The sequence below is a fragment of the Ooceraea biroi genome, chromosome 1, assembly GCF_003672135.1.
Source record: "Ooceraea biroi isolate clonal line C1 chromosome 1, Obir_v5.4, whole genome shotgun sequence".
In the NCBI taxonomy this organism is placed as follows: domain Eukaryota; kingdom Metazoa; phylum Arthropoda; class Insecta; order Hymenoptera; family Formicidae; genus Ooceraea; species Ooceraea biroi.
The window spans coordinates 337,402-457,365 of record NC_039506.1 but is presented as its reverse complement, the minus strand read 5'-3'; the positions used below and the strand labels follow the sequence as shown (position 1 = coordinate 457,365).

At 40.9% G+C, this 119,964-nt stretch overlaps 6 protein-coding genes and 1 pseudogene across 6 annotated transcripts; 6 read left to right on the top strand and 1 right to left on the bottom strand.

Moving 5' to 3' along the window:
* Window positions 1–6,505: 6,505 nt before the first annotated feature.
* On the top strand, window positions 6,506–44,573 carry LOC105285468. Its single transcript, XM_020033661.2, has 8 exons — window positions 6,506–6,725; window positions 40,050–40,216; window positions 40,504–40,761; window positions 41,067–41,251; window positions 41,329–41,568; window positions 41,634–43,664; window positions 43,748–44,035; window positions 44,178–44,573. Exons 1-8 carry the CDS (start codon window positions 6,639–6,641, stop codon window positions 44,504–44,506), a joined length of 3,585 nt encoding a protein of 1,194 aa, XP_019889220.1. The 5' UTR covers window positions 6,506–6,638; the 3' UTR covers window positions 44,507–44,573.
* A 3,122-nt stretch (window positions 44,574–47,695) lies between these two features.
* Window positions 47,696–52,985, top strand: LOC113563206. The gene is made up of 4 exons (XM_026974544.1): window positions 47,696–47,734; window positions 47,824–48,027; window positions 48,548–48,800; window positions 50,017–52,985. Exons 1-4 carry the CDS (start codon window positions 47,696–47,698, stop codon window positions 52,191–52,193), a joined length of 2,673 nt encoding a protein of 890 aa, XP_026830345.1. The 3' UTR covers window positions 52,194–52,985.
* Window positions 52,986–64,690: 11,705 nt separating this feature from the next.
* On the top strand, window positions 64,691–80,033 carry LOC113561722 (annotated as a pseudogene).
* Window positions 80,034–80,223: 190 nt separating this feature from the next.
* On the bottom strand, window positions 80,224–87,169 carry LOC105285439. Its single transcript, XM_011349644.3, has 2 exons — window positions 84,896–87,169; window positions 80,224–83,123 (listed from the first exon to the last, which is right to left on the bottom strand). The coding sequence occupies exon 2, from the start codon at window positions 82,859–82,861 to the stop codon at window positions 81,728–81,730; it is 1,134 nt and encodes a 377-aa protein (XP_011347946.1). The 5' UTR covers window positions 82,862–83,123; window positions 84,896–87,169; the 3' UTR covers window positions 80,224–81,727.
* An 866-nt stretch (window positions 87,170–88,035) lies between these two features.
* LOC105285437 lies at window positions 88,036–92,570 on the top strand. Its single transcript, XM_011349642.3, has 5 exons — window positions 88,036–90,118; window positions 90,303–90,548; window positions 90,763–91,136; window positions 91,233–91,387; window positions 91,591–92,570. Exons 1-5 carry the CDS (start codon window positions 89,488–89,490, stop codon window positions 91,895–91,897), a joined length of 1,713 nt encoding a protein of 570 aa, XP_011347944.1. The 5' UTR covers window positions 88,036–89,487; the 3' UTR covers window positions 91,898–92,570.
* A 196-nt stretch (window positions 92,571–92,766) lies between these two features.
* LOC105285568 (receptor-type tyrosine-protein phosphatase S) lies at window positions 92,767–104,844 on the top strand. Its single transcript, XM_026970669.1, has 31 exons — window positions 92,767–93,674; window positions 93,784–93,942; window positions 94,051–94,322; window positions 94,586–94,817; window positions 94,961–95,302; window positions 95,449–95,589; window positions 95,717–95,869; window positions 95,966–96,133; window positions 96,261–96,385; window positions 96,529–96,724; window positions 96,867–96,931; window positions 97,032–97,230; window positions 97,341–97,459; window positions 97,931–98,123; window positions 98,500–98,799; window positions 98,873–99,117; window positions 99,266–99,341; window positions 99,685–100,235; window positions 100,427–100,704; window positions 100,861–101,152; window positions 101,373–101,460; window positions 101,538–101,614; window positions 101,859–101,993; window positions 102,178–102,318; window positions 102,392–102,589; window positions 102,744–103,047; window positions 103,327–103,541; window positions 103,788–103,916; window positions 103,995–104,149; window positions 104,416–104,551; window positions 104,695–104,844. Exons 1-31 carry the CDS (start codon window positions 93,422–93,424, stop codon window positions 104,767–104,769), a joined length of 6,012 nt encoding a protein of 2,003 aa, XP_026826470.1. The 5' UTR covers window positions 92,767–93,421; the 3' UTR covers window positions 104,770–104,844.
* Window positions 104,845–106,274: 1,430 nt separating this feature from the next.
* On the top strand, window positions 106,275–119,656 carry LOC105287298 (receptor-type tyrosine-protein phosphatase S). Its single transcript, XM_026974539.1, is given in 39 exon segments — window positions 106,275–107,447; window positions 107,557–107,715; window positions 107,824–108,095; window positions 108,359–108,590; window positions 108,734–109,075; window positions 109,220–109,360; window positions 109,490–109,645; window positions 109,738–109,905; window positions 110,033–110,157; window positions 110,299–110,494; window positions 110,637–110,701; window positions 110,801–110,999; window positions 111,110–111,228; window positions 111,557–111,749; window positions 112,469–112,610; window positions 112,686–112,696; window positions 112,751–112,768; window positions 112,841–113,085; window positions 113,234–113,309; window positions 113,650–114,200; window positions 114,392–114,511; window positions 114,514–114,544; window positions 114,547–114,655; window positions 115,462–115,723; window positions 115,943–116,030; window positions 116,117–116,193; window positions 116,387–116,518; window positions 116,709–116,849; window positions 116,925–117,122; window positions 117,190–117,386; window positions 117,476–117,582; window positions 117,802–117,939; window positions 117,942–117,968; window positions 117,971–118,014; window positions 118,224–118,352; window positions 118,428–118,542; window positions 118,545–118,578; window positions 118,783–118,918; window positions 119,094–119,656. Coding segments are annotated over 39 exon segments (5,775 nt in total). The 5' UTR covers window positions 106,275–107,242; the 3' UTR covers window positions 119,169–119,656.
* The last annotated feature ends 308 nt before the right edge of the window (window positions 119,657–119,964 follow it).

The following is a 119,964-nucleotide window of genomic DNA, read 5'->3' as shown; positions in this document are numbered from 1 at the left end:
GTTATGTAATTTAAATTGGTCTCTCTCTCTCTCTCTGTTTATTTAAAAAATGCTACCACGAGCTGCGGATGAATATCATGATGGAATTAACAATAAAGCTGCATAGTTAGCGTGGTTTACGTATTAATTAATTACATATTTATGAGGCTTGTATTGACCCAATGTATAGATTCTTTTCAACGGTATATGGGCGGAGCGGTTTCGAATTAAACAATATCAACAAAGGAATATCGCGTGTCATTGTTACAAGTTGATTATGCAACATAAAAATGAACAATTATGAGGGAATCAATATTAGCGAGCCATTCTTTTACCAATCAGATATAAATATTTTCCGCTTGTAATCTCATTCATCATTGACGCATCCTCCGCGTGTCTGTAATAATAAGATTGGATACGCCGCATAAAACTATATTGTGCGCGCGTAAAGCACCGATCGAAAGCTGCAGATCCTTTTATTTCTATTTCAGAATAACTTGGTGTTCAGGAAACTGCGGCAAAGCACAGCCACCCCCGCAACGTGGCGTTACAACTTTTCGATTAGCGGCGATGTGTTCGCGAGGCGCGTGTAATGACGCCGTCAACCCCGGGGCCGTTCCCCATTTTTTCGCCGTTTCACCGGCGATTCCGCGACCTTACGCTCTTTACGCGAAGATTCGTATCGCGCGACGGGCTCTTCAGCCGGTCGGAGGAAAAATAGATACCGACGAAACAAATTCCGGTTAACTCACGGTCGTTTAAGCCGGAGTGCGGAAGCTTTATCGCGATCTCGGACGACATTATACTAGGATAAGAGGGTTTTTAACGTTGTCGTAACCCCATTACGCGCCGCGCCATCCCCAGTCCTGTTATTCCCCTTCGACCTCCGCGCCCTTCACCCTTCAGCCCCCTGACACATGCAGAGCGCGCACGGAGCGGCATCAAGAAAGATAAAGATACAAACGCACCCCAATCTGGCATTCCTGCCCCCGTGCTCTCTTCGTGTTACGCGACATGATGTATTACGAAGATCGTGAAGTAAATTGATTGATATACGCGCTGGTGACGCCACGCGAGCTGGATATTAAAAATTGTCGGTGGGGGAGAGAGGAAATCAGGGAATTATTTAACTTGAGTGCTCGAGTAAAATAGACGTCGTTGCAGCGTGTTTAAGTGCGCGAAACGATCGAAACACCGTAACTTACACTCTGATGTTTTAATGCTGCGAGTGCAACTCGATTGTCAAATTATTTTATACTTGATTCATGACACTATCGAGAGAATATTACAACGTCCGCAAGATTAATCTAATCGACCTTTCAGTGGCAACTGCGCTCTTGGTCAGTTTCCTTTCAAACATCTGCAAGTGATAATCGCATTCTTTCGTTTCTACACAATTGATAGAAAACAATGAACGCTAGTAACGGACCTTTCTGATCAGACTTGCTCTAATGATGTTAGTAGTAAATGGCACTTTTGATCAGATCATCCTTGTGAGCGAATGAATGGAATTCCTTCTTGTGGTCGCACACAGACATTGTCCGTGACGTTGAACGCCTCCCTAACAGCTCGTAGGAGAATAATCCTTATATTTCCCGCTAGTATTGCAGCGGTCCTGTGCGGAGATACAATTATTGCCGTGTCCGGCCGAGACGCACTTCGATCACGCGAGTACTCGACTTGAGGCACAACCCTCGGGCACGCACCAACTAACGAAGAGCTCAATAATATATGGCTCCTTTTCTCACGGTACTGTCATTTCGATTATCCAATTGCCGAAATTGGAGGCTTGGAGCACCAAAAGTCGCGTGCCAGCAGGATTCGACAGGGACGAATTTCACCTTAAAATTCGTGAGCATCCCTTTGTACAGGGAGGACCTACAGTCGATAACGGGCGCAATCATCCTCATATTACTGTCGATAAGCTTCCGGCAATTGTAAAACATTTTTTTCATAAACATTGCACACACACATATTCCTCGAATGACGTATAAAATGTAACTTGGCTTTTTCATTAACGATAATGCGGATTGCAATTTAAAACTTTACGCCTTTTAATGTTCAATATAAAGCATTTGAGAGCAAAAGAAGTTCTTAAATAAAATTTGTATAAATTAAAAGTCACCTAAAATTAATTGAGAATCGATTTTACATGCGACTATTGTTTTTGGTCGTTAATTTCTTAACATTCTTTAATTTTTAACATTGCGCAGTTCGTAATTAAGTTCTCCGTTGTACTTTTTACTGTTCAGGAAGAATTAATTCCAGATTCATTAAAGAGCCTATAATTAACAGGAAACGCATGGCATTGCGGTGACGGCGAATTCTATAAAATCTCGTGATCATCATCATCGATCCTCTCCCCCCCCCCTTATCTCACTGCTTGCGACAGCGTAATTACTAATTAACGAGTTTTTCTCCGCTTTCGTTTCTCGAATACCGGCGAAATCGAAATGCCCGATCGAGAGATCAACAGCCAGCCGCGAGCGCATCCTCGATGTGCGCGCACCTTTATAGCGCGCGACGACTTTATTCGCCCGCTCGTAACGGGCTATCGCGGCATTGGATTTTTTCAGGTCCTTTGCTAATTAAAAAATTCCATGCAAAGTCAGATTTCCTACCGCTGCGCCGCAGCGCGTACATACGCCTGTACGAACGAATCCAATACTGCAACTCACCCTGCCACCCCAACCTTTAGTCTCTTTTTTTCTCTCTTTCTTCCTTTCTCTCTCGCTCTCGCTCGCCTTCGCAACGGGTATTTAATTCGTCGCGCGGAGTGGGAAGCATTAGCGGTCTACCACAAGCAGAAGCATCGTCATGGCGTACTAAAATATTTGTTGTGGAAACCGCGATCCATCAACCATGCATACTATGCAGTCTTCTTTTTTGATATTAGGTACTCTTGGAAAAGACATTTGTTTCTGGAGGTGCAAAATTATTTTACGGGATGTCCCACTTTTAGTGCGCTCGACTGCGGAAACCTACATTCCTCCTCTCCTCGATTTAAACGAAAGAAAACTGAATGGGCTCGCATTGACCTATCGGAATACTTTGGTCCGGCGTTCCGGTCACTCTTTCCTCCCCCTTTACGTAATAAAAACGCGCGTTCGGAATTTTTAGGCCGGGGTTCGTTCCGTTTAGCAGAGGCAGGCACGCGCGGAACGCTTCTCGAAGAAACTGTTGCACTCGTCCGATCGCGCGTCATTCTTTGTTGCGTAACATGCGCGATGCACACGTTTCTTCAGGCTCTGCTGTTTCCAGATGGCGTTCTCGTTACATCACGCGAGCATTAACGCGATCCTTAATTCCGCGCGCGCGTGGTCCGGAGGGTGCGCGGAGCGGTTTTTATCTTTATTCCGACATAATAGCCCAACGGCACGTCAAGGAAATTAACCGCAGAATGCTGCCGCGGAAGATATTTACGCGGTTCTAGTAGCGAGGGAGAGTAGCGGCACTTGTTAAACATTTTTTAATTAAATCCAAATCGATCGCTCTGTCCGATGCATGCCTGTGCTCGGTGGCAGAACGTGCGGTAAAAAGAAGAAGGGAGAGAGAGAAAAAAAGAGAGAACGAGAGGGGCAGGACACAGGGGTGCAAGCGTTTCGGGATCTTCCTTTTTTGGCAGACCATTCGATATTCGCCTGAAAATACTGGCGATCAATGGAAACCGTATTTGTTAAAGCAAATTTTTTTCTCGAGAAAATTGATAACAAAACAATTTCACGTTGTATCATACATGCAGTTTATTAAAGCAGCTTGTTGGTGCACGAGCTGATCAATTAATAAAAATGTTTCTTCTTTAATTCTCTGCTATCTTAAATTTATTAATATAAACATCAAAAGCATTAGAGTTCAAGATGACCAAAAAGTAATAAAATATTTATTCTTTCAATGTTTTTTTCATAAATAGAAGGATAAATATTATTTGGAAAAGTAAAGTTTCTCTCGAGGTGTATTTATTATTGACACTTGCAGTCTTTCTCGCGTCTGTTGCTCAATATTTTAACCAAGCCAGCCACTTCGAGGGCATATTCGTCACGGTGGAGGTAGGCAATACTCGACACGACCGCGCCTTTTCTACTTACTCTTTTACCCCGTAAATAGGGATGAAAGGGAGTAATTTCCAATCGAGACCGACTACGAGGGCTGTGCACCCCCGCGAGTCTCCGGCTCTCTATCGCCCATCCCGCGAACGCCACGAGAGGCTGTTTGAAATGTGCGACGTGAACAACGAGGATGAAGAGAGTGGCGAGAGCGCTCTCTTGTTGCCAATGAAAATCGGTCAGGTAATATCGATACTTCGATGCCACGACATGCGGTAGGTCCGGTGTGGTGCGTGTACGCGTAAACAAGCAATAGGGTTTGCGTACGTGAAGTCAAGCGTGAGAGAATTGAGGACGCGCCGAGTAAATGAGACGGCGCGATTTTATTGTTCCGTGGTAAAATTAAATTATCGTGAACTCGTCAAGAGACAAGGCGAATATTCGAACATTTGAGACAATCATCGGAAAAGTGTACAATTATTAATATTACGATTAGAAAATTTATGTTATGTGTATCTGACCCTATCGAACATTTGAAACAATCATCGGAAAAGTGTACAATTATTAATATTACGATTAGAAAATTTATGTTATGTGTATCTGAATGGCGCGTTTTTTTTATAAATTTCATTCCTCCTACAGATCTGTTTTTGAGATTTTTCCCGTTTTCTGGAGTCGCATGATACGTTTAGGTTTATTCGTACAGATTTGATTCCGCGATATTGATAATTTTGCGGATTGTGTGTAGCTGACGTATCCCGCAGCGGATGATTGGTCATCGCGAAAACGAGGCCACGCTCGAAATTTCATTAACGCGACGTTCTAATTTAAAGTTACACCGATCTAGGTAAACCACTTCGAGGTCCGTCTAAATTACTAGCCGCCGTATCAGCATTGTTCGCAGACAATCGTGTTATCTTAATCGCCTAGTGGTGTCCTTTGCTTCCGCGTAGAAGAGTTAAAATGATCACTTCCATTCACGATCATTATTTGAGAATTATTTGTAAATGAAGATATCGTTGAAGATACAACGTTCACAAATTTTTATATCAGTTTTTAATTTTCTGCGAGAAATTGTGAAATAAATTTATACGAATGTGCGATCTTGTCAGGTGTAGACGACACTGAATGCTCAGAATTTAATTGCGCACCGAGATCTTTCGGGTGGCCGAGGCACTCGACTTTTCGCAAGTTCGCGTTAATTTCCGAGTGGAGAGGTAGACTCCGCGCGAATGTAGTGCGCTTCAGCGCCGAATCAATTATAACAATCAAACCTGCCCGGGAACGAAATGAGAGAAATATATTCACCTAGCTCTCTTCGTTCTTTTTAATAGTTTTTTTTGTTTAATCACTATTCACGTTTTGCGTCACAAACTAGCAGCAGCGTTGCGCTTCAAAGTGTGCTATTAACGCAGTCAAATTTATTCTCGCCTAAACGCACGCAGCGCAGGAAACGCGGGGGATGAACAGTTGACGTCACAATTAAATCCATCGGTGAGCAGTACCGACGCAATCCACGAAGGCTCAAAGCGGAGTGTACACCAAATCAATGCAAAGCGCGTGAGAACAATCGGCTAACTGAATAATTCACTTAAGACTTCGCTCTTTGGCGCATAAATAAAGTCGGTCGACCCGCCGCGTCGGGGAGGACGTGGAGAACCGCGTTCATCGAGTTCACCGCATAAATACATTCGCGAGGTGCGCATTGATAGCCGAACTTGGCGCGGGAAGTTTCGCTCGCGCGCCACCCTCGAGCACAATGTATCCCCGAAATACAATATCCCGCGACACTTAGCGTCAGCCGTCGTAAACGTTGCACAATAATGTCGCGATACGCGTCGTGCGATGTTGCAAGCATGATTAGATCTTCGTTCTGGCGCCGGCAGGAAACGACCTCGAGAAGTTGCCGAAACGTACGGACCGGTTTGCAAACCGTCGTTTCTGTGCTGCGTGAAGAAACTTATCGCGACACGTGTCGACTTCCGGAGAACCGTAGAACTGCATGCTCGTCTCTTTTGTATCGCCATTGTCTGATCTAAAAATAATTGCTGGTTTGCTAAAGGGAGATGTATGTCATTACACATACATATTAATTTTATTTAGAGTTAAATTAAAGAGTTTTATGCTCTATATATATTTTATGTCACATTTACGTCCATTGTTTAACTTAGCGGAGAACGCAGTAGCAATTCTATGTCGCGTTTTGTTACATCTTTGCGCAATTACAATGTTACTTTGATAGTTTACTTAAAGAGACAGACTATCGCCGTCCAAACAACTAGAGAAATCGAGGGTGTTCTGTAAACGTCGAGGGATGAATATTTGACTCTTATCGGTTTATGTCGAGTCTCTCCTTTATCGCGGATCGATCGGAAAGACAGGACTCGCCGACAATCAGATCGAGGCCATCACTATGCACGCGGCAGAGCGATGATGACGGCGCTGGCCGTCGGTGCCGGCAATGTCGGTGGTGGTAGTGGTGCACTGTCAGTGGTGCAGGCCTATTGTTCGTCAGACACAAAACAGTCGGCGTACAAAGTGGCTGCTGCGTTCGCTGCGGAGAAGGCGAAGCCGAGGCGAGTCGGTGGGCGACGAGGTGGAGGACGGGGATGGGGAATGGTGCACCGTGATAGAGGGAAGGAGGCAGAGAGATTGGGGGCGAGGAAGACGGAGGGAACGAGAGAATCACAGTGGTATCAGAGGGTGGGTATTGTCTACACAGAGCTAATCAAAACCAGCCCTTTCAACACACCCTTCCCCTTAGCCCGGTCGCGCACCAACACACGTACAAACACGCGCGTCGCGGAAGCGTACGCACACGCGGCATACGCGCGCGATTCCGCCTAAATATAGAGTGGTGAACGGAGGTAAGTTCGCGAGCGCAAGCGATGCGACGCAAACTCAAATGCGTCATCGCAAACTCTATTTTTCGATAATGCGAATCGAACTAGCAAATGCAACAGTATCTTTTTGCAGAACATTGCAGTTGATTATTGAAACTTTTTTTTAAGTTTTTTGATGTTGCAAATAATAAATTTTGTCTTTATTAATAAATCAAATCTGTTTTTACTTTGAAAACTTTGCAGTGAAGTTGTTTTGTCCGTAAAACACTGTGTACTAATTTTAAACTTTATTTATTAATATCGAATTAAGAAAATTGACAATATCTTCTTTGTGCTTTTATTCAGATATATAAATGAAAGAAAAGTTATCTTTACCCACGAGGGTAATCGCATGGAAGAGCAATCATATAATAATTTTATACATTTAGAGAGAGTAGTTCAATTGATCGTATTTTTGCTTGTATGGCTCTGTCTGTCTTGGTGTTCGTAAATATTTTATATCAGGGCACGGCAGACTTTTAAGTCGCGAGCTTAGAAGAGTGTGCGCGCTCGCGTTTCTCGCAAAATACACGATAAACTTCACGTGCAAGAATATCCACGATACGAGTGTAAACGATATTTGCACGCTTGCAACTTATCCCAATGCGCACGCTATGCTTATTGCTTATAGTTATAGCTTAGTAAGTTACCAAGTATATATTTACAGTTAAAATTGAGCATGTTATGTATACGTATGAACTTCGAGCAGTAAATTTTGTAATACCTTCCAACTTAAAGTAGTATAAATCTCTTTTTAGGAACAAGATTATAATATTATATATAAAAAATAATTTAATTAATTAACATTATGATGTCTTAATGTAAATTATTTTTAGAGAGCAGATAATTATTTCTCTCTAATTTTAAGTAAAATTACAACGGATTAAATTACAAAAATATTTAGCTGTTCTAGTCTCGGAAACGGAAAAAGGTTCGCCATCAGACGACCCTGGGAATATTCAGAAATTGTCAACATCTTCGGGAATTATAGACACTTGGAAGCGTTTAACCAAGCGACAATAACAGTTTCGCCAAATGAAGGTTCATCGGTCGATTGCGTGACAGTTTAGCGCCGTTAATAGAACACACGAGCCTCCGCAAGTACGAGTGCGACACTCGTAAAGCTTCGTCCGCGCTCGCGGCGATGGTTATGAGGAGAACGATAGGACTGGATGAGAAGCCAGATAACGTTTCTAATTTCCGAAACGAACCACCACGCCGTAGCCGCAAAACACTTGCCCGCGATGTCGAATTCGTACGATCGAACGTGCTTCCTACCTACGGCCGTTTACTACAACGCGCCATTTCCCGCGCGCGTCGCTGAAACCACCCCTCGATTACACATCAATGAGCAATAATAAATCATTGCAAATTCAAAACAATCAATCTAAATTTCTAATACAAAAACAAGTCAGAAATATACATTTGGAAATCTATAGCTAAGAATGCATATTTTAAAGGGGTAGCGTTTCCGACATTCCTCGTACTGTGTAGATCGCCATCAAGTCACGACAAATCCGCGAATCCTGATGCGAACTGGATGGCATCTGCGGACGATCTTCGCGAGATCGACTATGGCCTCGCAGTAAGTCTCGGGGCGAGTAGACAATCCGCGTTGTCCACGGGGGTGTGTGTTTCATAGAGTTAGACGCGCCATTCGTATTTGCCGAGGGTGGCGGTGGCAGCGGCACGCCAGAGTGCGGGTTGTATCTCTAACTCTCGAGCGCCTATAACATTCATATCTATATCCCACGTACCGGGTGTCCAATAAATCTATTACCCGCTCCCGTGGGGTTGAAGGCGACGGGCGCCATACAAACGGACACGCACACATACGCATGCGCGTGTACCGTCCATATGGAGACCGTATGAAGGATCGCTTGGTCGCGCGTCTATCTCCGTTATGACTTCCAAGCCGAGAGGGCACATCGCAAAAGAAGCGATCGCGTCTTCGTTGCCTTTCACCCCCCCCCCCCCCCCGAACTTCCCTCCCGACGCCTCTCGAGCGGTATTCATATTCGTTTTCGCGACGGCTTGCGTATGGAAGTTTCTGTTTTCGTACCTGACCATTCCTACTGTCTGGAAGACGGGTCTCTATTACCCGCGTCGTCTCCTAATACTGAGTTAGTGATGTGAGATGCCAGAGGCGAAACATAACTCAAAAGAGTCGAAGAAACTGCAGGAATTAATATAAAGTATTATTTGTACAGAAGTATCAGTATCATGAATTACAACACGCTTTTCAATTATTAAAGTTTTCCGTGCGTTCATGTATTCGTTAGGGAAAAAACCCTAAAAAAATTAAGTGCCGAATTTTTATATGGTGTATGTAAAATGTATGTACATGATACTGCAATAGCATACTTGTGATGCAATTTTTGATGCCGCTAATTTCACATTTATTATATGAACGTTTTCAAGCGCTCGCGCTCGCGCATGCACCGGATATCAGTCGCGCGATTATCGGGTGGCCGTTGCGGTGGTGGAAGTTACTTTGCCGGTATTTTTCGCGGAGGCGATTCAGCTTTCGAGGGCGGCGATAATCGCGTAGCGAACGCGTAGTTGCTCGCGGACTCGCGAGGCGAACGAAGAAGCGATCCGGTAGCGAGCTGCAGGGGAGAATCGCTGAAGAGCAAGGCGATCTCACCGTGGGGTGGAAGAGCACGGTAATACTCACGACGGAAACTGGGCCGGAAGGGGAAGGGGGGCGACCGCCCGGCTCGCTCCGGAGAATAAAACCCGAGAGATTGTCATTGCGCTGAAGAGGTCCGGGCGTACAGCAATGACAGCGGCTGACGCAGCGCGCCGCGGCTACAGATCATCCCTGGATATTAAAAAGTCGGACCGCGCGACTCTCTTCGTCTTCATTCAGCGGCGACCACCCGCGGCCACCCTCTTGTCTCACTTTCGCTCTCTCTCTCTCTCTTTTTCTCTCTTTCTGTATGAGCGTGGAGAACCGATATCGCGAGGGTTGCGGTGGCCCGTCCCCGCCTTCTGTCTTCTGCTCTTGTGAAAACAATGGCGAGCACTTGACGATTTCGTGTCATCGACTCCCGGGAAATCGTCGTTTCCCCCGCGTCGTAGCGAGGTAGGCGGTTGCGACCACCGATAGGGTGGAAGAGGATGTAATTTCGATGAACTTGGATTTCGACAACGTAGACAAGCGGAGAGTGATCTCTGGACTTATGATGACGAAAGCACAAGGATCAGCGTCGAGTTTGAGTGTGCGGCTAATTAAATCGTTGTTCCTTTAATCGTTTAATTGAAGATGGAGAATCTTTATCAAAAAGATATATCTGAAAATACTATTTTTTGAGACCGTGATTATACATGTAGTTACTTTTTTGTTTTTCATTCTATCATAAACGAAATAATAATTTAAAAATGAATGAGGAGACGTATCAAATCAAGATTATTTAATTCGAACTTGAGCAACTAGTATAGTTGTCAAAGAGATTCTGATTAGATTTTCCAGATGATCTCAACGTGAACAACATGTCGGCAGAAACTGATCGCATACTCGAGGGTTGCATTGATATTCGAACACCATGGCAGCTTAGAATCGTCTTTGTTAATGAACATATAATAGTACTGATAATGAGGATTTGATCTGCAACGTATCATGATCGTTGTTAACAATGATAATGCGCGCTTATTGTGTGCAATAAGGAAACACGTGCATGATGGACATGGGAATGGCTGAGTGAAATTTCTATGCTTTATATCTCTTTCTTCCTCTGAAATTGTAAATAATATTATTTATAATATAAGTGCACTATTTATATAAAATACTATGTACTATTAGAGATCTAAAAGAGATTATAATATTTACTTTATATATACTAAAATATTTTAAGTCGTACCCACTTGTATGATAATATCTTAGATTATTATATATAAATCTTTCGGTATATTTGAGATTTAGTATCAAGATAGAAATTCGACTTATGCCAGTTGAACAGAAAATTCTCCAAAACAGCCCGGACGCAAAGTTCCATCACGGGGGAAATTATTTTCGATTTCATTAACGCCATTTCCTCGAACGCATCGTTTCACATGCCTGTCGCAAACCCGCTGCTGGATGAAGCGACTGCGGTGGTTCTCTCGAGAGAAATGAAATATTTCCATCGGATCCGTCGCGATAATCCATCCAGTGTACGCGCGCGCCCGTGCATCGTTCCCGATTGCCTCTGATGCAGGAATTCATCAGGACGCTACTCGTGAAGTATTCAGGGACACATTGAATTAATACCGATTAGCTCGGCAACGTTCCGACAATACTGTTAATGGCGTCTGAACGGCGAACATCGCGCTGTTCTGACGCCCGTCGCATCCGAGTTATTTACCTTTACGAATCATTATTGCAAAATATTCCAAAAATAGCCGACGACAAATTAATTACGTAGAGAAAAGATCAGGAGAAAATTTCTCCTGAAAACACATAAAACTCGTATTACTCTTGGCGTTAACAAATATTCCTACCATCTCTGTGCCTCCAACTTACGCATTATAAATTTAACGTGCCGTTGACATACGTACTAGAATATCTCGGGGGTTGCGGGGATGCGGCATACCTGCCGCGGGTAAATGCAAGGGTTGCAATTCGGCGTGCTTGCAACCCTTAGTCGACCTTTAGCCGCGCTTTATCGCTCGTTTCAAGGGAAACTGGCCGCGCGCGCGCGAGGATGTGTCGCGGGTATGACGACGAGCAGGGTAATCGCATTGGAACATTGGAGGGTTGTCGAAAATCTGGTGTCAGTGCGGGGCCACTCGACGGGCCCCCGGGGCGGCTCGCGAGAGACGGATCGCACTGCGTCACGTCCGCATCCGTGTTGCAACCGCGCGCAATCCGTTGTTCGCGCGCGAGCGCGCTCGAGCGGACGCGATGTTCGTATACGCGGAATCATGCAAATGTATGACACGTATATGATGCTCGTGTGGCCCGTGACGTCTAGTGCCCTGCCAATGACGTTTACTGCAACCACGCCCTGTCCGTGCTCGTCCGGCGTCCATCCTGGACAGGCATCGACCTCCTTAATTACCAAGGATTCGGCTAACGATCCGGCCAATTACATCTTTCGAACGAAAACAGTGGCGGCTTGTAATCGACAATCGGACGATGGATCGAAATGACTGTTTTCGCGTAATCCATGCCAGTTGCGACGATCACGCTCACATGGAAAACGCACATTTGTGTATCTCTGAGTAAGTTACGTAAATGGAACGATTTTTATTTATGATGTACATGTTCCTGCATGTATTTTGCGATTAATCTAGCTAAAATATTTTCTTAAATATAAATGATAAATGATTATGAATTTTAAATTGTATCCATTTGCTGGGAATATAACTTAATAAATAATTTAAGTATTTTTAATAAACAGTTAAAAGTATTCTTAATAAACAATTCAGTATTCTTAATAAACAATTGAATAAATTTCGGGAGAAAGGTATAATAATTGTGAGATTGAGGTGCTACATTAATGATGTATATCTACTATTGATTCGTATATTCGATAGCGTAATGGCGAGATTTGTTGTTGCGAAACATCAGTGTTAATGCACACATAAATGAAGGAATGGCGAATAATCAATAAACAGCAGATTAATGCATCTGTTTATTTGACATGCTCGTTTCATACAATTACGATGGATATAAATCTATCGTGTAATCACCAAGTCTGTATCTTACAGTTTCCGATTCCGGAAGCTGTAAGATATAGACTGATACAAAAAAAGGAAAAGATTCGCCGCGAATTGAGCGATCCGTTTGCAGGTAGCTTTCTTCGTGAATTAATATCTGATGAGATTTTTGTACGGCGACAACTGTTTGTGAACCATTCCATGGTGATGCAGAGTGCTAATAAATTTTTCACGCTGTGGCGGGACAAGAACAAGAAAAGAAGAAAAATGAGCGGTATAATTCAATTTCCTCTCCGTGGGTCGCGGATCTCTTAAAATACACACGCGAAGCGCTTCTGGTTTCATTAAACCCCGGAAATTTTGTAATCACTATTCGCAAATTTAGCTCGCAAGATTATCATTGAAGCTACAAGATATTCGTGTATTTGCGGTCGTTGCATCAAGTATTCCGCGCGTTTTCCTGTAAGCGATACATTGCTCTTCTTCATATTTCTAACATCTAACAAATTAAAAATTCTGATTAAAATTAAAAATTAAAAATTCTAATATATAATTTCACAATTTACATATGTAAACATGTATATGTAAATAATATATATAATGTAATTTACAGTAAATTTTGTGCGATCGGACGGATTGCTAAACGAAACGCGAAGGGAACAAGACAGTATTCACATTTTCAGGAATTATCGGGACATGCATCTTGCTCGACGAGAGAATTTTCCGAAAGCGGTTGAACGTGGTCCACGACGTTCTCGCAGACACTCTTAAATTTGCGAGCCATTGTCGTGCACGACGAAAGGAAGACGGAAGCCGCTCACTTGGCAGAAGTAGCGATACCGTGTATTATGGCGGGCAATGGGTGCGAGATAGAACTCGAAAGGAAAAGGGTGGAAAGAACGTGTCCGCGATGCACACGCGGGGCAGAGCATCGCATATGCCTCAGGGAGAGACTCCTGACTTCGGTTGGGACCAGAAACCGGCCATTGTTCGTTACGAGTGGCTATCTCGCCGGACATTTCCGTACCCGAGTACGTGCATACGCTCCGCTACACGCTCTCCCGCCAGATATTTTGCGAGGCTGGAAATTTTCATCGGGTGTATCGTCTCGATACACGTGGCCCGATTCATGAGATTACACGCGCGTAAAACGCGCACTCGCTCGAAAAAATGGAGGAATCGATGCGCGATTCGATACGCGGAAGAATGTACAATCATTCTCGCGCGGTGTACGTTGCGAAAGCACCGTCTACGAATAATGTTCAACGCTTAAATGTTGATTGTACGTGTTTTCTTTATAAAACAAGACCGATAAGGAACTTTTCACTGTAGGAAAAAATACAAGTTGCACTAGGGCAAAGGGCGAAATAACTATGAAGCGCGGGTGTGGAATTTACGAACACGCGCATTTATTCGCGCGAGACGATCGTTTATCCAGAGACGTCGAAGGTGAAATGGTACCGAGCGTTGCACGCCTTTTTCACCAGTGAGCCGCTGGTTCATGCTGGGTCTTGCTTTTACAAGAAGTTATGAGAGAGATCGTACGAACGTATCGCGTTAATCTACGCCATTTTTCGCGATGCTGGCTGCCGCTGGACAGCGGTCGGATGGCCCGGATGGATACCGGGATTTCCTTGAGCTTCCGCCGTTTTCAAAATCCCCTCAAAAAATTGTTTTGCAGATAATAAAATATGTGCCAGTCCTCTGGTTCTCTCCAGTTAACATATATATGTACATTGTGACTCAGAGATATCTTATTTTTATGTGCAGAATGGGCAACTGATTTTTTTGTGATGAAGCTAGTAAAAATCCGATATGCAATTTCGTGAGACGAGGAGATTAGAAGAAGGGAATGTACGTTTACATACGAAAAGATACATGGAGGAGGGAGATGGGGAAGCAGAGCAATTTAATCTCATTAAAGGATGAGTTTTTCCGCTCCCCTTTTGATGCACTTCTGAAGATTAACGTACGCTAATGATCCACGGAATTCACGATTCGCTCATAACTGCGAGAGCGTGAAGGGAGAGCGAACTTTTGTCAATTTAAACAAAGAAAGCTTTCAATAAAAATGGAAACCTAATACATGATTTATTGACAAGAGCATTTATTTGAAATAGATTGATATTGCGTATTTGCTTGTGCACGGTCTCTTTCCTTCCCTAAAAAAGAATTAGCTTGTGTATTGAAAAAAACACGTGCACACGGTGCAGTGCACATGGTGTACGTGCTATCCGAGGGAGGGAAGGAACGAAGATTGCGGGTCTACACGGAGGACAATCTGTTAAAATCCACTACTCGTAGAAATGCGATTGATTATGATTTATGGCGAGGTGTTGTCGGACGAACGACTACGGTGCGTCTTGTGATTCGGAAAATTTAATTTGTATAGGTCAGGGGGAAAGTTGACGAGAGAGGGCGAAAAACCCGCAGCGTTCATGGGAGTTCGGCTCCTTCGAGGGAAGGTCTTGGCTCTTTCGTTCCGAATATTACTTAGCTTTTTCTTGATTTCATATGAAAAATTTTCCGAGATTCAACAGAGCGATCTTACCGAGTTGATCTTGCGGAATTATTGTGCGCGCAGTACATCGCGAAATTTCGCGGGGGTCTTCTAATAAAGTGTCTTCGAATCGGATTACGGCGGCGACATAATGTTTCTGAATTCATATACAAAATGACTATAACGCGTACACATTGACATATTTATCGCGCACGAGGGTTGCCCTAGCGTAGGGCTAACGCTCAGACATTAATTAGAAAGGCGGAACTAATTACTCGATCCCTCGAATATTATGAATTAGCCTTACCGCGTGTAATTCACCGACTAAATGCTGCGCGCGAATAAAGTGTCGCAGGGATATTAATATTTCATTTCGGTCGACTCGTTAAAAGTGCTCCATTTTCTTTAATTATTCAGGCGATTTATTTTGCGTACGCTAAGTGATACGTTCAGAAAGCAACAGCCGTTAAAGGAAATAACGAGTCGTTAAAAATTACGTAAAAATGATTTAGCGCACATAGTTTTAGAATATGAAAATCTCGTTATATAAAATAAATCAAGAGACACAGTGAAAAAGTTATTTTGTATTTATATCTGTACTCTCACAAATTCTTTTGCTTTTTAAGGTGAATTTTGCTTCATTCAACGACATAAGTCGTAGATTATTTCGCTAGTGAAAAGTCATTTGCAGTGGTCCCCCACGTTTTTCAATTCAGCTCGCAAAATCGAATCTTCCCCGGAATTACTCGCCGCGACCGCCAGTATTTCGCCTGTGCCCGGCCAGCGCAGAAAACGAGGTCGATCTTATTCAATATTAAGAACTCACTACCACCACAGTCTGCACAATGCGTCTCACTATCGCAGCTGTCGACCTAGACGAGCACGCCAATTGATACCCCGAAGGACTCGCGAATAGTCCCCTTGGGTCTTGCACTCCCGGCCTGCTCTGTGTGTCCTTTCCACGATCCCACCGAATTAATTCCACACAGAACGCTTGCGCCCCTTCAAGTATGTTTCCCGCCATTACAAATATCGTATTTGTATTGTGATAAACTCTATTTTTGCAACATTAGAAACAATAAGTCTATGTACATATTACATAGATTAAACAGATTTCATTTTATTGTAATATATAATGACGCAATATTGCATAACTATAAATATGACAAGAGAATTTGTAATACTTGAAATCTAATACAGTAAGATGTAATAATGTAACATATAAATGAAAATCTAATACTAAAGTAAAATAAAATGTAAATTAAATATACAGTAAAATAAATCTGATATGAAATTAATTAACAATTTGCCTAGAAATTATTTTAAAGACTTGGTAATTCTCATAACTGCATCAGTCTATTGCACAGTATAGGTTTGTGGATACCGCACAAGTTTTTTTGGGGTGAGTTAAGATTAAGATACCATAGGATACCTTGAGATATCCTGGTGAGCGTATAACTGAAGGAAGGAAATGACCGCTTTATTAGCGGCTGAATGAACAGCGGTTAATTTAACAGCTTGAACGTTTAATGATCGATTCGCTGGTTTCACGCACTGGCGTCCCTTCAGCGAAAGCTTAGCTATAACTCGCGCGCGCACTAACTCTAACGTCGAATTAAACGAACCGCTCGCACTTAATCCAGCGATTAATGGCTAGCCGACACGATCTATTAGCTTCACCGCATTCTACAGCTACGACATTACGACTCGCTCGTACCGTACGACGAAACACAACATCGTAATCGTAAGCATAATCATCGCACGATAAGATTGAGAGAAGAGCATGAGATATGTGGCAGATCTCTTATTACTTTTTAACGATTAAAATAATTCTTGCTATCCAGCAAGCCGAGAAACCAAGAAATCGGTTATAACTTCTTGAAGAAGGCAGAATAGTCTTTACTAGCTTTTACTATTTTGTTTTCTACTGATTAGAAGAGAAGTCCTTTATTTCAAACAGCTTTTTCAGGAAACCAGTAAGAAAGAGATAATTACTTAAGAAAGGTTGTTAGTAATAAAGATGAAAAAATTAACAATACCGTGACCTCCGATGCCGTGACGTTGCGGAACGCCTGCGTTGCGACGCCACGTGCAGATCGGCTCGCGGGAGCGACGTATAAATCGCTCGGGCAGAAATTCAGGGCGGCCTCGCTGAGAGAAATGTATATCGGCCCGTAGGTAGATACACCACCGGCGAGCACATCACGCGCCAAGATGGACGATAATCGTCATCTTGCCGGTAAGGGGCACTCAGCCCGCCACAAATGCATGCAAAGAGACCCGATGCACTCTCCATAAAATCCCGTGTTATACGAGATCACTTAGGGCAAGCCCTGCCTAACGAGCGGCTCGTTACCTTACAGCCTTGCTTAATCGCGCTCCTACCAAAGCGGCGAAACTTCGTGGCCGCTTCTTTATGCGCATTTTCGCCACCCTGTCGCAGCTCGTGACTCGAGCGATTCATATTTGGACTTCGACTGGTGCAAAGTCACTATCGCGCAGCTCACGGAGAGATGTAAGTATTAATAAGGCAACGATGTACGTGTTGTAATATCGATTGAAATCAACGGGACGCGTTATTAATGCACACGAGTCGTGTGGCGTGCTGCTCGTTCCTCGTCCTGATTGACTCTGTAATATTAAACGCAATCCAAGTTGGCAGACGGTTAACCCGGCGATGACGAGATTCTATCGAGGTAAACGACTCGTCGAAGGACCGCCAGGTAGATTAAACTTAAGCAATTTTGGAGATTTCGTTGGCGATTAATGCGAGAGATTGACCGATTATTAATTGCTGATTAATTTCGGATCGAGCGCATTCCACCGCAAACGCGGGCGCTGGGAATTACAAGCGCGGCTGTACGTGACGCATCACATTAATCTTTAACAAGATGTGATTTATACCCGAATCTGTCTAAGAAAATAGCTTCTACTAACTAATAAGTAGTTGGGACAATCTTTGTCAACAAGAATCGTCATTAAATGATATATAACGTGATTATTTCTTCAATAATGTAACAATTACTAAAGAATTCTTGTCACGTTACTAAAAGAATGACAATAATTTTTTATTAAAAACTGACGGCAACACTGAGAAATCAGCATAACTTATTAATATTTAGCAAGCAGTTGGTTTCAGTAATTAATAAAATTTTATATATACTGATTAGTACATTGACAATGCTCAGTAATTACGCCTTTGTATTAATTTAATTATAGTCTCACGATATCTTATTGCTTCGGCTTTATATGCCATTTTTTCCGGCGACGCGACGTACTTGGCGTGTCGCGCGACTCGAAATTTGTTTGCCTTGTTTTACGACGGGGACAGGTTGCATCGGCTGTCTTATTGGATTCCGACACAATCACGGAGAATGAGATACACATGTGCGCGAAAAAGTAGATCTGTCGCGCGTATATGTCACGGTACCCTATGCCCGTCCACATCGCCTTCACATCTGGTTTTGTATTTCTGTACTTGCGCCTCCACAGCAGGATGCAGACTGCTAGGCTAATAATAATAACGACAAATAATTTTTTCAGATGTAGTTCTCGTTCTTTTTTTCGTTATTACAATTACTGTGCAACGCGACTACTATTCATGTAAATCATTATGTAATATTAATAATATTGTGTTTTGATCATAATTATTGTCCATACAGTTAGACATCAACTGATCAGTCAAGCCATTTCTTCATCCACCTGAAGCATCACTTCGGTACTTTCGAGTCCCATCTTTCTCAGCGTTATCACGAGCACGACTACTCATCCCCCGTCAATTTCGCCAGAGGAAAATACAATCGTATGGGGACAGAAGAGTGGCAGGAGGTAAAAGGAAGGTGAGGTAACGGCGGGAAAGCGGAGGTAGGAGGTAGCGCAGGACGAATAGCAAGCAGCGTCTCGTGGGAGTGTGCACCAGGTGCCGGGTTAACCCCTGCGGCTTAGATGTCTTTAGGCGGGCGCGTTACCCTGTCGCGCCGTAACCAGAAGGTGGTAACCAATCGGTTCGTAAGGTCGAGCTAGGGTCGGCTAAGAAATTCGAAGGCGGCGGAACGAACGAAGACGGCGAGAAACCGTCTAGACAGACGAGAGCGTGTGTCCCTACGTGACCGGGCAGAGTCATTCTTCTTCGGGGGGTGCGTTGTGCGAGATGATCCGCGACTCTGCGACGCGAGGTAGCACTTCAAGTGATTCCTCCAGCGGTTGGATTCCTCCCGCAATTTTACGAAATCAGATCGAGTTGGTCTTGTTTAACAGGACTAATATTACGTTTTTAAGACCTCCGGTAATTATCGTGTTTGGAATTTCAAGTTTTATTAAGGAGAAAAGTTTTTGACAAAATTGAAAGAAGTACATCGGCGAATGTTCTCGAAACGAAGATGCTGTTAGAGCGAGATAGAGAAAGGAGTTCGGAACACGTTCGCACAGCAGTGAATTTTTCAGGGAACACCGTACGTCATGAATTATCCGCAGAGTCATCGTTGCGAGGTTCAAAGCCTCGCGCAGTAAAACAGCGCATCCTCGCCGATGAATTCTTCAGTGAAATTCCATTTCCGCGACCGTTAAGTCTTCACAGTGCGCTCCCACGTGACCCTTAAAAACGGCGAATAAAGTGGTGCTTCTGGACATTAAAAAAAAGGCGAATGCAACAAGGGCGAAAGGTAAACGGCGACTGCTTGCGGCTACGTGAACGGAATGGAAACCGCGGCGTAATGGTTAATAATCTCGACGGCTTGTTTATGACGTCTACTCGCCGACTCTCTCTTGTTTACTCTCTTTCGATAAATTCTCGTTGCGCCTGCGATTATCGCGCTTTCTTCATCAATTATATCGTGATGGCAATTACACTTTTGATTTCGCCGGAATCCTTTAATCTTTTCAGTTTTTTATTGCGTAATAATCGCCAGCGTATCCTGGAAGCAAATCGTTCGTCTATTACCAAACTCTATCTTCTAGCAAAATATTTATCATCTATCGCGAAGTAATATTATAACGTGGCAGGCGTGAGGCAAGCATGTAGGCAATCCCGCGGCTAACGGAATCTCGCGGCATTTCCCAAGGAAACATATGGAAAATTGAATAGTGCATCGCGGGATTAAGGAATAATGTCATCCGGTTTCGCCGGCTGCAGGATGAAGGAGCCGCGCCCGTGGTGGTAAGGTCGGACGGGGTCTCCGCGCGCGCGGACCGACTGGGAAGGGTTGGCTGACGCGGGGGCTGAATCCCCCGATGAGCGCGGAGGGTGCATCGTGCAGCAACGTCGCGCGCGCGAATTCGGCATCGACGGCCCCGTAGCTTTCACCTGCATTTTCCACCTGTCCTACCGGGGCGTCACTCTTCCTGGCTCCACCTACAACCCTCCTAGCAACCAGCGCACCCCGTCCAACGACGTCACGGGCTCTCGCAGACTCCCATTGGCCGCGTCGTATCGACGCGGCCGCGAACCCGCCACCGTCGCCGCCGTTGTATTTTATTATTTTACTTACCTACCCTACGAGAGACGACGAGACGGCGACGGCGGTGGCGGCGATGCATGCGCTCCTTTTCCGTACTCCTTTTTGCGACGCCCTGACGATGTTGCACGCGAACCACCCGGCCAGGAGGGAGGTCGCCTCGCTCGTATCTCCGCCACGAAAATGCAACCCCGACCATCTTTCTTTTATTCCGTCGCCGCCGCTGCCACCGCGCTCCCCGCTTACTTGGGGAAGACAGCGGGTGAACCTCGCCTCTCTTCTTCGTCCTGGCTCGTAGCTCTCGCCCCCGCCTGGTAGCCTTGAGCCGCAAGAGCGTCCCACGGATCTCCGATAACATGCGGGAGCTGCACGAGATCCCGGGCAGGATCGATAGTTCCTGTTCCAATTTTCTTGCGGCCCTAATGTGGCCTCTCGATGCGGAATCGAGTCGGGGTCGCAATTTCTCCCTTCTGGCGAAACAGTCCAGCTCCGAGGAGTCAAGTCCGCCATTTTTCCCCTTCCTGCGGTTCTTCGCTCGTTTCGATAAACGAGATGGACTGAAGTAGCGAGGAAAAATGGTACGTAAGAGAGTCCTGATGAGCTCGCTCTTCGGAGACGCAGCTACCTGGGACGAGAGAACGCATCGATTCGATCGTCCCAAGGTCGCTCGTCCGGGATCAAAAATTCATCGACTCGCGGGGAATTCCTGCCGTGTCGACCTCATTCACTCGCAATGATGATGAACACAGGGGAGAACATCGTAGCTCATCGCTCGGATTTCGCGGAGTCGACGCAGCGATCAAAGGTCAACCTCGCTCGACCTCGTCTTCGTCCTTGGAGTCGCTCGTATTCCACGTAGGAGACCGGGATATGGAGGCACGTACATCCGTATTTCGTCGAGGAAATGCCACCGCCGCCACCACCGTCGGATCTTCTTCCCTCCTTCCGTCCTTTTCGAGTTTGCGGCAGGAAGAGTTGCGGGGTAGGCGAAAGGGCGAGGTCGAGGGTGGAGAAAGGGGGGCGGCAGGATTAAGGGGCCTGAAAGACAGCGGGTGGAGAGGCGATAGAAGAAGTTCGCCGTCGTTGGTTGGCGGTGTTGGTACCGCAGTGTCGTGTGCACACACATACACACGTACCCACGTACACACATACCCATACACACACGCACACGTACACAGTAGCGGCAGTAACACACGCGCGCGCTTTTAGCACATATGGGCGTATCAACGAAGGCGCGCTGCAACTTTCATGCCGTGCGAGACGGTCGGAAGATGGCTGCCGGGTAACAGCCAGCCGCGAATAAACCGGCAAATGCTTTCGTTCGCCGCCGCTTGAAGCTACCAGCTACCAGCACCGCTACACACACCGAGCCGGGAAAATCCATTTTCGATTTGTTCGCTGCCGCCGTCGCCGCCACCCCCGTCGTTGCCGCTGCTGCACGTCTACCATGGGGTATTTCTTCCGCGATGGCGGACGCGCTAGTAGTTTCCGGCGGTAGAGCGGTGCTCACTTTTATTTTAAGAAAAATTTTAAGATACGTCATAAGAAACACACCACGCAAATTCGCCCGGGTCCCGTTTCATAAAACTACAAGGCTTGTAACTCTGGGTGAACAGAGAAAGAGAGGGACGTGCGGGCTGCTGTACGCGTGTTGTGCAATTTTGCGCAACGTTACGTAATACGTGCCGTTCGTTGCGTTTTATTGCTCGGTTTTAAAGAAATATGTTGATGAGGTTCTCCGAGAGTAATAAGTTACTCTGGAATATGAAACAATTATTCTTATGTTGATAGAGTAGCTTCAAAGATGATTAAAATGGTCGTTTATGATCATGTTTGGAATGTTTGGAAATAAATTAAAATTTATATACGAAAAGATGTGTTCTTACCTTTCTTTTGCAATGGCTCTTCAAATATCTAGTTGTGCAGTTAATTACGTTTGTGTGGCGGTTGGTTCAATGGCGGTGGATTACTTTCCTTCCCCGTCGAATTAAGATCCGCGATAAGCCAACAATCAATAAGGCACGTACACACAATTCTTCCGGGATTAAAACTCGTCTTGCCGTCTATCGAAAATTGAATCTTTCGCTAAGGACTCAGGCGGATGGAAGTCGTAACCACTCTTCCAGCACGGGTTTAAAATCTCAAAGATCACGTTGTATCCCTTAGCAACTCAACTATTAATACGAGCACGAAATATATCTTACTCCGTTATCTTTCCTTCGCATGACATTTCCTCTACAGGTATCAATATCGTAATCAAGACTGCAATCAAAACCGTAAAGAGAAACGTCACATGCAGGGTGAAATGCGGTAACATTTCAGTAAATTTTAAGCTATAATAAATAAAGTTTCTAAATATGCACAAAGTTAATGAAACTATATAATACATCAATCTCTACAATGAAACTTGCATTTATAATTTAGATAATAATTATTCTTTTAGTCAATTAGAAAGTCACCATCTATTATCATTTTCTGAAATAATATTTTACAGAATAGATCAAATCGAGCGAATAATGCGGTTAAAATCTCACTATGTAGAAGCTCGCGCGAGTACGTAGAATGGTTCAAGTTTAATCGGCCAGCCTTTTTTCCAGAAATTTGCGTGGCGCGTCTGCAACATGCGCGAAAACTTGCGGCGTAATTTTCTCGGGACAGAGGAGGGACTTCACGTTCGTGAAAGTCTATAGTCTTACGGGGACTTAGCGGCGCGGGAAAAGCTAGTCGCGCGCGAGTGCACGCCATTATTTATTTTCTTCAATAAATTCCGCGAGTTGGACACTTTAATCCACAGGGAATCTCCAAGTGCCTGTCAGTTAGGCTCGCGTACTTATTACTACTTAAGCGTTTTAATGGACAAGTTATTATTCTGATATATTGGCTTTTAAGCTCCCTGTAGGTTTCATTCGCAACGACTCGCAGGAATAACACCGAAGTATTATTCGTCAACCTCTTCTACTCACGCTAATTAATATCGATGCATCGATGCACATCACGACATGCCACCATTTTTCATGGTCTGTAAATGCTAATTAGAAATGTCGGATCCCATCTGACACTTTCATTAAGCCCTTTTTCTGACATTTTTGAGTCGGAATTAATAACAACAAAGTTATATTATTAGTAGGAAAAACAAACTTTCGAATTATATTTAAATTACTGAATTTATATAGTACGTGGAACGTTCATGAAAGTTTCTCTAAGAACCTATCTTTTTGAATGCTTGATTTCTAAAATCGTAATTTTCAAGGAAGGTCAAACAGATTTTTTAAATCAATGTAGAAATATTAACTTGATAAAATGACGTCATAATAAAATAAAATTAGAAAGAAAACTTGTAGATTAACAGTAGATACCATACTATAAAGACTGGGAATGTGTCACTTTTCACAAGGACGTTCTATCCATACGATTTCGCATTCTCTTCGCGACGTTGATGCGCTTGTGCTATAAATGGTGATTTCAAGAGCGAATAATTTCGAATGCGAGCATGGGTAGCGGCACGTATTTGCGACAGCTGAAAATGTGTCCTCCGCGCGACGTGAGTACGCGTACACTAGCGAACGGCATTGGTCGTGCTCCCTTTTTCAAGTTTCGCGCACCGCGGGACTCGATTTTGCATGAAATTCACCGCTACGTGTGCAATCGCAAATGGGCGTCTCTCGACGAAAAAGGCGAGGATGAAACTCTTAACGTCGGCCTACGAGACTTGTTGGAGACTGATAACGATTGAAAATGTCGAGCTGAAGTACCGTAGGAAATCTTTCCCTGAATCCCGAACTTGTTGTCTTCTTTCGTTAAAATATTTCAATATTATTTTACTAAAAGTTGCATACTTGTAGGCAACATTCGACAATGTAAAAGCAAAAGAAAAAGAAATCAAGAAGCGTACAAATCTCCAAAGAAGACAACAGAAAGAACAAAACAATCGTTACCATTAAAACACATGAAACTTTCAATCAAAGCAGCAATAAACAATAATAAACAGCAACAAGCAACTTCCTCCGATACTTTCTCGGCGATCCAACTCTTTGACGCGAGTGCGACTCCCGTAAAAACCTCGTCGCGGGAAGGGTGGACGCGCCACTGGGGGGATGAAGTATCCATCGGGGATCGGGGAACAATCCCATCCAGCGGCGGATTGCTTGTTCCGCTATTTAAAAGTGTCCTCGGTTAGCGGCGACGGGGTAAGTTAAGGCCCGAGTCGGCATGGCGACCGGGCCTCGAGCCGATCGACAATAGCGGCGCGGCCGCTTTCGTCGTCTCGGCGAAAGTGGCGCTGTTTAATATTAATAAGCCGGGGCGGCTCTGCCCCTGGCAGGCACGTAGATGCATATCAGACCCGGCATTACGAGAAGACGGCACCCACGTCGCGTCGGGGTGGCCTGGACCGCCGCGCGAGACTTCTTCGGTCCCGCGATTTGAATACTCGCTCGCGCTCGCGCTCGCGCCCGCGCCGCGCGTCAGCTTGCACCCCCGCAAAGATATCTGTATTCGAGCTTACGTATACGCTAGCTGCTGATCCTCCATTGATTACTGTGAAATGTTGTACTTTTTGTACGTTACTCGCAGTTACTCGCGACCGAAAGTTTGGGTATTCATGTAACTTTGCAGAGAATTCAGTGTAGAAGCTATTTTAATTTAATATTGTTTAAATTACATTTGCCTTCTGATGTCTGATTAGTATTTTTTACATTTAAGTCTTACTCGTACTCGTCACGATGTGTGAATTATTGAATAAACTTTTGCTATCATATATTAGCAGTTTTATATTGCAATAAATAGAAAAACATTTTCTATCTAAAAGAGAATGATTTCTTATTTTATAATATTTTATGGTACGGTAACTCTTGAATTATAGATATGCATGATTTTCCGTTAGTACTGACTCAAATTCATTGTAACTTTATTGAAAATCTATGTGAATTGTAACAATTGAATATTTAATTACACTGCTCACGATATTCTCGGCTGCCATGAAGAAGACAGCGACGATGGGGAAAAATAAGGCATCGAGTTGGATGCATAGTACCTCCCAACGGCACCGCCGTCGTTGTAGCTTTGTGGAAAAGCCTCATAAAACGCTAACCGCATCGTGAGCATGTACGAGCGCGAATGCATTAGAGGGTGGGCCCCTTTTAACCAGCCGCGAGCGATTGATCGAGCAATTATCGGTGGGGGCGTACTTATTGGCACAATTTCTTTTATCGCGACGATCCCAGGTGCATTCTTTAGTCGCGGAGATGGACCCTACGTCTCGCGAGAGGGCCGTCGAAAAGATAGAGAAAGAAAGTACCGTAAAATGGAGACGAAAGAGGAGCGAAGCACGAGAGGGACAACGCAAAGAACAGAGAGATAGAGGTTTCGAGGAAGATAGGAAAAGAGAAAGACCTCGTACAAGAGAGATGGCGAGAAAGAAAGAGGGAGAGCGAGGTGCAACAGAGTTTGTAACCAAGGCTCAAGAATGAGAGAGGAGAACCAGCATCAGGATTGCGTAGCGGGGTGGAAGAGCTAATGGGAGCGAGCGAGAGAGAGATATTGAGAGCGACAGAGAAAGAGGGAATGAGTGAGGGAGCGAGAGGAGACAATGAACGGGGGAGTTATCTGTAATGGAATAAGTTGGCAACAATAGCGCATTGTTTGGCGGGACGGTCGCATCGTCGTCTGTTGACGGACATTATCGCCGGACGTTGCGTTTCCGGCGCAACCGGGAACGTCCTCGTCCCGTCAGAAGACGACGTGTCAACCGGCATGATTCCGCGCGTTCGGAATGTATGCCACGCGTACCGCTGCCACCGTCGCCGTTGCCGTTGCCGTCGTCACAGCATCGCGCATAGCACCTACTACTACCTGATGAGAGAGAGAGCCGACCATTCAAATTCGCGCGAAGCGCACCAAGCTATCGAACTATTACATGCTGCGAATAGAAACACGGCCGCTGCCTGCTTAAAACGAGCGCGAGACCCTTCGCCGATTGTCGAGGCCTGCCTTTCGGGCTTTCCGCGGCGAGTCAGCGTGAAAGGGCTGCAGCAATCTTATCGCGATTCGTTGAGCGAATTGTACATTTTGATTTTTAATCTTTATTCTTCTTTCTTTTTATTTCTGAAAAGATGATTGGAATTAGTGAGTTCGAATAAAGTTTGAGAAATAGGTATTGATGGAAATATTGCCTGATGACACGTTCCTGAATTTTGGAAGCTTTGTAGCAAATAGATGTTAAATATTTTTGAGGAGAGGCTCCTTGTATTTTCTCATGGACATAATAATAAAAGATTTTGCGATAACAGATCTGGGAAGGCAAGATAAGTTACAAGTAAGTTTCGTTCCAAAGCTCTTTCATGGAGTAGAAGAAGTTAATATTTACAATCAACTTTACAACTGAAATATCCTATTGAAATATTCGGAAAACATGCAAGCGTTACTTTTATTCTGTGAATACAAAACACGATATTTTACATACGACTTTTCCACTGTGCAAAGCGCGTCGATTAAATTCACAGGACGTGCTTTGTTATTGCGCGCAGAATTAATTCGCTATGGCGGAAGCTAAGCGAGAATAATTTAAGTAAATCAAGAACAGCTGTCAAGATCGCGGTGAATCCGAAACCGTTCGCGGATGCGTAATACAACTGCGGAACGGCCGAGTTTGCGAGGGTGTGGGATATAGCCGCGTCTTGGAGATTCATCCCTTAACGCGGTAATACCACAAACAGACATCCGGGACGGATTAAGGCGGCAACCCCTTTGCTTGCAATCTTTACTTAGCAGTCAGCCTTCCGCGTGTAACGACGTGCCGGCTAAAATCCCTTTAAAGACCGTCAGTAAGATTCGATGGCGGGATTTTCTCCGAACTTACCTGTCTTTACAAACCACCTAAAATCGCCTGGAATCGCGAAAGCGAGAAGTCACCTTTCATTAAGTTCGCCCGGTGACAGCATTTCCGGTTACGATTTATTGGATGTGGATACTTACTCGCAGACGTTCGCGACATGCTTGAAACATGTACGCATCACGGACTCCGGTCTCGCGTATTTCGCGATCGATCATAAAGCGATTTTTATATGGAACGGGTAATCGTCCGCAAAACCTATTATGCTCTCGCGACTGATAAATCAGGACAAAGACCGCGGCGATACGCGAGAAGCGCGCCGGGAAAATTATCCGGCACGTTCTACAAATGGCTTTCCAATTCACGCATGCAGATTTTATATTCACAGAATCCATTCGCGACCTAAATTGCTACATAAAAAGACTGGAGAGAGACAGATGTCCGCGTTTTCCGAGTGTATCTGTCGTGATACGATTCCGTCGTTGATAGACAGAAATGAATAGCAAAATTGCCGCGTACGTCACCCTGCAACCGTTCGCCGTTATCGTCGTCGTCGTCGTGCAACTTGCAGCCCGCTTCAAGCTTGCGATCTTTTCGCGGCTCGACGGGGATGAACGGGGCGAGGAAATGAACGGAAAGTAGAGTGGAGCATGTCGCCGGCATTACCCGGCCTCTTGATGTGTATAGGTGCAAAGCGGATTATAAAGGAGTTAAAAGTATTAAAATCACGATGTATTTTAGCTCGCGCGATGTCTGTGTTCCGGAGCGGAGCGTTTCCCCGTTTCTCTCCTCTGAGAATGAGAGACCACCAGGCGGGGGAGAGAGGACGAAAGACGAGGAAGTCGAGTGCGACGCGAAGTAAAGGGACAGAGGGATGCCGCGGGGCTGGAACGCCGAGAGGCAAAAAGGGAGTTCCGAAGGAGAGTAGGTGCAGGAATGGTGGCGGGAGAGGGAACGAAACCGAGAGGGTACGGAGTGTATAAGTGCTCCGCCTGCAGAGACGCGAGAGATGAAAGGCGCAGCGCGCGCTCGAGGACACAGATACATTTGCCGGCGAGAATGCTGAAAAATAATGAAAAAAAGTGACGCCAAGGCTGGATAGCGGGAGGAGGAGTGGAGGCTTACCAATCGGGAAGGGGGAAATGTCTACGGAATTTTCCACGTGACGACGATGAGCGGGGAAAAGAAGGGCGGAAAGGGCAGACCGCGTTTTCCCGATGCGCCGACCTGGAAAATCGCCGCCACTCGAGCGCTATCGGACACTAATTATGAGGTTTCGAGTGTGTCGAGTAACGAGGGATACTTCGGAGGAAAGATGATCGATCGCTTCGCGAACTTGGAATACCATCCTTGCGAAAAACAAGGACCGAGATACGTTGAAATAAATGAGATTTCTGTATGAATAGTCATGCACTGCGTATGAGCGGAATCTTTTTCCAAGATGCTTCTATGGAGCTTTGCTTCAAAAAGAGTATCCGAATTTCCTTGAAAAAAATCGCATGTACTGAAAGGCAAGGAAACTCGCGTCAATCTCATCAAATTAGAACAAGACGGATAAATTTCTATTCGTAGATTTGTAAATTGAACGTTTAAAAAAGACATGCTGACTATACATTTTATTTTTTTTAATTTAAGTAACTGTAAACAATAAAGGGAAGATCCAAATCGAGAGTCTTATTTGACTTTCTATTGTCGCTAACGCAAACTTTTCTATTTTCTTGTCCTCGGTCATCGCACCGAGACGCGTAAAGATCGCAGATCCAATACCATTAGGGCCCATGCGAGCGACATATCCGCATACGGTGAACGCACGGGACTAAACTGCGACGGGCGAGTTATGGGGTTGTGCTCGTAGGACGGCGGATGTGCCGTGGGATCACCATAAGACGGGATATTTCGTGAGGCCGTCTACGCGGCTGACGCCGCCTGCGACTGTATAGGAGTGCTCGTTCTGCCCGTTGGGAATTTCGACGAATCACCCGTTATATATCCGGGGTGGGTTACCGGGCGAACGACTGGAAAATAATTTGCCCTTCCCCCGCACTCTCTCGTGGGGAAAATGACCAGAGAGGCGCGCGAGAATATACGCTCGCGAGTTGCCCCCTTTTTGCTCTCCCGATGATTCTGGTAACTCCCCTGTTTGTTACCCCCGTATTTTTCCCGCGCCTGCCATTCACAATCTGTACTCTTACAGAAACATAAAATTTTAATGGACATGAGTAACGCATTATTATGGACGCGTGTATTCGCGTTTTATACTCTAACATTATTATGAGTTAATTTAATTTAATTTAACTTGCTTTGTTAATGACATATGATTTAAAATGTATCTTTATTGTACCTACACAGACGTGTATGTGAGAGTGTCTCACGTGAAGGTTCGTACTATTTGCTCGTAGCTGGGAATAATTAAAGCCAGGTATACTCGAAGGGTCTTGTAACACGTGCATGATAGCGCGTCGCCGTCGCGATACCGACGCGCGAGTTGTATGTAATCAGCGGTATTAGCTCCTGTCGTGATACGGTAATTTCCTGAATTGTCAAACACGCTGACAGTTTGATACTGTTGCATGCGCGTAACGCGTAGATAATCGAATGCGCACAATACCGAGTAATGGAAAAAACATCGCCGTCACAAAACTGCGACTCGCATAATCGCCGCGGTAATAACAGTCTCATACACAGTTTCACTTGTACGATCAATATGTTATTCCAATTTCACTACAGTTTTAATATGAAAATTTCTAATTACCAAGAATAGTAATTTTGTACATTTAAACATAAGAAAATCTTTTTTACATAATTAAATAATAGCTAAGTAAAGCCGCATGATTTCCTATGGCTATATATTTTGTACATAAAATAATATAACAACATGCACAATGTACGTTAAAACATAATGCACAAAACAATGTGATTGTAGGTGTGCGAGTGTGTTAGTGACATGGAAAACCGTATGATCTTAAGTTTTACGATAGAAGGCAGGAAAGAATCGTATAAGGCGATCAGGCATCGAGATATCACGACATCCGTTTAATATCGGAAGAGCGAGGGGCGGATACGAGCTGCTATAGCAGGCAGATTTTAATCCTTGTCGTACCAAAGAAGGGAAAGGAACGACGCTGAAGTGACTTGAAGTCTCTTCAGGCGAGATGCTTAATTCCACCCCGTTCTTCTGTAACCACCCTTCGGTGCCTTTCCCCTATTTTGCGCTCTCCGAGGGATAATCCTGTGTTCTTTAATTCTGACTTGTCGAATGGAGCGAATATTGTCTCTAAACGTTACGCATCGCGGTGGACCGATGATATGTCGACGAATGGAACAATTGAAACTAATCGATGAGGATCAACTAGTGACTGCAGAATTTTCCGGTTTTTATCAAATCTCACACTTTAGGGAAATAAAATGTTTAACTAGTTAATATTTTTTAGATTTTTTCTTTCCATTTTCTACCACCCGTGTTAGGTATGCATTTGTTCGATATCTAAAAAGAAGAGGGAAATTTTATAGAAAAATATAATAATAATAATTCCACGGATGACCAAATATTTCGAAGTTGCTATAGCCATTTCTCCTGATTATCTATAGCATTCTATAAAACATGGCGGGCACGAGGAAACTTGTATGAAAACTATACGACGTTAACTGCAAGCCAAAAGTTCTAAGTAAATCTAAAATTTTAGTTTCTGTCAGTTCAAGCTAAATATATCTGATATTTATGCGGAACTGATAACTTATGAACAAATTTTCAGCAGTAAAGTTTAAAATGGAAATATTGTCACAATTATGTTGTTAAACTTCCTATTACAAATACAACTAAAGCTCATCATAGACTGATAACACAGCTTTGCGGCCAGTAACGAAATTGGAGCAATCGATCATCTCTCCCATGTAGCCATCTATCCCAGAATTATTCTAATTATTTCTCAATTTTACATTTGAGCAATAAACGTCAATAATTGCTGGAGATAAGTAAAAGTGAAATCAGACAATTACTACGCTGCAATTATGTGATTCGATACATACACATTGTGACAGAAATATGGATTTGTAATCGTGTTTGCATGAGTTAGAAATGAGAGTGCGCGCGCAAGTAATTCCGAAAGTAAATTCTGGGCAGAATGGATTGAAGACGATGCGTGATACGAAGAGCAAGCGCGAGGAATATCCCGAAGGAATCAAGCGGGATTTTGTCGTCTCGAAATCGTAAATCATTTCGACCGCGACGCAGGCGTACCGTCGTATAGCATTCTGGCGATAAGTATCGCCGGCTGCCGGTTTATCCCCCGTCTAATTACGCGAGCATCACGCAAACCACCGAACGAAAACGGATCATTAGCGTGAACATCGATATTTTAATCCGCGATTGTTTCCAATTACGCGGAAGATCCCTGTTATTAAAAGCGGTCGCGCCTGCGTATGTTTCAATTGCTGTCACAACAAAATTAATTACACGCCGACTTAACCGCGAGAGTCGCGAACGCGTTACCGTTTACATTCCATTACGCGATAATCAAGTCAGAATATATCGATTACTGCACATTCAACGTATTTTCGCTCGCCAAACGCGCGTACAATGCGTGATACAATAATTCATGCATAGAGGCTGTCAATACGCACGCTGATCAATTTCCTGGCACGCGGAAGCACGTACCTTTTTTTTAAAAAACAAATATTCATGATTGTATGCAGCTCAGGAATAACTAGGAACAAAACAAAACTCTGGAACGGTCGATTCAAAGTATAGAAAAATTTATAAGCGAACAGTAATTAACTTTCCTATCGTATTACTCTTTTTACTTTAGTAGATCAGTTAAGTTCTGCATAGCACGATATTAAAACGCAGAAAAAGGAAAAAAATTTTTCTTTAAATATCCGATACGTATACATGTATTAAATGAAAGGACCATCAATAAATTTATCTTTTTTACTTTGAAGAGTAACTAATTGCACGTCGAGAATTATCGGGTAGATATTTCGAACAGCATCGTTCACCAACCATCGCGTCTCTGGTTTTGCATCAACGCGAGAGGACCGAAGCGACTCCGCAGTGACAAGAATCGAATGATATCGAGTCGCGCGGATGCGGGAAACGCAGAAACATTCGGCGACTAAACGTTTATAGGCACTTAGGGCAACTTTTCCGCGCGCAACGCTATATGAATAAGTGATAAAGCCGCGGTAGGACGAGGGGGCGAGGTCCGTAGTATAAATTCCAGGAGGTTGTCCTGGTCCCGGGCTCTCCCCAGGGTACACCACACCCTCAAAGCAACGGCATAAGGGTTATGCTTGATAGATACGGCCCGGCTAAGTGCTTATCGTATTTCGTTTAGACGCCGCCACACTCGGAGTTACTGCGATCGTCCTTGTGAACGCACCCTTAAGAGCATCGCGCGCTTAAAGCACGAGCCGCCCGGACCTCTCCCATGTAAAATTTCAAGCGAATGGAAAATAAAAATTCGTGCCACGACGCAACTCCCTCGGATGCAAAATGTCAAGCGGAGAACGTTCTACTTGCTTACAATAGCGAATAAAGTCAGCGTAAACGGCGCATTAGTCCGGCAAACTTGCTGGTAGTGCACAGCGACAAAATCTTCATATTCAACTACATTTATTTCAATTTTATGAGAGAAACTTCAATCTGACATCAAGTCTCCTTCTCTAGCATTTCTTCCTTATTTTTTCACCAAAATTTTATCTTCATTAATCGCCATCGCAATTGCCTTGCTGATTATTACATTTCATGCATCACGCAATAGATCGGATAATTTTGATAATTCGGACGATAATTCTGTAATCAAGCATTGAGAAATAACCATCGATTCATCGAGAATAAGGACAGCGAAGCTACCCGGGAGAGTCGTCGTGGAAATCGAAGACCGTCTGAAAGCTTGTTAAATACGAGGCGGCGTCGCCTACAAATTTATTTCGGATTTGGCAGCGCGGCAGACAAAAACGAAGGAAAAATAAAACGAGAGGCAAGCCCGGAGCAGATCAAGAGTCGGGCGTAAGGTCTCATCCGAAATCGAAGGCACGTTATGGCGTATACCCCCTTCGACGGTCGTACGGCGGCCTTAAGGGGATAAGGCTTCTTCACCTTCGTTCGGAAAGAGAGTCGCGTCTTTACGTGCGCGCGTTAGTTTCGTGTCCTGCTTACGGCCCACTGGGGGCCCCATTAAAATGCCTCGAATTGTTTACCGCCCGGTCCCGTGAGCGCCTCGCCTTGTAACATTCGCTGTAAACTACTCGAATTGTTTACCGAATGACACCCGCGTGCGAATATTTGCGAAATTAGGGACTCCTCGCGCGGTATCTCGCGTATTCCGCGCGACTCTCGCGCATATAAAGCGATTTCTGTTGCGGTGCCGTTAATAAAGACTGCTTGAATTATTCCGTTGGACGAGCGCGACACATCGGACGCGAAAAATTCACGGCAATTTTGCGCATAGATCGGCATCGACCGCCTCCATTAACGCGGCCCAAGGATGCATTTACGCGAATCCCCTTTGCGCTCTACTTAAATCCGCGAGCGAATTCTATCAATTCTCGCTCGCGACGGACCGCTGGTAATGGCCGAAAGAGCTTATCGGTTATTAATGAAGCGAATAACGTTGCGTATCGCCACGAACGAGGGGGTAGGAGGACGGGCCCGTTTAATGGCTCGTTAGTCAACGAACGAAATTTGTGTCTGCTTTTCAGCGTGCGATGACTCTCCGATCGCGTTGCGAAACTCCGGCGATCAAATTTCTGGAAGAAAAAATATCACTTCCAAGTTTTCCTAAAATCTTGTGAGGCAAATCTTGCGATGACAGCGCGCTCTATGTACAGATGAGCAAATAAATTGCAAGAAAAATTTAACGCGATTCTGCGGGAGAGTCAGAACAGTATAATGTCTCTTTAGCCGCCGTGATTCACTTCCGCGTTTTGATTTTCCGGTCTGAGCCCGCTCGCTGAAAATCAGAGAGCCGAAGCCGTCATCGCCTCCTTTCCCGCCTCGTCTTTTCCGCTTGGGCTGATCGCGTATACACGCATGGTGGCTCGCTTTTGCTCAGGTTAACGCAAATGCGACGGGAACAAACAAACGGGGAATACAAATCTAGAGTGAAATGAACAATACCCGGGAGAGTTACTGCCTCCTAATTGAAACCAACCCCGCGTACCATCCCGCACCCCCACGCGCGCTGAGCGTTTCCTCTTTCCTCTTTCTCCTGCCTCGCTTGCTCTGTCCTTTCCATCCACTTCCCGTATCACCCTTCCTCTCCTCTCCGGTCCCTCCGAAGCTTCCGCCCTTTTCACTCCCGCCTAATCGCCCCGCACAGATGCGCGTGCCGCATTTTCTCTCTATCCGCGTATAAAGCGTATAGTTTACGACAAAAGTTCGGCCTCGAGTTTAACAAAACGCCCATTGGCCCATTACGGTGCACGAGCCAATGCGTTTACATGTGCCGAATGAACCGAGGGGTATCGATCACGCGGATGTTGCGATCATCCGACGTCCGCCTCCGTACCTGCGTCATCGTCGTTGTCGTCAAAAGGACGCGGCTACATTGCGCTAATGGGCATTGCGATTGCTCGCCGGGGAGAGCTTGGTGGTTACGCGATTCGTATTGTACTACACATCGACGGTCTCGTGCTGCATTATTGACGTAACGACGTGGTAAAACACAAAGCCGAGAGCTTTAATTTGGCTAAACGGCTAAATGATTCCGCCAATGGCTGCCATTATATAAGAGTACCGTGATGATATTACTGATACTAATAGTGTTATTAATATTGCAATGCCAGTATACGACCGTTTATTAATAATTCATGCATTATTAACTATAATTATTACCGAGCCAATAGTAGTTGACTGCGAATAGTAATTCTGAATCTTTTCACTGGAAGATTATCTCGATTTACTTGTCGACCGAAATAGTATACATTTTAAAAATCTGTTGTTTGATGCTGAAGTCTTTTTTCTCAATATTATGGCATACGTTCTTCTCAGATGAGAATAAATTTACATCTGTATATAATTTAACTGAGGTTTACCTTTGCTTTGCAATTACCAACGAGGCGCTGTGCTATAAGGCGGATCGTATGAATCGACTTTCACCTAATCTAGATCGTTGTTCCTTATTTGAGCCTCGTATGTGCGAGAATTAACTCGTGACCCTTATTCTACGCGCTCGCGGGACTCGCTCGCATGGATTTCGGTTATTTCCTGCGAGGGCTGCAAACCTCGTAACGAAATTTCCTCTACGCAAGAAGTTTGCGTAAAACAAACTGCACTTCGTCCCGCTGTAAGAGACGCCGTGCGTGTGCACTGCCTTTCGCAGGTGCGTTTTAATCCACATTTCTCGAGGCAGTTCGGGTTTACTGTTACACTTGAAGTCGCTCGATTAAGTCTCGATTAATAATCGAGACGATCGATCTGCACGAAGGAGATTAATGGCTGATGGAAAGTGAAGTCATGCAAGAAAGATTGGAAAGAAGTGGATTACACGACGAATTGATGCGACATCCATCGCTAACGAAGACGCTCTCACGGAAAAAATAGCATGCTTTTCAATTTAGTACTTAGCAATTTGATTGGAATTGTGAGTTACTCGATATGAATGATTCGGGATGACCTACTTGCCAGTTCAATGATTAATCGTGCACTTGCGCGAACATTCTCAAATATGTATGTAATTATTGGATTTAACGAATGTTATATCGGCTGGTGAGCGATAAAAATGGGTACGCGAGCCGCGAGAAGATATACGCGCTTTTTTCATCAAAATCGATAATCGACGCGAAACAATCGGTGCTCGATCGAAATTTGTTACGCGAGACGTCGACGGGTGCAATTCAATTCAGCTGGCACGGAGTGACGTGGATCGTTTTCGCGAACGTTATCACCGATGATGACATGTGCATGAGCGCGCGTGCAAAAACGAGTTGCTAATCCGGCGCTCGTAGCCGCAAAAGAGTACCAGGTAAATTTAAGAAAAATACTAGTTGTAATCGTGATCAAACAATGACATGTTGATCTCTACATATGTATCATTTTTCCTTATTTTTCTGTTTTCATCAAACATTTTAAAGTGCGACTGAAAATCGCTTCAATCTGAATATTCCATCTGCAAATTGAATATTGAACATTGTAATAAGTTGCAACTCAAGTAAGTTTAAATAAAAATATCAAAAGCTAACCAAATGTTCGTACAAAATTTATTTGTATATTTCAAACACATAGATACATGCAGCCGATCGCTGAGCCAATGACGACCAAGTCCGATCAAGTTCAATTTTTTTATATACATTGAATATCACCTGTACATCGCGCATACACAAGCATGCATCTTTATTCTTCGTTTGAACTTTCTCTTCTTTACTCTCTCGTGAGAGGAAACCAAAGATCAGCGAGACTAATTCCGCAAGAAGGAATATTGTTTCCCCTCCGTGGAAAATCGCACGAGCATTACGCCCGAAGAGATCAAGACGTCTTTGCGTTGCGACGTCTTCGCAAACACACAGTGACGAATAAACGAACGAACGAACGAAAGGAAGGAAGGAACGAAGGAACAAACGAATGGGAACAACCCCGTCATCACAGAAAGAGACGAGTCGAGATTACCAACGTGCTTCGTTTTCCCTTCCTTCGCCCGAGCCCCCACATTCAAATGTGAAGTTATCAGGGCTAATTTTCCGCCTTTGTCGCACCCCTCGGTGGCCACCAGCCGGTTCATTATTCGCATCTAGCGACCACTGTTTTTAATAACCTAATGGCTCTTACGCGGTACATTATATCGCCATGCTCTCCTCCTTTCGGTCTCTCCACCCCCGGCTGCCTCTTGTCCACGACGCCGCCCTCTCTGTTGCCTTTTCGTAGCCCGCGATCCTTTATGTTCACGATCCTCAACGAAACAAAAATATCCGACTCGCTCATGCCACTCGCTCTGACGATACTCTCGCGATGTCGGTGGTCCTCTCGGACTCGCTCGTTCGGGGGAGATCATGACGAGCGAGCAACCCTCCTGGATATCTTTCTCCGACTTCTCCCTCGCGTGATCGCTGAAGGACGAAACGATCACTTGAGTCTTTATCCTTTGCGCTTTCACTGAATAGCGATTCCCTGTGGTTTTTGTTTCGGATGATGGAGAAAGAGTGGCAAGCAGGGGTAGGACTCGTAAACGGAGATATTGGATGCAAGAGCGGGGAAGAAAGATCCTTCGAGCATATCGTCGACCGCGCGCGCGATTGGCGTTGCTCCGTGGAATAATTGACGTTAAAGAGAAACCACGAGGATCACATGTGTTTCCGTGAGAAAAGAAAAAGTTAGATGCATCTCTACAATACACTCCCCCGTCGAATTTTCCAGTTCCAGCCCGCGCAAAGGAATCGAACAAGACGCGAAGCGCTCGCCGGCGAGTAATACGGCTGATTACGATTCAGAACGCGGGGGCGAGATGATATTTCATCTCTTTTTCGAGGCTTTACGATCGGACGTTTTTAATTTCCCGCCGCGCGCTCCGGGGAAAGGCCCAGGCCGAATGCAAATTGTGACAGGAAAGTTATGCGCGGCCGTGAAATTAATGTCTTCCCGAGATCGGGACTTAATAGCCCGTTATATACTTCGCGCGCCACATACATATACGCGTGCGCAATTCCGCGAGCGGATTTATGAAGTGACGAACTCTCCCTCGCCTTCTCTCTCCTTCTCTTTCTTGCGCGCGTGCTTGCCAGCTAAATTGAATCGACTTGTTCCATTTCTTCGATTCGTGTTAATCGCCGCTCATCGAAAAATCGATTGCCTGTGTTTTTCAATGCATGTTACTTTTTTTTACATTCATGAATCTTGCTGCATAGAAAGTAACGCGTTTGAAGATAATCTTATAATATAATCAATATTGTGTAATATTTTGTAGGATGAAGAGAGTAATCAGATCGTCCGTCGTTTTAATATTCAGCCTTCGAGCGTGTTCTCTGGTTTACCTCACGCTCGCTATTTTTGCATTCGGCTCGGCGGAAATTGATAAACACGGTGCAAGCAAAACGACGAAGGTGGGATTCGACTCAATTAAGAACCCGAAGAAATCGGCACTTTTCCTGCAACAGCATGGAAAGGTATAAAATTTATTCATGTAATCAATACTGTTGCGTTTGTTAATTCAGAGTCGCGCTTTTTTTGTTAGAACCGTTCTTGGTGCAAAGGCTGTGAAAGAGCGAGTGTATCATCTTGCGTGATTGATAGCAGGAGCGATATCGAGCGCGAACGATCGAGAAAGACGCGCGATGACAAACTTCCGTTCTCGAGCGCGTTTTAATATCTCAAGCGTTAATTTCTTTCGGCGAGAAAGACGTATACGGGTACCGCAACGACATCACTCTCACCAGCACTCGCTGCTCTCGTCCTTACGAGCCGGATGACAAAATGACAAAGGGTTGGTCGCTCCGGGCCAGCGATATTACCGTTTCCGTTTCGGAACTATGCGAACTGTCGTCTACCGCCCCTCTCTATTGCGGCCGAAAACGCCACGTGATTGATTATGCCCGTCGCACTTTTGGTACCCGACTGCCGCAAAAGGCCGATTGATGGAGAAAAGGAGCAACTCGCGTTCTCTCGCAAACGGAATCGGGACGCCCTTAATGTATCCTACAGGAATTCGGCGCGATTAAAACGGAACTCGAGGGAGCGCCGGCTATATGACACAATAATGAGACGGAATGATCTTTTTCCATCGTAAGACGCCACAGTGACCCTCTTAAAGATATTTGCCCGTGCCGATACGACGAATTGCCTGATGCACCCGCAGCGATAGTACTTGCGCGTTACTTTAGTGAAATTAGATGTCTCCTTCAAGCGACAAAGGCAGTCCATTACCGCAGGCAGTCTAATAAAAAAATTTTAGGTTCCATACCCCTCGAGCCGCGTTAGGGTCGAGAGGGTAACCGACGCATCCGTGCGGGGGATACTCGAGCGGCGAGTCTTTATTTAGTTAAACGTCGCGTGTAATTGGGTGTAAGATTTTTTTGTTCGGCGAACCGGCCGCGCGACGCTTTGCCCCATCGCGAAACTGCGTTCCGCGTCGCGACGCTTCGACGACGAGCAAGAGAAAGAGCAAGAAAAAAAGAGATAGAGAGAGAGTGAGAAGGAACAAGAGAGAGGAAAAGAGCCTTCCACCCTTTTCCGTCGCGCGGCTGCCAGCCACCTGATGGCACAAGGGCCCACCGGGAATGAGATGCAGATTGCCAGAGGCCACTTCAGCCGCTGGGCCGGAGTGAGAGCGGAGGACGGGACAGAAGGAGGGGTAGGGGTGGGCGAGGGGGAGGAAGGGAGTGAATTTTTAATAACACCGCACCCCGTGCCCGGCGGCTCCCGGATGTAGAATCCCATTGTCTTGGCCGCGCGCGCCTCGGAAAAAGGACGACACGAAATGGTACGTGCGGGATGCGTTACGGGAACGCGTCCGCCCGGCATTATTATAACGCGCCAACGTGCCGGCGGGCGGGCAGGAAGGGATTGTCAGCGACAGGACATTCCCGTCCGTCTTTGCGACGACCGGGATGCCGCTGGAGGACGTTCTTTTTAAATCCTTACGCAGTACTCGCGATTCACTCGCGCGAGTGTTAATTTTCTCGCATTCTTGCGATTACATTCTCGGTTCCCCAATATATGATTCTCCACGCTCGGCGGAAGCGACACAGGATCACATCGATGGGTCCATTAAAGCGAAATCGTTTCACACACAGGTCGAGGGTGATCGAAACCAGTCCGCGAGCGGATCCGCAGTGATCGGCGACGAGGGGAATAGCGCGGCCCTAAACAGATTTTTGGAGCATGTCCTGCGAGTGCAGAATAATTTGAAGTGGATGGATCATGCCACGCGTCACGTTAATCGCGGACCTCACCTAGACGAGTAAGAGACTCTCGATCAGTCCGTCACTTTAATGAGAAAAGGAAGGAAAAAAGGAGGGAAGAGTAAAACAAATTTGATGTAAATTATTCATAGACTTAATATTGATCAATTATCCATAAAGTTACTCTGGTATGCATAAATTTTAATTATCACGTCCTACTTCGATTCAATCGTCCGCCTCAATCGGAGAAAGTTTCCAACAACCTCGATACATATTTCCACTCGACGGCGATTTAGAAACGCGCCGATTTCTATTGAGCGATTTAATAAGAATGTTTCCGATGCAGTCCGTATACAGAACAGCACTCTGCGGTATCTGCCAACACGGGAGATGTCCTAGAACAGGCTGATATTGGTTATGGAAGTGGGTTACGCGGCAAGAGGGGCTTCGATCGGAATTATGAAGCGATGTGGATGCCGCAGAAGAAGAAATATGAGAGAGAGAGTGCTCGCGATGTCCCACAGAGAGTCTACCTGGATAACGAAATTTTCAAGAGAGATGCCGAAGACGCTGATTTTCGCGTTCCTTATCGATTCCCTGACATGTAAGCGACGGAAAAATATATCGTCGGTGGCATTAAACGTTACTGCTCTGCAAATTACATTCATTAAGAAATTAGTATATCCCTTTAAAAATTCTTATAATTGATAACGTCAGAATCATCATATCTTCTCTTTAAATCGGCATGTCTTCAATCATCATAAGTAGAAAATAAATATTTTGTAGCGATATTTGTGTGATTAATTGACAAATTAAATTAATCGATTAAATACATCGCCGTGTTCAACAAATCTTCTAAAAGCTAGCGCGTGCGAAGTAGATAGAAAGAAATTCATTCCACCATCGTAGGTTAGATAGAGCCGTCTACGAGGGAGGAATGATGGCCGATCAACCACTGAAAGATTGGACCAGAAAAAGGGATCTCCATTCCTCGGGCGACTGGTCGAATTCTAATGAGAATCTCGAAGTGACTAACGGCGAGGATCTCTGGCTTCGTGATTACAAGCCCGCTCGTGAAACTCTCGTCAATTCTGGTATTATTGAAATAATTCAGATCAGCGTTAAGCTCACTAGTCTCATTTCAAACAGCTTATAAAAGACGATCTCTTAGATTCGAACACGGAGGAAAGGAACTCACTCGACGTTGACACGCGAAATCAACCGGAAATCGTGTCATTGTACAATCCAGCGTATGCAGATAATGTTATCGCTTTGCGGGAATCGCCAGTTGCGATTAGAAACGGAAAACCCCAAGCTAAACCGTCAATGCTGGATTCTTTGAAGAAAACTGTACTGAAACTACGAAATAACTTGATGCTGAGTAATAAGAAGAAGAATATGATTTCGAAAGGTGATGATTATTATTATCACGATATTATAATTATTGTATAGCTATTATCACGATCAATTTTTCAGGACAATCCGATTGGTGGGACGATTCGAGATCGACAGCTGAGATATTTGATTCTGGAAGACATAATTTTGATAATAATCTGGATAAAGAAGCAATATGGAGAATAAAGAGAGCAGAAAATACAGGAGATGAAGATAAAAGAAATTCGAAAATTGTTTACGGAGCAGAACTTGAAGAGCGAGATTTGAAAGAATTGCACGATCGCAGCAAACGCAGCAGAAGGAGTTTTGTCGCAGATTTGAATTACACAAATAACCAACAAAATATCCTTGAGAACAAAGATTATCAAGAAACTCAGATAACGGAAGACGCGCTTGCAAATGCAACAAAAATATCAAAACCTGCAGAAATCATCGTAAAATCGTATTCTAATAATGCCAATGAGAACGAGAGAAATTTCTTGAATGTTTTAAACAAGACAAACGTTTCCAAACCGCGATATTCTGTAGAGGAAGAATTTTTCCTGCACGACCACTTTATTAACTTAACGATTATCCCATCAGTAAGCAACAAAACAAATATCTCTGGACTGAGATATTCTTTAAGCGCAGAATCTTACCTAAACGGGTATTCTGTCAACAACAAATCATTGTTTCGCATAAATAACGATCTCCACGGGCATCTTTTTAAATATACCACTGAAAATCAAATTCCAATAATGAGCTCGAAGATAATCAGTAGTCAAGTATCCACAACTGAAAGGCTATCGAAGAGTGTCGATCACATAACGAAGGATCGCGCTAATTCACTTAATCTTGAAGAGAATTCTCTCGTGTGGAGCACGTCTACAAATCCGATATATCTTTCAGCGAATGACGTCGACGAGGACTCTCGAAGGCGATTGGAAGATCGAAGAAGCAACACTGAGAAATTAGGAGTTGCGGCGCGGAAAATACCGCGAGTCGGCGCGGATGACGGACAATCGAAGCGAGAGAAGGATACGGGGTTGGAGCTTCCCCGAGGAAATACGGCACGCGGTTTCGGTGCGGTCGCAAATGAATCGCGATGCCGCGTCGTCGAAACAACCACGATCGTGGGAAAGGGAGTGCTCGGGGTGAACGGGACTCGAAAGGAGAGCCGCGAACCGATATCCGGTATGATCAAGGTCTTTGAGCCTCGAGGGCGTCCGTATCAAAAGCAGGGGGTGGAGGCGACGGTGAGATTGTCCCAGCTAATGGGGGAGGATGGAACGTTCACGGGGTGGATGAGAACATCGAGCGACGTCGATGTCGGCGAGTCAAGAAATGCAAATGGGGAAGACTCCTCGAATCTGCCTGCGATTGATCCTGTAGCCGTTGCGACAGCGAGACCAAAAGCGGCGAGTGCAATGACACCGAAGGATTTCGCCCAGATGATCGTAGACAACGATTCGCGGGGGCAGCAACAGATGGTCCTGCCTCTAAGTGGCGGGAACAGGAGCGCAAATAAATCGAATGGAAATTCGGACACCGATGGAATCGATATTCGCGCCTTCGGGTCGAACGGAAATGAGACTATGAATGTAAAGGAAGCGGCTCGACCTATAGCGCGGCCTCGTGAGTCCGGTAATAATTTACGGAGGAAATTATTATGGATTTCCAGGATTTCTGCCGATGTCGATGCTGAGGATTCAACAATAGAGAACGCAAGATCGATCCCTAATATAATGGAGCGTCGTCATATTGAGAATGTAATCAAGAACGATCGAGGAAAAAATAAAACAATGATAGTTACTTCATCAGATTTTAGTAAAATGTCTTCTGCGTTGCAAACCAGAATCAAACGTGAAGATAACGCTGCGGAAAGTTTTATACCGCAAAGCGCTTTAAAATCTCGGGATTCCGATGCAAATTATCACACTCGTCACAAACGATCTATGCATTCCTCTGAAAATCTTGCGCGCAATAATGCAGCGAATCCTGAAAATGCAGCAACTGCGGAAAAAGTGGCGATGAATCACGACGAGAAACAAGAAAGTGATGAAGAATACTTAAATCAAAGTGCCGAAGAACTCAAGGAGGACTATAATGACAGAGAAGAGGACGCAGTCGAAGGTATAACGTAATATTTTGACGTATTTGAAATAGTATTTGAAATCTTCACGTATTTTACGCAAAATAATGCGACGTATTCACAGAAAATGACAAAATAGTTGAAGACGAAAGGGACGAATCTTCATCCAGTCGAAAATTTGATCCTATAAAGGCGAGAGTCAATATGTTGATTAAACAGAAGCTTGAGAAGAAGAGTAAAAACAAAGACAGCGATAGTTATAAGAGAAGGAAGCGTGATATGTTGAATATGATCGAGTATTACAATTACGATGGCGACGAGGAGCAAGAGCGCAATGCGCCGGTAAACGAGCAGGAGAGTAAAATTAAAGACGATGAATTTTCAAACAAGGATAACGCAAAAATAAAGCGCGGTAAGCGCAATATAGAGATTAAACAGTATCCGCGATAAATGTAACAGAAAGATTAATAAGTTTGTTAAACTGTTTGAGTATTGATATGTGATGCGCATATATATTTTTCCGTATAATATATATATGAATATATCTCATGCAGATAGCAAAACGAAATCCTACAAACGTGAGTTAGGCAAAAAGAAAAATGAGAACAAGGAGGAGATGCTGAAAAAGGAACGCGAAAAGGAGCGAAGAAAACATAAAGAGCCGAAGGAACAAATCATCGTCGATCTTGGTGAGCGCAAGAATAAGACTGTGAAAAATGATCTTGACAAGAAACCTTCCGGATCCTTAGAGTCGAGCTTCGAAAATGTATTTAACGAGAAAGGACAAGTATCGACAAAGGAGAACATGAAGAAGCTGCTTCAAAGTGAAGACTCTGTGAATGATATTGTTCAAGACTCAGGAAATGTAAAATCGAAATGGTAAATCGAGTTACATTGAATGTTAATGTCAGTAAATACGTTTGATTAAGGATTCCGTCAATAAAATAACTAACGTTTTGATAAAATGTTATTAGTATTTATATCTTCTTTTAACTATAAATTTAGTTAATATTTAATGCAAATGACCAAAAAATAGATGTCCGGTAGGTCAGATAAGTCACTCGAGAACGGAATGACATTATCAAAGAATTCGGAATCGATGTCAGACAATGACGATAGGGGAAAAATCACTTCCGATGAAATCAACGCACACGTAGATGTAAATCCTGATATAATGGAAAATATTTTGCTAGATATCGAGCCTATCAAAATTCTAAAATCGAGTGCAGGGTTGGAAAGCTCTAAAGACTTGCACGAGGAATTTGAAGACAAACGGTATCACTATTTGCGTTTACTTTTTTAAGAATTAGTTTGCCCTCATAATTGTTATAATTTTAATGTAACATAAATATTTAATGTAATATAAATAATATTCATATTATTTGTATTATATTAACTCACTTCATATCGTTCGTATTAAATTAGTGTATAATGATTACATACTTCTTATTTGAGATTTATTAAAGAAACACTGTCACTAAATTGGCCACAGAAGAAAACTGTAGAAATTATTCATTAAGACTCCGTATAATTGCGATCCTCAAGACTGTCTAGATCTAACAGGAGACCAGAAGATCGTTATTATTATCAAGAGAGCAATCGGAATCGTCCAAACGATGTTGAATCTATGTATGAAGAGTTGAAGAATGTGTACGATTGGTCCGACGGTGAATTAAAGAGCGGGCCCCGACTCAGAGGCGATCAAAGACTGCGCTATGAATCGGATAATAAAATTGATACGAATTTTCCTCAATTACAACCATTGAGCGATAGATCTTCAAGTCAAAACGACGATGCACAGAGGAGCTACCACTCCAGTGCATCTTGGGAGAGTAAATACTGAATGCAATTAACTCTTACTTAGCTTTATCTTAATCGAATCGTGGGACTCGTGAATAACTTTACATTAATTTTTGTTTCACTAACAAATTTATTTCTTTATTTTTTTCATAAATATTAATTTTTTTCATAGATTCCTGTACATATTTGTTGTATATTAATTGTAAATTAATATGTTGTTTCTGTAACGCTTGAGTAATAGTAATAATTCGTGATAATTTTATAAAATATTTGCTTCATCAACAGCTGCGAGTTCGATCAGCACACCAGCGAGCGATTACTTCGCGCTTAAAGTCCTGAATGATATGTTTAAAGGCGGCCTTGAGCAGAATAATTCCGCAGGAGACAATTTGTCGAATGCGGTTTCCAGCACAATCGTCCAATCAGGAATATCCAAAGTACGTAATTGTTCTTAATTAATTAATTAACTTTATTGCTCTAGTGGCAATGTAAAGTAATATATTTTATATTAAAGATCGCTGAAGAGAAGAGGAATCCATCTTTAGAAGCTTTAAATGCTCCACAGCGATCAGCGGTAAACACAGATTCTGGTTCCCCGTACGAAAATCGCGAGTACGTTGAATCGAAGACGCGTGAGGTATTGAAGCGAAACATAAACTCGCGCAATCAAGCGGCGATCAGTTCGCAAGACTTGCATGAGTCTTTCGTGGAGCCTCTGGACTGGCACGATGACTTCGATGATAACGTAAAGGTCAGATTTGGTCGAGGACTGAAGTCCGTGAACGACTTCGTAATCCCTGATGTGAATAAAACTTACGATCACGTTTACGAGTCGGATATGGCAAATGCGGCTAGCGTAAATTCTTACCTGCACGATTTTCCACAAACATTTCGCGAAAACTCATCGATCTCGCAAGACTGCTATGCCAATGCAACTACGAACTTGGACTTCTTTAATATTCGTCGTGATACGGCTAATAACGATGAAGATCTCGAAGCAGCCGAACAAAAGTACATAAACCGCCGGACGCCGAGAGTCAGAAGGGCGGCTACTTCGTACCGCACCTTTTACGACGACATGAGCCAGAATCAACACGATTCCGATGAAGCGGATAAGAGTCTGAGTAGCCGTTCTCAATTGCCGAACATCCTTGAGGATCAAGAATCCGACGGAATATACAGCGAACGCGCTCCAAATTGGAGCAACGACATGCGAGATCTCAATCGGTACTTGAGGATCCCTCAGAACTCTAGAAAAAAGGAGAAGCTCAGGAAGAAGGGTAAGAAGACCAAGCACACCACGGAGAAACACCTCAAGACCGGCTCGCGTTCCTCTTCGGATAGAGACCGCAGGCATCACGCGCATCGATCTGACGTCTCGAGGATTGCGAGCGCAAGCGAGTGGAAGTCGAGGAAGAAGAACAAAGCTCACGCGTCTGCCCTAGCCGGACGTGGCAGTATCCAGAAGAGCAAAACGGCCGAACGGGGGCTGCTCCACGCAGCGGTGGTGAACGAGGCGCCGGGTGAAAGAGTGCTTTACGAGAACGCGGAAGATCAGAGTGTGAGTGAAAGGGCGATCGGCGATCGCATCGTAGGTCGTGGTCTGAAAAGAGAGAAGGATTAAGGATGATTTTTCAGACAGTGAAACCGGAGGAGGACGACGCGCGAAGAAAGGAAATTACGCTGCTCCTCGCAGCCGACAACGTCGATGACGAGTCACAGATGGACATGGCTCTACACGGCGAGCTGGCTGGAAAAATTGTCGACCAGATATTCGAACGGGCAAGTAAAGAATTGCGCAGCACGATATCAAAGCTTCCCGATGCATTTTTCCCCGGGAAAGTTCCACTTCTCAAGTGGAAAATTATTTGAATGAACGTTTCACGTTTCTCTGCTGCAGAATGGTTCGTAATGATCAGTTGACGTCGCAGGTGCAGAGGAATGATCAACTGAGGAGTGTCTTTAGTCCCGGACTCCAACGCATTATAAAACGGAAGATGTGTAGCAGCGGCTAACATTTATCAAAAGGATTTAACGAGGATGGAGTAATCACGATATTTTATAATCTAAACGTTTTGATGTATTTTAATTTGTTATAAAGAAATTTTATCGAACTTGAATTTTTACATTTTTGAAATTAATACAATTTAGACGAATCATACGGAAACGATGATGAAGAGAATCATGGAGCTACTTGGCAGGCTGATCCTGAACGAAGTGCAGAGAAGACTTGCGTTTCCTTGTCACCGGATATGCGAGAATTTTGGGATGGATGCTGGAAGTTGATCTGGAGGAAGAATCGTTGGGGGAGGTATGTTTCATAATCTCGTAATATGTATTATGATCATACGCATTACACTCTCTTTTATCTTAATTAACAGATATTAATTTTTAATTTAGGCACCACCGTTACCGTTGGTTCACGAGGTCACTCCGAAACAAGACTCGGGACGCAAATTTCTTTTTGAAAATCCCGGACAAGAAGAAAAAGAAAATATTAGCAATCTACAGAAGGAAGTTCAAGTATTGGAAACTCTTGTGGAGGAATACAATGCGTTGACTGCAAAAGAGAAGACGGAAGTTCAGACCATTTACGATTATTTGGTAAGCTTTCTTTTACTTTAAAATTAAGATAATTCATAAAATATTGCATGTCAGTCGCCGATGACGGTCCTGACAATGAATGAATTAAGAAGCTATACTATTATTACTTTTCGTGTAAATGAAACAATGGATGAAACAGTTTAGCTTGCCAGAATTAGCAAACAGGCTGTGTATTAAACATTTCAAATGATTTGAATCAATCGCATTCATTACTTCCATTATAATCAGTTTAATTTTTAACTTGAGTTTGTTTATTTTTTTATTATTACTATAAAGCAATATTTCATTATGAGAAAAAAGTCATTTTGGAGGAAATTTCATCTAAGGACTGAAATTCGAAGAGAGAAATTGTATATATTAGATAAATAGTAATGTTTGTCTCTTATGTATATCAATATAATCAGTAATAATAAAAATAATTCTCGATTAACTAAATAAAATTGCAATATCAAAAAATAATCTTGAAAATTTTGCTGTGAATATATTTTACAATATATAAAAATGTATAATTAAATTCTAGCTTCAACAGTTAAATCAGCTTCTGCAACATATTGAAGCGCGGGAAGCAGAGAAAAGAAAGCTTGCATCTATATCCACTGGAGCTGCTAGAGTTGGAACTGGAACTATTCTGCAATATCAAAACGCAATGCCCAATACGACTAATGCGACCTACTCTATGAAGAAAAATGCATCTTCTTCGCCGATTGACACACATAGTTTTTTCCGATCCAACAACACTTCGCTTAAAATGATGGATAGACAACTCTACAATAGTATGTAACGTCTATGGTAAAATTTATCACAAAACAGAAAAATACTATCTCTCTCTTTCAAATTCAATCCCTGAATAGCTCTAAAAATAATCACTTTCTCAAAATCAATATTGTTTCATAGCAGATAAAGGGATGAACAAATAATGACCATAGTTATACATATCTGATAAAATAATTAATATCATGTTGTAAAGTTAATGTTACTAATTGAAGTGGAAAATAATGAATGAGATTGATTCAAATTATTTGACATGTTTGGTCACCTATATTTGCTACGATATTATTTTTTGTATAAATGATAAAGTCGATCAAATAGATTCAATCTAGCAAAATTGTAGCAAACAAGCTATGTATGTACAATATCAAATATCTCGAATAATTTGAATCAACTTCATTCAACATTTCCACTTTAATAGGAATAGTGTTTTATTTTCTTTATTGCTATTCTTTATTATTATTATGAAGCAATATTTGACTGTAAGAAAATGGTCATTTCTGGAATTATACAGGAACTGAGTCTGAAAAGAAAGAGAGTATGTAAGTGTATGCATTGTGCAGTACATGTATGTTTTTTGCTGTATAACAGGTGATATTAAAAATATATGTAAATTTAAAAATTTTTAATTGACATATATTTATGCAAAAGTTTGGCACTCTTAAATCAAATAATATGTTAATTGCCACAATAGTAACAACTTTCCTATGTTAGTTATTTTCGCGCGAATTTGGTGCGAGACTCTACTTTGTCTTTTGATCACATGTATCTTCAATATGTTTTCGAAATAATACAAACGATTCTCGTTGCCTGTCTGTGATGTGCATTAAAAGAATGAATATTAAAATTTGGCCGAAAATATGGTAAACAATGCCGTGGGCGATGTTTCTTCGACTATCGGTATTGGGAAATTGGTTATCGAAAATATTTTCGGTCTAAATACCACGGCACGATAAACTATTCCCGCGTCGAGTCGATAAAAAACCATAGTGCGGTTTCGGGTAAACTTTTAAACTCCGAGTAATTATACCCGCGGAATATTCCGTCCGAAAATTGTGCGATGAAACATCCGCCGGGCAATTATTTCGCATATATAATATTTTGCGCGTATATAATATTTTGCGATAGGCGTTACATTCGTCATGTTCACTGATTTTGTCATATATCCGTTTAATATTTATTGAGAGAAGATCATCCTAACATAACGCGTTTATTTTTCAGATCACGCTGCCTCATCCTTATTTCATCACAGAGAAACGCGCAACCTTGATAAAGTCTTAAAGCAACGTCACAAAAAGAAACGCCAGAAGATTCACAATCGCAAAAAGAACAAGAATCACCGGAAGTCGATGCAAAAACGTCGCAAGCATCAAGATCACACCGGGTCATTGCCGATGCACAGGAACTCGCGACGAAAGCGCGCGGACCTCGAGGAGAACGATTGGGATTCGTTTTATTTAGGCTACGAGGCGCCAACAATTTACGATTCATTCGAGTTGCTCGACGCAAAGTTGACAGGGAAAGAAAAGAAGCGGAAACGCGAATTGGCCGATAAGGGAAGCGTGGCGGCCGAGAATGACGGGACGCTCGATTCGTTACCAATAAAGGGGAAGAATCGCTTGGAGGACGAAGTGATACTGCTCAACAAGCGGGAAGCCTGGAAGAGGGAGAACGAGGAGCAACTTGAGGAGATCGCCTTTGGCAAAGATATGAGGAATAGCACGCGGGAGAGGGAAAGGTTCGAGAAATTGACGGGAGGAGATAAACGGAGGCCGATCGATGAGATCGGTTCCAGAACGAAGCGAGAGGACGTGAGTCGCGAGACATCGGCCATACGAAGCGTAGATCGTTCCAGTAACTCTTCTGCAGCTTCCAAAATCGGTAATGGCGAATCGAAAAAAAATTCGACGTCGAAAGAGGATAACGTTGCAAGCAGCGAGGACCGACTGCGATTGGTCGAGCGGAGGATCAATGTTTTCATGGATAACAACAAAACCGATGCTGCGATTGATACGACGGCCGCGGAAGTCAGCACGGGAGGAAAGTTGGCGATAAACGGGGCGACCGATAACCAGGTTAAGGGAAAACTTCGTGCTATAAATTGCGAAACAAAAATTGACAAGGCGAACGGAAACGCGAGTTTCGTAAACTTGACGAGCGACACGAGGCCGAGAGTCTCGAAGGAGCGACGGGAAGTCCAGAAAACGGAAAGAGAGACGGATGATAACGCTGTAAAATTAAACCGAGCGACGAACCATCGAAGCGAGGAAATAGATCCTGAAGTCGAGCTGAAAAATCTGAGACAGCAACGGGAAAGGGGAATTTATGGCGTCGCGGATTGGAGGGCGACCGACTTGTTTTACGATGATGATAATCTTCCCAGAAATAAATTACGGGGAAAATACGTGGCTAACTTAGACGAACCAGACGACCTAGATACGGGTCCCAAGAATAATTTGGCGCTTCTAAGATTAAGAAGTAAGAAACGGCCGAATGACGTGGTCGAATGGAAACTGGTGCCGGTGATAAGGAGGTCGCCGTATCGTGATGTTGGTGCTTCGTCCAGAATCGGTTTAACAGAAAGGAGAGTACCTGTATTAAGCAATGATAGAAACGTGAGAATTGACCTTTATTTGGACAGCCCGAAATTTTGGCGACTGAAACATCGCAGGATGAGAAACGGCGCCCCTAATATCTCGCCCATGTTAAGAATAATAGACGACGAGGATAGTTTCTCGCTCGGAATTCCGCCAAAAACGAAAAGAGCAATTGAAATAGCGGGATTCAAGGATTTACAAGTAAATCCGAAAATGCTTGTCAAGCAAAAGCTATCTAGACTGAGGAACAACAAAAGGTCGGATGGTAGTCGTGTTGTAGGATTTAGAATGTCTTCCGCATGGAATGATCTTAATCGCAAACTCCGCAATTTACCGCGATCCCGTGATGATCTAGAACTCGGCGATCAGGTGATTTACGACGATGGGGTTGGTCTGCAATTGCCGATTTGGCCGTATCAGTATTACATCAATTTCGCGCACTCGCCGACGACCTTTCACCTCGTCCCGGATATCCTCGGGAGAATCAGCGACACGTATCGGTACCCCGCGCGAGCATATCTCGAGTATGGCCCCTTTAAAGGGCGAACTCGCAATTCGGACCAGCGAGTTGCGAGGCGAGATGGATTTCGCTTGGGAAGCTGGAAAGAAGCCACCGATTTTCCGGCGGATAATTTAACAAACAAGAGCTTAAAGTCCGGACTTGTGCACGAAAAGGTTCCCGTGAAAACGGATGAATCGGCTCGCGCGAATCGCGAGGATTACCCCGCGCCCGTCGAGATGAGGTATACCCCAGGGAAAATCAGGGAAAATAACGAAACGAGAGCGAGATTGGAAAAGTAAGTATTTCGGGCAACGGAAGGATTTATCCGCGGATAATAACTTTTTTAATTAAAGACGCGTGATGTAATGTGATGTGATACGTGGAGCAACGATCAACCGAGTTTGAGAAATGAAGCGAAGCGGTATCGCGGTAATGAATCCGATTGTCTCGTGAATTCGCACGCGAGGGATATTTTGCGACGTAGCGCAATGTCGCGCCGCGCATTCGGGTCGAATTGCGCGGCGCGATAATTGTCAATGAGCGCCTAAATAATTTCATCAGATAAATCGTCGATGCGCGTTATCGTAATTGACACATTCGTCCTATCTGCTCGCCAGACGAGCCTGTGAAACCTCGTAAATCGTCCTAGCTCGCTGGGATGACGACCAGAGTGTCGTCGCGTGTTTCCACACACGCACCATCGTTCCCGCTAATCCACCTACGCGAAGACCGCCGATGCAGTGCAGTTAATGGCGCTACCCTCCAATAATTAGATTAACAGATCGAAAATTAAGAGACTCGATCTATGAATCTTGCAGCGTTAAATTGCAGTTTAAATGAAACAGCTCGCACGCAAATCTGTTGAACGTTCTTCTTCAAGAGAAAAATTATTAAATTCGTGTAAATATTTATTAGACTTTTTATATTAATTATGACAATACTATTTTTTATTTTTAACCACTTTGATTGTATTTATCCATATTTGGAAAAATCTACGAATGTTGAGGTAAGACAGAACGTAGATTATCATAGCGCCGAAGCTTTGTATGATTTTTAATGAAAGATATACTAATAAACTATTTATAATAAAATTTCTGTGAAAGGAAATAAAAAAGGATAGCATAAAGATTGCCACAGTTGTCACGATGGATCATCGATCTGCATGATAAGAGTGAATTCTTTCAAACATTATATGGCTGTTGACTCAATGTATGGACATTGATTCAACCTCGCTGACTTACTCGCCCATGTTGTAACCGGAAAAAGACTGCATGCAGCGTGTTTCCTCCTATCCCGACCCAACTCAAAATATCTTGAAAGTTTCCTCGTAAAGTAAGGCCACGCGGCGGAATTCCCTCTGGCCAATTAAAGTCTCGAAATCGGACGTGCTCGCTTATGCAGGCAAAACGGCCGAGGAAACCGGAGAAAGGGAGAAAGAGGATAAGTGACGGACAGAGAGAGAAAGAGAGCGGAAGGATGGGACACAGCCGCGGTCGGTGGATGTTATTACTTATTCGACTTTGGGATTTTAAGGGTGAGCTGGATTTATTTAAACATTCCGGCAGGAGCATCTGCTCCTGGTTCGATGTCTCCTCGTCTGCTCCTTCATTCGTTCGTTTCGCTCTTCTTCGACGTGCATTAATATACACAGGATTCGTGGGTGGCGGTATTTTTACATAACATCAGATTGTTCGTGCACTCGACACTCCCGTGCCGCGGTCACTACACTGGGGATTGAAAAAAAACGGAGGTTGTAAAGGAAAGTCGAATCCTAAACATGCGACTCGCCGTAACGAGCATCATGCTGATTCTTAGATTAATGAAATCGTCTTTATCATTCTTATCACAAAATGATGTCAAATTGCATTTCTTAAAGAGGAAGATAATGATCGAACAAAGTATTAAAAAGAGATAAATGTATTTGTAAACAGCCATTTGTTAAGACACACAAGCACAGTTTCTAAAATTTTGAAATATTTTATGTGTATTTCGATGTTGCACGCGCTCACAAAAATAGCGAATTAACAATTTCCGTCAATCTTCAGCTTGCTAATCGAGATGTAAATCTACGATGCGATCTGCGCATGCGATGTATCGCGGAATATTTGGAATATTCGAGCCACGATAAGGACATATTGTTTGACACGTTCGATCGATTTATCGCCATTCTCGTTATTCGCTACTTTCGATGGCGTGGCCGGTCGACGACCTCCGTTCGGTCGCGCGTTCCGATCAACGGCATTGGAGTCGAATGCAAATCGGGACCTTTAATTGAAAAGTGAATCCGACTATGGGTCACGATTATTCACGGTTACCGGCTACGCGGCAACTCGGTCTCCGATACTCATTCGTTCGCAGTCAATTGTTTAAAATCCCGCATTGTCCCGAAATCCGGATTAACTGGGTCTTACGGTCACGCTATTTAAGAAAACATTTTCGGAGCTTAATGGCGCCGATGCGTCCAGCTCGACAGTGCGAAAGTGCTAATGCATATTTTAAATGCAATTATCCATTACGTGTCGCCGGACTGGATCGCGCTAATTTGCGGTGCACATGTACACCCCAATTAATAAATAAGGTCAGCGGAGAATTCGATAAGCAGCACGGTAATTGGGATGTCAGCAAGAAAATCGTATAACGAACGTACTACGATTTGAAATAAAATCGAAAAATATATATATAAAAAATCCTTCTAAAAAATAAATTAATATACAATAATATGCAAAGTAAATGCAAAGAAAACATATACTACTGTTACTTGTATTCTTTCTCTTTCTACTTACCGCCATGTCGTAACCGCGAAACACAGGTCGGCCTTCCGACGACATGTTTCCCGTTCTCGTTATGAGAGAGAGGTCGCCGTTGAAACGCGAGAAAAATCGAGGATCACAACGAAGGGATGACCAGGAGACCGAAAATCCCGCCAGGCGGCACGGCGCGCGGCGGGACCCGGCACGCACCCCCGAATGACAGATGGTATTTTCGCGTATCATGATCGCGGCTAGGATAGTTTCCTATATCGTAGAATATACAGCTCCGGTCTGGCATCGTCGACATGTCGATAGCAGGCTTCGCCGTGCGATACATTCACCGATATCCCCGTACCATAGGCACCGGCCGCGGACCATCCCCCTCGTTCGACCGCTAAATGGCCAAGCGAAGCCACCCCCATGGTGCTCAATTATTGATACTTACCCCTCGCGCCGCCTCGCGGGTTTCCAGGGCTGCTGCGTGCGTCTCGATGCGACTCTCTTGGTAGTGCAACAAATTCACTTTGGAAGAGTCGAGAGTTGCAGAAGTCAAGAGAAATAATCGGGAAAATGATTGCGCGGACCAAAGCTCGTTAAGCTATATAAAAAAGTTAAGAAAGAAATAAAGAATTTTATATCTTTTACGAAAAATTAATAAACATCAGTGATAATTTATTGATATTTTCAAGATTCGATACTCGAGTTTAAATGTTCCTGAAACAACAAAGCTAAGTAATTACATTACGTGATTTTATTAACTAAAAACTTGTGAACATTTAAAGGAAGTTCGATTTTTGAAAAAGAAAGACAATCATTTATTTTACATATAAATTAATTCTTTATAATGCAAGCCATTATTAATTGGCAAAATTATTTTCTATTTAGATCATGCATTCGTAGTGTTTTCAAATATAAAACGTTTGATAATTTTTTGAGATAATTACGCATTACTGACCATACTCAACTATGACACGCGTATAGCTAAAACGATTAATAAAATAAATGAGAGACAATTTAATCATTTCGGAATCCAGCCTCAGCACAGATTTTGACTTGTACCGGAAAGCATTTGAGAACCTCTGATATCCGCAACGACCTCGATTAACCGTTTCGCCGGCTAGAGCGAACGGTGGACGTTTTCCAAGTGAGCTCTATTAGATCTACCGGAAGTCTCGTACAGGTTTCCTCGGTGGGCGAGCCGTTTCACAATGTTTCTTTGCATCAAATTTCCTCGGCGGGCTGATCTCAGTCGGGGAAAAAAGATCCAAAAAGGGAGATCCTGCGCTGATTGGAAGTTTTCTATTCAGTAACGCGACCGTGCTTCTTTATAGAGATACCGAGAGATCGATGGCCGCTGGGTTTAATCGCGAGCAGATTCCGGAATTTTGGAATTTAACTGGCTGCGCGGATAACGAATATCGGAATTGTGGCTTTCAAAGCGATATTCGCGCACCGCCGAAAAATATTATACATATTGGATAACGGGGAGCCTCGTGTGTGCTCCATATAACGATTAAATTGTAAACAAAACAAGTTCACTGGCCCATAAATGGAATCCGTTGAGCTTAATCTACTCGTCTCTGTGTTAACTCGACGCGACATCCGCGCGGCGCGCGAGGGTTTCGCTCTCTCGTCACTTGCTCGTGCTTCCGCAGAAACCGATCTCGTGCACGTACATGTTTGCAGAAGTCTTCGTGTTACGTCGATCCAGGTACGAGAGGATACCCCGCGTGTGGCGGGGCAATTTACAACGCGTAAGATACCACCAAGCACCCCCATTAATATCCCAAACATTAGCGCGCTTCCCACTAACTCTCCTCAGTTACTGTCCCCAACCGAGCGGGATGATCTTTCGATCCTTTTCATAAATTTCAAGCCAGTCATTGATTCGGCGCTCGTCCGGTGAGTTCAAAAAAGGAGAAAAACATGGAAGAGAAAAAGAGAGGGAGAGGGGGGAGATAGAGAGAGAGAAGAAAGAAAGAAAGGCGCCTGTCTCCATAAAGCGATCGCTGGGACCCTCGCCCTTTTTCCATAGACGCGCCGCGCGTCTCGTCTCTAAGTGTATTAGACTCGCGTTTCGGGTCGTGGAAGAAGCCGAAGAAGGCGCGGGGGAAGTAGGGAAAACGGAGGTGGGTCTCGAAGTGTGCAAGAGGGTAAGTCCGAGGGCGCGGGCCTGTACCCCGCTAATGGCACCCTCGGGTATTCCCGAAGAACCCTCTCGTATTTATTATTTAACGCGGGACGCCGGAGGAAGCGAGAGGAAAAGGAGAAGAATCGGCCGAGGGTGAGCAGGAGGTGGCCGCGGAGAAAGGGGATCGGCTGGCAGGGAGCAGAAGGAACGAGGATTTATCCGCAAACATCACACGCGTCGCGGACCCCGGAATTCCGTTGAATACGGTTTAGAGAATGGAAACCGCGGGAAATTAACGCCGACACGGGGTCAGTTAGGGGGAGAAAGTCTTGTTGAGTCAGGACACCTGCGATGTTTGCAACTTAATCCTTAATCGTTACCTTTCAGATGTACATTAATAAGTTTTAAGAATACTTAATCTTCAACTCTCAAACTTTGATCTTTGCTCATTAATCTTTTCAATATGAATAAGTACAAGTAACTGTTGGAATGGAACTAATGCAAAGAAATGTAATTTGCAATTTGATCGTCAAGATGCACTCAATCTGTAACGGAAAATGATAATAATATTAATGGCGCTCCATGCGATTTCCGTTTCAATCTCCACACGATACGTGCACATAAGCGATATATCGCAACCGCGCCGCGGAAATTTCTATTTTCGTTCCTACCCTCGTCGAGGGAGGGAACCGAGAATTCATCGGGAATCGTGAAAGTGAAGATTAAATCCACTTATGGAAGATGATCCGCCATTAGCCCGACTGTGTGCCGTTCGTGCCGACGATGAATCGGCGGATTGACGGCGGAAAAAAGCACTCTTTTTCGGGAAAGCACCGACGTAGTCGGGTAAAAACAGCAGCAGCAGCAGGTGCCCATTGGTCAAAGGGAGAGAACGCGAGGAGCACGGAGGGAAACGCAAGCGGGGGAAGGTGGGCGGCGAGGAGGAAGGGAGACGAAATCGGAAACGATTGTCGCTCGTTTCGCGTCCGTTCGAAAAGGCATCGGGCGCCGGCAATTTGCGCGTCAGGGAAATGCATGCTTCGGTGGCAGCAGCTGCGGTACGTTATTGATACTACATTTCTCCCGATTTGACGAATTGCTGTGCCGGACTAATGGTCCGAATGCGAAGGCAGTGGCCCGTCCGCCCGCCACCACCCTCCTCAGGCCACGACCCACCGGCCGATCGTCTCGTTTCGGTCCGGTCTCGTAAAACTGTAACCCGCTCATAACTCTCCCCCGGAGAAAAGAGAAGGAGAAACGTGTGCCCGGGAGGAACCCGTGGCCACGGGGGCGGGATCATGGTAAGGAAACGGCCGAACTTACGCTTGGTTTGTCGGCGAGGTCAACGAGCCCGATGGCGATCCCCGCACGCGACCGCTCGAGGGTTCCTCTTTCAGGATTTTCGAGTGGCAGGACGTACGTTTTTTTCGGTGGCACCACTCCCGCAACGGCGCAAATTGCCAGAAAGTCGCGAACCAGCTTTTTCGATCACATTTGCGCAACGAGTTGCGATTTACGTCTGCGAAACTCATTTTCTTTGATTGTCAGAGGGGTTGCGGGACTACGGATTTTTTGGCGAGGCGATCTATCTCAGGGTAAATGGAAAGAGATTGATAGACGCTTACGCACAATTTGTTTAATTTGAGCCATTAAGCGTGCTCGGGATTTGCATTTAATATATTATATAGTATTTATAATATATATTATAGTATTTATACATAGAGTAAAATTTTAGAAATTAACATATAAGCAAGCATACATACTTTATCAATTATTTAATTGAAAATCTTAAGTACTGAATGTTACTATTCATTTTTATGATACATAAATCATGATTTTTAATTTAGAAAATTTTACCAAATTTTTATAAATTTCTATATTTTGTCTTTTTATATCAGCATATCTTCTTTTCTATTATTATGTAAAATGATATGAAAAAGTACATACATGACGGTGCCATCTGCCGCCAAAGCAATGTACCGTCTGATTCGCGTGCTTCGAAATATCGAAAGACAAACCGGTTTATCTTCAGAGAGAGAGAGAGAGAGAGAAATGTTAATTCTTATTAATAAATAACATTATTTAAAAAATTAATATACCAATATAATTGATACGTTTTTATTTTCTCCAGAATTCGATGTATAATGGTTGATAGTACAAATAAAATTAAAAAGTTACTCTCTTTCCCTGGAGTTTTCATTAATTAAATAAAAAAAATAAGCGGGGAAAACATGAGATCATATCACATACAGCGAATCGTTTTGTCAGCAGCACTCCTGGAATGATAATAGCATCATTTAAAGTATTCACGTAATTAAAGAAGCTAGAAACTTCTGACCCTTAATTGCGTGGACCATTGTATTCGCGAAGTTTTTTCTTTTTCCCAGGTGCAATGAAAACACGAGTGCGCTCCATTAAAAGAATGTCCTGTAATCTTATAACGCATGCTTTTCACACATACATACCTATTCCCTTACATTAAGTAATATTTTTAAATATTAGAATATGAATTAATAAATTATTATTCCGAGGAAAAAATGTTTAAATTTAGTCTAATTTTGAGAAAAAATTCGAATTAATTATCTCGTTTAACTGATTGCTACATATCTTTCAACTTACTAATAAAGAAAATTATTTCTAGATTACTCGTTGATTCAATGAGCAATTCACGTGGTTGATGTAAGTATATAATATAATGTAACATAGCGGCATGTATGCGTAATAAAAATGCCTATATACAAAAAGCTTATGGAAGTGAGCTTGGCATCATGCTCGGTATATGATCATGCCTCCATTGTCTCTACGTTTGGTTGAGAAACGCCCATTCAACGGCTGTTTGTATGGATGAGTCCATAACGCTTACGCTTCCATGTTATTTCGGTAAATACTACCCATGGCATCCTATTGTTTCGAGCGTCGAATATTTATGTAAAACGAGCTGTTGTGTCAGGAGAGCAACATTCTATTACCAGTGTAGATGCAATACATCACATCATCCCTGTGTGCACCGTGTTTCTATGTATCATATTATTTTATCGATCACACATGTTCAAGTCACACTTTTTCTTAAGCAACCCTCCATAAGAGACTCCGCTAGATGCAAATCTTTCCCTTTCAAGGAAAGACAGAAATTTATTAAAAGTACACTTTACGTTAAAATATAGAAAAAGTATTATGTATAATAAATTTATTAAATCTATTTGTTAATAATAATTATTAATTGTATTTCCGCAGAAAGATTATGCAAATTTATTCAGTTTATCAACTGCAAACAAGACATCGATCCGATCGGTTACTACCGCTCGGTAAGACAGTCCGCTATTTAAGTCCCTTAAAGAGGGAAGAGAAGACCTTACCACCGGGTGAGAGGGCTTTCGAGGAATGTTCGACGGAACGGACGAGAAATTTTTATAAAACAGCTGAAAGTATTAAATGTATACCTGTTACTACCTACCATGCAACTTGCTTTCATCTTGTTTTGAAAAATCATCCCTCTATCATTTGACTAAATAATTGAAAGAAATAACAACGTTTTTTTCGACATCTTTTATACATTTTTTAAACACTGTTCACATTATGATATATGATTTACATTTACATTAAAAAAAATCTTCATGCAGATTTTTCATATTATTCAGATTAATACGAGTATCATTATCATTAACATTTTTGCGTTCCATAAAATAAACTTGTTTATTATTGGTAATAAAATGTTATAATAAAAAGCTAAAGATTGTACCATTGTGATAAAACAGGTGATTTTATTCGAATCATCACGACAAAGGCTTCGACCGAGAACTAATACAATAAAAGGACCACTTATCATGCTGGATAACGAACAACAAAAAGTTAATGCGCTCCTGAAAGTCCGCTTCAACCAAGCTGAAGAACATTCTGCCCTATCTGTCGAGTCGTCTTGCAAGAGTGGGTGGCCTGACACGCGGTCCGGTCCCAGGATCGAATCGGCCGGTTGATGCCGACAAGCAATCGCAGGAGAGAGGGACGCCATATAACAGTCGGGGCCCTTGGGGCCCCTACTAGCGACTCGAGAGGGAGAACAGGGGGCAAAGGCACATTCCAAGGCAGAACGGCTGCCAGTGAAGGTGGAAGGCCCCAACAGTCTCTCACGATATCCAGCTCTTGTACGATACGTTTCCTCTCCGTTCACGAGCCTTACGCCATCGCAATGTAACGAACGTGCGAATTTCGTGGGCATTTCGAGTTTTCGCCAGCGGTGTGTCAAGGAAATTCGCAACTTATGGTATTTTATCGTTTCGTGCATTACTTTCTTTTTTTTAGGCTCGCCGAATTTCGATTGTGGGCCCGCTTGTCGCAGCACGTAAATCGCGAAAATTTTCGTTGATCAATGATGAGTACGAAAAAGCTGTTGTTGATTTATTGTTGCCTGTGTTTTATCATGTTATAAATTGTAATTATGATATTAAATATATAATAACGACTGAAATACACGTCGTGAATGATACAGTGTGAATTGTTCAATGTGCAGTTCAGCTCTAAAAAGTCATCGGTCGTTAAAGTCCCTTATGGGCCCTGAAGACTCTCAGTGCTAAATTCAATAAATAACTTTGTGAACATTATTGAATTCCCGTTACGAAGGGAAATCAATCAGACGTCTAACGGTTCAGCTTTCGAATGCTTCTTTGTGGCTCAGTGATTTACGACAGTCCAAGTGATTTACAATTTTTAGTAACAAGAGGAGAACAGTAAAGAGAAGGCATCTTCGTGCAATAAACCGATCTTGAACGACTCCGCGCGACTACAACGATTCCTTTTTGAGCCCTGCGAAAATACAGGATATTACTCCGCGGAATCTTGTCGTCATAAACGAAGGGATCCTCGAAACTTCCGTTCTTCCACCGGCTTTTTACACCTCCCACCCTCTTCACGCTTCTGGGCCCTTGCAAAGCGACGCTTTGGGAAACGCCGCTTTCTTGGACGTCACGCCGATTAACAGCCGGAAGGAACAACGGCCACGTGCTCCCTCGAAAAATGCGCTGTTCTGGAACAAGCAAGAAGCTGTTCCCGAGGGATATCGAGGAACGTGGTCCGCCGTGATTCACGTCGGAGCTCCTACACGCGCAGATCTCCGGCATGCGGAAGACGCGCCGCCGTCGGGCGACAGTGATTGAGAGGATCCGGCCGGTAGCAAGAGAACCGACTCGCAGGTGAGCGCGCACAGCCGGCTGTTATATTTCGATCGTGCAACCGATTACAATGAGGCGCAAGGCGGCCGCGAGCGCAGTTGGCGCGGTTTCGCAACGTCCGTGCGAAACGCGGGCCCCAATGGAAAGGTCGCTGCTTCTTCTCACGGTGCTGCGATTGCGCCGGCGAGCCACGCCGGCGACCTGAAGAACGATCTGAGGAACGACCTGGCGGAGTCCTCAGCGCGCTTTAATTCGCATAAGTAATTAGGCCGAGAGAACTGAAACTTTTTATATTCTGTCAAAAAGATGGAAAGATTTCGATCCACAGTTGATTCTTGCCTGAATTTTGCGCGATCGTCTGTCGTTCGATCGATCCAATTTCGTGTCGATCCCGATGAAAAATCGAGTCAGATTTATAATTGCGCCGGCGAGCGCTTTTTGCGAGAACCTGCTCGCGATTCTCCGATCGCGTCCGCGCTCCTTGCCGGATAAGCGAAATTAAATCCACGTGCCGCGGAGATATTCCCATTCTTGCCGACTATCGCGGGATCGTCGTGCGACAGAAAAAGCCAGCGGCGACCGAGCACAAGTCATCGGCATCGAACTTGACCGTGTCCTTCGAAGTCTTTGCGCTCGTATAACGAGATACGAGGAATGTGAGCGGCCGAGAGTCACCGGTCGTACTTACGAAGACCACTCCGGTTGCTGGTTACAGCAGCTAGATGCTCGATATCGAATCAGCTCGGTGTAGTGCCCGACGTGATGCTGGAGCGTAATCGGTTTCGCAAGACGGGATTCTTTCGCCTAATTTCCGAAGGATTTTTTGCGCGGAGAGAGACGCAGCGCGCATAAATTGGAATTTATTTAGAAACCTTGAGAGATAGATTTGACATTGATGGTCATCTTATAGCTATTAGAGAGGAAATAGATTTTAAGAGATGGACGTTTAACAAATTGTTTCTTAATTATTGACCACACTTTTTTATCCGTTTCAACTTCCAATATTAAAGTTGCTATAATTATGGAGAACATAATTGTTTTCAGATATAGATATTCAAGTGTGTATTTGATGTTATAATTTTCCAATTATGTAATTAATTTTAATAGATTCTCTCTCTTCGTCAATTTATATATACCAGTACAACACAGGCGCGCGTTATGCGCGTGCTATTTTATTTTTCAATATTAACAATGTTTTCGAATAATAATATCTTATATCTATTATTTATTATATGCACAATTATCACACTCTACCAAATTGTTAACCTCCACGCGAAGACAGCCGCGCGATGGTAATCTAAATTGAACATAACACACAACGCGAATCGAGATAACCAATCAGCGTCGCGGAAAAGAGCCTCAACTATTCGATAAAAAAGAACTTCACGAAGTTAACACGCCTCTTTTAGAATAGGATTATAATTTTTAATGATTAGATTGACAAAGTATTATTTTTCACAATTAAACTTCGCAACAGTTCTTAACGAAATGGATGCGTAATAATCTGTTTCAACGCATCTTGAAAATCTCCACACAATGCTCTATCATAAAAGTCACCCTCTTTCCAAGAGTCATAAAGAACCACCCAGTCTTTCCGAAGATATTTATTCAAGCCTGCGGAAGCCATCGAAAAAGTTTTAACGACAAGTAGTAATAATAAGCCGTAAAGTTTCGCGCGTTTCCGCATTCAGAATGGATACCATGCCATTATCGGTTTTTATAATTCAGAGATTGTTAGCACTTGTTTTTGTATTGTTGAAACTCATCTTCACTGTTAACATCAGTCATACTATTTTACAGAGAGAATTCGTTTTTATAGGAAAATCAAGAATTCTAATTGAGTAAAAATTGATCCCAACGATAAATTAGTAATTAATATTTAACATAAAGTTTAAAATGTAAATGTATTGTCTCGATTCTTTGTGATCGTTCGATTTGTATGTTCGATTTGTGATCGTTCGATTTGTATGATCAAATTCATCAAGTTGACAAGAAGTGCGCATTGAATAAGTAAAATTAATTGACTGTTATTTAACGATAGCTCATATTTTTCATTCAGTTATAAGTGGATGCAGTTCATTACTGTCACACACGCGACAGATCGAGACAAGGGTTGGCAGCAACGGCGTTGACACATCTAGATCAGGATCAATGCATAGAACGATACCCCCGGCTGCGTGACGAACGGTATTTCATATGTCGCGACGAGAAATGGTTCGTTTTGATGCCCCGCCTCGTTGCACTTGATAAATCGTTCCGTATTACGAAACAGCAGGAGCCACCGCGAGCGACGTATAAAAAGCAAAAGTGACTGGGAGATTCATCTAGCGAACATTTTGTTTTACATCTTCTCTTATTTATTATGCGAGCGACCGATATAATTTCTCCGTCATTGCTGAAGGGAAAATGGAAAACTACACGTTATCAGGTCGATTAATCTCTGAGAATATTTTTCAGTAACAATATTAAAAGTTATTAAATATGAGAATCACAAGGAGACGCTTGCTTTCCATTAATCACAGTAAATTAATGACATCAAAATTAATTGTTAAATGATAAACGCCCAAATAAATCGGAAGAAAATTTTCTTAACAAAAAATATTGCACGTTTGAAGATAATTTGATATTAACATTTTCTGAATCATAGCAATATTAAAAGATATTTAAGTAGATATATGCAGGATGGCAATCTACGCTTTATACATTCAATGTAAATGTATTTTATTCACCATTTTATTGCAGATACTAAAATGTCGCACTCAGAGTTGATCAGTGATCTGGACGTTCCTGAAAATCCGCAGCATCCCTGTCAGTGTTCGCGATCAACAATATGGATCCTATAAGGACACCGAGGACAGAGCGGAAAGGAACATGGGCAGCACCAGGATCCCCAACAATTCAGATTCCCACGAAGTCTGGAGACCTTACAGAATGCTTTCGAGCCGATACGAAGATTGGAGAGTCCCCACACGGATAATTCGCAGCTCAGCCTGGACAGTAGCAGAAGCGTTGACCTTCTGGAACATCAAACGAATATATCACCCAATCCTAGATCCGTCACTAATCAGAGTTCGATGTTATCGCTTTCACTCGCACAATATCTCCTGCAGTCCGCGCAATCTAGACCTGTCTCGCAACCTGGCTTTCGAGGCAGCTCGAAGGGTCCAGGAAAGCTCAAACCTACAGGATAATCAGCACAGCTTGGCCTCCAGCCCCAATCGTCTAGAAGTCGGTCGAATCTGTTTGAAGCGACCAGCAAAATCTGGATAAACAACTGGAAGACGTTCAGGCCGGTTTGTCGTCGCAGAAGCAAAGCTGCAGCAAGGACAAGCTAAAGAACGTGCAGCAGTCTGAACCCGTATCAGCATCACCACGAGCCCACGCGGTAGAACGTGGTGTACATGGACATTTTCATGGAGACATGCATACCCATATTTACAAGCACGCTGATAACTTCCGCAGCAACGCGAATCTAGACGCTGGCGAGGGTCTATGGGCTTCCAGCAGCATCAGCGACAGCATACGCACCATCACCACGGTAACACGAAAGCGAGCCATCATCACGGATCCAACGTGCATCACGCGCACACGCAGGCTATGAGTGGATATCACCATGGGAATTTGGTGACGACAGGTCTCAGCCATGTCCATGGAAATTCCGGTCTAAGTGCGTCTGGTAAGAATCCTTCATCTTCTGCGATCAGTATCAATTATTATGATTATAATTTCGCAATAAATGGAATTTTGTTTGTTGTTCCCATTGTTGTTTCAGGTTCCGGTCCTATCAACCAAACCAGCTCCACCCCGACTGGACATCATCATCCAGCTTCGATGCCCATCGCGGCCACGATAAATCACGTAAACTCACCCCACAGTCATCATCGACTTGGCACCAGCACCGGTTTGACCCACCACACGAGTTCCGCTTTTCCCAGCGATCATCACGGCGCTTCCGGTGCTCTGAGCGGCGCGTCGTCCAACTCGAGCATGATGAACCACGGTGGATCGCCCACCGTGCACCGACACGTAGTCAACAGCAGCCTGTCGACGACGCCTTTGGGTGGTCATCATCACGGCAGCTCATCCGGGAGTCTAACCGGTCAGTCCAGCGTGAATCATCATCATGTCAGCTCCGGTATATCATGTGAATCGTCGTCGTCCAACGCCAATACTAGGACTCATAGCAGACTAGACCACGTTCACGATCATCATCATCACCTACAAGCGGTACACTCGTTGCACACGAGCCATTCTGATACTAGACCAAGAGATCGCGCTCCTTCGAGCTTGGATCATCACGGACATCATCACGGTCATGTGCACAATCATGGCCACCAACATGGACAAAACGATCTGAAGAATGCGTCCCTTATAGGCGCCGACGCCATTCAGGTATATCAAGGAAGCTTTAGCATTTTATACCTTCCATATGGAGAGATCTACATATAAAACGCGTTTTATACTATGATTTCGGCATGATAGAAAACGACCGCAAGATATTTTCCATATTGTAGAAAAACGCTGTTTCAAGAAATTAATTAGGTCTCGCGAGATTGCCAGCTCCATAAATTTTCTTCGTGCCTGACCAATTGAGGAGAATGACTTATGCCACTGTTCCGCCCAGCGGCTCGTATATTCCTAGCCGTTTTTGCCGCCACATCTCAGAAAATACATGTTCGTGAATCGCCATATCTCTATCTGCGCACGCTTGAGTTACGCTCGCCGTGTCCTGGCCACGCGAGAAGCTATAAATCGTATACTAAGCAACGGTTCTGCCCTTAGAGCTTATATCAGGAAATATTTTCAGCCGCGGGCCAAATGCACCGCGCGCACGCGGGAATGATTAATGGATCGGTGCCCGTTGCAGGAATGTTCGAATTTCGTCGCTAGTGCGACGAAAAATATTTCATCGGGCATTCTTCTTCCGCAAGTGTTGATACCGAGCGAGTTCATGGGACTAACATTGAGATTCATACGATCTATGCTTCTCGCGTGAATTCGGCGATCGCGGCCTCTGTAAATCCTGTATAGCTTGGGAACGATTAAGAAGAAAAGAATATTTAAATAACATTATCGCTAACAAATATTTAGATACTGCTCTTTGAGGCTGTTTTTAATTATTTCGATATCTCAATACTTTAGGTTTCGGCTCCTACAAAGAATAAATGTCAATGTCACGTGGTGCAGCAACCCGGTGGAAATAATAGAGGAACGGAGGGCGAGAGTGACGGAGGCGTCGAGGTAGCATCAAGAATGCATCAACCCCCTGCCCTTCCGCCACGACCACCGCCAAAACCGACAAGACGTTACGAGACAACTGCTACTAACCAATGTAAGAGACTCGCTTTTGTGCATGCACTAGTTATTTAATTTGTACTTGAGAGAGTAATTGTGATCACGAGGAAGAAAACGTTGACAGATATCTGCTTTTAAACTGCTTCCATTATTAAATATGTATTTTGTCATTCTTTAATTACCACATTTTTCGGATAAAATCTCTGTACATTTTAATGAGGAAAACAATGAGAATTGAATGAGTTAAAAATACCGTTGAACGGAATCGCGTATTTCTCGTAGACGTGACATTCCTCGTGCAAGCTGCGCGCACGTCGATACGAACAGTCGATTCGCGATATGAATGACATTAACGCCCACTCTCCGTATCGGTGACTTAATTTCCATTCGAGATTGAAATGTCAAGCCAGTCGTTGAGATGTCGGAAGAGGCGGGCGTTTCCTGAAAATTCGCCGAGCCATCACGGCTGGGTGGTAGTAGCTCCATCCTATGTCGGGTTGTTCTACGATTGTTCTGGACAGCCGCACTATCAGCCGGATGAGGAGGAGGCGACGTCGGCGCGAACGTCTTATCAATCGTGGGCCGACGACGACGGCGTTATCGACGACCACGCGAGTTTTCTACCCCGCTCGCCCGAAGGGTGCGTTCCCGCGGAATTTCAGCCCTCGACCGCGCCGGGTCGCTCGAATCATCCGGGGGTATATCGACCAGTCGATGCTCGCACCATCCGAGAGTAGGACGATCCCTCCAGCCGAGGGATGCGAGCGACTGGAAAACGGTGGACCGACGACATGACCACGCTCGCACGATCAGCGTGACGTGCACGCGCGTGCTACTGCGTCGTTTCGTTTACTGAAGAACCGGAAAACGACCGATTTACTTACTTGGATCTCTTCCTCGTGATTCGGCGGGCACCATCGGAAGCCGCCACCTGTGGGACGTATCACAACGTGTCCGCCACGATTGTGGATCTCGTCGAGTGCGCGATCGTTGATATACGAAAGTGGATTTTTACGTTTAGAGAAGGACATGGACAGGGAATTGATATGAGACGATCGATCGAACCAGTTTTATTCTTAACACATGAAGTCTACCATCGGATGATGATCGATCGAGAATAAATCAAGCGCTTCGTGAGCAGTTGATGACGATTTCCGACGATGATTACTGATGGTGAAAGTGAGTTGACCCAGCCGGAAATGCACGACGAACAGGTGACCTTGAGAAACAGTAAGCTCTCATGGTGACACGTGACCCGTACGTGCAGAATTTTCGCAGACACGTATGGCTTAATGACGGTACCAGGATGCTCATTACGTCGAATGTGCTGCTACGAATCGAGTGTCTCGTAACATCGATCATTTTACAGTGCGACTTTTTTGCGTTTCGTGCGGAGTAATGAAGAGTATATTGCGTACAATCATCCGATCATTTGTCAGAGTCATCTATGTTTCTTCAAGGTGATAGGATTGCGTAGATAATTCACTCGTCATTACTGTACGTCTTGGATCACATTAAAACACACTTAGATAATAAATTATTTGACTTAATAATTGTATATATTATGTGTGCCACTTGGCAATTTTTTGTCGTTCTGTTTCTTAATTTTTGTATCAAATTGATCTCAAGCAAATTTTGATTAATTATTGTGATTAATTATTTTATTATTGTGATTAATTTAGTATTAAGTAGAAAGTTTAGAAATAAGATAGAAACAATCGTAGATTGTAGACGTAGCTTTCATAAAAATGTACGATGATTGTACTGTATCAGACTATAATTGCACGTAAGAGCTTTGCACGTAATTTTTCAAAATATTTCCTAACGTAATTGAGTACATACATTTACGTCAACATCGACATTGTTGATCAAACGCACTTAATCAACACTGCACCTGCAATTCCGAAGGAAAATCTCATCGTGATGCTACAACAATAATTACTTTTAAAATAGTTACAATCGGACAACGCACGAATCAAACGACCAGCATTGAATCCAATTCTGAACAGTCCGCGTATTGATATGCGATTCAATTACGCTTGATAACGTGATATTCCCGTTAAACGAGGAAACATCGAATGGAACAGGAGTTCCAGTCAATTTAGCCAATTATTGGGAGAATTGTGCGCCGCGATAGAGAGCTGGATACAAAAGGGATCGACTGATTAATGCAAGAAGAGCCGTCGGCGCCGCCACGTGATAGCCAGCGACAAAAACAGGGGTAGAAATGAGCCTGCGGGATTGCTGAGGATCGTCGTGAGCGGGTACGAGGTGACGCGAGGAAGATGGATGGCTACCCGGTACTCCAAATAGTGCGTTGTCGCCTCGGAACGGAAATGGAGATGGACAACCAGGGCTATCCGTTCCCGATGGCGACACACTCGCACTCGCACCTGCCGCATCCAGCAGCGAGCCACGCGCACTTCCCGAGGCCGCATTATCCGCATCCCTGTGGTACGAGCAACCCCCGTTGCTTATCGCGGCTCATCACTTTTTCTTTTTTGCGCTCCCTTTGTGCACTCGTGTGCATCGTTATTAATAGATCTGAACCCCATGACGTTGTCTTGAGGCAAGGTCAAAGGTTGCGGCGCTTCGTTCTTTTGACGCGCGCATTTTCCATCCGCTGAATCTTGGCGGCGTGTAACTTAAGATGGAAAACTCCTTCGTTTAAAATAATTTCTTACAAAATATTAATATTATAAGTATTTATATATTTTTTTAAATATTATAACGGAGCGAATAGCAATAACTTTTTTTTATAGACATAGTTTTTTTTTACGTCGATTGGGCGAAAGATGCTTGATCGTACGCTTTATTTATCGAGCATCGTGATGAAACAATTTGAGAGCCTCTACTATGATATCGCGTTTTATTTCCATTTACATTTCCTTAGACAAACACCAGATCATAAATTCTTCGTAACGACTATTGCTGGAATCGATCCATATTACTAGGCCGAATATTATCACGATAAAAATTGTTCTCGGCGTATCGACTTATCTGTGTGCCGTATGTGAAACGACTTTCTTAGCTACGTGCTTCGAAATAGATGACTCCAATTTTGCGAGGGTGGCTCGAATCAGATCGTTGCACGTTTATACGACGTACATATAAAAGGATGTACAGATTTTTCCCCTCGTTTTTCCTCTCTATTACCACGGCAACGCGATAGGACACATCCAAGTTCGTTATTTCGTCACACTCAAATATTTTGTTTCACTTGTTTCCATTATTAACGGCCAGCGGCAAATCGTTTGTAACGCTTTCCTTTCCAGGAGCTCCAAAATCATACACGAATCGTCAAATACCTGATTCGTTCAGCATCGATCCAAACCGGTGCTCTCGTCGACGGTAAACACCATGACGCAAATATTGGGTTGGCCAAAAAGTAATTGCGTTTTTTTATATAAATAAAAGGCGAATTTTTCATGGGAAACAAAAACTTTATTAAACAATATATTGTCCATTTTGTTTGATTATCTTTTGCCATTTTTCAGGCAACTTCATGATTCCGCGCTCAAAAAAGTTCTTATCTTTTTCAGCAAAAAACAATTCCAAGAACGATTTGATATTCTCATCAGCAGTAAAGGTTTTACTATTCAAGGCGTTTTGCAAAGAATGAAACAAATGGTAATCTGATGGTGCTAGGTCTGGCGAATATGGTGGATGTGGTAACACATCCCATCCAAGCTGCAACAATTTTTGACGAGTGACCAAACTTGTACGTGGTCTAGCGTTATCATGGTGAAACACAACACCTTTGCGATTCACCAATTCTCGACGTTTCTGTTTGATGGTATCATTTAATTTATCCAGTTGACGACAGTATACGTCTGAATTAATGGTTTGATTCCTTGCAAGCAGCTCAAAATACACAATATCTTTAAAGTCCCACCAGACTGGCAGCATAATCTTTCTTTGGTGAATATCTGCTTTTGAAGTGCTTTGAGCAGGTTCATCACGCTTGCTCCACGATCTTTTTCGTTTGACGTTGTTGTAGACGATCCATTTTTCGTCGCCTGTTATCATACGTTTCAAAAATCGATCATTTTCCTCACGTTTCAAAAGAGAATCGCAGATGTCAATACGCTTAGTGAGATGAATTTCTTTCAGCTCATGTGGTACCCAAATATCGAGCTTACTAATGTATCCAAGTCGTTTTAAATGGTTTTCAACACTCGATTTCGATATGTTAAGATTCTCAGCAATCTTTCGTGTCGTTAAACGCCGATTGGAATCGATCAGTGCCTTTATTTTGTCATCATCAATTTCGATTGGCCTTCCTGAGCGTGGTGCATCTTTCACATTAAAATCTCCAGATCGAAATTTAGTAAACCAATTTTGACACTGCCGCAATTTTAAAGCATCTTTACCATATACATCACATAACTTTTTATGAGCTTGCACAGCGTTTTTCCCTTTTCGGAAGTAATAAAACAAAATATGACGAAAATGTTCTTTTTGATTTTCCATTTTGAAATCGACGGCAAACAAACAATTGTTAACGAAATCGTGTACTTTCTTTTTCTAAAACAAGCTTGAACTGTGAGTTGTTAACCTACATAATGAATTTGCGGTTTAGAATGAAGTTAATTACATTTCAAGACATGTATGTTCATCTATTGGAAAAAAACGCAATTACTTTTTGGCCAACCCAATAGTAGGTATACCGTGCGTCAGGTCGAAGGCTAGACATTGTTAGCTTCGAAAAAAGTCCGGAGGTCCCCTGCATTTTCCGATCACGAAGATTCCATCGTAGAATCGGACATTACTGATGTCGGTGATCTTTGTCCGCGGAGATGTGTGAAAACCGTGAGTTCACCCTCCGGGAATCTGGATCGAAAGAGCAGTTTCCTTTAAAGGATCCATCCGACTACTCGCCTTCCCTCTCCCTGAGAATTTCCACTCCGTAAATCTTGCATCCCGCCTTTGAACGGCAGATTAGAATCAGAAGACGCGTTGCGCTCGAAGGATTTCTTGAAAATATCCATCGAATCTCGCGCTCCAGAGAAGCCATGGCGGATTCTTGCCTTATGTCTTATCGGATTTTTATCTCCGTTATCTTTGACAATTATGATTTGCATGTTTCTCGGCGCGAGAGCGAACATTTATTTCTGACGGAAATAGTTTCCGATCTCTGATTCTCATGAGAAAATTTTACGAGTTTTCTTTACTTGTGTCCGCTCCAGTTTTCGATCTAATCGTCTGATAGCTTTCTCCCGTGTTCTCTCAATAATATATCCGATCCGAAAAACAGGAAAATTTATCCCGAGGGAACCTCGAGAATATTAGCACATTGTTTTCGTAGGTATGCGGTATATCGACGCTTGAGGATTCATTGAGAGAACTTCCAATACGGTCGGCGTACTAAACTCAATAGGGAGTTTCGACAATGGGAAGTCGAACCCGGATGCCGTCAAACGGAGTAACGCAGCTGCGCCGAACGTTACAAAAGCAGCGCCGTAAGCATTCCGCAACGTGGTCGTGATAGAAACGGAAACACAATCGGCGGTTCCTGAGTTTCCACTAGAGAATTATGCGAGATACACGATAAATGCGTCCACGAAATTTTCTCATTTTGTATTTTTCAAACGATTACTTAAAACGTCACGTATCACAACTGGGTAGAAATGTTCTCCCTGTGATTCTTGCGTATAGTGCACGATTTTACAAGATTCAGCTTTCCCGACGCACTTTTTATCATCACTTATCATTTCCACATATCTATGTAAGGGCTATTCGACGACCCTATTCGCCGTCTTTTGTAGGACTATCGACCCTTCCCAAGAGAAACGCGACAGGAGTGAGTCGTGCTGGGTTCCCGGTTAGCAGGATAACGATTGTCCTCGCGTGAGAACCTAACAGCAGTAGTCCTGATCTGGCCACAATGAGAAACGTGCCGCGAACGAAATTCCTCGAATATCCATAGACTGTGATTACCCACAAACTCGCTTTGATATTCACGTCTCGATAATGCGTCGGCGGCGGGATTCGAATGAATTGCAACCTTGACACCACCGAATTCTCTCATCAATGGCCAAACTCGCCAAATATGTCGTTTTTATTTCGTTTCTAGATCGAAGACGATTTATGCATCCATTTATACATCTTATTACTCTCGTATTTAGAACTGAAGATTTCAATACAACAATGATTCAAGCCACTCCTTTAACAAAAAGCGAAGAAATAGTTTCAGTCTTTCCATAATACCTTAAAAGAGTGGATTGGATCATTAAACTCTTCGAAAATCTCTCGTATTGCAACAATCCAATCTGCAAGCAGTGTAGATCGGCTTTACGTCGGCGTGATTCTTTTGCGATCGTTACCAAGATACCGACATTCTGATCACGCGCTGGATTTTTTATCAAGCCGAATTAGAATTTCAAGGATCGATTTTGCAGGTCACACCGGCGAAGGCGGCTGCTGCAAGAAGTACGTTGTCCTTTGCTGCCTATGCGGTGGGGTGAGTGCGGCGGTCGGCAGCCTCTTTTTGGCGGTCCATGCGGTCCTCTCGGCCCACACGGCCAGTCTAGCGCTCTTCGAGACCGTGCCGTCTTACATTCCTGGCATTATGGTGAGAAAAAGAAAGAAAAAGAGAGAAAGAGAGAGAAAGAAACATAATGATCGATTAGGGCAGCCTCATTGCTACATTCAAAGCTGTATCGTGTCCATTCCAAAAACGTGTCGATACTCGCTTCGATAATCATAAAAACAGCTTAACGATATCGAGCGAATGAATATTGTTGAGAAAATACATTTTAAAACGCAACGTTTCATACTACTGACTCGACTACGTACATAACTCAATCCTCAATTGTTACGAGTCATTGATTGTGAGGCGTAATGATTTGTCTATTCGTTCGATAAACAAAACAAACGTTCATAAATAACGCTTGCAAATGATATGTGGAGGCACGCGCACGTTGAATAATTAATTTATCTTCTAGTTGATCCTGATGGGACTTTTCACAATGCTGCTGGCTAGGCGAAAGCATAGATACGGGCTTTTGGTAAGTCCGTCGCGTAAGCTTTCCGTGTACGCGCGGTGAAGTGTCATTGGCGCAGACGTTTCCCTTATTAAATCGGATTTGTAACTTTTACAGATGAAAGTCTGCGGTTCCGTGGGGGTGGTATGCGCGCTGGTGTGCGTCCTCGTCACCGTCACCACCACGGTGATCCACATGTCTCGATTGCAGAATCTCCGCGAGTGCGTTTACACTGCGCGCGCGAGGTACGTACATCCCTCTTCCCCCTCTCATTTATATATGCATATTTCAGAAGAGAAATTACGATCGTAAAGAGATAAAACAAAATCAGTGTTATTATGAAGACAAATATGTACCAAGTAATATAATAATAATAATAATTCTGCGCATTGTCTGATGTTATCTATGGAACGTGCCGCTAAAAATCGTTTCTGCACAAGCGGTTAAATAAATCTTGACTTGTCCGCGAACAATTTTAATTATAAGATACGAGGTGCGTCGAGATGGTTTTTTTTCTTGTTTTTCCTTCCAAACGGATAAACATCTCGAACGGATTATTAATCTCAAGCTCCCACGGCGATGTAGATCGTGCACATGTTATGGTGCACCGGCATCGAAGGGGGATCCCGGTGTGCTGTTCGAGGGAACTCCTCACTGCGAAGCGGTGCACGGCGCGCTGTCGGACTGCCTGAGGGCCCTTTTCGGCGTCTCGGTGGCCGGTATACTGGCCTGCATATTCTCGTGCATGCTGGTGTACCAATTGTTGAGTCACGAGAAGAAGAAGATGTATTGGGAACAGTTGGAGCTGCGATGCCGGTCGTTGTACGGCCAGGGTGGCACCGTGGGACCACCAGCCGGCTCCTGCGGCTGCTGCAATGATTGCGGGGGTGCGAGCCCATGGTGGGCCCAGACACCGGGAAATCTGTACACGCCGAATCCTGACATGGCACCGTCCAGGTACGTAAAATAATACTGTTGCAAAGGAAATTAAAAAAATATTATCTACTAGTTTGATGGTTTAAATTTAAATGCCATAAATGTGTGTGTTTATGAATAAAATTGAATAAATATTATACATGTTTAATTAAAAGTGGCCCCATATTGTAAAACTGCAACTCGCGTCAAATATTTTTGCAAACTACGATTGCTTAAAATTTTCGTTTAAAATCTATATTTCGTTATATATTATATATTATATGTATAAATAAAAATGAAATTACACATAACTCGATCCACATTTGTGACACAATGGGTTTTAATAATTAGATTGCAACGTCTGACGATCACGTATTCAATGAATTTAATAAATTTGGTGCGCTGGCATTGTCGCACACGACATGAAAGCAACAGAGTGCAATAAACTCGTAAACGTGGCAATGTACCGGTGCTTCTGTGTCCGTTGTACATTGTATCCCGGTAATCCTTTAATATATGGCATTAATTAAAGCAGCATTCCACTCCGATATTTGCAGAAAGGTTTCCCGAGTCTCGGAAACGTATTGTGATGGACGATGGCGCCCTTTGAAGTTCACTTTTATCCGGTGTCGCGCAAGCTGGTAATAAAACACGCGGCCGTGCACATCGATTGGTTTTAAAGTACACTGACGCACAGACACACGACTCGACAGACTTTGTTTGACGTTCCCCTGAAACACTATATTCAATCCACTTCGTCTGGTATCAATCTCGAGTACGCAAAAAGAAAAAATAAAACAGAATTACGTTTGCATTGCACACGATTCAAATCAGTTCACAAGCCGGCAAAGAATGTTGCTCCGTTAAAGAGCGTTTATTGTAGCACACGATATTGTAACGATCGATGATACGATGATACCAATTTAGTATACCAATACGATATACTTTTGTAATATAGATGCATACTCGTCGATATTTCCTTTCGAAGAATCTTTAAAAATATATTGTAACAGAAATATATTATATATTGCATATATAATAATATAATTGAAAACTATTGGAAACTAATTTTCATAATTAATGTTTTTTATTTTTATTTAGGTGGTCGAATCGATAAAGTTTCTTTTAAAATATAGAAAAATTCGCAGTTTTTCTTCTGGTAGAAATTAGCGAACTGTTTTCTTTTCGCAGAAGATGGCGATTGCCTTGGACGAGATCAAGAGGTCCAGCACCGAGTCCAGATTCGAATTACGGCTTCCATACTCAGGCACGACCAACAGAAACCAATGTGGAGAACGAAACAGGCCCTTACAGTGTTCTCAACTCGCAGTCGAGTGGTCCTTACTCTGTCTTAAATACTCAAAGTGCTCCGTACACTCCGAGTACTGCGTCTTATAGTGTTCTAGAAACGCCAGTGCCATTGTGGGGACCACCACCTCCTTACAGTGATCCGAACAGTCCTGCCAGACGACCACAAGTTGCCGAATCGAGAGCCAGAATCGCTAAAAGGATGGATAACTTCGAGAATAATGAAGGTAACTATCGGCAACTGTGCGAAAAGTCAAATAACTTATATTTTATAAGGAAATAATATTAACAACAGCTATATAAAAATACAAGTGTCTGTTAAGTTTTGCTGTTGCAATAAGCAATCAGAAATTAAGCGTTTTTCAAAATATTCCAGATCACAGATCGAGATCTGCAAAGCGTCCTTCGGACAATTACGAGAACGCCGAGGAAATTTCCAACAGCACGGACCCTGAGGGCGGGAACGAGGGCACCGTCAAAGGTAGGAGAGCCAGAAAGCCCCTCAAGGGCGTGGAGAACGGGGCATTTCAGCAAGAAACGAATCCCGGCCCGAAACAGTCCGAGAGCGAACTATATTTCGGTGACGTATCCTCGTGCTGCGGACCCGAAAGTAGTTTTTACGATCTGGCTGTGGATAAAGAAGGTACTACCGAAGTTCTGTATCTGCGACAAAGTCTGCGCGTGAGATCTGTCGTCGTGAAAATTCTACGAGGAGACTCGTCATTGCTCCGACGTTTAAAGATTAATCTCTCTTTTCTTCTCTATTTCGTTAATTAAAATTACTTTTGAAGCACTAAGTGCATATCCACAAGTCTCTATTATTGCAAAAAGTGGAGAAGTACTTTTAACTCACAAGGGCCGCTAATTTAATTCTACGATTCTTACGTCGTTACGTCGATCATATAAAGTTCGCGCGTATTTACAAATGGTTGCTTAATTCTTAAGAAATTAATGCTTGTAACAAGAATGTTTATCAGATTTTCCACGTTTTATTCCAAATTTTACAGGCGCGGAGCATCCGGAAGGCGTCGACTATCTGGCTGCCAGGCTGGGCAAACGTCAGCTGTCGAAGCGGTCTCGACTGCCTCTACCCTTGCCCTCAGAGAGCGCTGATATCCCTTCCGACAATTATGCGAACAGCGATGAACCGAGGAACGTGAGGGGTCCGTTTCTCGCTCCCGACGCGCAATACGAGGTCATCCAGCAGAGTCGCTACTCCTATTACGCGTCGAAAGACGACGAGGAGCTGCAGGAGGGCCCAGCGAGTTCCGGTTACTTCCGGGAGGATGAGGGCGATAGGGTACGTGACAGGGACTACAGAGACTATAGGAACGGCCAGGAAGACGAGACGCCGCAGTGTTGCTTGAGCGATTCGACTACTTTGGACTCCGGCTGGCAGAGTGGCGAGCAACAACAATCGGACGATAACGTGCGACCGGTGAATGTGTGAATTTTAGACTCTCTCGTAAAGTTCCAGTGAGAAAAGCAGATCGAGACGCGGATGATGCTCGTTTTCCCGCAGGAAACGTATCACGCGAAGAACAATTAGATTGTGACGAGGGAAATATGACAATAGTTTCTGACCTGTGAGTACGTAATTTAAATCAACTATGTGTAGATCTTGAAGGCGGCGAGCGAAATAGATGACTGAGATTGCAGGAATCTTTTCCTTTGCATTCGATTCGGAATGAAAGAGCGGAATTAGACGTGATGATAGCGTTCGAGCTTGGTAGATGAGATCCTAGTCGGACGGTTTATGCACGATAGTAGATTTGCTTTTGAAAAAGGCAATGTAGCTAAGAAATTATGAATGCACCCAATTTAATTGGGAACGTGCGAAACACTGAAACACTAAAACACTGAGAGATATGAGAATAATGTGTATATATCAGTTCAGATTGTACCAATCCTCTTTCTGTGAAAACAAATGAATATTACTAACGAGAATTCAAGAACAATATCTCGCAATTCTTAAGTAACTGAAGTAGTCGTGACATCGACGTGACATCATGACGTCACTCTCTTCCACAAATAATTATTAAATAGCTTATTAAATAATGATAATTAAGTTCCATTATTTTCAAGCTAACTGGTAAAAGTAGAACCTTGGCTGACGCGATTAGTGGTGCGTACTTTTACGACTTATTATATATGTGAATTGAAATGTCAAACGTTTCGATTCTCCTCAGTCTAGTAATGTAAATTACAAAGGTCGTACGCAAATGCTAATCTCGATTTTGACGAGAACGAACTGCCATTTCCTTCTTAAGAAGCTTATCGATTCAATCTATAATCTATATGTACGTGTACATTTTAATTGAAAATAGTGAAATACAAGTAGAATCAGAAGTGATAATTAACGCTGATTCTTGATAGAATCTAAAGCAATGTGATCTGTGGTAAACAGTCCAGGCACACGAAAACTCGTGCTTAGCTCATAAATCGCCCATCGATGATCACAATTGACGAAGCGAGACGAAAATCGGTCGTTTTGTGTTAAAACGTGATCAGTTGTTGGGAGAAAAACGTTTGCCACGCGAAAGAAAATACTCACGGCAAATTCTGTGTATTTTTGCTAATTAAGCGATGTTGCTCGTGTTGCTCGTAGTAACGAATAACAGCAAGTATAATTAAATATATTCAAGAGACGAGTGAATGGACGAGAGCGCCAGCGAGAGAGAACGGAGAAGACAGTAATAGTTTCATAGCTGAATTGTTGGTTGAAAGTGTATTCGTGGATATCCGTGAACGGATAAGTATATACGATCGCATTATTAAGACGACATCAACTTTATGCAGTTGCTTTTTATTTTATACTATTTATTGTAATTGATTTGCTAATAAGCTGCGATACGTTTATCAAATAATTTGCTTGAACTTTATGTCGCGTGTTGGAGATTGAGATTGCCGATACGCGGTTGTTCTTTGTTGAATACGTGGTAGACCATGTATGTACAAAAGTGTGCTTTACTCTTGCCGATAGATGTATTAGCTGTAATTCTCAAGTAATCCCTGTCTCCAAGATATCAATGATCAAACGATACCTTCGTAATCGTATGTTTAATAATTCAATTTCGCGATTAATAAGTCGCATCTTCTGATGCCATTTAGATATTTAATTTACTCGTCTGATTAAATTAAAGAGATCACGTTACTCGTGACTAAAGACGCTTAAGTCGTTTCACACTTTCGCTTTGAAAATTCTGCACTTGAGCCCTTCGTTTGATGATTGCGCGTTATCGTTATCAGTGCTTTTACTGTCAAGTCGCTTCTTCTTCAAATCTTGCGTCATTGCGAGGGCGCGCACTCGCTTTCAGAATTACAATTCAGGCGGACCAAGGACAATATAATAAAGAGACCGATCGAAGTTAAGTAGCAAGTAGAAACAATGTAAATGAAATGCATATTTTATCATATGGAAGCGACGGAGTCAGATTACAGAGCAGTAGCTTAATGTCGTCTAAGTGAATGAAGTGTACCTTAAGCGCGAGCCGCGAGTCATAGCAAGTCCTGCGCGCCATCGAACAATGTAGTTGACGATGATGAATGATCAAGAATAAAGGACGATTTTGCGAAGAACGCGACACGACAAATGCTGGCCTTTCTTTCCATATCGATTTTACCTTATTTGTCCTTCAATTATCCAATATGTTCAGTATGCAATAAAATTCCGTCCCTCATTATCACGTAGCAGCTACGTGATAATGAGGGACGGAATTTTATTGCATACTGAACATATGTGTGTAAAAATTATAATAGAAAAAATAATATTTCTGTGATCTTTATAGACATCTTTCCTTTTAATATGCGTTTGTTATGGATACAATATTAATTGTGTTGTCCATCTCTATGCATGTGCAGCGCGGAGATTGGCGAACAACGCACGCATACAGGTAAACGCTCGAAAGGAATGCAGTTTTCAAAGCGGTAATGCTATTGTTAATAATTTCCTTAAAGAGAATTCCGGCAACCTCGCTATTCGGTATCAGATTGTCTGATATATCATGATGAGGCGTTAAACTTTCACAATGTGTACATGCATGGAAAAACGAAAGGCGGATGCATGGCACATAATACTATTTCCTATGCGATCCAAGCAGGACGTATAAGTTTGAGATTTTTTTTATATTTGGCGTAGAAACGTTTCGATCTTATCAACATCGTGCATAAGTCTGACAAGCCTGACTATCGAACGTTGTGTCTGTAAAAAGACGATATTCAGAAATACGATATTCGGAGATACGGTACCCTTTACGTTAACGTTATCCGCTTTACGCAACAGCTTTAATGGTGATTAAAGTTTTATGTACTCGAGGATGAACTCTACACTATCGCTGCCCGTATCGCAAGTCATAACGGAGGTTTCGCAGGTATTCTCAGCGTTTCCGGAGTAACGTTTTATAGCTGTCGTCGCCACAGTTTGTTAAGCAATAATATCTTCGAGATTCGTATCACAGCGCACGTAAGATCTCTCGTGTACCGTACGACGGGACGCTTAATTGATCAGGCGGCGAGGAAATACGCACGCAGGAAATTCAATAAAACGGACTTACGTTATTTTTATGCTTATAATGTGTACGCTAAAGCCCGACAAAGCAGTAACGGGTTTAAATAAGTTATTAGCTCTTTTCAATAATTGACAGAGCATTTAATCGTTCTCGGCCATTGCAGACTGTTTGCAGAACATTGGTCGATTATCCCTGTCCGTTTGCAGTACGAATTGATGTATTAATTAGCCAATATATAAAAACACGTCTGACAACACAGACGACAGTCTGATACGATCAGTAGCAGATATAATTAGTACGTGAATGTATTTGTGCGCTTGTCGTCGTATTTGCGATCGACTTCGCGTTCGAGCGCGATAATATCGCATTCGTGTTAAATAACGGTGTGCAAGCGTGTAATAAACAATTCGTTATATTTCACAAGTCACTCTAGCAAATATACCAAGGAGAGTGTATTATGATAACTTCATTCTAAATTCCTACCTTAAAAATAAGATATGTACATTTACGTTGGAAACATGATGATTGCAAATAATATAATAATAAGGTACATGGTCAAAGTCTGAGAGAAAGAGATCGGTGTAGAGTATTATTACGTCATCTATCATATCATATCTTACACCAATTTTACAAATGTCCAATGTCAATAAAAATGTCACGAGACATTTCTTGCGAACGCTAAAAATCTTAATATCCTAAGAATAAGGAATAAACTACTGATTTTTTTTAAATCTAGAAGTTTATATTGAACAGAGAATTCATTTTGCAATTAATTTCAGGCACCTTCAACGACTCTGTGCGTCGCCTGATTCGCCAGGAATCTCTCGACTCTTTCCCTGAATTCTCTGTTAGATTCCGGCAGGGGTAGTCGTGGTCCCAGACTAGCAGCGAGACCCTGCAGGCTGGTGAAGCTCTGAAGGCTCTCCGACAGTCGGCGATCGTGGTCCAAGATGTCTGGCTTGGGTGCTGGAGGTTTCCTCTTCGGCAGTCTCGTCGCCTTCGAGCCGACCGGGACACTGCCATTCTCTGACAAACAATTCGTCATTCCACGGAATGCGATCCTCGCGCTGAGCAACGACCAGAAAGCCTCCAGAAGAGACGCCACCAAAATGTTTAGAATCAGCAGCATCCTCGTGTGCGAAGAGTCTTCATAATGAGGATTGTGCCAGAAGGTCTTTGTCTTCTTCTTTGCAACATCCACGGATTCCCGCGTAACATTCATCGCGCCTTCACCTTGCAGGATTTCTCCAGATATCATCGTCCTCTCTTCAAGCGTGAAGGACGTTTCCGCTTTGAAATCATCGTAACCGCCGTCGTTCCTGACGCCGTTATGGAAATCGGATACATTGAGCTCGATGGCGCGAGGTTCGAAGCTGATGATGGATGATTTATTGGCTTGGTTGATGTTTGAGAAGTTATGATCTTCAGTGATGTTTAGCCGACCGTTTTTGAGCGACGTGATGATATCGTCCACGTGAGTGTCATTCATGATACCTTCTGCAGGACGAAAGGAGTAACGCGGAGCATCTAGGATCTTCTCCAACGGCCACAGGGAACTTCCGGTGCTACCGGAAACCGCCGCAACGTTGAAGATCGTGACGACAAAACAAAGGACCGCCACTACCAAAGAGAAAAGACTACCGTAGAAGAAAATGGTGATGTTCCGGTCGATGTACCAACGCCGCCAAGCGAGGAGCCCCGTCACGGACGGCACCATACATGCAACGGACAGGATCGGGCCCTGCAAGGACAAGGCGAGGGTGCCCAGGAGGAGGGACAGGGCCCCGAGGCCGAAGTGAACCAAGGACAGACCGCCGACAGTCGATGCCGAGTACCGACGCTCCGATGGGTACAAAGATGACAACGGCGGCTTCGTCTTCACTTTTATGACGTACACGTTCTCCGTCATCGTTCTCTGAATCGCAAATAAATGCGTCTAATTGCACAAACGGCTACCAATTCAACGAGCTCGACCGAGAGAAGGGATTACGTTAGATGCGCGTGCGATACATTTGTCCGAGGCAAATTTCATTTGTGCAGTTCACGCTCGGTTCGTTGTTCACATTTAAAGGACAATTTACACTTCCATATATTTCTGTTTCCAGGATGTCGCAGAGATGCAGATTTTATCCAGACTGTTGAAGTATTCCTTGTCTTCCGTCTTCTCTGTGCTGTCGAATAAAAATATGAACAAAATGTTAATTTGGTAATTATGTAATTTATTAAAATAATTTATTAGATTATTAAATTTAACATTTATTAAAGTAATAAATATTGACTAGAATATTTGCTAATATAATGTCTCTATTCTCCTATTTTTCATTTCAATTACTCCAACTTTATTACATGCATCACATAATAATCCACTTTTGTATGAGTATATGTGCTGAACGCAATGATGAGATTGGTAATTTTACTGATTGGAAAGTAAATTATAAATTTGAAATATGCGCGATCGAGCGCGAAGAAAGTCAAACGAGTCACGATGATCGCGCGATTGCAATGATTTTACAGCCGCTCATTTGGCATTCAATCACAGCGGATGTGCAACCTGTAATCGGGCACGAGGCAGGGAATCGAGAGTCGGATATATATTTAACGCGAATCTTCGTCGACGTTCGACGACGTAGCAGAAGCAGAAGACGCTACTTCCGCGCTGCCTGCGAGAACAGCCGGCCGACCAATTATCGTAACCACTCCTCGTTCGACTTAATTGAAATCCTCGTCTGAGCCTCCGCGCGCGGATTTCGCTTCTCGCGGCTTTCGGTGGGAGGAGAGGCGGCTTGCACAATCCGCGGATAACAATCGCGCGCGCTGACGTGACAGAATCCAGTCAGTCTCGTACATGGAACGGCTCGCACGAACGACATTGTAACAAACATTCTTCTGTCGCAAGTGTAGTTTAGACAAGATTCCGCTCGACGTTTATACGAATTCCTGAGTCGGTCGGTTGTGTCCACTTTTCGCCAATTCCGAGAGTGGAATAATGAAAGATTCCGTGGCATAATAAAAGATTAAGCGGAAATTGCATTAGGATTTATGATATTTAACTGGAGAATTTATTTCGGAATCGAGCGATTAAGTAAATGTAAAACGCAGATAGCTGTTATTCGTATTGCGGTTTTGGATTGTAACGTCGTTCATGTGACTGACTCAGTTGACAAATTGCTGCTCGATCTTTTGCTTTTTTCTCGATGTTATGCAACTGATTACGAGACGCCACGATTATGTTGCGAGCGCGCCCCTATTTCTTCAGACTGAGCTCGTTTTCACATCGAATTAGCACGTCGAATCGTGTGAATCTTCGGTGAAACTTCTAGCGAATCGTCAGTTTGCGCTCCGCATGCATAATAATTCAAACGCAATAAAAAATTCATGAAACCCGCAAAGCATTAATTATTTCCGTTAAATACCATACCAGTACACAATGTATGAAATTAGAGATATTAAACCTGGTAATCATGATATTCATGATATTTTATTCAATTCTAGTAAATATTAATTATTCTAGTAAATATTAATACAAATTATATTATTCTAGTAAATATTAATACAAATTATATTATTCTAGTAAATATTAATACAAATTATATTATTCTAGTAAATATTAATACAAATTATATAATTCCACGTCTAAATTTTTTGAAATCCAACAGTTACAAAGTGAATCTGTTCAAATGTTTTATATATTGGAATTAATCAAAAATTAATTAATTAAGCAAATAATAAAAGATGAGCTAAGAATATTTATTTATTCTTCTTTAACAAAATAATATTCTCTTTAAGGAATGTTTCAACGATATAAGAAATAAATCGTATATTATAAATATTTAATCATCCTAAAATAAAACAAGAAATATAAACGCTAAATAAATATTTTAAAACTACAGGAGGTATGCAGAGTAATGAATTTCCTTAAATTAAACTTTATTCTCGCACTTACCTAAGCACTCTGCATCGACACGGAATCGATCATCATCGATTATTGCAGGCTCATCACATTGCATGGCACCTTTCGTCACGCTAAGAATCACTCAGGATCCGATCGACTTTGCGATAGCGAGCTTCCGGCGATTGCATCCTGACAGCAGATTTGCGATACGCGCGACCAGATAGACGATCGCTCGCGCGCGACACTTGCATGACGACTGAACCACGAAAGACTAGTCCTCGTTGAAATTGCTACGAAATCCCGTATGAACCCTCCCACGCAGCCGACTTGCAGTGAAAGGGACAACAGAGAGCAGCTCCGGATAGACGTGTACCTTCGACTTACGTTAAGCCTTGTTCACACCATTCGCACCAACGCGGCAAAACGATCTTGACAATGAGAGGCGGATATCGTCTTGCATCTACTTCTCATTGTCTTTATCTTGTACTTGCTGTTATATGTACGATTCCCACGAGAGAACGTCGAACGATGATGTCATGGGCAAGAGAAAGAAAACAAGCAAATGGTAATAAAAACAAATTTTATTGAAAACCAGACAATTACGTTCTCTTACAGCTCGTTAATCCTCTTAGATGTTTTGAAAGCATAATGAAGCATGTTAACGTTATCGCAATGGGATTCTCTGGAATGCCTTGGCTCGACTTGGGTTTTCGGAATGGCAGTCCAATTGACCTCACTTGCCTCTCACGAAAACACGACCCTTCCTCCCAGTATGAAAGTCCCGTTATAATCGAAGGTAACTTTCAGAGAGCAAACGTATCCCAGGGTCTTCGTTGTGGATCGCGCATGAGCCAACCTTTATTGTTAGCCGCGGGAACACGTGGAATCGACCTTTTAGTTCGATTACTGCTAAAGAATCATTCGCGGATTGCATTACTGCGGGATTCCCGTCGACGAAACGTGGCAAGATGTGAAATGATAGAGGAGCGTTCGGTCCTTTGTTCCTTATCATTTTGGCTTGACTATAAAATTTGTTCAATATTATTCTTACCATTTTACTATGTAGTACGCTGACATATCATTAATTAAAATTTTCTGTTGAAAATTAGTTTAGATTATACTCAGGATTATACCGTCTATAACGTCAAATTAATCATTATGTATGTCGATAATTAGAATAAATGATTATAAGGAACGGTATTTGGAAGCACACATTCGCTATTTTTAATCATGGAGAAATCTGGGTGTTTCAATTACTATAGCCAATTTAATTATATAGGTAAAAGTTACCAATTTACTCGTACAGTAAAACCGATTATCGATCTACCGTAATTTAGGACCGTAAAATATAAAGTACAAAACTACGCGAAAAAATAATTTTTTAGACAAGTATAGTGGTGAAATTAAAATACAAATAATTAATATATGAAGAATTTAGTCTCATTTTGTGTAGAAGATTATTATTACACTGCTTTTCTAAAAATTAGATCGTTATTAGATCGTTATGGCAACACAGTTTATAAACCCAGGAAATACAGAACAATTAAAATCAATAAAAATAGAATAAAAATCGAAATAATAAAACTTCTCAAATTATTATGAATCTAATCGGATTAAAATATACTCGCACAGACGAGAAAGTATAAATCCGCGCGCGATTATCGTGTCTCTTTTCGAGACTGATTTCTTCACGATAGCGGTCGTGGATGCATGAAGACAGCGCTACGATTGCCTAATGCGAAATGCTGAGAGCAGCATCATTATTGGCGCCGTTGTGTAATTAGGAGGACGATCGAGAAAGTGTAGCTTCCAGCATGGATAAACCGTGTCGATGCGGTCGCAACTGCAACTTGTTGTGCATCTCGACATATCTCGCAAGAACGAGAGGAAAGACGGGACTTTCACGGGATGCTGTAGCAAAATCGCTTCGACATCGATAAATCGTTCGTGCGGAAACTGTAACTGTAACGCGCTTTCGAGGGGATCGCGAGCGTCGCGTCGGAGATGTCAAACTTCCGGCAAGATTCAAGCGGATCGCGAACTCGCTCGAGCGGATGATCGTCGCGTTTTACAAGCACGCTTGAGAGAAATTCAATCGTACGTTTGTGCGTGATTCCAGCAACACGCAACGACGGATAACCACAATCTGCACGTGATTGCATGTGGAACGTACGCCGGAAAACGTGCGTGCATACTTGCGTGCGTCGATGCGCAGATGCACGTGGATACTTGCTTTTGCGTGTGTACAATGGTACCCCCATCGAAATAAACACTGTAATAAATCTAGCGTCATGTTTTTCATTGACCTTACTTGAAAGTGTCACAATTACGAAATCACGAGATGAAAAGTAACATGTGACCCATTTGCGGATGCAAATTGGTAGAGAAAAACGAGCACCACCTTGACCATCGTCTCTTGGAGAAACTCGCAGGAGATCCAGTGCGAAAGAAATAAATGGATGCCAGAAGTGCCGCAGGAAATTTTCAAAAGCCACGAAGATACGAGAGTTCTCCAGGCAAGTGCAATAGCCGATCGCGGATCGCGACGTTTCGATTGACAGCCAGAGCGTAAAAATATACCGACCCGTGAGATCTGGTTTCTCTCTATCTCGTGGAGCGATATCGCCGCTTTTTCCCTGTACTTTCACGTGAGTGACCGTCCACCCGTAAAAGTCCCCGAAAAAAAAGCGCGCCTAGGCGCTCCCGTCGCGTTCGGCCACGCGCGCCGTTCCGAATCCTTTCATTAAAATGACTTTTCGGCCGTTAATTTTCGTGATGGTGTGTGAGCAAGCACGAGAGGCATATATCCGGTGCACGAGCGGAGGGAGCGAGATAAACGACGTGCTCGCGACCAAACGCATTCGTGTTGGAGCAGCTGTTACTATCGGGGCACGCGTCTCAACGGTCGCGGCAGCTGCCCAGAAAATCAACTATGGTACCCTCATCCTGAGTTCTTCCGTGCATGCTTCCTACCAGGAACAACCGAACACGAAACATTAAACATTATATTATTACTCGTTTATTTTTTATTTTTATATTTTTAATTTATAATTTTTCTAATTTATAATTTTGTGTTTCACTGCAAAACATTTCTTTCACTTTCATAATTTTTATAAAAAGTAAACCTATGGAAACAAACAGCAATTTAAGATATCTAAATGACAAATATTAAGTTCATAAACGTTGCGTATAAATGTCTCATAAATGCACCGCGGTCATACAATATTTATTCTTAACAGCGTTCTGTAGTGAGTTTCTTGCCAAAGAGAAAGAAATTCTTTACGTTTGATATAATTTTTTTTCCGCACATTTATCACGAGAAGATCTCTTTCTGGGACGTTTGTAAACATCGTAAGTGTGTTACGAGTATGTAAATTTCACGTAAATGCGAGTGTTCATGCTAACTTGCGAAAACCTGACAGTTTGTTTGACGACGCGACGGGCAGATTCTTCGACGGGTATTTAAAGTTTAAATTACTTTGTCGCGCAAGAGTCCCACAGCGAATGACACAGAAACAACGGTCGAAATCCTGGGCAGAATACACTATAGCTGAAGGGTCCCCACATCGCGCGAATGGGACACCGGGCCCATATTACATGAAACCCCGTGACAACCCCCCGAACAACCGCGCATACACAGCTATGCGAGGGAACGCACGGAGAAACGCCCTTTGTGCATCTGCTGTTAAGGGAACCCGCAAGAGGCAGTTTATCGAAGGCAACGGTCGTGAGCACATCGCGCGACCAACGAAAGTGGATTTTTGACGGATGAATACCGTAGTCTGTTACTAAACAAGATACCATAGTCCGTTACGAAATAGTTCATTTTTAATTTCATTTCCAGATAATTAAATTCTGTTGCAATTATTCACTTCACTTCAAGAATTGCATTTTGTGCGAGTGGATTATTTGATGTTCTTTAAAGCAGTTGAGTGATCGATAGAAGGCGAGGAATAACTTGGTTTATCGGGGTTTCTTCCAGAAAGATGTGCAAGAAACTTTGCAGACTGACGCACGAGATCGCCTCAACGCCGATGCAAATAGTGAACTTCGCACTGGAGACCTGGCGATCTCCAGTTTATGTCAGCAGTGTGTTAGTGATCCTCGTCAATCGGTCCTAAATCTCCTGATGATTACAAAACCTGTCCTGGATTCTGTTAATGTGTCAGTGTCTGGAAAATTTGACGATCTTCGTGTATGTGTTGGTGCTTGGATCAACAATATCACTAAGCTTCGTTAATGATAATGATAATGAGATTGATCTACTCTGAACAAACCGGAGAAAAACTGTGAACAACATTGAGATCTGATATATTTCCAAGGATTCTGCGGAATTTGTGCTTGTGAAATATTAAATATCGGCGAAATCAAGTCCTTCTTTGAAATGTATATGAAGCTCATTCATTTAGCTAATAACGTTTCAAACTTGATCGTTTAACTCTCAATGTACTCGCGCGAGTCAATGCCAGATTCATCGTGCTCTAATTGGGTCCAGACATCCTAGTTCAACCTAATTCTTTCTCCGCTCAATCATTCGCGAGCCCGTCACCGTTCATCGCAAAGATCGCGCCGCAAAGATCAAATTGTGCACGTCGAACTGACTTATTTGATGAAATACATGAAATAAAGCGTACGCTCGTGCCATGGCTCAGGCAGCTGAAGCTACGCCAGTGCACTGCTACACGAACCCGTCGTTCTGCCGTCAGTCGGAATACATACCGGACGATCACGTTAATGATCTACCGCCGCCACCGCAGCAGTTTCAAGGAAGCGACGATTTACCGCCGCCTCCGCCGCCCTTACAATTGCAATGTCACGCCGCGGGTCAGAGCAATCCGGCCTTCCAGTCGCCTCCAGAGACGACTCTGGAAGCCTGCGAGCCGCGGGACCGGTATTGCTATCTGGAGGATAACCAGGCCCCCACGCACAGGAGATACGCCAGTCTTCCGGTGGAGGAACCTCGCGTGACTTACAACCAGTCCTCGCGGTACGAGTACATAGAGCAGGACGAGGCGGAGAGGAGCCAGTTGCCGCGCAGGGGCTCCTCGAGGTACGAGTTCATTCCGCATCAGCAGGTGCAACTACGTTCCACGCCGGCGGCCAACCAAGACGCTCGAAGAGGAGGAAGAGGAGGCGCAGGAGGATCGCAGACGCCAACGTATCGCGGCAATGCCGGCAGGTATGCGCTTATACCGAGCGAATTGGATTACCAGGACGATGGGTCGCAATGGAGCAACGCGAAATCGGCACCACGACACATCAACACTCCGCAGGGTAATTATTTTTATTTTTAGTTTTTATCCCCCGTCGTTATGACTGAAAGAAATCTGTATTTCATACTTTACCGGTGGTGATCGAATCAGAAATTGTTTTATTCTTGAGTACAAGATTGCAGAAGCAGATATGACACGCAAGTATTTGTCGTAAATTTTCAACATGATTGCGCAATTTGCGACAGGTCGTTACGCTAGAGTGCCTTTACAAGAAGACGTCCCGCCGGCGCTGCCCGACAGAAACGGGCAAGAATTTTCAATATCACCGAAGAATAACTTAGCCACGCAGAAGCTGCACGAGATACTGTCAACGCCCAGGAAACCGAGATCCAGGTCTGAAGAGAGGACACTGTCGCCGAAGAGACAACATTCCTTCAATCAAACCAGCACGCCGCAGAGAAGAGCGCTCACACCCGGTGGATCCCCGAACGGTTCGTAGCTCGTTAGCATTGTATTCTCTCCTTCAATCGCGCGTACTGGACATCGAATAATACGTCAGGCAATTAGCATAAATCTGAGAACGATTATTTTATGTAGATATATATGCGTTTCTGCATTACGTTCATTGTATTTCGATTCCTTAATTAACGCAATTCTTAATCGAAGATGCCTCAACTAACATCAATCTTTGTCGTTAACTCTCAGGTCGTACCTTCAGCCCAACGCGCCCAACTCCTCAGGGTACACCTCAAAGCCGGACCTTCTCGCCTACGGGACCCCAGACGTCGACGCCTAACAAGGAATCATCCGCACGTAGGTGTCTTCCTCTGCTGGAGAACTCATCTCGGCAGCAAGATGTTTGTCCTGCCAATAACTGTGGTCGACTTCGCTACGTGGGCACTGCTCCGGTCGACCTGATGAATTTGAGCCACAATGAGCCACCGCCTCGTTATGCATACACAGAGAGCGGCCTAGAATCCATGCCGATGATGTCCGGATCGCCTAGGTATCAGGTGGTGCCTGCCGATCAGAAGAACTATCAAAGTGTAGAGAGCGCGTTTATGGCCCGGACTGCCGTCGTAAGTAACATCATGCTGATACAATCATGCTAACAACGCGGAGTGACAAATAGCAATCGAATCCGGTTCCTTTAGGACGACGCGATCTCTTTACAGGTGCCACCCTTGTCCCCGCCCAACAGTGAAGTGAACACGACCTTGGCGAGCGTCGTAGAAAAAGGCGACCGAAAGAGCGCTCCGATTCTTTTGATGCTAGTCGGTCTTCTAACCTGTGGTCTCGCCTTGTACCTGTCCTGGTCGCAAGGACGAAGGTCGGTTTTATTAATCATCTACTTTCCACCTAACTCTTGCAGGGATTTCCCCGAATGTAGAAATTATACGAGCAGTGCCCTAGATTAACGTGGAGGCAACCTGATTTTATTTAATTTACTTTTTTTTCTTGATTATATTTTGATCTTTCAGGAATGAACATAATTTTATAATCGATACTTGCTGATACAAGATACATTTTCAGATACTATTTTGATAGCGCAGTTGGCTGCGGTGCCTGTTGTGCTTTAGCAGGTGCATGCAGGAGTTTGCGAAGAACCTGGACAGGACTTGGCCTGGCTGGACTGTCAGCATTAAGCTGTGCTGGTCTCCTGCTGCTGGCTGCCAAGTCCCCGAAGGACGGCACACCTCTTCATGACATCACGGCAGGTGCTTTGTGCGGCGTTTCGGTTTTAGGCGCTAGTCTGGCTCTATTAGCCCTTTTAAAACCGAGATGCACTTTCGGTCGTCATAGACGAGTCCACTCTTGGATACCTCACTTTTCTCCTTAACTGTTATTGCAATTCTCGATAATCGTTAAAAACGGCGATAGTCATGTTACGTCGAAATTGTTCTAAACAAAAATATATATAAAAATGCGATTTTAAATACTTAGCAAGTATTTACCAAATATCCGAAAGATATTTAAAGAATAGTATCTGAATACGAAGCTAAAATGAAATGCATATATTGCAATAGATTGGTCGATTTCGAAGATGCTTATCAAAATTAAATTATTCTTTCTATTTTGGTATGTTAAATGTGCTAACTTTCTACTGGATCCAGTATAAGCAACGAGATCTCAATATATTCGAAATGTGTAAAAAGTAAATTACTTATTAATTTAATTATTTATATAATCACTGTCGGTTATGCTCTCTTTAAATCATAATTTGTATTTTGACCTAATTAATAAATTATTGAAAATAGATTTTTAGTATACATATTCTTTAGGACTAACTACCTAATTATATATAGCGGATACGTACAATGATTTCGATAATGCAAATATTTTCATGTTTGATAAGAATCATTTAAGAATTTAATTATATATAGCGTAAGTTAAATGTACTTATTAAAATCATTAAGAAGCGAGATAGTTAACCTATGTAAATAATGCCTTGAAATTGTACAAACTGTTTGAACTGAGAATATAGAATATATATATTTTCTATAAAGTAAAAATTGAATTGTAAAAGAAAAGAATTATACGGAAATATATTACATGATACATTTGTAATATCACATTGAATATATTTTATTACCGCTTCTGCGTAAAGTTTCAAATTTTTTAAATGCGATATTTTAGATTCTTGAAAAATATTGAAATAAATATTTAATATTCCTATTTATCACCGATTTTACTTATAATTATTTCATTATAATTGTAAAAATTGTTATCTATATAAATGTAAATTATATGTACATTTAAAACAAATATATATACGTATATAAGGTGTACGTTTAAAATAAAGTGCAGATTAATAAAAAATATATAAATAAATTTCATAAGCACATGCATCGATATGTATAATAAGTATCCAGTGAAACTGTTTCATAAGCTATCCAACTGCGGGTTTACGTATTTTTATTCACATTTTTGACATGAATTGTGTAATATAGAACACAGCGTTGCTCAATTTATTCTTACTTAATATAAACGTGATATAAATGTAAGGTTCCGGTAGAACCGTCATTTCCTGATGTGTCATTCGCGTTTAGCAGATACGGAATCTGTTATCGCGGATTCACTAGAAGGAAGTCCAGTTCCTTTCTGCCAGTTACTACCCGAAATCATTTCAATAATCCGCAGTATAAGACGGAAACGCGACACAAACGGTTCTCGTAAAAACTTATTTCTGTTCACATTTTATTTAACAAATAATCACGGTCAATGTTTGAGATTTCTCGAGTAAAAGATCGCGACTTGTATGGAAGACTTTCATACGAAGTTCATTCACGCGGAAGTTTTGAAATGACGATTAAGACAGTTAAATAAATATAACATCAATAATTCTGTCGCGTATATTCCGTCCATGTCTTTAATATTAAGTGCGAAACGTGCATATTTGATGATAATGACAATACAGATGATGAACGTGTTAACATTACTTCTTTTCACAAGTCAGATAGTACATATTTTTGGAAGATTGACTGTAATACGTGAACCGCGATATTTTGGATCCCAGACAGAGAGAAAATTAACTTGTGTCTCCGAGGATGACGGCGCTGCTCTTGTGTGGAACGATGAGATATCAGAAACATCAATTAGGGAATCGAACCCAATGCGTAAGTTGCCAAAAAGAAAGAAATATTTTCAGTCTTCCATGCTAATACGCCCATTTGTAAAACATTTAGATTTAATACATCACTAGCGCAAATTTTGCGATTATTTCAGGGTTCTACAATGTAGATGCAAGGCAATCAAATGAAGACAGTATAGATTGCAAAATGGACAAAAACGATGATTGTTTGCAATTCTGGATTAGAGAAAACTGGAATTTTATAAATTCCTTTAAAACACCATTGGGTCCGGTATTTGATCGACGATGGGAAGGTAAAAACTCCGTAGATTAAAGAAGTTCCGATAATTTACACGGATACTCTATGGTGTCGAACAAACAAATTTTTGAGATCTTACTCTAAGGGCGTCGGAAATTTTTAGATTTTCAGGAATATGAAAACTTTAACATGGAATATGATCATGTACTATTAGAAAATACAACAGCGTTTTCCTTTTCGGTTCGTGGATTGTCTAGCGATTTGCAAATAATATTTTGCAATGGTGACGATTATACGAGAGATTTTTGTTATTGGATCATAATAGGCGGTTGGGGCAATAAGCGATCCGTTGTACGCAGGTGCCCAATAGGAGTGCCCAAACCTAGAATGGAGGCTCAGGACGAGGAGTGCAGGACAGATAAAGCTCCCTTCTCTGTGAGACATAATACATAACATAATACATTACATTTTCCCTTTAAGCGTTTCTAAAGCCATTGTCTATTTATGCATAAAAGATCAAAGACATTTAAAATCATATTTTGGAAGAAATGTTAAACTTACATCATACATTCATCTTTATTCGTCGCATTGTCTTGAGAATTGCATCATAAGAAATTTAAATTCACAAGAATTCGTACATACAAACGCGGAGACATCTTAATATCGTAAATATTAAAGATAATTCACGATTAATCCAGCACAATCCACTATCATTAACTGAATGGAGGACTTTTCTCGTTATGTGGAACATCACGAATCGAAGCATATCACTTTACGATCCTAGCAGTGATAATGTTTTTATAAGATACGAGGATATGAAACAGCCGAAAGAAAAAGTGGAAGGTAAACCAGTGACAAACTCAGGCATTTTTTATTATTATCACATGTTTATAAGAAGCGCCAACATGATGATTTACCGATTTCACAAATGTAAGTAACAGAATACTTCTGAACCATTCGAGATCCTAACCAATCGAGATCATTATTAATCGTTACTATTAATCAGATATTTCGAATGGAATAATAATCGAATAACGAAAACAGAATTGCATTCGTGTATGTACATTTTTCAGATTCCTTTCTGCATACAACCGTCGCAGATACAACTTTAACGAGTCCCACCTTTTCGTTTAATAATACGATATGTATACAAATATTACTTGGCCTCTGTGTAGAATGTGAAATGGACATAGTATTATATGACAGAACAGGCAATATAGAGCTGAAAAGTTTTCTTGTAAAAGGTTCTTCGAAAGCTGCAAGTCACGGCTTACCTACATGGCAATTTATTACAATAAAACATTCAACAACAAATTATGATAGGGCGACAATGAAATTAACATCTAAACTTAACTCGCGCAGTTCTGATCCATTGTGGGCAGTGGCCAATGTTCGTCAATGTCCCAGAAGGAATGGTACGAACTGTATTAACACTTTAAGTTCCCCTAAATCTGTTAAAATCAAGTCATGTTCTACATATCCATCAAATAATTTTAAGAATTTCTTATGGTGAATACACCGTTTATTTATATATATATTTTTTATTTAATTATTTTTTTAGTGGCTTTCAGGGAAAGTGTTCTGCTGTCTACTAAATCATATACTTGGTACGATTGGCCGAGCGTGATGTGTCAAAAATTATTTTACGAAAATTCCTCTGTTGTGAACACTGTATCAGATGTCACATCAAATGTGGAATTGGGTAATTACTAACTTCTTATTTACAACGCTACATTTTGCTGCAATTAGTGATAATGCATTCTTAAAGATTAGAATACGACTGTTTAGGAAAGTTATTTAAAATTACAAAACGTCTTAAATTTTTTCAGATGACCTAGAATGTCCTGAAGGCCGAATTGGACCCAAATGTTTGCTTTATTGCAAACGTGATGCATATAATTACAATTGCAAAGAACATGTAATTTGTTATGAAGAAGGTTGTACCTGTCCTCCAGGATTCAGAGGAGAAAATTGTGCTTTATGTAAGTAATTAAAAATAACTTATAGAATTAATTCTATCTTGTTGATTTTAACATTATTTATGCATAATAAATATTGCTCATAACTTATTTTCTTAGCATGCGAAAAAAACAGATACGGTTATGGCTGCAACCAGATATGCGGTTCGTGCAGCAAATATCGAATAACCTCATCACTTGATACATGTAATAAAGTAACTGGAGCGTGTACTGCTGGGTGCACTTATGATCAAAATATACTTTATATACCACCTTTATGTAAAATGGGTAAAGTAGTTATCATAATGTCTAACAGCTTTTTTTTCTCGTTATACTTTCCTATACAAATACATATGTATCATGTTATAATGAAACATATAAAGAAGCAATATTTAATGTATTGATTTGCTTAAAGATATATCCAAGCCCGTCGCACCCACAATTGATACTGTAAGTAATACAAATATACAGGTCAACGTTCCTGTAGAATGGAAGGATGAATACAAAGCATTACTAGAGTATGCTTTTACCATTTCGTCAGTAAGTTTAATACAAAAACTTATTAAATTATTTGTTTTTTAAATTACTGATAAATGAATAAAATGTTACGATCATGTCTAAAAACTGATATCCACATGTGAAAAGTTACAAGAAATAGTACTTATGTGACACTTCTTTTTCAGAGTACAGGTAATACTACTACCACTGATTGGAAGCGAATATTTCAGAATATGACAGAGTTGACGGAACGTTTTACAAATTTAGAATCCGGTGTCATTTATAACATTGCATGTATATTTCGTGTTTGTAACCAGTATGGTAACATGTGTAGTAACAACATACAGAGTAATTGGCGAACGGCGGAGACTGTTTGCAATCGTAAGTTTAGATTATGTAATGTGCGAAATGTTTTCAGATATACTTTTAAGAAAAGTGCATTTCTAATATTATTATTAGTTCTCTCGAAGTTTTGCACTATGGAATAATTTTCTACAATGATATTTTTTCAATACGTGTTTAGCAACCGACTTTGTGTTGGACTCTGAAGAACATAGCTTGTCAATTGATTGGAAACACGACCCAAAGGTATGTAGATATCTATGTCTAAATTTCGTATACAAATATATTCAATTATAAAATATATTTAAAAAAACCGTAAGTTTTACTAATTTTTATTCTGTTCCAGCCACCGTTTCCATGTCCGGCGAATTGGTATCAAATAATAGTACAAGTTACAGGCAAAAGCACAGCATTGTTAAATACAACAGTTAATCACTTTCCGTATACAGTGTCGCAGAAATTGCCATCTTATACTTCCTTTACGGTAACCATAGTTCACGAAGATAAAAAAATATTTTCCGACGACATTCGTACACTCGAGGAAGGTAAAGTTAGTTATATCTCGTAAAAGGATACATATAGCGAACAATTCGTTTGTGTATAGGCTTGTCTCTCCTATCAATGTCCTTCATATATAATTTTCGCAAATCGACAGCCCCATCGATTGTGTTAAATGCTAGAAGCCTAAACGCATTTGATAGGAACGTTACTTTGGCATGGAAACCTCCAAGGGAACCAAATGGAATGATAAAGCAGTATGAAGTGACATTACAAGTAATGGATATATATAAATTGAAAATTAATTAATTATTAATTATCTGTTATTAATTATCAGTTATTTTATATTCCATTTAATATAAAAAGTTCGACATTTTATTAAGATTAAGGGCCCAGACACAATGAGAGGAATAAGGAACACAGAATAGAACATAAGGAATAAACAAAATTTCGACCAATGAAAAGCCATGCATGCGTGAACTGGTGATGCATGTATGATTTTCTATTGGTCGAAATTTTGTTTATTCCTTATGTTATATTCTGTGTTCCTTATTCCTCTCATTGTGTCTGGGCCTTAAGCCTATTAAGATATATAAAATATAAAATATAGGGAAGGAAGTGAAGGATATAAACCAAAATTGATATAATATTTTATTTTAATGTCAATTAATTAAACTTAATTAATGTCAATAATATGAAACTTATTTCAGCCTTATATATTATGCTGATGGTTTCTATCAATTCTAGGTTATGCAATATTATGGCTGCAAAGATTCTGTATCTAATCTAAATAATGCCAAAACTACATATTGGACAAACAATACAACAATCTTAATCCAAAATTTGCATCCGTTTGCATTGTATAAAGCAATGCTTGTAGCTCACAACGCACGACGTAGCAGCAACCCGGCATCGATATCGTTTAGAACCAAAGAATCTGGTATATATGCACATTATTGATCTTGTATTGCTCTATAGGACATTGATCAAAAAAAGCATTGATAATTGTTATAAAACAAGATATTAATAATGATTAATTACTAGATCAAGATCGACATGCTATCTAGTGTTATATTTATTTTTCGTATGTATTGTGCCGTACTTGTTGATCAAAGTATTAGATACTTTTATTATTACACTTATCAAAATGTAAGCTAACCATGTCGATATATCGATAACATTATACATTATATGTTATTTGTTTTATATATATTTATACTGGTTTTAACATTATATAAGAAACTTTTAAACACAGATATTTATGCGTATATACAAGTTTATGACACTAAATAATAGCTGCCAACAATTTTAAACAGATATAGCAACAGAAGTATTCAGCCAGATAAATGTACAGGATTGGAAATTAACATGGGGATCGCCTGACGACTGCACCACTATTACGGGATCATTATATGCTAGAATAAAAATACGCACTATTAACGACGAAAACTTCCCCATAGTAAAACAAACACAATATAATTTTCTTTCTTTAAAGTACCAAGCAAATTTATTAGGTGGGGAGCAATATGTAGCAAGAGTGTATGTAATAAGAAAGGCTAATGCTGAAGAGAACTCTTCCGCTTATCAAGAAATTGAGTTTACAACTCCACCTGGAAGTAAGTTTTAGTGTTATGTTATTTATATTGCTTGACTGTTTTATAACTATGATTAATATAATGGAAATCACAGTTCCGCCCCAGGTAACCAATCTGGAAGTCTACGAAACTGATACTCGTGAAGATCAAAAAGTCGTATATTTGAGATGGCAGGAGCCAATTCCACCTCTCAATGGAACATTACGTAGTTATAGCATCCTATTATGTACCATACATGAATGCTCTTCTACAGAAGTTCCATTGACTAATATCTGCAAATTATGGAATAATTACGTTTGCGGATCTGTTAAATTTAAAATCAAGAATCCTACAATTGCAGTAAGAAAGTGACATACTTAAGACTTCTTATTATAATTGTTGTTGTCGTTGTAGTAAATATATATTACACATATCTTCTAATAATAGATAAAGAGAGATTATGAAACAAATATATGCAGTTTGCATAACATGATATACAATATTACAGGTTGTCGCATATAATCAGGATGTTCGTGATCCAGGTCCTCCGTTTACAGTATCTAAGGAAGAGCTTAATAATCAAAGTATGTCTTATAATTCTATTCTTGAAACTTCTTGCAAATATTAGCCGCATTATGGTTTTTTCTCCTTTTTTTCCAAATTATGCATTGCTTAAAAAATATTTAGTACTACGTCGTAACTTTCGTACACTGTTTAGTGATCTCCATGCTACATCAAATATATTTTGGTTACGTCTCATTATACCGTTGAAGAATGGTGAAGAAAGCATTTCTAGTTTTGTTATTTAGTTTACATAAAACGTAACAATTCTGTTTCCCCAATTTTTTAAAGAAATCATCAACTGGTATTAAATTAAATCAATTACTATTCTGCCTGAATATCGATTACAGTCAAATTATTTTTTAGTTCCAGAAGAACCTGCTAATTTCACTGTACTACCTCATAATAAAGGCATTGTAGATTTATACTGGAAGCATCCTTGGAAAACGGGTAGCCGTCTCGATCATTTCTATATCATGATAATACCGCTTTCCACAAATCTGGTAAAGTTTCTGGAAAGAAATTGGCGACCTTACAATTCGTCCATTAATGTTACGGTGACAAATTATATGCGCGAATATACGAAACGATTATACCTGCACCCTTCAACGCAATACCACATCTTCATTAAAGCTGTAACAGTTTTGGGGATGTCTAGCACAGTAAAATACAAAGAATTCAAAACACCTTCCAGCTTAAAGTTCAGCGGTCCTCTAAAATATGTAATGCACGATTCAATGATTTCATTAAATATTCCGCGTATTGTAAACTATACAAAGGACAGCACAATACACGTCATAGTAAAAGGACCATTGGGACCCAATGGTTGCAAAGGATATTTGAGAGTACCTGAAGATCTGCAAGCTATAGCAGACATAGACGTGTCCCATGTCGCTTGGGAAGCCGCTGAAATTTCGGTATGTCTACAATTTTAATAAAGTACATTCCAATTCTTAAAAAATCCAAAGAAAAAATAAACTCATGATAATAATTAAGAAACAATGAGATAAATATGTTGTTAGATCGTTAATATGTCATATGTAATTGTACCGCTTTGTATATATTTTGCGTATCAACTATCTTAAACATTTGCTTCTATTTGTAATAGAGTCAACAAGATCTTAACAAACCATTTACGATCGGCAACAATAAAATGTATGGCAGAGCCAAGAATTGCCAATTGCAACCTAAGGAATCGTACGACATAACGGTTATCGTAACTGAGAATAATGAAAATTCACTTATTGATCCAATCGTACTCAAAATAACAGTTCTCAACGGTGAGATTTTATCACACCATGATACACGGTCACATCATGAAGCGTGGCTCATACCTGTAATATTAATTCTTATCGTGGCAGCCGTTTTACTTTATTTGTATCGCAGGTAATATCTCTTTTATTCTATTTTATGGAAAAAGAAAATTATTATTTATGAGTGTATTAGGATAATGTTCGTCAGTTGAAATAAAGAGCCGTAAACTAATTTCAATTAAACAAATTCAGTATTAATTACTAATCATATACAATTTGATGTTATCAGAAAAAGACATAGAACGATAAAAACGCTGATGCTGCAGGACGAGATAGCTTTGTCTCAGAACATTGAAAATTATGAACACGAGACAAAGTCCGCGATTTCAAGTTCGAAGGAGAGCCTCTCAACTCCTCCCGACAGGCAATCATTATCGCGAGCAACCACTCCGGAAGTACCACTAACCGCCATCAAGAATACTGATGACATAAAGGAAATGACATCGTTGGTGAAGGTAAAAGATTTTGAGGATTACGTCAGAGAGGCCATACAGGCAGGGTCGCTGGTCAAGCAATACGAGGTAAAATCTTGAGTTTTGTCTTTTTTTTCGTAAATTGTTTTTCTTAAATTGTTCAATCGTTCGAAAATGCTCCAAAAAACTTGAAACATCGATATTAAATCTGTGTTAAATGGCAGACATTTTTTCGTATAAGCAAAGTTTTGCACAAGAAATTTAGTTTTGTTGCAAGATGTGTAAATCTATGTCATTAACAATATCGAACTGCATTCTTTTTTTCAAGACATTCCCGAGAGGACAAACTCAACCGTGGGATTATGGTAAACTGCCTCAGAACAAATCTAAGAATAGATATGGAAATCTTATCGCGTGTAAGTAAAAAGTTGCAGTTTTAATGTTACACTTGCGTGGTAGTAAGTACTAAATACTATTAAATTGCTTGTTACAGATGATGAAACGCGGGTGGTGCTGGAAAAACTTCCGGGAGATTCTTACTCCGATTACATCAATGCCAATTTTATTACCGTAAGTATCAATTCATTGATGAATATCTTAGATCCAATGTGCAATTTACCAAATTACGTTTCCGTGTGCTGATAACTCAACTATGCTCAACATTTTTATAATATTTAAACATAGAGAATTTATATATATATATATATAAATATACAAATATTTGTATATATAAATATACAAATTGCATATATATAAATATACAAGTACATATCGTCAAACATTGGTTACTAATAAGGCATTAATCGTGCAAAAGGGCTATAAGAAGGAAAAACATTATATAGCCACGCAAGGACCTAAACCCAACACGGTGATTGATTTCTGGCGCATGATTTGGCAAGAAAATGTTCTCATTATTTGTATGCTTGCAAATGTGGTTGAAAATGGAAAGGTAAGTGATGGTTACATCATAATTAGTAAAATAAAATTAAAGATACAGAAACTTTCGATCTCAACAAAGCAAGACGATTAAAGCTATATTGCAAAGATTAATAAATATTAAACTGCAAACCAATATTAATATTGATCTTTGTTGCCTCTTATCAAGTAATTATCAATTTCTATGAATTTTATAGACTAAGTGCGAACAATATTGGCCGGATATCGGCAAGAAAAAGAAATATGGCAACATTATCGTACTAAACGCAAAGCACAACGTTTTCGCCGATTATTGCTTCAGGACTTTTCAAATTACTTGCGGAAAAGAAACGCGAAAGGTATTTCACATTTTTAAAATCCGATATTAAAGATGATACGTTATTCGTATTTGCTAAATTGCGCCAATCACAGGTGGAACATCTGCATTATACAGCCTGGCCGGATCACGGTGTGCCGTTGTACACACAGTCTGTAGTAACGTATTTGAAGAAATTATTAGCGACACCATCTGGAAACGGATCCGTGGTAGTTCACTGCAGTGCAGGTGTTGGAAGAACTGGAACTATTATTCTGTGCGACATTTGTCTCCGTCGTGCAGCAGCCGAAGGAGTAATAATGACATTGCTTAATTTATTGTATTCGTCTAATCGTAATTTTTAGGATGATCGGTTGAATTAAATTCAATATTGACGTTAACGGGTATACATGAAAATTTGGATTCAATAAAATGAAAATTCAGTAGAAAAAAAACGATATTCTTCAGGTGGTCGACGTTTACGCTGAAACGGCATCCATTAGAAGCGAAAGGGCTAACATGGTTGACAATAAACAACAATATCTATTAGCTCATTTGGCTGTAATGGAATGTTTACTTTCCATTCCGACTACGTTGCCGTGCAATGAGATGTTGGTGACTCGAATCACAGAAATGAAGAAACAATTACCAGTTCAACAGCAAAGATTAGAAAACACTGCATGGCAAGACGAAGCTTTGCGACAAGTCACATCTCCACCACCACTGTCGGAACGTAATCGTGCTAAAAACAGATTTCCGGAGTTGATTTCAGGTCTGTTCGCATGTATATCCTAATTATATGGGAAATATCTTATTTTACGCGAACAAGATTTATAAAAATTTAAGTCGCAATACAGCGCAAGAACACAGAAAAAGATGTGATTTAGGATCTGATTGTGTAATAAACTAATAAAGAATTATATTGTATATACATATATATACTTATAAGAATTAGATTTTAGATATTGTTCGAAGTAAACGCGATAAGTATTTGCTTATCGCTTGCCTCCACGACAATATTAGACGAAAGAATATATATTTTATTGTGCAGACAAGATCAGCAGAATATATTTGAAGAGATACCCAGCAACGGACGAGGATAGTGATTATCTTTCTGCTGTTTACGTAGACGGAGTAAAACTTCAGAATCACTATTTAGCCACCCAACTGCCCATGCCATCAACAATTAATGATTTCTGGCGTATGATTGCTGAGTTTAAAGTGGAACTCATTCTCATGTTGCAGCCGCCCGATCTTCAAGATCCTGTACGAACATTTTTACATTTTAAACTATCAGTTTCATTTTTAAAAACTTCATTATATCAAAACAAAAAGCATATTTAAAATAAAATTTTTCATCTTTTAAAAAAATATATGTTCATAGACAATCATGTATTGAATCAGTTGAAATGATAAAACGTCGTGCTAATCAATTAACAAATTATTAGACACTGCTCTGTAGTATAAAGATAAATATTATATAATACAAACTATTTATTATTAAATTTTCAGACTTACTGTGCAATCGCTCCTGCAAGTGGCGAGTTTAAACCGACGCCATATTTAAATATTACAGCGAAGGAAACAGTGGAACTTGAGAATTATACATCACAAAAATTGCTGCTGCTTGACAATTCCGAGGTAGATTAATCTAAAAAGATCACTCTACATTGGAATCCTCATTCGTCGTTATTTATTCAGCGTGATGATATTTTATAGAAACCATCAAAGGAGCGATCCGTAACTATACTGTGTTTGACACAATGGAAACCGGGAAGAAATCAATCACCACCACCGGTTATGACAATGGTGACACTTTGGCAAGCTGCGGAGAGAATTGCGAGAGGCGACGGGCCTACTGTCACGCTTTGCCAGTATTTATATATTAAACCATATTATGAAAAATTAAAGAAGAAGAATTTGATAAAATTGTTCTTAGTGGAAAAAATTTTTTTCTTTCACTTCTTACTAATTTTGTTTTTATTTAATTTTACAAAATTGTTTAATGTTAACTGTTAACTATTAACTGTTTAATGATAGATTCTAATGATAGACCCTAAGATTCAAAACAACTCATTAGATTCGTATTTTGCGTGTGATACTTTGCAAACTTTTGTATTACAAAGAAATACTCTTCCAGTGACGGAGTGACTGGATGTGGTCTTTACTTAGCGCTGAGTTTTCTGCTAGAACGAATGGCAGTCGAGAGGGAATGCGATGTTTGTTTGGCAGTGCGTGCAATTAGGCGATCAAGACCGGATTTTGTTCGATCCTTGGTAATATATTGATTTCTGAACGATAAAGTGGAAAATCGAAGATCTATTATCAACACCGATTCACTTATTTATGCTCATGTTCTAACACAAATAAATTATACTAAATTTTGAGAAATATACTTAAGAAATTGGATATCTTATAGGAACATTTGGAATATCTGTATGATGCCGCAGTGACATACTTGGAGTACTTTGAAACCTATGCGAATTTTTCATGAAGTAATAATAAGGTACCAACAGATAATGAAATAATACTATTATGTGCATAATATTTATATATATATATATATATATATATATATATATGATAAGATAATATTATTATATGTATGGTTTTTATATGTATAAGTTAATAATATTATAGTGTAATATTAATATTGTCGCAATTGAATTCTACTATATTTCAATGTAATGAAAACTTCAAAACAACCAAACAGTCAACAGCAATTTGTAATAAATGTTGCGCGTTTACTAATCAGAAAAATGAATACCTCATTTTATATTGCAAAATAGTATTACTGTATAAAGTATTATATTTTAATGTATTCTACTGTATACTAATAAAATATTATTGTAAAGAATAATACCTCTCTAATATTCCGATTTTTCTTTGTTTCCTGTATAGGGTAATGGGTATTCTGATATCATTGATCCTATTACAGGATGAGCCACTTTTGTTCTTATCTATATGGGTATATTATCATATGATAATCTTATACAACACTTTGATAATGCGTGATTATGTATACGCATAAAATTAATTTTTTTCCTCCAAAATAAATGGATATCGTTAGTATAGGAGTATCTTTAGCTTGCTTTAAGCATAAAAACTTAGTTAAAGAAGTTCTGCTGATAGTGCCTACAATCGCGTATTTTCAATTAAATGAAACAATGTTTGAAATGTATGCTTAAAGTCGTACTTATAATATTAGATATAAAAACCAATAATATTTTGCAAAAGCATATAATTGTAACTGCATTAGTAAATAAGTGAATTAAATATACTGAATTTTAAGTATATTCAAAAAGTTTAGGACCAAAGAAATTAATAGATTTAATTATATACTTTCATCCCCAAAAGGTAATGTTATTTCACTTTACTTTTATAATATTAAATATGATCATATAGCTATTTATCAAAAAGAAACAGTCAGAAGAAATGTCATGTCATTTTTATCTTAATTTCTATTTGTTACTTTGGTCTTAAACTTTTTGACGGTAGTATATATAGTATATACAGTACGGAAATTAACTAATATATAAATTAGTATTATTTAATTCTTTCTCGTAATGTATAATAAATTTCTTCAGTTAAAAAAGTACAAATTGTGACATATTGTAAGCACCCATTAGAATCATTGGGCCTCAATTGAAAATTTCTAAATTCATCTATAAACGCTTTCTATATATGTACAAAGTTTCACCCAAAATAAGAATTTCCGAGTTTGCGATGCTCCCTTGTAAGTGAAGCGATCTTATAAGCTATCAGAATGCACTTTTATTTGTTTTCAGTCACAAATTTTGTAAATTTCATAATTTAAAACATATACATTTAGTATATTTAAGTACTTTTATCTCATATAACATGTCTGATGTCACATATATAACCATTGCGTTCTGATAAGACTGATAAGGTTCCTGCGAATCTGTGAATAGCGGATATGCTATTATGCATATGCGGATATGCTGTTACCGCAGGTTTCCTAAACGGAAGTTTAGTTCCTTTCTGTTATTCGAAATTATCTCTTGTGTGGACCGATGAGATTTTTAGTAGTCCGAAGAATATAAAACGCAACACAAACGTTTCCTTTCAAATTTATTTCAACTCTTAATTTCTTTTACTTCTGTGGCGATTGCATCGCCGCAGACCCAGAAATTAGAAAGACGCGACTCAACGTATCATGATACACATATACACGCACATATACATACGCGTACATACGGGTACAGAGACAACAACTGAAGAAGGTAGACAACACGCGAGACGGAAAACGAGAAAACAATAATAGAGGAAGCCGTTACAGACAACCGTCGTAATTTATTAAAATCAAGTAAAAGTTGTATTTTGCTATACGGATTGCGCCGATGCACATGCACGTCATATTTAAAACCGCGAGTCAAAGTTTAGAGACAGTTAAGCGTAGCCCGCGGAATGGATAGGAGAGCGAAAGGTTTTCTCTCGGGAAGATTTTGAAGTCTTCGAGAGATTTCCAGGAGGACACAGAAGTCGAGACTGGCGAGCAAACAAGCAGAAATTCATTCGACCGGTATATCTCAGCGAGAGCGGGCGCGTTCAACGGGTGTATTCGGAATTGAGATTTACAATAAATTTCGGACGGACTCTCAACGCAAAATTAACATTTTCTTCTTTTGTTACACCCGGACACATTATTCTCCTGACACACAAAACACAGATAACCAAACTTCAAATAGATACGATAAAAGTACAAGCTATTTCTTTAAATAATGCGCGATTTAATCGCAAGTAAACCATTTACATTAGATTAAACTCGCGACACCGCGATTAAAGCCGCTTGTTGCAAACACTGATCTGGAAGCTACAAAGTGACAAGGAGATATGCGACTTAAATGTAATATCTGTTTCGCCACGTATTAATTCGCATTAGTTTCTACTTTGTTTCTAGTTACCTGTTAATTTTACGAGTGAGACATACACGTTTGTGTGTGATAATGGTGAGAATAATGATGGTAAAAGTGTTAATGTTCCTTCTATTCACAAACGAGGTGCTACATATTTTTGGAAGATTGACCGTAATACGTGTAGCGCAATCTCAGACAGAGAGAAAATTGACTTGTGTCTCCGAGGATGACGGCGCAGCTCTTGTGTGGAACGATGAGATATCAGAAACATCAATTAGGGAATCGAACCCAATGCGTAAGTTGCCAAAAAGAAAGAAATATTTTCAGTCTTCCATGCTAATACGCCCATTTGTAAAACATTTAGATTTAATACATCACTAGCGCAAATGTTGCGATTATTTCAGGGTTTCACGATGTAGATGAAAGGCAATCAGATAAAGACAGTATAGATTGCAAAATGGACGAAAACGATGATTGTTTGCAATTCTGGATTAGAGAAAACTGGAATTTTATAAATTCCTTTAAAACACCATTGGGTCCGGTATTTGATCGACGATGGGAAGGTAAAAACTCCGTAGATTAAAGAAGTTCCGATAATTTACACGGATACTCTATGGTGTCGAACAAACAAATTTTTGAGATCTTACTCTAAGGGCGTCGGAAATTTTTAGATTTTCAGGAATATGAAAACTTTAACATGGAATATGATCATGTACTATTAGAAAATACAACAGCGTTTTCCTTTTCGGTTCGTGGATTGTCTAGCGATTTGCAAATAATATTTTGCAATGGTGACGATTATACGAGAGATTTTTGTTATTGGATCATAATAGGCGGTTGGGGCAATAAGCGATCCGTTGTACGCAGGTGCCCAATAGGAGTGCCCAAACCTAGAATGGAGGCTCAGGACGAGGAGTGCAGGACAGATAAAGCTCCCTTCTCTGTGAGACATAATACATAACATAATACATTACATTTTCCCTTTAAGCGTTTCTAAAGCCATTGTCTATTTATGCATAAAAGATCAAAGACATTTAAAATCATATTTTGGAAGAAATGTTAAACTGACATCATACGTTCATCATTATTCGTCACATTGTCTTGAGAATTGCATCATAAGAAATTTAAATTCACAAGAATGCGTACATACAAACGCGGAGACATCTTAATATCGTAAATATTAAAGATAATTCACGATTAATCCAGCACAATCCACTATCATTAACTGAATGGAGAACTTTTCTCGTTATGTGGAACAACACGAATCGAAGCATATCACTTTACGATCCTAGCAGTGATAATGTTTTTATAAGATACGAGGATATGAAACAGCCGAAAGAAAAAGTGGAAGGTAAACCAGTGACAAACTCAGGCATTTTTTATTATTATCACATGTTTATAAGAAGCGCCAACATGATGATTTACCGATTTCACAAATGTAAGTAACAGAATACTTCTGAACCATTCGAGATCCGAACCAATCGAGATCATTATTAATCGTTACTATTAATCAGATATTTCGAATGGAATAATAATCGAATAACGAAAACAGAATTGCATTCGTGTATGTACATTTTTCAGATTCCTTTCTGCATACAACCGTCGCAGATACAACTTTAACGAGTCCCACCTTTTCGTTTAATAATACGATATGTATACAAATATTACTTGGCCTCTGTGTGGAATGTGAAATGGACATAGTATTATATGACAGAACAGGCAATATAGAGCTGAAAAGTTTTCTTGTAAAAGGTTCTTCGAAAGCTGCAAGTCACGGCTTACCTACATGGCAATTTATTACAATAAAACATTCAACAACAAATTATGATAGGGCGACAATGAAATTAACATCTAAACTTAATTCGCGCAGTTCTGATCCATTGTGGGCAGTAGCCAATGTTCGTCAATGTCCCAGAAGGAATGGTACGAACTGTATTAACACTTTAAGTTCCCCTAAATCTGTTAAAATCAAGTCATGTTCTACATATCCATAAAATAATTTTAAGAATTTCTTATGGTGAAGAAACCGTTTATACATATATATATTTTATTTAATTATTTGTTTAGTGTCGTTCAGGAAAAGTGTTCTGCTGTCTACTAGATTATCTACTTGGTACGATTGGCCGAACGTGATGTGTCAAAAATTATTTTACGATAATCCCTCTGTTGTGAACACTGTACCAGATGCCACATCAAATGTGGAATTGGGTAATTACTAACAGTTTTTATTTACAACGCTCCATTTTGCTGCAATTAGATAAAATGCATTCGTAAAGATTAGAATACGACTTTTTAGGAAAGTTATTTAAAATTACAAAATGTCTTACATTTTTTCAGATGACGTAGTATGTCCTGAAGGCCGAATTGGACCCAATTGTTTGCTTTATTGCAAAAGTGATGTATATAACCACACTTGCAAAGAACATGTAATTTGTTATGAAAAGGATGTACCTGTCCTCCAGGTTTCAGAGGAGAAAATTGTGCTTTATGTAAGTAATTAAAAATAACTTATAGAATTAATTCTATCTTGTTGATTTTAACATTATTTATGCATAATAAATATTGCTCATAACTTATTTCCTTAGCATGCGAAAAAAACAGATACGGTTATGGCTGCAATCAGATGTGCGGTTCGTGCAACAAATATCGAATGACTTCATCACTTGATACATGTAATAAAGTAACTGGAGCGTGTACTGCTGGATGCACTTATGATCAAAATATACTTTATATACCACCTTTATGTAAAATGGGTAAAGTAGTTATCATAATGTCTAACAGCTTTTTTTTCTCGTTATACTTTCCTATACAAATACATATGTATCATGTTCTAATGAAACATATAAAGAAGCAATATTTAATGTATTGATTTGCTTAAAGATATATCCAAGCCCGTCGCACCCACAATTGATACTGTAAGTAATACAAATATACAGGTCAACGTTCCTGTAGAATGGAAGGATGAATACAAAGCATTACTAGAGTATGCTTTTACCATTTCGTCAGTAAGTTTAATACAAAAACTTATTAAATTATTTGTTTTTTAAATTACTGATAAATGAATAAAATGTTACGATCATGTCTAAAAACTGATATCCACATGTGAAAAGTACAAGAAATAGTACTTATGTGACACTTCTTTTCAGAGTACAGGTAATACTAATTACACTGGTTGGAAGCGAGTATTTCAGAATATGACAGAGTTGACGGAACGTTTTACGAATTTAGAATCCGGTGTCATTTATAACATTGCATGTATATTTCGTGTTTGTAATCAGTATGGTAACATGTGTAGTAACAACATACAGAGTAATTGGCGAACGGCGGAGACTGTTTGCAATCGTAAGTTTAGATCATGTAATGTGCGAAATGTTTTAAGATATACTTTTAAGAAAAGTGCATTTCTAATATTATTATTAGTTCTCTCGAAGTTTTGCACTATGGAATAATTTTCTACAATGATATTTTTTCAATACCTGTTTAGCAACCGACCTTATGTTGGACTCTGAAGAACATAGCTTGTCAATTGATTGGAAACTCGACCCAAAGGTATGTAGATCTCTTTGTCTAGATTGCTCATGCAAATATATTAAATTATAAAATATTTTTTTAGAAACGTAAGTTTTGCTAATTTTTATTCTGTTCCAGCAACCGTTTCCATGTCCGGCGAATTGGTATCGAATAATAGTACAAGTTACAGGCAAAAGCACACCATTGTTAAATACAACAGTTAATCACTTTCCGTATACAGTGTCGCAGAAATTGCCATCTTATACTTCCTTTACGGTAACCATAGTTCACGAAGATAAAAAAATATTTTCCGACGACATTCGTACACTCGAGGAAGGTAAAGTTAGTTATATCTCGTGAAAGGATACATATAGCGAACAATTCGTTTGTGTATAGGCTTGTTTCTCCTATCAATGTCCTTCATATACAATTTTCGTAAATCGACAGCCCCATCGATTGTGTTAAATGCTAGAAGCCTAAACGCATTTGATAGGAACGTTACTTTGGCATGGACACCTCCAAAGGAACCAAATGGAATGATAAAGCAGTATGAAGTAACATTACAGGTAATATACATAAATTGAAAATCGATTAATCATTAATTATCTGTTATTAATTATCAGTTATTTTATATTCCATTTAATATAAAAAGTTCGACATTTTATTAAGATTAAGCCTATTAAGATATATAAAATACAAAATATAGGGAAGGAAGTGAAGCATATAAACCAAAATTGATATAATATTTTATTTTAATGTCAATTATTTAAACTTAAAATAATATCAATTAATTATACTTCATGTCAATTAATTAAACTTAATTAAACTTAATTAATATCAATAATATTAAACTTATTTCAGCCTTATTATGCTGATGATTTCTATCAATTCTAGGTTATGCAATATTATGGCTGCAAAGATTCTGTAGTTAATCTAAATAATATCAAAACTACATATTGGACAAGCAATACAACAATCTTAATCCAAAATTTGCATCCGTTTGCATTGTATAAAGCACTGATTGTAGCTCACAACACACGACATGGCAGCGACCCCGTATCGATATCGTTTAAAACCAAAGAATCTGGTATATATGCACATTCTCATTGGTTATCATAGCTATCATAAAACGTAAAAAATCATAACGTCATAACGTATCATAACGTAAAAAATTTCTGCATTGAATCTAACAAAATTGTTGGCATGCAGCGTACGAAAAATTCGTCCGTCCATCAGACAGTGGCCAGAGTACGCGATTAATATATATATATATATATATTTGGCTATCATAAAACGTGGAAATTAAATAAACGATCTGATCCATATAATTAATTTATATATTACATTATATATTACATATTATATACTACATATTACATATTACATTATATATTACATATTATATATTACTTTATATATTACATTATATATATATACATTCTGTTGATCCTTGTATTGCTCTATAGGACATTGACCAAAAGTAGCATTGATAATTGGTTTAAAACAAGATATTAATAATGATTAATTAATAGATCAAGATCGACATGCTATCTAGTGTTATATTTATTTTTTGTATATATTGTGCCGTACTTGTTGATCAAAGTATTAGATACTTTTATTATTACACTTATCAAAATGTAGGCTAACCATGCGTCGATATATCGATAACATTATACATTATATGTTATTTGTTTTATATATATTTATAATGGTTTTAACAGTATATAAGAAATTTTTAAACACAAATATTTATGCGTATATACAAGTTTATGACACTAAATAAGAGCTGCCAACAATTTTAAACAGATATAGCAACAGAAGTATTCAGCCAGATAAATGTACAGGATTGGAAATTAACATGGGGATCGCCTGACGACTGCACCACTATTACGGGATCATTATATGCTAGAATAAAATACGCACTATTAACGACGAAAACTTCCCCATAGTAAAACAAACACGATATAATTCTCTTTCTTTAAAACGCCGAACAATTAATTTATTGGTGGGGAGCAATATGTAGCAAGAGTGTATGTAATAAGAAAGGCTAATGCTGAAGAGAACTCTTCCGCTTATCAAGAAATTGAGTTTACAATCCACCTGGAAGTAATTTTAGTGTTATGTTATTTATACTGCTTGACTATTTTATAACTAGGATTAATATAATGTAAATGACAGTTCCGCCCCAGGTAACCAATCTGGATGTCTATGAGACTGATACTCGTGAAGATCAAAAAGTCGTATATTTGAGATGGCAGGAGCCAATTCCACCTCTCAACGGAACATTACGTAGTTATAGCATCCTATTATGTACCATACATGAATGCTCTTCTACAGAAGTTCCATTGACTAATAGCTGCAAATTATGGAATGATTACATTTGCGGATCTGCTAAATTTAAAATCAAGAATCCTACAATTGCAGTAAGAAAGTGACATACTTAAGACTTCTTATTATAATTGTTGTTGTCGTTGTAGTAAATATATATTATACATATCTTCTAATAATAGATAAAGAGAGATTATGAAACAAATATATGCAGTTTGCATAACATGATATACAATATTACAGGTTGTCGCACATAATCAGGATGTTCGTGATCCAGGTCCTCCGTTTACAGTATCTAAGGAAAAGCTTAATAATCAAAGTATGTCTTATAATTCTATTCTTGAACTTCTTGTAAATATTAGCTGCATTATGGTTTTCTCTCCTTTTTTTCCAATTATGCATTGCTTAAAAAATATTTAGTACTACGTCGTAACTTTTGTACGCTGTTTAGTGATCTCCATGCTACATCAAATATATTTTGGTTACGTCTCATTATACCGTTGAAGAATGGTGAAGAAAGCATTTCTATTTTGTTATTTAGTTTACATAAAACGTAACAATTCTGTTTCCCCAATTTTTTAAAGAAATCATTAACTGGTATTAAATTAAATCAATTACTATTCTGCCTGAATATCGATTACGGTCAAATTATTTTATAGTTCCAGAAGAACCTGCTAATTTCACTGTACTACCATATAATAAAGGCATTGTAGATTTATACTGGAAGCATCCTTGGAAAACGGGTAGCCGTCTCGATCATTTCTATATCATGATAATACCGCTTTCCACAAATCTGGTAAAGTTTCTGGAAAGAAATTGGCGACCTTACAATTCGTCCATTAATGTTACGGTGACAAATTATATGCGCGAATATACGAAACGATTATACCTGCACCCTTCAACGCAATACCACATCTTCATTAAAGCTGTAACAGTTTTGGGGATGTCTAGCACAGTACAATACAAGGAATTCAAAACACCTTCCAGCTTAAAGTTCAGCGGTCCTCTAAAATATGTAATGCACGATTCAATGATTTCATTAAATATTCCGCGTATTGTAAACTATACAAAGGACAGCACAATACACGTCATAGTAAAAGGACCATTGGGACCCAATGGTTGCAAAGGATATTTGAGAGTACCTGAAGATCTGCAAGCTATAGCAGACATAGACGTGTCCCATGTCGCTTGGGAAGCCGCTGAAATTTCGGTATGTCTACAATTTTAATAAAGTACATTCCAATTCTTAAAACATCCAAAGAAAAAATAAACTCATGATAATAATTAAGAAACAATGAGATAAATATGTTGTTAGATCGTTAATATGTCATATGTAATTGTACCGCTTTGTATATATTTTGCGTATCAACTATCTTAAACATTTGCTTCTATTTGTAATAGAGTCAACAAGATCTTAACAAATCATTTACGATCGGCAACAATAAAATGTATGGCAGAGCCAAGAATTGCCAATTGCAACTTAAGGAATCGTACGACATAACGGTTATCGTAACTGAGATAATGAAAATTCACTTATTGATCCGATCATGCTCAAATAACAGTTCTCAACGGTGAGATTTCATCACAACCACATCATGAAGCATGGCTCATACCTGTAATATTAATTCTTATCGTGGCAGCCGTGTTACTTTATTTGTATCGCAGGTAATATCTCTTTTATTCTACTTTATGGAAAAAGAAAATTATTATTTATGAGTGTATTAGGATAATGTTGGATAAAGGAATCATACGATATAATAATTATCATAACTGAGCATAATGCAAGTTCGCGTTTCCAGCCGATTTCCATCGCGCTGAAAATACTTGCTAATAAAATCTCGCCAACGCGTTACGAAGTGTGGCTAGTACCTGTAATATCAATCTTTATCGTGTGCAGTATGGCTGGTTATTTCTGCCGAAGCTATCATTCCTTTATTTTAATTACTAAAAAATGAAAACAATTATTTGTGTAGGGTTGCGGTATGAACATAAGCGGCGTATTATTATTTTATGTTGTTTGAAAGCGGCCGCATTAAAAGAATCGGCAATTAATAGATGTAAGATTTACGAGCGACCGACTCGGATTGTTATCACGTCGGCTCGACTATTGTCAATCCGGCTCGGCATGTTATGATGTCGGCTCGAGGTTAAAGCATGCGGCGTTTCACGCAAACGTTTTCCGAGGATTTATAAGGAGCACGAGAACGAAAAAAGGAGAGATCCTGCGAGACCACGATACCGAGCACATCGTGTTGCGAGTCGTAAGAGTTTTGTATCCGTATTAAAATATATACTACATTATATTCGAAGTATATAATGAGTTTGTCGAGTATCCCACCCGTTTTCCCTACATTTGTTACCCACGTTCTTGTTTATGTTCGTCAAATAATAAAAAGCCCACTACTTTTACTTAACTAAAGTCACAAATTATTACGTGTCACGTGCTATAATCCATTAACTGCTTCTGACAGAAAAAGACAGACAGCGATTAAATTGATACTGCATAACGAGATACCCTTATCTAGTAACATCGAGGATTATGAGCACGAAAGACATTTTGTAATATCAAATTCGAAACAGAGTCTCTCAACTCTTTCCGACAGGCAATCGCGAGTAACTTCATATCATCATTATGAAGAGATAAAGGAAATAACATGGATAGTGAAAGTAAAAGATTTCGACAATTTTGTTAAACAGGCAATAGAAACAGGATTGCTGAATCAGCAATGCGAGGTAAGAACTTAATTATCGCTTCTCATCGCTGAATTATCGAATTAATAGATTGTGGAATAAATGACGGCGATTTCTCATTATGAACAAAAACAAAGATTCGCATAGCAAAATGCAGAATGTACTTTCGGTGCGACGTGTTACGTTAATTGCAATTTTTAATCACATCAACATAATACGATAACATAAATATGATAACAACAATTTATAATTTTTTTAAAGAAGTTACCAAAACGACACACTCAATCATGTGTTCATGGTAAGCTTCCACAGAATATAATAAAAAATCGATGCGAGAATCTTGTTCCAAGTAAGTAAACATTGATTGTACTTTCACTTTACAACTTATAATACTTGTTCGCGCAGTAATGAATCATATAACGCTGATATCTGTAGATGACGATACGCGCGTTGTGCTGAAGCAACTTCCGAGCGATCCTCATTCCGATTATATCAATGCCAATTACATCACCGTAAGTGTCCATTCAATCAGAAATATTTCAATTTTGAAATGTAAAACTGCAAAATTGTTCATCCACGTACTGTTAATAAGTACGTTCAAAATTCTCTTCACATATATATATACGAATATATATATATATTGTGTATATAAGCGCATTATAGTCTTAAATATTAAATTATTATTAAAATATTATTGTACAAAAGGGCTATAGGAAGAAGAAACATTACATAGCCACTTAAGGACCCAAACCCAACACGGTTATCGATTTCTGGCGCATGATTTGGCAAGAAAATGTTCTAATTATTTGTATGCTGACAATGTAATTGAAATGGAAGGTAAGTGCGATTTTTACGCCAAAACTATTAAAACAGAATTCAAAATGTAGGAATTGATATCTTTATCAATATAGGACACAATTAGAGATATATCGGGATATAAGATTGACACAATATTAAACGTCAACCGAAAATTAATATCCATTCTTCCTTGTGAAATAAATAATTATCAGTATTTATAATTTTGTAGACTAAGTGCGAGCAATATTGGCCAGATATCGGCAATAAGAAGAAATACGGTAATATTATTGTGCTGAATGCGAAGCAACATGTCTCAGCCGATTATTGCTTCAGAACTTTCCAAATTACTTACGGAAGAGAAACGCGGAAGGTATTTCTAATTTTTCTAATCCAATATCAAAGACGATAGCGGTTATCCGTATTTGCTAAATTGTGCCAATCACAGGTGGAACATCTGCATTATACGGCCTGGCCGGATCGTGGTGTACCATTGTACACACACTCCATAGTAACGTATCTGAAAAAATTATTGGCAACTCCGCCTGGTAATGGCTCTGTGGTAGTCCATTGTAGCACAGGCGTCGGCAGAACTGGAGTCATCATTCTGTGCGACATTTGTCTTCGTCAAGCAGCGGCTGAAGGAGTAATAATACTATTTGCTTAATTTGGTTATAGTTGTCTAGTATCAATTCTTAAAATAATGATTTTAGGTGGTCGACATTTTTGCCAAAACGGTATCCATTAGAAGCGAGAGAGCTAATATAATTCACAGTAAGCAACAGTACTTATTAGCACATTTGGTGTTGATGGAATGTTTACTTTCCATGCCGACCACGTTACCGTGCAATAAGATGTTGCCAAAGCAAATCCAAGAGTTGAAAAAACAATTACCAGAGCAACAACAAAGGTACATCTACATGATTCTTTTTCGCTATTGAATCTGCGCAAATGTACGCTTCCGGAGCCTCTTAATTGAACTGTTTCGATAATCTGCAGATTACAAAATACTGCATGGCAAGACGAAGCTCTGCAACCGATCCCGTTGGCACCGCCATTGTCGGAGTGTAATCGTAAAAAGAACAGATTTCCGGAATTGATTTCAGGTTTGTTCGCACCTTAATTATGGAAAGACTTTTACTTTGTGCGAGCCTGGAAAATTTAAACAAATATTTAGGCCCATATAGCGCAGAAAGATATAATTTGTGCCAATCGCGCGACAAATTAAAAATAGATTAATATTAAGTGTAGTGGACACTAAAGTTTTATCATGACAAGGAGATGTGCGCGTGCGAGAACAATATGTATTATATTTTATTGTGCAGATAAGATTAGCAGAATATATTTGACGAGATATCCAGCATCAGACGAGGACAGCGATTATCTATCTGCTGTTTACGTAGACGGAGTAAAACTTCAGAAACAATATTTAGCCACCCAACTGCCCATGCCATCAACTATTAGTGATTTTGGCGTATGGTTGCCGAATTCAAAGTGAACTCATTCTCATGCTGCAATTCCCCGATCCTCAGGATCCTGTACGAACATTTCTACATTTGTACTACTAATTTACAAAAATAGATTGACTAATAGGTAGACTAATAGATTGACCGAGAATTCCGGGCGGATTCTTCCAACAAAATTTAAAGTGTATCAATTTTTAATACAAAGTTTTAAATATTGCAAAAAAATCCGGGCAGGCTCTCCGTCCAATTATCAACCCAATTATCTGCTATCAAATTTTCAGACTTGCTGTGCAATCGCTCCTGCGAGCGGCGAGTTTAAACCAACACCATATTTAAAGATTATAGCGAAGGAAACAATGAAATTTAAGTATTATATGTCACAAAAATTGTTACTTGTTGACAACTCCGAGGTATACAGTTGGTTGATACTTGTTTCTGTGTTTGTCCCTACTTATTCAATGTGATGATATTGTATTTTGTCATAGAAACTATCGAGGGAACGATCCGTGACTATACTTTGTCTAACAGAATGGGAACCCGGAAGGAATCAACCCGCCATCGTCATGACGATGGTGATGTTTTGGCAAGCTGCAGAAAGAATTCGAGAGGCGATGGACCTACTGTCACACTTTGCCAGTACATATTAAAACTTATTATGAAAAATACCAAAAGTAATTTCATAAAAGTTTGCTTAGAAATCTTTCTCCTTTATTATTTCTTTTTCTGTTTGGAAGAAAATTAAGTATTTAATGCTAGATGCTGAGTTTCAAACAATTATTAAATTTATTTTCTCAAGAGATACTTTGCGGAATCTTCGTTGAAAAATGAATATTCTTTCAGTGACGGAGTGACTGGATGCGGTCTTTATTTAGCGTTGAGTTTTCTGTTAGAACGAATGGCGGTCGAGAAGGAATTCGATGTTTGTTCGGCAGTGCGTGCTGTTAGACGATCAAGACCATATTTTGTAGAATCTTTGGTAACGTATTTATTTCTTAGCAAAGAAAGAAAAAGTCAATGAAAATCTTTTGTTAAAAAATAGTTGTTAAGTAAAAATTATTTAGAATTTCACTCTTTATAACATACGTCAAAATAAAAAAATCCGCGAAGTGTAACCTTTTCTGCATAATTACCAAAAATTCTTTATTTTATAGGAACATTTAGAATATCTATATGATGCTGCAATGGCATATTTGGAGCTCTTTCAAACTTATGCAAATTTTTCGTGAGATAACAATAATTTGCCTATATGAAATAATATGAAATAATTTTGTATACTATATGCTCTCTAATGATATTCAATATTAATGTTAACACTGAACCTATCACGCCAGTCAAATGACCGGTTTTAAACTTTAAAAATTTTAAATTACATTAAAAATTTTTCTACTGAACAGGAATTTATGAATTCAACAGAAATTTCAATGTGCTGGTCATTTGCTTCACTCTCGTCTTCAAAACCTGACAACAGTCTCATTCACTTTTGTCCTACATATATTGATAATGTTCGGTAGAAATAAGTATATAAATTGTCGATAGGTTTAGTGTTAATATTATTAGAAATAAATTGTATTATGTTATCATAGTTTATTAAAAAAAGTCAAAGACAACAGCCATATTTATAATAATTGATATGCACGTTTAGTAATAAGAGAAATAGACTCATTTTGTATTGAATTTTGTAAAAATGTGTTATTCCGCAATCTAAAATTTCGTAATATATCCATTGTAGACAAATATATTATTATAAAGTGTGCTTAATATTTGATACTTTTCTTAATTTTTCTGTTATCATAAGGTAACCTATGATATCCTGATATCCACCATCACAATTTAATTCGCTTTTTTCTTTATGGATGCATGGGATTAATTTTAAATATTAACTGAAATAAACTCTGATATATCATTGCTATAGAAATAGTTCTAGTCTGCCCTAAGCATAAATTAATTAAAGAAATTTTGCTAATAGTACTTTTTGTAACCATGTGCGTTTTACAGTAAACGATAATGTTAATGTTCAACGTA

What these genes read in the sequence shown, in the direction of transcription:
- LOC113563206 (XM_026974544.1), top strand. Translation starts at nt 47,696, where the DNA reads ATGCTGGAAGTTGATCTGGAGGAAGAATCGTTGGGGGAG. An exon ending in AGGAAGAATCGTTGGGGGAG is followed by an intron (nt 47,735 to 47,823) that starts GTATGTTTCATA and finishes TTTTTAATTTAG; the next exon opens with GCACCACCGTTACCGTTGGT. An exon ending in GGATAGACAACTCTACAATA is followed by an intron (nt 48,801 to 50,016) that starts GTATGTAACGTC and finishes TTTATTTTTCAG; the next exon opens with ATCACGCTGCCTCATCCTTA.
- LOC105285439 (XM_011349644.3), bottom strand. Translation starts at nt 82,861, where the DNA reads ATGACGGAGAACGTGTACGTCATAAAAGTGAAGACGAAGCCGCCGTTG.
- LOC105285437 (XM_011349642.3), top strand. Translation starts at nt 89,488, where the DNA reads ATGGCTCAGGCAGCTGAAGCTACGCCAGTGCACTGCTACACGAACCCG. An exon ending in ACCCGGTGGATCCCCGAACG is followed by an intron (nt 90,549 to 90,762) that starts GTTCGTAGCTCG and finishes GTTAACTCTCAG; the next exon opens with GTCGTACCTTCAGCCCAACG. An exon ending in TTATGGCCCGGACTGCCGTC is followed by an intron (nt 91,137 to 91,232) that starts GTAAGTAACATC and finishes ATCTCTTTACAG; the next exon opens with GTGCCACCCTTGTCCCCGCC.
- LOC105285468 (XM_020033661.2), top strand. Translation starts at nt 6,639, where the DNA reads ATGGTGCACCGTGATAGAGGGAAGGAGGCAGAGAGATTGGGGGCGAGG. An exon ending in CGCGGACCTCACCTAGACGA is followed by an intron (nt 40,217 to 40,503) that starts GTAAGAGACTCT and finishes TTTCCGATGCAG; the next exon opens with TCCGTATACAGAACAGCACT. An exon ending in TGAAACTCTCGTCAATTCTG is followed by an intron (nt 41,252 to 41,328) that starts GTATTATTGAAA and finishes ACGATCTCTTAG; the next exon opens with ATTCGAACACGGAGGAAAGG.
- LOC105285568 (XM_026970669.1), top strand. Translation starts at nt 93,422, where the DNA reads ATGTCTTTAATATTAAGTGCGAAACGTGCATATTTGATGATAATGACA. An exon ending in ATTGGAAACACGACCCAAAG is followed by an intron (nt 96,932 to 97,031) that starts GTATGTAGATAT and finishes ATTCTGTTCCAG; the next exon opens with CCACCGTTTCCATGTCCGGC. An exon ending in CGCCCGATCTTCAAGATCCT is followed by an intron (nt 103,542 to 103,787) that starts GTACGAACATTT and finishes TTAAATTTTCAG; the next exon opens with ACTTACTGTGCAATCGCTCC.